General features: G+C 46.9%; 3 protein-coding genes across 3 annotated transcripts; 1 reads left to right on the forward strand and 2 right to left on the reverse strand.

Moving 5' to 3' along the window:
- Window positions 1-7,351: 7,351 nt before the first annotated feature.
- LOC8052961 (dehydrogenase/reductase SDR family member 7-like) lies at window positions 7,352-32,581 on the reverse strand. Its single transcript, XM_029967208.2, has 8 exons — window positions 31,998-32,581; window positions 29,409-29,558; window positions 28,229-28,329; window positions 26,495-26,690; window positions 24,236-24,282; window positions 22,792-22,908; window positions 8,338-8,486; window positions 7,352-7,446 (listed from the first exon to the last, which is right to left on the reverse strand). The coding sequence occupies exons 1-8, from the start codon at window positions 32,137-32,139 to the stop codon at window positions 7,389-7,391; spliced, it is 960 nt and encodes a 319-aa protein (XP_029823068.2). The 5' UTR covers window positions 32,140-32,581; the 3' UTR covers window positions 7,352-7,388.
- Window positions 32,582-42,483: 9,902 nt separating this feature from the next.
- Window positions 42,484-85,420, reverse strand: LOC115309048 (dehydrogenase/reductase SDR family member 7-like). The gene is made up of 8 exons (XM_029967207.3): window positions 85,001-85,420; window positions 76,049-76,198; window positions 65,366-65,466; window positions 59,885-60,080; window positions 58,375-58,421; window positions 50,366-50,482; window positions 44,770-44,918; window positions 42,484-42,714 (listed from the first exon to the last, which is right to left on the reverse strand). Exons 1-8 carry the CDS (start codon window positions 85,341-85,343, stop codon window positions 42,657-42,659), a joined length of 1,161 nt encoding a protein of 386 aa, XP_029823067.2. The 5' UTR covers window positions 85,344-85,420; the 3' UTR covers window positions 42,484-42,656.
- Window positions 85,421-96,979: 11,559 nt separating this feature from the next.
- On the forward strand, window positions 96,980-110,090 carry LOC8051796 (cytochrome P450 2J5). The gene is made up of 7 exons (XM_002434537.3): window positions 96,980-96,987; window positions 97,115-97,245; window positions 99,732-99,838; window positions 101,322-101,626; window positions 105,477-105,592; window positions 106,135-106,393; window positions 109,868-110,090. The coding sequence occupies exons 1-7, from the start codon at window positions 96,980-96,982 to the stop codon at window positions 110,088-110,090; spliced, it is 1,149 nt and encodes a 382-aa protein (XP_002434582.3).
- Window positions 110,091-111,993: the final 1,903 nt, after the last annotated feature.

Below are 111,993 nucleotides of genomic sequence, written 5' to 3' on the forward strand. Positions count from 1 at the left end.
GTTTCTCCTCAAATACAGAACTGCTTCAGTTTCCCTTAAAGGGTAACTCGCTCAATTCCGAAGCTTTCGGGGTAATGAGTGATTTCGCATAAAAATGCACTAGAAAAAACACTACGTCAATTGCTTCACGAAAGTGGTATCTATATTGTTCGATCTAATTTCAAACATGAGCAGAAATCGAAATCGAAACTTCGGCTTCATCCGGCGACATTGGCCTCTTGCCGTTTGTGGTAGAACTGAAAACAACCCTTAAAGGGACCATGAAACGATTTTGAAATCGAATTTCATCCACCGCACGTCGTTAAAGGTGTGAAAAGAAACACAAAATAGGGAGCCCAAAAAAATTCTTCGCTATAGAACTTTTAAAAGAAAACCGGGCTCTTTGGTACCTTCTTTCCTTCGAAAGCTTTCTGCCTTTTCACAGTGATGCATCCGCGGAACCGCAGCACATCAGCCAAATATATGTTGTCTATTCGGTAAGAGCCTACCTCACCAGCACCGCGATCAAAAACAATAAATAGCCGGCGAACGTTCCCTAAAAATTTTGTTAAAGAATATTTAGATCCACATTTTGTAGCATAATTAGAGATGTGACGAAAATTGCCGAATTTGATAATGCTCAGAGCCAAGTGCCATTTATCGTGTGGAAAACGAAGCAAGAGAAAGACCCTACTGCGCTTGCGCAGTCCGTCCCCGAGCGTCGTCTGCTGAACGGGTTTGCCCCTGGTCGCGCTTTCTTCGCGGAGCTGCCGGAGCAGACTTTCGTTTTCTGGCTGCTCGAGTAGTGTTTACGTTGTTTGTGATCGATCGCTCGATGGCACCGAAGTGCCCGAATTACAGTTTCTGCAGCCTGTGGTTAAGAAGAAAAGTTGCATTTTCACCGCATGCCACTCGATGAACCACGTTGTCACAGAATTCGACTATTTTTCTCTATTTTGGAGTTTTCGTGAGGGAGCGCATCTGGTTGTCGGTCGCCCCTTGCCCCGCGGGTTGAGCGGGAGAGCTGGGCCCATCAGCTTGTGCTGTTTCGCGGCACCTGCTAATTGGGAACCGCAGGAGAGGTCCCCTCTCGAGGAGGGTGCGGAGGAATGTTTTGTCCCCAACTCGGGTGATTTCTTCTTTTGTTGTTGTTTTGACAAGAAAAGAAATGGGAAAGTGAGGACCTCGTCCTGGTTTTGAGTCGAGTCAAGTCAATGTATGCCGAGACTGAACCGGTGTTTGGACGCGACACGAAAGTTGGGAGCGACAGCGTGTGCGGCGGAAGGCCGAACGCAGGAAGAGCTCGGAGCGGCTCTGCAGGCCCTCAAGTTTTTGTGCTCGTGGATGAGTGCAGTGCCGAGGAGCATCGCACGGAGCATCCAAGCACACACAGACTTCCACGTTTCGACCAGCGTCGCAACGGGCCCGCGTCACCCACACCCGCAACATATCTATTTTAATTTCGCTCAGCTCCGATGTATTCATGGCTATCGCGGCGATGAGAGGCGCCGATTCAGAAAATACATCGCAGCAGCAGCGCCATCAGCGCAGTAAAGCCTACCGGCACACCCCCAACTCGCCGCCACTAACGCTTTCATTCTCCTACTGCTGAGAGAACGTCCGGTTCCTGTGCCAGAGTATGTCACGACCGTCAAAATTACGCCGCAGCTTCTTTTACGGTCACTTGGAGGGAAAGACAAAGTATGTATTTCATTAATTTTTTGTGTATGAGTTAATAAACCGAGACGAAAACGGATGCATGTTTGGCATTCAGTGAACATTGAAGGTTTAATGTAAAAGTTAATTGGCAAAAGTAAAGAGGTCATTTCATGGTCTCTTTAAAAACAATTTCTGTGATGCGAGAAACCCCAGCATTTACAATTTCTGCATTAATTAAATATGAGAAACTGGATGAAAATGCCATGTTTGAAGCTAAATTAGTATGTATAAATGTGTGCTTTTATCAATGACCTTGGTCCAGCTATATAGCAAAAGAGCAAAAATTTATTAAAAGAGAATTAATAAGCAGTTAATCAATGAAGGCCCAATTTCAGTTGTCTTAGTGGGGAAATTTTACACACTGTAATGGCACCAGCTGAGATCAGTTGCTGCAACTACTGGCAATCCTAGATGTATTGGTCACAGAAAAAGTTTTGCTCATGTAGCCGTGCCAAGTGACACCTCAAATATTTCAAGTTTCTGCTGTTGTGTGCTTTAGGCTTCTATTCCAGCAGTCAACAGCAGGTGATTTGACCTTTAATAAGGTGCATGGCATGCTCCAGTGAAAAAAATGGCACTGTTGTAAGAAGAGGCGGGGAAGGACAATATGATGTGCTTGGCTTATATGGTCTGCAGCCTGTGTGCTCCTCAGGGCTCTGTATCTTCCAACACATGGCCATACTATTGCCTGACAATAGCCCTTATAATACATTGGCACGCATAAGGTTGAGGCTTTGCACTTTTAAGATATTCTAAAAATATTGCAAAACATTTTGTACGCGTTTCAAAACATTAGTACCCACATGTAGCTACTCTTGTTTAAAGGGGCACTGACACCCCAAGGTTTTTTTGTTTTTTTAGTGTCTAGAACGATGCAAGTTGTAGTCGTAGACACGCAAAAAACAAAAAAAGCAATAAAAACATTTTCTTACGCGCGCGTGCGCCTTTTTATTTTTGCCGCTTTCCTCTGCCGCTCTTCGCCTCCTCGCTTCTTTTGATCGGTGACATCAAAAATCAAGAAATTTAGAAGCTTTGTAGGCGACACTTCTATAACATTTAATAACGGCAATCGTAAAAGATGTTTTTTAACGCAATTGCGAACGCACTGTACGGCCCTTCTTTTTGAAATACCGAAAATCAGAGTTCGGTGTGATGTCGTCTCCTAGATTTGTATACTCCCTGTGAAAACATGCTGCCTGGGCAAGCGACACCGCTGAAAACAGTTCTTTTTTTCGGTCCGCCGGCACCCTCATCTGCCGCTCCTTTCCACCTTGCCTTGGGTCGCGATGGCAGCAGCACGGAGTTATGAAAGAAAGTGGACTCTCAGGACTCCGCATTATTTGACATCAGCGCACTGGCGCGGATCGCGCGGGAACTTCGAATTCGGCATTTGGAAATTGTATTTTTACTTCACAAATACTGAATTCTAAAGTTTCGAATTTTGAGAGTAATGTCCCGGCATCGTTTTCGGTCGTTTCGGATAATTAAAAAAATTATTTTGATGTGTCAGTGCCCCTTTAAGATAAATCTCTTCAAATGGTTTTCTTTTTTGTATGTAAATCTAACATATTTTTTAAAAGCTGTAGACCAAGCGAAATACGTATCATATGCTGTCTTCGTAACTGGTTATGTTTAAGGAGCACCTTCCATGACTTCAAACAAACCAAAGACCACATTTGGGCTCATATTCTGAGGCTGTTCTTTCCTGCCAAACTTTAGTAACATTTATCTGAGCAAAATGATAAACAAGTTACTATTACTTTATCAGCCATTTCTGCCTGCAAAAGATGCCTATATCGGCACACCACGTGAAGAGTTATGGGATACTTTGTAATGCAGAGACGCATTATTTTGTTACTCAGAGGGAAAATTGTGATGGTTACTCCATTGTAGGTCTTGCACGTGAAGTGTTCCCTCACATGCACAGCAGAAGTTAAAGCAAGCTTTTATCCCTCTCTAAATTCCTTTGTGACATGCTTCCGTTACAACGGAAAAAGAGCACAATAAGACTGGGACAAGAAAGGAAGAAACAAGACAAGCGCTCACTACCGACCAGTTCATTCAGAAAAACTGCCTTCCTTTCTTTTCTCGTCCCTGTCTTAATGCGCTTTCTTTGTTGCAGTCACAAACCAACTTGTCCAGCAAAGCGTTTTATTATGCTTTCGTTAGCTGCCCTAAACGCTATCAACAGATAAGCCCCAGCCTTGCCTCGCTCATGGCTTATGCAGGGTGCTGCAGAACAGGTAGAGGTCGACTTTGCACCCGCCCCTGCTTTTTCAGTAAGGACTGTGCACCTTGTGCACAGTCCTTACTCTCAGTGCACTTGCTAATTTTTTACTCACATCGCCTATGAGCCTTAAAGTGATATGTTTATACTACCAGAAGTAGACAATAGCAGCAGCAGCCTACCCTGCCACTCCACTCTCTAGCTCTCTCCCTGGCAATATTTTAGGTTCCTCCTGATGGCTAAAATAATTTTTGAATGCAATGGTCTGCATTTTGTGGTGTCCATCTGTAACCTGATGCATCATTAGAGTGTCTACCAACCTGGAATTCTCGGGGAATTCAGGTCATTTGGAAAAGTCGGAGAATTATCAGGTTAAATTATCAAAAGTAAATTATTTTTGCGGTGTTTCGTTCATTTGGAAAGTCAAAAAGCGAGCAAACTAGGCAGCGGAAAGCTTTGTAAAGTTTCATTATCAGGTTTTCCTATAACGGTCAGGTTTGTCGTTGAAAAGCCGCGTGTTTTCTTTAAAGCTCGACTGCGCATCGCGACTGGGCCGCTCCCTCCTTGGGATCAACGTGCAGTATGCTGAATAAGGAAGGTTGGTGTTCCAGCCATTGACCATGAGAGAACTCTTTGAAAGGCACACGGGGCAACATACGAGGTCAGAGGTGATAGATGCACTCTCGCTTCAATCTCAACGTCCGCCAGGTATGCAGCGTCACGACAGACGACGGTGCCAACATGGTGAAAGCTGCGATTCCTCGGTGAAATGAACAAGGTATGTTCCAACTCTGAAAAAGGAAGTCGGCTATAGTGACCCTGAAGTTGAGTCGCACGCTCTACAATCTCTACTGAAGAATCCTGAGAGCGCACTTTCTGATGATTCTGGCTTGCTATAAGGGATCAGGTGCGCCGCTTATACGCTGCATCTGGCAGTTAGCGACGTCTTGAAAGGCTCGGGCTGCTGGCACATTGTTGAAGAAAGCCGTGCGCTTGTTAAAAGACTACGTGTCCAAACTGTTAAGTCCTCGATCGGAAAGCTAGGGTTGAAGAAACCAGTGCTGGATTGTCCAACGCGGTGGATGTCCACGCTGCATATGCTCAACAGGTATACTTGAACTAAGAGGCTTCACTGGATGGTTCCTCTCAAAAGAAGAAAGCTCCAGGTGGACTGAAGACGTAGAGGCGGAAGTCGAAATGCTCGCAGTATCGCTTCGCCCGGCAGAGGTGGTGACAAAGACATTGCAGAAGGAACAGCTCACTGGAGGAGATTTCTACGGAGCATGGCTGGGATGTTCCATGGAGACTTCCAAGATATCATCGCAGTTAGCAAAAGCCTTGGTCCAGTCAATGAAAAAAGGGAGCGATAACTTTTTGACACGGATGTCTTTGTGCAACAGTGTACATGAATCCCGTTACCACCTTCTTCTTACCACTAAGGAAAAGTACCGGGCCACATTGCATTTGACAAAGACTTGGAGGCGGATCACAGCTCTGCAATGCGAGCAAGATTCTGCCCTTCTGAAACGTCGGCGGCTTCAGAAGATAGGGAAGACGCCATGGAGCGCTCCTCAAGGAAAGAGAGGTGGAGGCTGGCGGGTACGTTCGAGATTGTAGCAGCCCACTTGATATAGCATGCCTCCTGGAAATGCTAGACAAGTTGCCGCGGCTTTCAAGGTACGCTAACGTGTTGCAGTTTTGGGAGAGACGGGAACGCCATCCAGAACTCTACGCATTGGAGCAAGTAGCGCTGGGAGTGATTGTGACCCAGGTCAGCGTGGAGCGAGTCTGTTCTGTACTGGAGTTCATTTTATCGCCTCAGAGGTGCCGTCTTTCCCCGGATATGCTTGACGACGTCCTGCTTCTTTGGACAGCTGCCTGACATTGAACTGCGCTTTCACCCACGTCCCGAGGTGCCTCAGCACTTGCTCGTTCGTTCCAGAGTGATGTGAGCCTTTTATTTTTCCATATAACACTTTTATAAAATATGCATAGTTTATCTTTTGCTGTCGTCAACTGTTTTTGTAGCATATGAGTATGAACCGGTTCGAACCGGTTTGAACCTTTATTTTTTCACTCCGGAGTTGAACCGGAGCTGAACCGTTTTCCCTGAACCGGAACGAAAACTGGAACGAAAAACATTTCGGTTCGACACCCTGGCGAGCGGTGAATGACATTCGGTCGAAATGACATTTACTTTCCCGTCTGACAGGGGTATTATTTAGTGACCAGCTCATTTAGTGGCTCTAGTCCGGACGAAGGAGGAACCTCGCCGATAGGCAAAACCGATCTTGGCGGCAAGCGAGTGCCGCCGTCCGTGCCAGCTCGAGAAAAGAAAGCAACAACAAATGCTCTTGGGGGGGGGGGGGGGGGGGGGGGAGGGGGAGGGGGAGGGGGAGGAGGGAGGGAGGGAGGAGGGGAGAGGTGCTTGGGATGCTGGTGTCGCCATCTCGTTGAATTTATTCAAAATACATATGTACATCAAATTCATTTACACAAGTACACAATTACTGCAGTAATTAGTCTTCTTCCATTGGTCTTCAAATTAAGATTGGAAAAACCTCTGGTACATACTACCATACGTTTTGCCACTTTTTTTCTTCTAGGTAACCTTAGTGTTAAAATTGCCTCATCAGACGCCCACTGAGGCAGACTAACTCCCGGCTGTATAAACATACAATTTTTATTGAAAATGCGCTCAAAACAGTTCATATCTCTCGATTTTATTAACCCTTTAAGTACCGTGCCCGAGTATACTCTGGCACGCTTCCGTGCAACTTCCTACCACTTGACAGCTAAACTCGGGCTGCCAAAACGTTTGTGTATCACAACTAATGGGCAGTCAACAAAAACAGATTTGTGCTGTATGATACATACCTGCTAACGGCTTGTATAAACTTTATTCAGGCAACTTTGCTAATCTGTGGGTCCGAGCTTTCCCGCACCTGCGGGAAAAAAACCTGGCACTTAAAAAGTTAAAGACCTCTTTCGGTTTGAGGCGTCAAAGTGAGGGCCCGTACGATCTTCATTACGTTTTCATAATCAACCTCCAAAACAATCAATATTCTCGTGCATTCCTGAAACTCACGCGCGTGCGAAATTTTCTCATTGAATGGCAGGCGTCTGGATCCCCCTTAAACGCCTTACAAATGACAAAGGGGTTGCCTTTCCGTTTGAGTTCATCACACGGCGTCAACCCCTGCCTATGTTGACATTTTCATCGAATTACATTATCGTCTTTCGATTGCGCTCACTAAGTTTCAAATCGAAGCCGCGTGCCTTTTTGTCGTTAATTCAAAATTAATGAATATATTTTAGTTTGTTATTTAGCTATTTTGTATGTTTTTCGTAATTCTTGACTTCCGCCGTGGCAGGCACTTTGTTGCCGGAAGGATTTTTTTTTTTTCAACCTTGGTATTGATAGGATTTTTTTAATGTCTTTGTCCGGTATGTTTTATTTTCATCATTTGTTCTTGCTGCTCAATGCTGTTCGGTTCCAGGGAAGCATGCAGGCAATAAACCTGGAAATGAGAAAAGCGCGAACTAGGCTCAACAACACGCACAGGAATGTTTTCATATAATGGCACACTTCTTATAGCCGGTCATTGTAGATCATGCTGTGGTACAAAAAAAAAGGTTGAAGCAAGAAGCACAAACAAAAGCCTTATATGGGAAAACATAATCGTGAAGATGAGAGGTAACAGGCTCAGAAACAAACTACGAGATATAAGGAAAAGCAATAACAAACAAAAGCAAACATCCCAAGGCACTTTTTAAATATCTAGTGCTTTATAAATACTTTTGCGTTCAGTTGTAACTAAAAGGCTGCCTGCAGTCTTTTAGTTACAGAGAGTTGTATACCTCTTGATGGCATGTAAAAACCATTATTTATGAAGATAGAAAATGTGACTAAAGACAGTAATTCTTAATACCAGGATCTGGGGAGATGTCTTTATGAAGAACAGTATATTCTTAGAGAAAGCCTATTACTTTTGACGTAATTATACTAAACGCTCTGATTGGCGTTCCGGAAGTTGGCTATATTACTTAGTAAAGCAACTTCTTGAAGACAAAGGAGAAAGCATATTGTGGCTTTATCGCTTTTAAAACCAAATACTAGGTTACTTTGTCTAAGAGGAAAAATATCTTGAAAAAGAGACAAAGCGGGGGAAAAAGCACGACATTCCGGGTTTGCCCACACCAGGTATGGGCAGCGCACGTCGGCAGAAGCCAGATTCGCGTGAACTGAAGCGTCTGCTCACGCGTGGCGTCACAACTGTGTAATACGTAACGTAAATTAATTTCCCCTTTCCTCCCCAAGCAAAGCTCCCTAAGCCGAACATAGAAAGGAAAAAAAAGGGTCGCAACACGCCGAGTAGAGAATGTGCCTAATCATATCCAAATTGTCTAACCTTTGAAAAACATTGGGAAGGTACTGGCAGAAGTAGAAAGTCATCAGCACCGGGTTGTCGCAGATCCACGCTTCGTCGACTTTGTTAGCGATGGCCACGGCGATGAGTTGGGCACAGCGTTCGGACGACATTATGCGGATGTCTGGACACTTTGAAATAAAACGAAAATTAGCAGTTTTTAGAGCGCAGCTCTTAGGCGCCCGGTTCCGGCTTGAACGGCGTCGGCGTCGCCGTCGGCGTCGCCGTAACCGCGCGGTGTATTATGGGTAAATTTCCCCGCTAAATTTAGTGGACAATTTTCCCCGCTAAATCTAGCGGAAAAATTTCTCCGCTAAATCTAGCGGAAAAAGTTACCCGCGCAACTTGTTAAAGGGGAGCTCCGGCATATATTTGAAAGTTATGAACTCAAGATGTTTTCTGAAAGCGCGAGAAATTGAGCCAAATGTATTTCCCCGAAGAATTTAAAATAGACTGGCATTAGAAAGAATAAACCATGGGACGAAAGACGACGCATAGCCTAAACCAAACACAATCCGCAAAACCACATAAGCTCACTATCACCCAGACTTGTGCCCATCTTCAGTACTACACTCAAGATACTGTATTTCAAATACTTGTTGTAGTATTTTGGTATCTTGCAAATACATTTTGTCTAGATATGATTTGCTACTCTACCTTAATTATATTTCTTACTATCTTGTACTCAGCATTTAAACTATATCTTTCAACCTTCGGAAATATTTGTACAGAACAACCTACAGAACGGATCTTTAGACTTCAGAGAAGAGCTAAACCGATTGGCAGACTTGGAGGCGGGCGACCAAACACAGGGCAGCAAACAAAGCACGAGTAAAACCTCAGTGTCCGAATGTTAACAAAAATACCAAATGGATAGCCCGAAGTACGCCCGCCTTTGTGTGCCCTCGTGTCCGTTTTTTTTTTTTCCAAGTTGTCTTTGAATTGTATGTTACGCTTAGAGCTAGTGAAGTGCTGGTGACGTCATTGGGATTTTACAGGTTTGTCTGCTAAAGCTAAACTGGTTCCGTCAGCGGAAGATTGTGACACCGACGCTTCGTACGGTCACAATGAACCGTTTTCGGAAATCGCCGGTTCAGGGGGTTCTGGTATGAAAATGCGCGAGCACGTTTTCAAGTGAGCACGAGCACCCCCCCCCCCCCCCCCCCCCTCGGGCAAGGAAGCTGGATCCTGCTAGTTTTATTGAGCTGCAGCGACCTAGATTTGACTTCTCCAAAGCCCCTCGTGTACCTATTGTGGCATAACAAATTTGGTCTCGTTCAAAAGCGTTTCTTTCATCTCCTTCCGAATGCGCACATTGTTTCATTCTCAGAATACTCCAACATAGTTTTCCGCCAGGTGGAGCCAGAGATACAAAGCGGTTTCGTGGACACACTCTTCTGCTACATGTGTTTCCCTCTTGACCTTCCTAATATATTTTCGGACCGTCTGAAAGTACTGGCGCTCCTCGCCCTTGGCTGGGAAGTCAAAATACTCGCTCTCTGTTGTTCATCCGCGACAGAGGCTGCTGTCTTCTAGCCGATGCGTGCGCGTTTGTCATTCACACGGGTACTCATCAAGTCTGGCTGCCTAATCAACTTCTAGTTCGGCTGTTAGGGACATGCAGTGTCTGACTATGTGTCAAGTCCGCCAAATCGCTTTGAGGTATATTACAAACGTATTGCGGAAAGCGTCATGAGCCGAGCCTACCGCCAAGCTATAGCACGCCAGTTGCCATGCCTACAATACCTTGGTCCCCTCTGTTCCTAATATCTTTCGGTACACATTATGTTGCATATACCGAATTATTTCAAGGTAAACTTGGATTGGCGCAGCTAAGTCGTTTCTTGGAAGTCAAAGATCACAACAGAATGTGATTTTCAGCGAAATCATCACAAGTAGAACACCCCCTTTCGACTTTTTAATGCGAAAGCATGAACTGGGGGGGGGGGGGGGGTCCCATGGAGCGAGCCGACGTCATCAGCTCTGAAGCCGCGCCAAACGTCACCTTAAATCCTTTCTCCAAGTAAACCCAGCTTCCAGCTGTGAAACCACGCGAAAAGCCTAGCCAAACGGCACCTAGTTTCCCCGATCCCGAAGGAGCGGAGTAAAGTTGATGGATTTCGGGTTCGATCCCATTGGCAGGCGCGCGTCGACGAGGCTCCCATTGGCCGCTGCGCGTAAGTTTCAACGACCGCCACCCTATGGCGCTGCATGTCCGTCAGCGCGCCGATAACACGAAACGTCCAAGCTTCGAGCGGCGAGAAGAGGGCGCGCTCTGCCATCGACGCAAATACGCTGCAGACGAAATAAGGGAGCGGAAGAATAACGTGTATGCTTTCGCATTCACAACTCATAAAAAGTTCTTAGGCGCCTTTTTTTATTTTTATATTACTAGCTTGCAAATATACTTGCCGAGTATCTTCGAATGTAATTCAATTACTTTTTCAAAGTATTTGTACTCCTCTGAAGATTATTCGCAGTAGAAGTAATTTATATACTACTCTAAATACATTTTCAAATGGGTATTTAGTATGTTATCTCAAATACGTTTGTTGAGTATTTTGCACAACACTGCTATCACCACGACGCACAACGGCTTGTATGAGCAAGAGCCTGCTCCCATTGACATTATCATGGCGAATACTACAGGTCGCTTTGGAGCGTGCCAGGATCGACCTTTCTGGAGCACGCCTATTTCACTGGTTGATGGGGATCGAGACGGGCATGTTCGTTTCGTCCTTTTGAATCAGCTCCCACTCTATGCCTCGATCCGGATTCGAGAAAGCTCTCTGCGTCGATTTCGGTAGATTCGACCGGAAGCCTGACCGTCAGCCCTCGGCGCGCACACATGACTTCCTTTCTCGTAGGGCATGTCACTTCGGAAGAATTAATAAAGGCTGTTCGCAAAGTGCCGCCCGCTTTACTGCCGCTGCCGCTTGATAAAAGTTCGTCCTCAAGTTGCTCGAGCAGCTCCTCCAGCAGTAGCGGCTTGAGTAGCAGCGATGACGAGGATTGCATGTATGTCCCGCATGAATTCGACCGCCTTTTCGGACCTCCGCAGAATAGGCTGTAACTCGAGACGGAGTTTGACACCGTTCATGAGTATTCTGAGGAAGAAGCAAGTGGGCTACGCTGATGCACATCGCTTATCGACACGCATCTTTCACATCATGATTCACATCACTCGTGCGTTGAACAGGTGTTGTTAGCTCCGCGATTGCGAAACATGTGCTTTGAGATCCGGGACCGCGTGAAGGGGATTCCCGGAAACGTGAATGACGGGAAGACGTCCGCCGATCCCGGAGGAGTGGTCATGTTCCACAGAATATAGGAAGGCGCAGCGACTCCTTTCGGATCGCGTGCTGCATCTCAGATCTGGTCTACTGATCCTGCATGGCGCGCTCCAAAACGACCAGTGGAATTTGCCATAATGCCTTAGTTGTAGAAACCTCGTAAAAGGGGGCACCCCCTCACTCACATTAGTCCGCCTCCTGTAGCCTCCTGTAAGGTCCTTATATAGACTCCTGTCGTTTGAGGTGCCATCTAAATTTTTGTTTCAGAACTGTTCCAGAGTACGGTGAAACGCCATCAAGACGCTGTACTTCGAAACATTCATATTCCATAGAATACACTGCAGTTACCATAACAGCCGTCCCCCAGATATGGTGAAGCATTGAACGATGGGAAGCGAGCAGGGGGGAATGGGGTTCTGTTTGTGCAAGCAGCGTCTATGGGCAGCTCCGTAACTGAGCTAATCTATTTCAAAGATTAAAAAAGCGAACTGAAACAAGGACGAAACAAGGAACTTACAACTGAATTTATTGAGAGAAAAAAACATTCGCTCAGACAGAATGTCCTTCACCATACCGATAACACCATACCAATAACATGCCATAAACCGATAACGTATATTCACACTGTAAAACAAGAGGAGCGCGACTTAGACTTCAAAGGGCCTAAATGCCCTGACACATAGCCTCTTCTTCGCTGACAAAGCCTGGCATATCGCCACGAGACGCGGCCGCCGAAAGTGAAAAGGTAGAGCGGAAAACAACGGATGAGAGGAGGGGCATGTAACGGGCGCCATGCTGCGGCGAGAGAACGAAACACACTTGTCCCGAGCGATGAAATGTCCGCTCGTGCTCCTCGCGTTCCTCGGGCTACCGCTTCTTTTCTCGTCTGGTTTGAAAACCACGTTTCGGGTCCTCGCCGCTGCACAAGCTGTGCGCAGCTGACTACTGGCTCCCCGAGAAATGCTCTGTGCTACCAGACCCTCGCGCTCCAAATCTGCGACCGGGCACTCTATGGCTCCGTCGTCGAACTGCCAGGCTTTGTGAGTATAGAGGAGGCTACTGCTAAAGTCAAATTTGGGGGTTTTACGTGCCAAATTAACGACGGGCATCTGGCACGTCACAGCGGAGGACTGAGGATTAATTGGACCACCTGGGGATCTTTTGACGTGCAACCGAAAGCTCGGTTACACGGCGCCTTCTCCGCAATAATCCTCCGTCAGATTGCTGGCACCTCGGCCGGGATTCGAACCCGCCACGTGGGGATCCGTAGGCCAGCGCTCTCGCCTCGGAGCCACCGAGGCGGCCGAGGCTACGGCTGACACTACCATTAGTCCTCTGAAGGACTAAATGGGACGGGAGCAACTTTCGCGCCCCTCCCGTTAGTCCTTCAAAGTTGAACCTCTAGGACTAACCTTTGTACTCTTGCATCTAGGCCACTGAGACTAAATGTTATATATATATATATTATCGCTGGGGTAGATCTTTTCTATGCTCATTCAGTCACATTTTAACAGCGCTTATTTCACATTTGCACATGGATTACAGCGCACTTGAATACGGTGTAGTGTAAGGACCGGCGCGGCTCGGCAGTGCGAGCTTGTGAGGCTGCGCGTGTAGACAGCTATCCCGGCGCTGCAGTCGACAGGGCACAACGATATTGGATTAGCTCAGTTACGGAACTGCTCATAGACGCTGCATTGAGAAATTTAGCCACTGCAGTACAACCGCTAACCTGGGGTTTTTAACGTGCATCAAGCAGTAGTGATCACAGGAACGCGTGCCGGTACGAATGTCATCCAGATCGAGCTACTGCGTTTATTTTTTCAAAGCCTTATATACCCACAACATAACCACCGACCACCGACGTAACGAAGCCAACCTTTGTTTTACAATCCTACCCGCGCTGATTTTTACCTGAACCGTAAACGGTGATCTCAATCCCAAACTGAAGAGTTGGGACCTTGACAAAACAATCCCACCGACCCCCTTCCTTTCCAGCCGGAGTTTCAAAGGGCTGTGTTTTATCTAAACGAGAACTGATATGTCCTCCAACTGAACCCTTGCCCGCAAAATGACACATTGCACGTTCAACTACAACTGTAAAAAAAAAAAAAAAGAAAAGACCATTTTAAGAAATTTTTTGGAACTACTTTCGAGCTGCATCGAAGCATGGCTGATACAGTTACCCATGGATTTGATGCGAACTGTCTTTCTTATGAGCCTCTCAGTGATGTTACGTTCTCTGTGCACAAGGTCAGTTTCCGACCGAGGTGCCGTACAATCGTTGCACTCACTAATGTGTTTAGCAATCTCTGAAGTAGGCGAGTTTACTTTCACATTTCTTTTGTGCTCTACCAATCTATCATTTACACACCTTGCCGTTTGACCCACATATTTGAAGCCGCATTCCAGTGTTATTTCATAGACCACCACTTCCTCGCAATCAACCGACTTATCAAGGTCCCAAGTTTTAAGTTTGAGATTGAGGTCACTGTTTACGTTCAAGTGAAGATCAGTGTGGATAGGACTGTATAACAAAAAGGTTGGCTTTGTGACGTCAGTGGTCGGTGATTTGGTTGTGAATATACAAGGCTTTGAGTAAATAAACGCAGTAGTTGAGTTTGAGACGTTCTTTTCCACTGACCTTTTTTCTTTTACCAAGTTTCTCAGCTTTTACCACAGCCTCGGGTATTGTAAATCATGATAGATGACTCAATTTTACTACGCTTGAACCTGAGTGCTTGGAGTGAAGGGGAGGGAGTTGATAGCGATTAAATGCAGTTTTAAACAGCCGAGAATGCAAAGAATATAATTTGCTGAAGTTAACGATTATCCTACGTTTCTTTACATCATTAAACACGTGTTGTTAGCACCGACAGGAACTGCTGTTCTGTACATCACTACCGTAATATCCCAAGTCGTCGCCCACCCCCTGAAATTCATAAAAAAATGGGGTGTGCCATGTCTCGGTTGGTAAACACAAAACATTAAGAAAAATATGAAAAAAACGCCCATTTTTGTACGTATCTAGCACGACTGCACAGGAGGAGATGCATTGTGGAGATCTGGCTGCCCTCACCCGCTCTGACCCTTCAGGCTCCAAATCCCAGCAGAAGCTTAACGCACCATGCCTCCGAGATGCGTCATGCCTTGGGGGAGCGGCAATGGCCTCGCGTACAAGATCCGGGTACGGCGCTCCTTTAGGCCAACTGACGTCACGCGACTGGCTTCCCAGAACAAAGGAGCCAAGATTTGAAAAGGGGATGCGGGACAAAGAGAGGTCTCTTTCGGACGGCAGCTCTCGAACGGCGGGACAACAAGTAACGCGTAGCGGTGACAGGAGACGAGGACGCTGGCGCGCGATTCGGCGGGAGACGGACGATGGCGCGAGGAAAGTGCGGGCAAGACGTTGAGTGGCGGACTCGACGAACGGACCGGACGGCGACCCTGTACGACGACATCCCCATTACGCGATGTGGACGACCACCGCGTTGGGACATATGGAGCAGCTGCAGTTGCAGCGGACTCTTCCCGGGTCTCGTTGATGACCGTTCCCCGATCCCGAAACTTCCCAGGCAATAAGTGAGTAAATAAATCCTTTTGCTGAGAGCGAAGTATTGCTGTGTCATATATATCCGGGAACAGGGTCTGAAAGAATCGGAGTTAGAAGCCCGCATAAACTGGCACTCCACGTTGGGCGCCAGATTGTGGGTCGCTACCTAATCGACGCCCGATCGGGACATGCCTCGCTCGCTCCCCAAAAAGTCACTCACACAGTGTGCGTTTTTTTAGAACAGTTTACTTGAACTCGCGCGTCGGTGGTGAGCGTCCTGTCCTTGTCGTCCTCGTCGTCGTCGTCGCACCCACAGTCCGGTCCGCAGGTTAAGAATCGACCCCCCTTGTCCCGCTTCCCCTTTTATATCCCCGCCCCCCACTGATCACGTGCCTGTCACGACCCGTCCACGTGCACACCCACGCCCTTGCCACGGTACCCGCGCGATCCCCGAGCGGGGATGACGCGCCATATGATGGCGCTCCCCCGTCCACTGACCGGGCGAAGGGGCAACGGAAATGCGGCCGGACGGATTTCCACAACATTAAACTCAAAACTTGAAATAGTTTCATTGTTTTATACAAGAATCGCTCAAGAAAAAAGGGTTTACTATCGCGAAGTTTGTTGCTTGAATGCACGCGATGAAAACTGCATACAGCGCGAACGTTTGTTCCGTAAAGGCAGGTTTTTCAAAATCGCCGTGTTCTCTTTGTTAGAAAAAAAAAATGGTCAACAAGAAAATTGAAAAATTACCCGGGCGCACGCGCGGATGAGCGAGCGAACGGGCGAAAGAAGAGGGTGATGCTGGGCAAGCATCGTGCACCTTGTCATTCACGAGGAGCAGGCTCTTGTGCAACTTTCTCGTTCGGTGCATACGTGCGTGCGTCCGCGCGCGGCGTGCTATTAACGCGGGTCGAGGCAGCTTTGCTGCGTAGTTCGGACGCCCGTACGAAAATGTTAGATATGCCCTGATATATTTTATATACGGCCATATATGATAATATAAGCGGTCAAATATGACCATATTCCGCCATATATGAGAGCAAATACGGCCATATTCCGCCATATAGGTGTTCAAATACTGCCAGATGTGGACATATAAGTGCGTAAATACGGCCATATATTGCCATATACGCGTGCAAATATAGCCCCTGATAATGATATATGGGCCCGTTTCCGTCGTGCAAGCAGTAAGTCATATGTAGTCGCCAAGACACTAGTTGATTGATCTATATTAAATGAGTCTCATGTAATTCGTTAACTATTCTTAACATCCTTGAAGTGAAGTTATTCCAGGTATCTGGACCAATTAATCAATCGCGCTTTTTGAAGATTGAAAGACAAATGAAATTTGGTTGTATGTTTGACGTGTGACAATATGACGAAGTGCATAAGATCGGAAAGCAAGTTAATCAAATAATAAATTTTAGATCGCAGCTCTTAAGAGCCCGTTTCCGTGTTAAGCGATGTCGGCGTCGCCATCGGTGTAACCGCCCCGCTAAATTTAGCGAGAAATTGAATTGGTATGTATGTCATGTGACGTCGATTTTCCCGCTAAATCTAGCAGCGAAACTAATTGTGTTCATGTTTGCCAGCTAAATTGAGCGGGGAAACACGACCGCTAGCTTACTGAAGATGCAAGACGCTTCGTCGTCCTGAATCCTTCTCCCTTTGAACGGCTGCGAAGCCGTTGCGCCCGGAGTACGTACCCTACGCAGCATCTTTCAAAAACCGTTCGCGCAGCACCGCAACCTCCCGTTTGCAACGTGACTACGCGATCTCTCTCCCTCTCTTTCTCTCGCCGTCTGGCGGGCCAGTCTGTCGCAGTTGCACTTTGCTTGTGCGCTCGTGCCGAAGTTTCGCCCGTCCAAACCAAAGCGCACGGTTCTGACTCAGAAAGCACGCCCGGAAACAGCAAAAACGCCACAAAATTGTCACATCCGCAGCCGCACGACCTACAGGCGCAAAAAGAAGCGTTGGTTTGGATCGCGCTTTAGCCCTGCGTGCTGCTGCGGTTTTTTGCTTCTGCACACGATTTCTTAAAGAAGCTCAAGAATTTTTTGTGATGCGTTTAGTGTTCAATTCCACAAATGACAGCTTGTGCTAAATCGTGTTGAATCTTCACAAACACCTTCCTTCTCGTTTCTGTGTTCTGCCATGGCCGTGTCCCCACCCCCCCCTTCCCCCCCTTCCCCCCCCCCCCCCCCCCAAACGAATCTCGGATTGTAACTTTCAAGTCCCGTATCGTCAACGTAAGTGCGCTGCAAGTCTGCAACCTACTTCGCGACAATTGATCGTCTTCCTTAAGGTACTCTTCCAGATTACCTCTAGAATTAGGCCGTGTCTATCTCCTGGCAGCCGGGAGAATCATTTCTCCGAAATTCTAAAATCATTTCACCGCTGCAGGCAGAATACTGATTTTTTTTTTTTTTTATTCTCTCTGGTTTCATGATAACACGTTCCACGGCCACCTTCTCGTGGATACACGTTTCGTCGACATTAACGTTTCATCGACATCCGTTAAGCGAATGTCGATAATCCTGCTTTCCCTTGGAATTAAGTTGAGCGAAATCAGGACTGGCGTAAAGCGCAGCTCACGTAAAAATTAATAAAAGTTAGTACATGCTCAATATCCAATTGGTATTTTTATCATACAGATGAGAAGTCACTTTTGGTAATTATTTGTAGAAAACAACAATATCTACCGACACGCTGTTTACAAACAAACCCGCGTTTGCCCACACCAGGTGTGAGAACTGGGCGTGCGCAGAAACCGAATTCGCGTCAAGCGAAGCGTCTGCACATGCGCAGTGCCGACAGCAGCGCCACCACACCTGCGTGGCGTCAGGGCCGCGTGCTGGTCTGCACCGTTTCTTGTTTTTTTTATTCGTGCAGATTTGTTTTAAAAGTAGCCGTGAAGTCTACACTTATGCGGTTTGTGTGAGTGAGTTATACGCCCAGGGGGACATTATGTGGTTTGCTAATCTTTGCGATAAGCCGGCTAATTAATTATAATTCACTAATTAGCTTTTAATTAGTGAAACTATAGACCCATGGTTTCAATTAGAAACTAGCTGAGCGTCGTCTAAAACCCCTAAATCAGTAATGTTCAGAAAGACTGAGCGCATGTGAAGCGCAGTAGTGCGCTGAAGTTACCACTTGTGGAGCAGATACAAGGCTGGGGCTAGATAAGAGACGGATAAATTGCACGGGCTCCTTACCGAAACTGCTAGCCTTGTCCCTAAAATCGCTTCTCACGCGCTGCTACGCTTCTCACGCGCTGAAAGTCTTTTTGAAAATAACTGATTTAGGGATTTCGGACGACGCTCAGCAAGTTTCTTATTGGAGCCATATGTCTATTTTCACTAATTAAAAATTTAAGTAGTGAATTTTAAATAATTAGCCTACTTATCGCAAAGATTAACCACCCACATAATGTCCCCGTATAACTCACTCGCACAAACCGCATAAGTGGTGCTTTCATGGCTTTTTTAAAAACAAATCTGCAGGAATAGAAAAAGAAACACCCCGTATATCAAGGTGGCCTTATTTGATTGGGGCATATCTGCCGTGATATGGGTGGCAGATATACCCCTATTTGGCAGAGCCAGATATGTATATATAAAAAATTGGGCAGATCTGGCTAGATAAGGCTCATTAAACTGATGTGCTTGATATGGCGAGATATGCCCAATTTTATATATAGCCATATTTTTTTATATATATATAGTCCAGATCTGCCACTTTCGTAAGTGCGGCACCACGAACAGAGACCTTGGAATGGGGACGCTTTACAAATGTCTATATGAGGCATTCGAGGAAATATCTATCCATTGATTTTGTCTCAAACATCGTACAACCTTACAAACCACGTTCGCGACGTTCAGGGAGAATGGGTATTCGCGGAGACCTTATTTGGGGGAAGGGGGGGGGGGGGGGGGGAGACGGAGACGGACTTTGAGCTTACACTCCGTGGTTATATTCCCGGCTATGGGGACTTCGCTGACCTCGCGATTCCTGAATGAGTTACTGCTTGTGTTAGCTTTCCAAATTTCTTTTAGAGCGCAGCTTTTAGGGGCCCGTTCCCGGCTTGAGCGGCGTCGCCGTCGCCGTCGGCGTAACCAAGGTCATCCCAAGGTCACTTGACCCCCAAGGTCACTTGACCCCAAGGTCACGTGACCCCTCCCCAAGGGTCATCGGGGGTCACGTGACTCCCGAAGGTCACGTGACCCCTTCCCCAGGGTCACGTGACCCCCAAGGTCACGTGACACCCCAAGTCACGTAACCCCCCGGGGTCACGTGACCCCCGATGACGTCTTCAGTGACGTCACTGATAACGTCACCGGCATCCGCATCGTCATCATCACTGATGACGTCACCGGCATCCGCATCGTCATCGTCATCATCGCTGATGACGTCATCAGTGACGTCACTGATGACGTCACCGGCATCCGCATCGTCATCATCGCTGATGACGTCATCAGTGACGCCACTGATGACGTCACCGGCATCCGCATCGTCATCATCGCTGATGACGTCACTGATGACGTCACCGGCATCCGCATCGTTATCGTCATCATCACTGATGACGTCACCGGCATCCGCATCGTCACCGGCATCGTCATTGTCATCATCACTGATGACGTCATCAGTGACGTCACTGATGACGTCACCGGCATCCGCATCGTCATCGTCATAATCACTGATGACGTCACCGGCATCCGCATCGTCATCGTCATCATCGCTGATGACGTCACCGGCATCCGCATCGTCATCGTCATCATCACTGATGACGTCACCGGCATCTGCATCGTCATCATCACTGATGACGTTATCAGTGACGTCACTGATGACGTCACCGGCATCCGCATCGTCATCGTCATCTCACTGATGACGTCACCGGCATCGTCATCATCGCTGATGAAGTCATCAGTGACGTCACTGATGACGTTACCGGCATCCGCATCGTCATCATCGCTGATGACGTCATCAGTGACGTCACTGATGACGTCACCGGCATCCGCATCGTCATCATCACTGATGACGTCACCGGCATCCGCATCGTCATTGTCATCATCACTGATGACGTCATCGGTATCCGCATCGTCATCGTTACTGATGACGTCATCGTCACGTGACCCCCACCCAAGGTCACTTGACCCCCCCCAGTACCCTTCCCTCCTCCTCCCCAAGAGCTGCGCTCTAATTCGGCGTTTCAGGTAGTTGTAAACGGCTTTCACTTTTTTTCCAAACGAATCTTTTTTTTTTTCTTTTTTGCAGAACAAATTTTCGTTTTGTCATCTTTATCGTTTTTTCTTTCGCACGCACTCCGTCTTTTAGGTCGCGGACATCGGGGGGAAATGAATAAACAAAGTGAAGTGTCTTACCTTCCTTTGTTTTACTTTGTCACGGACGTCTTGTAACCGTACTGCCGGGGTCACACTGCTCATACATGATACAAAAGACAGTCTGCAAACACGAGTCACAGCAATATCCATGGTTCGAATGTGCGTGCGCCAAGTGTCTCCTTGAACTCATTGCTATGCGGCATTCTAAGCTCGGACCTCGCGGTGACTCGCGTTTGAATCTGTATGCAGACTGTGCTTTGTATGATGTATAAGCAGTGTGACACCGGCTTAAAGTCTGCGGCCGCGTCATTTGGGTGGGTTGAATGTTCGCGGATCGCGGGGTCCTCGTTGGGGGTGTTTGTAGGGGTGGGCGATCACTCGGTGTTTTTTTTTTTTTGGAAATCGATATTTGCCCAAAAAGTAGGGTGGGCAATGACTCGGGGATGGGCGATAACACAGGATATTACGTAGTTTGAGTGCTTAATATCGACATTGTTTGAACACGAGTCTTACCTGACCGCTGGCGGTGCACTCGTCTGTGTCCGTGCTCGTTCGCAGTTCGACTGAACGGGTTCGTAAATTCAAGTGCACAGGCCTTCTTAGTCACCGACAGTATGAGAACGCCAACGGATCTCCTAGTCCTGCCGCGAGAGCGAGCTTCCTAGCTTCGATAACGCTCCGGCATCTTTTGAGCCACCAGTGTGCACGCCCAGCCGAAGCACGACACACGCAACGAGCTTGTGTGTTGGAGGCATCCGTAAGACCCGCCCTGCTGTTGTCACCGTATCAGCGACTACACGAAGAGAAACAGAGAGGCGAGGAGATGAGGCCGCAGGGACATCAGAGCACCGAGTTCTAATTGGAATGATAAGTGGGTAGACATAAAGCTACAGCTGGGGGGCTATGTTGCGCTTTTTGCACTCCCAGGAGACTAGGGAGAGGGAAGTGACCTCAACGACACAGCAAACGCAGATTGGGTGTTGATTTCGTTTTCTTCTGTCAACATCCAATCTGCATTTGCTGTGTCGTTGACGTCACTTCCCTCTTCCAAGTCTCCTGGGAGTGCAAAGAGCGCAACATAGCACCCCTGGCTTCGTCTCTATACTCCCGGTCTCCCTTTAGTCAGAGTGAGCAGGAGCGTCGTCTGCTCTTCGCTCAGTTTCTCGCGTTTGAACGCCCTCGTTCGCCGTTCGAACAGCGTGTAGAGACAAAGGCAGCTTGCTTTTGCATCTACTCACGATCCTTCTATGCTTCGTTTCAACTCAAATCCAGACGCAGCCGACGCTACGATGTAATGGGACCAATCAGAGAGAGGTAAAAGCGCAAATCACTAGGCCTTTTTTGTTTATAATTAGTTCAGCGACAATAGAACAGGTATAGATACGTAACGAACACCATGATACCCGTGTCCCACTAGAGCGACATACAGAAACAAAAGACAAAGACAAGCCTCAAACCAGAGTCTTTCGCGATTTGAGACGCTTTGTAGAGTAACGGAGGCTATGCTCAAACACGAGCATCATGCACGCGAGGGTATCTTTGGCAGGCTTGCAATCGCTCGTGCTTACTTCGCGAGCACCGAACGACTAAATGCCTGCCAAAGGTACCATCGCGAGCATGCTGCAAGGGTTTGAGGCTTGTCGCTGTCTTTTGTTTCTGTCTGTCTCTCTAGTGGGACGCGGGCATTAGGGTGAGCTTTTGACGTTGTACAATTGGTCCCATCTTCTGTTCGTCAGTTTCTTTCTGTATGGGGTGGTGGTTGGTTCGAATCCCGAATGGCTTTTTCCCAATCTGACGGACCCTTATGACGGAGAAAGCCGTCTGAACTAATTCCGTCGCGTAATAAAGAAGCCAAGTTGCTTTGCATTTTTTTTCTTGGTGCTTCGCTTCGGTGTGGTGTATGCCTTTTGTTGTTTTGGTATCTAAGTCCTAAACAAACAAAAGAAAAATACTTTAAATGTTTTCAATTAAGGTCATATCATAGATTGTGTTTCCGCAATTTGGTGCGTAACTATTACTGTATAGTCAAGCTTCTGCTAGCCCCAAGCGCTAGTAAAGCTTCACGCTACAAGACGGGGCTACCCACAACTTGCTAAACCAAACACACGTCATGTGTAGCGAATCGTGGTGAAACTCTGCTCGGTGCTCTAGCTTAGTCCCGAGTGCAACTTTTCACCGTGCATTAGGAAGGTAGCAATCTGAGCTGAGGCTGACTTTCGCAACCGGGACCTTCACCACTCACCTTTTTCAGTTTTTCCACGTCCCCTTGGATGGGTGTTAAGACTGGCCCCGGGAAGACGACAGTTACGTCCACAGCTCCAGTCATCCTTCCCTGCAACCGCAGGCTGCTGAAGTAGCCCTGAGGGCGGAGAGGCAAGACAACGACACTTCCATGAGAGAACACAAAGAAGACAAGAGGGACCTAATACAGTATTCACAAGCGCAACAAAAAGACCAGTCCTGTGGCCTCCGCAATCTTCAAATCACACCGCCCACGCTCGCATGTATTATGTGCAGCTGACGAACTCCTGCTAGATAGCAAAGCCGTAGAGTTAGACGGATGGTTGGATGGATGGACACGACAACTTGGCGAACTGTGATGGCTAGGGCCCGGCGACCCAATAATAGCTTCGGAGCGATGCACGTGACCCGACGTCACGGGAACATTTGTGTCACTACGCCTAGTGAGGGGCGCGAGGCCCGGAGGAGCCGGCTGTCGTCTGCTAGCAAAGAGTTCTCTGCTCCGAAACCAACAAACTTCGGATGAACGTCCACCGCAGCAACATATCCGTCCGGTGGAAAAGCCAGCACTTCCGGAACAGTTTATGAGAAAACCACATATCTCAATTTAACCGCGATACAGTGAAGGGTGCTAACGCAAGGGCACAGTGCAATGTTTTGAGCGGAAACGGCCGATTACACGGCTGCGATCGCCGACGGCCACGGCGCTACAAGCGAAAAAACAAAAAAAATCAAGCGTATACGAATCTGGCGTCACTTTTTTGGCTTAAGCATAATTGAAAAGATGTGTGATTATTTATTCTTTCACATTTACTCGAGTTCAATTCCTAGAACTACTTTTTGTCGCCGAGGGCTCTGTTGCTGTGTCAGTAACCAGGCCCCGGTGGCTTCGACCACAGAGTGTTATCACGTGCCTTGTTCGGGCGCCCTTATTGGGTCGCGGGGGTCGCAGCCTTCACAGCTCGCCGTGTTATCGTGAAAATGAGTATCGTGAGGAACTTCGCAGCGTCACCTAAAAGAGGCGAACGTGGGACTCTGATTGGACACGAGGGCTGCGCCATCGTTCGGCTGGGACTCTGGTCCAATCAGTGAGGAGGACACCAATCCTAGTCGAACGCTGGGGTTCCGGCCGTCGTAACTCGGTCACATGACCCAGCTAGCTACGATGGTGACTGAGCACGCCACATTCCAAGGTTGGTTGATTTTCTTCCGCACAAACTGTCACACATCTGTAGATGTAAAACAAGTCAATTTTTTAAAAGAAAAACATTTTTTGCCTGACTGCAATTTAGTGTCAGAAAGTCGCGGGTCTCATGCAACTCTTTTGTAGGATTCTGAAAGTAAGAGAGGTACGCTTATGCGAAATAATGCCCGAACATATATATTATATACTTCGTTTTCTGAAAATGAAAGGCAGCGACGATGGATTGATGTGAGGTCATCACCTGCAGCGCGCTCTTCGTCGCGGCGTACACCGAGCAGGAACGTCCACCTGGAAAAAATCCAAGGTAATTTTATTTAAAATTATAAAATGTTGACCGCAATATACATCATACCTCATACTTGCTGGACAGTTTTCTGCTTACTGAAGCAAGCTTTGTGTGCAGAAAGGGCACTTGAAACAACAGAGCTCCTCTCAGGTAGCACGCGAATAAATAGCTAAATACTTCAGATTTCCTGAGTAACTTTTTTATTTTAATTTTCACAGTTTATTGCGTTGGCCACCTGACAACCAGGAGTGTGTTGCTTGGACAACCTACAACCTAGGGCCGGCCCTGACAGCGCTGTTGGCTGTGCTGCACTTTGCGTGGCCAGTTAAATCAACTTTTAGGTGCAATTACAGGGTGAGGCCGTGAGGAACAGCACATTTGGCACGCCATGTACGTTTCGATTTCTACGTAAAACTGTACATACGAACGTCGTTTCGTAAAACGTTCTATGTCCATCTTTAAGAACTGAAGTCGAAGGTGCTAAAATATTTAAAATGGTGCATAAAATAGCGGCTGTGCATTTTCTACGTCTTAAACCGGGTGTTCGTCGTCGGCACACTGGTTTTGCGAGCTTGCTCCCAGTTAGCCATCGTTCTTATATTTCGCTAAAATTATTACTTATCACGATTGTCCTGCTCGTCGCGGGCCGCTACAAGGCGATCTCAGTGTTTTCGCTTTCAGCAAGTCACCCCGGAGTGAGCGCGCAAACCAGTGAGCAGACGACGAATAGGCTCACATAGGACATAGAAAACACATGGCCATTGTGTTTGGTTTGTTTCCAATATGTCCCTACCTCTGAGTTGGGCTGTGAAAAAATTAGACATAAAACTTGCGAAATGACGTTGGCGTGCCCAGTTTCTATTATGTACGTTTGGAATTCGAATTTTTCAAGACGTGCCAAATGGGCTCATCCTTACAGCCTCACCCTGAAGGTCGAAACAGATCTCCAGTTAAAACCAAAGTTACCGGATTGTTTTTAAAACCATTGCTTGCGCAAAAACACCGCCGTTGGCGTCGGCGTCGGTGACGCGAGACGGAAAAACTTTGATTGGTCTATACCAGGGGTGCACAACATACGGCCCGCGGGCCGCATGCGGCCCGCGAGCGCTTTTTTAGTGGCCCGCGGCCCGGCTCAGTACAGAAATTCTCTTACTCTGCCAATCTATCCATTGAGCGTCCGCTCCGCTTGGCAAGCAGCAGTGAAACCCTCTGACCTACTTCTCTGTCTTCGACGAAGTAACTACGATTTCTCAATTCAAATTTTCTCTCTTCACTAATCTCGCTGAGAACAATAAAACAGCATGTGCAGCTGTCCCTGTCCATGGTGTGGATCTGTCTCAACATGTCTGTACACGGAACGCGAAAACTTGTAGCTCTTTCTCAACAGAGACAATTCTAACTCTTTCACCGCGGACGCTATCAACCCTCTCCGTTTTTGTTGGGATTGTTAGGGGTCCCATCGTCGGATTGGAGGACTGCGATCCGACAATGAAATTGGAGCTTATCGATCTCCAGTGTCCACTGGCGCTGAAGACTATTCATCCCGAATTCCAGCTGCACGAGTTTTACAAAAAAACCTGGACAAAAACAAGTACGGAAACCCGATGGACCACGCCTAGAAATGGTCGCCACATTTTGGGAGCACGTATGTTTGCGAGCAAACCCTTTCACTGATGACTCTCAACAAGAACCGCCCTAGATCTTCCATGACGGACATGGCTTTGCGAGATGTGTTGACGACGGCAACGAGTGAGATGACGCATGATATCGGAAGCCTGACCGCAGCCAAAAAGTGCAACACGTTGCACTAGGTGCGGCCCACACAGTTTTCAATAAACCAATTTTGGCCCGCCTAAATTTCTAGTTGTGCACCCTTGGTCTATACGGTCTCGACGTCACAGCCACACGATGTCGCGCGGGACTTTCAAACAGCGCTCACGTGAAACGTGACGTCACGCACGGAATGAACGTGAATAAAAAATTTTAAGCGGAGGTGGGATTCGAACTCAAAGACCCTTCGGTTCGACCCGGACGCAGACACGCTTTCACGGCTTGGGGACGAGCGGAGGTTTAGATTTAGTTATCCCGTTCCACTCTTAGGGGCGAAGCTTAAGCGATCTCCTGTAATTTTTTCGATATCCAAAAACGGTGGCTGCGATCATGACACGCTGAGGATTGAGGGTTGTAAACATGTTTTCTTCAATGTTTAATTACCTTGCATAGCAGACATGCTGGAGTTGACGACAACATGCAGTCGTCGCTGTTGTTGCATCGAATGCTTCAAGGTCAGTCGCGTCAGAGAAACGGGGCCGAACGCATTCACGTCAAACAGCGCTCTGTCATCCTCGTAAGTGAATTCTTCGAACTCTTCGAAGGTCACTCGCCCCGCATTGTTCACCAGCACGTCCACCTGATGAAGTAATTCGGGCATCGGGTGTTGTTTCGTCCAGTTCCTGTTTTATATGAAATAACCTTGTGACAACTAAAATAAGTAAACTGGGAATCGTTCTTAACGCAACTCAGCGAAAATGCGAAATGCACGTTTCTTCCGCAAGGACACATCTCTCATTTGATAGTACAGAAACCTTCCCATTGAGACAATTCTAACTCTGTTCAGAACACGTACTGGAGAGCAGAATATATACATGGCGTTTGTAGACTTTTCTGAGCACGCTAACATTTTCCTAAAAAAAATGCATTACAAAATAATTTTTTGTTAGTACAATTGACCCTTTCCGGAATTCAGTGCCATCTGGTGACTCAAATGGCAGTTTAACTTTTGCCGTACTAATGGTGGCAATGAACTTGTGGTCTGCAGAATTTTATGGGGCGCCATCGCTCTCGCAAGTCAATGGTAAATGAGAATGTGCGCATCACCGTACACTTTTTATTCAATCTATTTCTGTGTTGATGGCGGAAAAAATGCAACCACTCAGAACGAGGCACCATGCCCACATAGACGCCTTAACAGAAGTTATATATATCAAGGGGCTTTGAAGCCGAGTGTGTACCACTAACAAATTGACGGGCCCTGGTTAGAAATGAATGCTTATGCAGCTCTTGTATTCAATTCCTGTTTCACGTCACACTAACGTCTAGAATGTATCCGCCTCGAATCATCTGCTAAGCAGCATCTTCAACTTCTTCCTTCATCACTAAACAGAAAGCAGCCATTAGTAGAGCCCATATGTCATTTTTCATTGGATTGGATTGGAGTCGGCGGCTCTTCCCTTTGTATCGGGTGATCAACAGTAACGGATACTGAATCTAGCCTCGTGAGCCGCGACTTCCGCTTCCGCTTGGTGTTCCGCTGGTCGGTTGTACTCCCTCCGCCGATATGTCTCTCTCTTCAGGTGATCATAGTGACCAAAGCGGCCAGACAAAACTCCGGAAAGGGTCTATACCGCGCAGCTTAAATACCTAGCACAACATCGGTATTGGGCGAGGAAGATGGTTCTCTTAACGTTTCTTTTCCCATAGAGCGAAGTCAGAGAAGGCAAGATAAAAGGGCAGATAAAAAAATGAAAGCCGTTTACAACTCCCCGTAACGCCGAATTAGAGAGCAGCTCTTGAGGAGGAGGCGAAGGCGCGGGGGGGGGGGGGGTCACGTGACCAGGGTGGTCACGTGACCTCGGGGGGAGGTCACCTGCCCTGGGGGCCATGTGACCTTGGGGGGGGGGGGGGGGGGGGCGTCACGTGACGTTACGGCGATGGCGACGCCGCTCAAGCCGGAAACGGCCGCCTGAGAGCTGAGCTCTAGAAGAAGAAACAGGCTCCAGGCTTGCTTTGGGCGCGACCTGCACATGTACATAGTGATGTGCAAAGGATGTCTGCAAGAAGACCCTTCGCCGCGCATACCACGCGGTTGGCTAAATTTTCTGGACAATATGTGTGCGATCTGCTAACAGAACCACAGGCGTCAGATCTGTGTGCTAAATTCTCGCTTACCCTTTCGTAGTGGTCCACCACTGCCTTCAGCTGGCGTTCGTGGCAGCTGAAATCGCTTAGATCGAAGGGTACCAGAATTACCTGCGTGTCCTTTGCCATAGCTGTAAAATAGAGTCCCAAATATTATGCTGCCATTCGTACCGGCAGTGATCTGACTGCTGCCCCATTAATGCCAAACTAAGCGAAATTGCTCACCCTGTTACATTTCACCAACATGCATGTAATTTGCGTCTACGCTTCGCCATAAGCTCATTTGATTTTATCAAAAACAGAATCGAATAGTTTTGTCGTTGATACACTGCCAGATTGTTACGGTAAGCTTGCATTAATTTTCAAAACTTGTGTGTATTGCCCTGAATGACGCGTGATTTGATATGATCTTCTTATCAAACACGATACAATACTCAGAAGTTTCGGGATATTTCTCGTACTTTGCGGTCTGTTCGGAAGGTTTAATTAGCTCCGTTGAGTCCGCTTCTCAACACGCACTGTTGCACTACGGAGAGGCCGCGGAGTAAAATTTGCGATTTGGTGAATGTGATTTCGCCTCAGCGCAGTCTTGTATTGAGGGGTAAAACGCTTTTGCAGGGTGTAATGGTACACGATCGTCATATGTTCCCACCATCATAATTTCCGCTACTGGTATACAATACGTAGGAGCTCGCACTAACCATGTACTGCACAACAAGATAGTTAATAATGGCGGTAAGTAGATTCGCCCTAAATGGCTTCAGCTGCAGTTCTATCGAAAAAGTGGGCGACTCCTGCTACCGTTGAATCGATTACGCACTTCCACGTGCAATCACAAACCTCAGGAGTGTGTTTGTTTGATCCTTTGCGAATTGAATGCCGGTATTAACGAAACCGGATTACGGGTCCCGCAAACCGCAGTCGTTGCGACTTCCGCTGCCAGTTTAGGAGGAATGTTTGCAGTTGGAGCATTCGGACACATGTAGAGTTGGCTTTACGCATCGCGAGGCAACTTTGTGGACAGAGGGAAAGCCGCCTGGCTGTCGCACATCCCCGAAAAATGAAATATATTCTACCCCGAATGCGGGTAGCTGAAGCCACAAAAAAGTCACTGGTGATGTCAGACGACTCTCAAGAACTTAGCGGCGTCCGGGACCCGCAGATATCCGCATACCGGTTTGGTTTGAACCACGCTTGACTCACGTCGCACCTATGCACTTGTCCTTGACTGCGCGCAGCCTTTCCGTGTTGGTTCCAGAAAGAGCTAGCTTGGCCCCCGCCCTGGCCAGCTCATAGGACAGGGATTCGCCGATACCGCTGGATGCTCCCGTAATCCACACCACGCTGCCCTTAAGGACGCCTGCGAAGTAAAAGGTACCCAGCATCCAAGGGCCAGGACCATTGGGAGAGACCACGAGAAAGTGGCAAAATATGTACTAGAGGCACATGCAACCACAAAATGAAGGAAGAACTGCGTCATCGAGCTATCAAAGTTACGTGGTGACTGCCTAAGAATCAGCGCTCGTCCTTTGTGTATTTTAGCTGCCTGTGTCTTATATCTTTATTGTGAGTGGGTGAGCCCACTTTAAAAGACTCCAGGATCATTGTCGTCGAAACCGTCTACATTGCAATCGAGAAATTAATATGCACAACACGCTTCAAAAAAAAAAAAATATAAAGAACGTTTTGGCGCGCGCGTATATTTAAGTAAGGACATCAACCACTACTATGCTCTCTGCGAAACTGCATTCAATCCCTGGGATATTGAAGTCGCCAGCTGCTATCAATCTAACAGGTGGGGGATATGTTACACTGTTCAACTATGGACAGTGCCAAAGTAGCGCAGTGGGGCGCCTGGATGCCATTATTAGCGATTTTCATCACGTGTTTTACAGAGGACGAGCCTCTTGCCGAAAACAAACGGAGCGTGCGAGCTCTAATCGCAGTTGGCTTTGGCGTGGCGAAAGGGCGCCACCTTCTCTTTCTTAAATTCAAAATCATTTATTTCCAATGTCGACATGAAAGTGGGGGGAGGCCGAGGAAGAAAAGCTGGTCAAGCAGTCTGACGTGGTCCTCTATTCCTGCCCCCCCCCCCCCCCCCCCCCCTTAACAAGGTAGTGGCAGCGACAAAGGGAAAACCAAGGTGTTGTGTGCTCATACACACTGAAATAGACTACTGTAAACGACTAAATTTTCGCGAAGACCTATTGCTCGCGAATTTCGCGAATCGCCTACAATTCGCGAAATATACCCGCGAACAATTCGGGCAATATGTGAACGCTACGGAAGCTACACTCGATTCGCGAAAATCATAACCCGCGAATAATTTCAAAATTTCAGCTTTGGCCCGATTCGCGAAAATTTGAGCCCGCGAAAATTAAGTCGTTTACAGTATATATAAAGTAGGGCATGAGCTAAAAATATCAACAGCAAAACAAATCACAAAAAGCAATATTAATTGATGTGAAACTTGGCAATGATAATAAATAAATAACGCGATATTTTTACATCAAAATTTTATGACAGAACAAACAACTGGCACGTTATGAGCATTTTAGTTGTTAAAAGGTAATGTATATTAACTACAAAAAGTTACATTTAAGGTAATTGTAAAGTAATATAGACTCAGCAAGAGTGTTTTCAAGTAACTATATCAAAAAGAGAACCTGTTAAGATGCAACAACCAGGAAAACATATATTTAGGGTACACGGCAAAGTGTAGTTCATAATTTGCATTCAACAACAGCAAACAAAAAAACAACACCAGCGTCATCATAAGTCCGGCAATTTTTTTAATGTCAAAGTATATGGCTGTATAAAGTTTTTACTTACAAGGTGATTTAACAGTTTTTGGTAAAGTGTGCATCATCATTTGATCTCCGTATGAAGTTTTGCTAGTGGGCACCTGCCAGTGTATCCATCTTCGGATTTCGTATCCAGAGTCACGTTTTGTCAAAGTTGACAATTCGAAAATTGTCTCCATATGTATGTATGTTTCCTTTTTGTAGGTGGAGATAAGTCTACAGCTGTACAAGTTATGAACTGTCAATACAACGAGCCGGCTAAACAATTCCTCCGTGTGCTAGTCGCATGGGGCATTAATACCCGCTTTTCCATTTTACTTCGAAAAGATTTATTACAAAACATTCGTAAAAATATGCACTAATACGTTTTGGGCATGTGAGGCATACGGCCAGGGTGACATTATATGTGTGGCTAATCTTTGCGGTAAGTCGGATAATTAACTAAACTTCATTAATCAACTTTTTGATTATAATAATATTCTTATGTCTTCAATAAGAAACATGCTGAGCATAATCGAAAACCACTATATCAGTCCATTTTAGAACGACTTGAAGCTCGTGGGAAACTATGGGCACACCAAAGCTACCTCTCGTGCTGCAGGCGCAAAGCTATAGCAGTGGCGGAACGCGCAATGTTAATCTAATCATCCGCGGTTTGCCACTGCTAGCTAAGTTGATTAGCATGTGAAAGGGACGTAAAAAAGCGACAGTGAAATGGGAGAAGGAAAATAACAAAAAGAGATAATCTTCCGCGTAGCAGAAGATATTTTTTCGCACCGGCCTTTAGGATCGTGCGAAGATTTTGCAGAGGTGACCGAGAAGATGGTGCATTGAGCAACCTCCGTGCAAAACCTTAGCTGGATACTTTAGGAAACCGATTTATGCGGTCCTTTAAAGGGCCAGCGAATGTTTCACGATCGGCGGCTACATTCTAGGATGCCGTTTTGGCACCGATATGCGGCAGTGAGGGAAAGAAACTACGCAGCTAGACTCACCTGGGGATCGACCAAACTTGGAAAGAAACACCAAGGGCAGGTCAGCGTCGGCGTACTTGAGCCAGACAAGGAACGTCCCCACCGCCAGCGTAATTAACAGCAGCCAGGCGGCCAACGGATGCTCGAACAAAACGCAAATCATGTTTTGTTTTCTTCACGCGATTTTCGGGGAGACCCGAACATAAACCACCGCAGAGTTATGTCTGCGACACACCCAGCGTCCCTGCTCTGGCAATCTTCCTCGACTCTCAGCCGTCACTCGGCGCCTACTCGAACTAGCGCTTTAGTCTTTTCACCACGATGGACCGCGGAGGACACTGCGGAGGGTGCTCGAAGCCAATTTAGTTCCTTGTGAGTGGCACGTGACCTTCGGAGAAAGGCACCGCGACAGCTACGCGATAATTTCGCAGCTGTTGATTGGCTGGGATGGCTCGTAGCGTCCACTGCGGACCATCCTGGGGTGAAGCGAAGTATAGATAACAGACAGCGTGTCCGACGCCCGCTTTCTTCGCACAGATACATTCGAGGCAAGCGACATTCGCCCCCGCGTTATCGGGTTCGATAAGATGTTCCCGGGATCACAACTTTCGTTCGTTCCCAGTACGCGTCTTTCGTGTGTTGACCAGCGCGAGGAACTCGGCGTGGATCGATGTCCGTCACTGGCAGTCAACGTTACCAAAACACTCAGTTGGGAAACACCCTTGAAACCGTAGTGCTCGCGTCCACCGACACCAAACTAAATACGATCACAACGTGACCACTTTGTGACTAGTCAAAACATGAAAGTTAATTTATATTGCTACCGCGAAATGGCAATGCAAGATGGCGCCACCGGTCCTTGCGCGACTCGACCTGAACCGATACAAGCAGACGTGCAGTTCCCGGAGTGGCCGCTGCGGGAGAAATGGCGGCGTTGCGATCGCCATTAGTTCGGTCTTCGAGTATGGATCAAAGTCACTTTTTCAAAGCAGGCTCTATGGCAGTTTTCCAACTGAGTTGTTGTAGTAACGTTGCTGGCAGTGAGGCTCTTGGTGGCTAAACCGATGACCCGCAGTAAAAAGGCCGTGATCCTGCTTCTTGTTTTTGTGCGTGATTGGTTTAGTTGGTGAAAGGGAAAGCACAAAGACGACGAGCATCGTGACGATGCACTTTTGGCGCCGCTTGATTGGCTCCGTCGAATCGCGTAGCGTTGGCTGCGGTCGGACAGAGTGAGCCGAAAGATCGTAGAGCACGCCGATTGGACCTCGGCGACAAAAAGCGCGCAGCGTCATCGTCGCGAGAATCTATAATCGGCGCGCTCTCTAAACTTTGGCCTTATGTGTTTCACGAGTGTGTAGTGCCCGCGCGAGAAGGATGCTTTTTGCGAAGGTTCATTATTAGTGTCTCCAAAAAAGCCGAATCTCTTGTTTTTGTGTCGTTTGAAATTTTAAAATAAAATGCAGAAGGCTTTGGCTTCTTCCACTACATTTTGAGACTATATTTAAAGGAGCTGTGCAACGATATTCAATTGGAATGTTTTTCTCTCTACACGAGCTTACTGGCACAGCTCGGACTCAAGGATACTCACACGCAACGCCATTGGCCAAGAAACTCCTTTGTTGCGGTGTAATTTCAAGGACAAAAGCGATCATTTTCATTCAATCTCTCCTTTGCAAAATTTGATGACGTAACTCGGGGATCGCAGTACACCCAAGTGACGATATTTGAATGCGGTTCATAGATTGGACCCGAGCATTGCGTGAGCACTCGACTTGGGCTCGTGACAATTGCTAGCTCGAGAAGCATTCGGGTTGTGACCCGTGTCCAATCGCTGCAACGACGACAACAGCCGAGCCATAACAATGTCTGGAACTCAGCGCGTGTCCTGCGCTTTGCCAACCCCAGCGCGTGGCTATGATCAACACTGGCGGCATATAATCGGCTCCAGATCACGTGGCCACTTGTTCTGGCTGCGAGTTGAGGGGGTGAACGCTGCTCGTTTTTCTTAAATTTTTTTCTGGGACTTCTATTGCGTGGGTTGAAAAACGGACGCGTGTTTCGTAGGTCATTAACGTTAGGGATCCGTTTTAAGCGGTATTTGCGCAAAGTACAAAAATTGTTGCATAGCTCCTTTAAATTAGAATCATTCAGGAATAAAAGTGACTCAAACAAATGTCATTTGCCCGGAAGTCTCTAGAATTTCACGTGGTAGAAGGCAGTCGTACACAATAAATCTGTTTTTTCTTCCCCAATGCCCTAGACGACATAACATGCTATACGAAACACGGAAACACTTATTAGCGCCGTTCGCTGGAACTGAGCGGCGGGAATGTTTTAATGTTTTTTTATTTATCCATCCAAAATCGGCCAGGTGTTTTTTTTTTTGTTTTTTTTTTTTAAACATCAACACACGAAGCGTATATTTTGTAGATAGCTGCATCATCTTGCGTGCTGAAGGCTCGCTCGCATGTGTCCGTGTCTCACACCTCGCGCTAGTGAACGGATCACGGCTCGTGGCTGATGACCAGTAAAACCGTCCTTGCTCTTATCTACCGAGTCGCCGTTCTCTTCTCTAATGCGTCATGGTGTCAGAAGTGGGATGCCGTCAACGATGAGTCAACCTCAAGAGCTCGTCAACAGGCACCGCAACGCCAAATAGGGAACACCACGTCGGTATAGGAAAATTTGCCCTCGGTCTTTGAGTTCGAGTATGAGTCTTTGGGTTCGGTCTTTTGTCATACAACCGCCAGAAGCCTTCCGCTTGTGGGAAGCCGAGGAGGACGACGGCGCGCGAGGGGGCAGGAGCGGTGGCCGGCGGCCCGGTGCGCGAGACAGAGTGCACGAGAGATTCCGCCAGGCACTGGGGCAAGACACGGACGAGGACTGCAACGGCAAGGCACAGCGACCAGCCGAAACAGTAAAGTGATTTGAATTCATTCTTGCTCGTGTGACTTTTTGGGAGGGCGGACCAGGCAGGGACCGATTGGGCAGCAGTATAGTAGAGCGACCCACACGCTTTAGTTCTCCTAACGACTGGCCGAAGTGAAAAAAGCTCTACGAGCGTTTCCACAATGCTTACGGTCCCTGCCAAGCCCGAGTCACACCAAATCGATGATTTGCTGTACACCATATGGGAGACCGGACCGTGAACATCTATGGCATATTACAGCTTTCTGCGGAAGAGGCCAATAAGTTTGAACTAGTCATGACATACTTTGACAAGTACTTTATCCCGCGGCGGAACATCATCTTCGAACGGGCTCGTTTCAACCCAAGGGTCCAACAAGACAGCGATTGTGCGGGAAACTTTGTTACTGCGTCACACACGCTTTTGAAGCACTATAAGCACGGTCCTCCAGGAAGAGTTGGTACGAGACCGACTAATCTTTGGAATCAAGGGTAAAAAATTTCTGCAAGACTTCAACTTAATGCTGACCTCACTTTTCAAGAAGCGCTGGACTCTGTCAGGCACGTAGAAAGCGTGCGTCAGCAACAGCAAAACTTAACACCTACAAGTTGGGAGTGAATAAATTTGCCTCAGCGAGTCAACAAAATGGAAGGCAACGACGATTCGTAAAGCGTCATTCGGAACCAACCCACTCGAATGACGGTAGACCGCACTTCGAAGCAGGGCCATCAGGCACAGCCAAATGTGGCAAACCGAGACCGTGTCGCTGGTGCGGAAAAAAGCAGCATGCACGCACCCTCTGCCCAGCATGGTCCCAAGTCTGTAGGACCTGCCAAAAGAAAGGCCACTACTATTCGTCTTTCTGTAGATCTTGACGAGCCAACTTTGTTAAAGCTCATCGAATGAACAGCGAACCGGGGTTCCCAAGAGCTGTCAAGTTCTCCGGAACTCCATCATGGTAGACTAAAATCCCGGCTCAAGATCAGCCAGTGAAGGTCAAAATCGACACGTGCGCTGACGAAACTGTCCTATCACAAGCAGCATTCAAGATGCTCAAACATCAACCTTCGCTTTTCGATGCCCCTCGTCAGCTTTACGATCCTGGCGCAAACCTCGTCGCAACTAGAGGCGTTGTCGAACTGGTCTACCGCGACCGCCAAATAATCCAAGACGTTTACCTGATGAACGACGTTCACAATTCCCTGCTTGGGAAGCCTGCCATCAATAACCTGAACATTCTAACATTTCTTAACATGGTCACACAAAAGGTGAACCCGAAAGTCGAATTCTCTTCATTTTTAAAGATGTCTAGGCAAGTTGGAGAAGGAACACAACAATCGTTCGCCCGCTGGAGCCATAGCCATTTTTTTTTCTAAACTCCTCGCAGCATTTTCATCCCTTTGTACCGAAAAACTAGGGAGGTGCTTCAGCGAATGTAAAGAATCGGGGTCATTTCACCTGTCGACGAGCCAATGGAATGGTGTGCGCCCTCGGTGGTAGTCCCCAAACGAACCGGAGCAACCTGAATCTGCGCGGACTTCACGGCACTCAATCGTCTCGTCCAGAGATTTCCCTAGACCCCCCCTAGGGGGGGTTGAGACCCCCCCTAGTTTTCCTGGACACCCCCCCCCCCCCCCTTAAATCTAAAAAAAAAAAAAATTAAGATTCTTTTCTTTAGATTAAGTAGAAAACACCACCTCTCAGGTGTATATATAGAGAAAGGGAAACATACATTACGGGTGTGAGCATTTTGTTAATAGACGTCTGTAATTTAGCTAGTGGACTAAAAAAGAAACAGTTTTATATTTTATCTCGGAATGTTTTTCACTTTCCACGAGCTTACTGGCACTAGTGGAACTCAAGGATACTCGCACGCAACGCCACTGACCAAGAAACTTCTTTGTTGCGCTGTAATTTCGAGGACAAAACCGAGTGTTTTCATTCAATCTCTCCTTCGCAAAACCTGATGACGTAGCTGGGCGGTAGCATTGGCGCCCAGTGACGATATTCGAATGCGGCTCATTGATTTGACCCGAGCATGGCGTGGACACTCGGTTTAGGCTCGTGATAATCGATAGCTCGAGAAGCGTTCGGGTAGTGTCCTGTGTCCAATCGCTGCAATGACAACAGCCGAACCATATCAATGTCTGGAACTCAGCGCATACACTATTGGCTCTCTCCTTCCCCCCAACCTCTATCACAACACTTCTCTCTCTCTCTCTCTGGAACTCAGCGCGTGTCCTTTGCCTTGCCAACCCCAGCGCATGGCTATGATCAACATTGGCGGCATATAATCGGCTCGACTGTTGCAATTGACACGTCGTTAGAGCATGTATCTGCTTGATGGTTAGCCTGACCGCACTTCGCACAAGTGGCTTTGCCTCGGCAGCTCTGGGATCCATGACCAAATCTCTGACAGTTAAAACACCTGCGAGGATTTGGCACGTAGGGCCGCACTCTACAGTGAAGGTATCCAGCCTTCACAGCCTCTGGCAATGTAGTGGATTCAAAGGTAAGAACCATGTGCTTTGTTTTCCGTTCTTGGCCGTCGCGGCGCAAGGAGATACGCCTTGCCGCTACAACGCCTTGGTCGGAAAGTCCCTCAACTATTTCACTGTCTGAGGAGTCAAGGAGGTCATCCTCAGAAATGACCCCCTGGATGGTATTTAGGGTGCGGTGAGGTGTAGCTGTGATTTTCTGGTCAGATATGGAACTTAAAGCAACAAGGGCAGCACTCTGCTGGCTTGATTCGATTTCAACAAGCAGGTCGCCGGAGGGCAATTTCTTTACCTTGAATTTCTTTCCGACAGTAGATTCAAGTATCTTGGCTACAAGGAAGGGAGAAAACTTTGATAGCGGTTTTTTAGTTTCAGAGTGCAGAACCAAGAACTTTGGGAACCTAGCAGGAGTAGATGATGTGTTGACTGTGGTTGGAACTTCGGTGCGGCCCCTTTTCGGGAGCCGATCGAGGAAGGTTTTTGCACGAGAACCCATGACATGGGGAGGAACATTCAGTGCCCGGGTGCACCGCCCACCACGGAGCCCAACAAGGGGGTAGGTAATGTGCCATAGCAAGAAAGGCTTGGCTGACACAATTACACTACCAGTGCTGCCCGGGCACTATACCCTAGTGTGGTTGCAGGGACAGGACCTGTTTCCACTCAAGGTTGGCCCTTGCCGCCTAAGAAGGTGAAAAAGGAAGGAAGAGAGTGCAGGAGAAAAAAAGAAGGAGGTGGGAGGAAAAGTGAAAGAAGGAAGAAAAGGGTAGAAGAGGCGACTGACTGAATCATCCTGGTCGGACCAAGCCAGGACACCCGTCTACGAGAAGCAGGGGTCGAAGCGGTGTATTGCCTCGCCCGGGGCGCCCCGAAGGGTCCAAACATACCCCGGGCTCAACTCAACCACCAGGGTCCCCCTTTCCCCGGACACGGGTTAAGCCACGCACAGCCAGACGTGGGTGGGCGAACCCACATGGCTCGGGGTTCGTAGTGACGCCACTCACCAAGCACCAACTAAAGTAGGTGCCCCCTGCGTGCGGGTATAGTGGCCCACGCTGCTGGGGTCCGTGGTGACGCTACTCACCAAGCACCTAGCACCTAAGGTACAGGCGCCCCCTGCGGGGCTCGGGGTCCGTGGAGACGCCACTCTCCAAACACCTGCTTTCACAGGTGCCCCCTGCGGGGGGGTATTTCACAAATCATTAACGTCAGGGATTCGTTCTAAGCGGTATTTGCGCAAAATACAAAAATCGTTGCATCGCCCCTTTAAAGAATGGCGTCCTATTCCTTTTGTCGAGCACACACTCGGGCTGCTCTACAACGCGAAAGTACTCTCAAAACTTGGAGACCAATATCAAGAAGCTCACCACTTTCATCTCGCCGTTCAGAAGGTTATTCTTCAACAGACTACCATTTGGCATAGTGTTCGCTCCTGAGCACTTCAGAAGCACATGGCAAGCCTCCTGCAAGGTATCAACAGAGAGGTATGTCTCCGACATCGATCCCCATTGTGGTATGGAACATCCCGCCACCTACCGGATTGCCTTAGCGGCCAGCGGGTAGAAAACGACATAGTTATTCTTATACGTGGCACTCTGGCCCACGGTAGTGTCTGTTCCTTCTCCGCCAACCTAACTTAGCACTCATTTGTGGCTCAACTGAAGAAGAGCAAAACGAAACGCTTCGCGCCGTGCTGCAACGGGTAACCAGCCTATTCAACGTCATCATTCAGAACAAACCTTTCGACGAGTAGATCCCGTTGTCTGCCGAATCTTGAAGGCGCGACCAGGCCGGCTTGGATTTCGAGACTGGGTGATCTGCAGGTCAAATTATAGAAGCCATCGCGGGAGTCCACAGACCTGTCAATGGACGTCAGTACAGACGTACAGCTTCTCCTAAAGCCTCTCCGAGAAACGGCCCTTTGAAGCTCTGTGCTACCTCGTGCTCCAAATCTGCGACCGGGCACTCTATGGCTCCGTCGTAAAACTGCCAGGCTTTGTGAGTATGGAGGAGGCTATGGTGGCAGTTGTGGCTGTTCGATTGTAGAATCGCAGCAGTTTAGTCTATACTTCGTTTCACCGTAACTTGGCAAAGAGCGACCGCAACTGCGCTTTTGAACCAGTCAGAGCGACGGAGGCGTGGCACGTGACGGTCCTTACCAAAGGATCTGAGGCGAGAGCGTAACCCAAGCAGTTGGTGAAGAGAGCAAGGAGAAACTCCCCTCTTACCGGGACCCTCCTCTGTTGGTCCCAGACGTCGCCTGTGACGTGCGCGGGTTTCGACGGTGTGTATGTGCCCGTGCCGGGTCATCTTCGTGCCGCGTTGTGCACGCGATGAGCTGTGTGTGTGCGCGCGTGTCACCCTCGTGGCGCGTGCCACGCGCCCCGCAACAAGAAAGACAAAGGGAAGGAAGGGGAGAACAGAAAATGGAGTGTGTTCGAGCGGGCAGACCAGCGTGTGGTAGGGAACCGCCGGACGTCCAGACCCGGGTTCTTCGAGGCTTCCACCTGGCCTGACCCCCGGCTCCCGCGAAGGCTTCACCCCAGTTGAAAGCAGGTGCACGTGTTGCGGAGCACACGCCAAGACCACAGCGGCCCCGTCTGTTCCAACACGCCACCCCCAGACGCCGACGCCTTGCCAACCTTGCCTCCGACCCACCGACTTCGAGCTGAACCCTGGGTTTTCCGGTACGTGCTTTGTCGCCGCTCCATCGCACAACACCCCGCAAGACCCAACGACGAAACAAGAAAGCGATAAGTTGTTGCAGTGAACTTTCGGGTTGCCTTTAGCGAGCAGCATTGAAACAGTGTGCCGATATTGCGAGAACAATCTGTCGAACGTGCATTCTTGTAGCTGTTTCCTTAAAGTCATACCATTCGTTGTTTTTCGTGTGTAAATTTAATTAGTGTGTTTTCATCTTGGCATGTTGTTTTCTATATAACTGTTTTCTACTTCAAACGGTCTCGTCTTTCTTAATTCACGTACGTGATACACAGGATTCTTCACAATTGGCGTCCGCGACAGGACGAGACCGTTTGAAGTAGAAAACAGTTATATTAGAAAACATGCCAAGATGAAAACACACTAATTAAATGTGTGGGTAGCTCGAGTGCGTAGCCTTGGCTAATGCTTACCTCTTCTCGCGCTGGCCCTCTCAAAGCAACAAAGGATGTCCTCACCTTGATACACACCCAGACATGTAGGCACCTTAATCCAAATCGAAACGGACAGCCTGGATCCTCGAGTTCTGCCGTGCGAGCCTTCGCTCCATGTACTCTAAGCGCTCTTGCCGACTCGGCCACCGATTCCCTTTTATGCATTGGCGCATTTGACACTGCTTGCAGAACAAACACAAGCACATCAAGGAACTTTACGGAGAGCGCACGGCTTTTCCGTTTGGTTTGGGGGCTCGCGGAGCACGAGGTCACGTGGCGTGTTCTTTTCGCTCGATGGGCAGGCATAGCCCTCGGCCGCGATCACGTGGCCGCGATCTATTTGAAATTGAAAGCGTGGCGCGCGGGCGGTGAGACATCGCACGTTGCCATGGCCTCATTACGTCATACATCTGCTGCCTTTCATTGGTCTCTTTTTGTGCCGTGCAGCCGGCTGAGATCACACTCCGACCATTGTCCGGACGAAGGAGGAACCTGGCCGATAGGCAAAGCCGATCTTGGCGGCAAAAGCGTGCCGCCGTCCGTGCGAGCTCCAGAAAAGACGAGGGTAGAAAGTTGGGCAAGTTGGTGATTCATAATGCCCGCGTCCCACTAGAGCGACAGACAGAGACAAAAGACAGCGACAAGCCTCAAACGCATGCAGCATGCTCGTGATGGTACCTTTGGCAGGCGTTTAGTCGTTCGGTGCTCGTGAAGTAAGCACGAGCGATTGCAAGCCTGCCAAAGATCCCCTCGCGTGCACGATGCTCGTGTTTGAGCACAGCCTCTGTTATTCTACAAAGCGTCTCAAATCGCGAAAGACTCTGGTTTGAGGCTTGTCTTTGTTTTTTGTTTCTGTATGTCGCTCTAGTGGGACTCGGGTATAATGATTTTAAAAAGCGCAACAAGACGACGGGCACAGAAGACACAGCGCTCAGCGATGTATCTGTCTTTTGTGTCCGTCGTCTTGTCGCGCTTTTTAATCATTCCGGAAAAGAAAAAAACTTACTTGGGGCACTTGATGCTGCTATCGCCATCTCGTTCAACTTATTGAATATAAATATCTACTATCAAATTTATTTACACAAATACGCGCATACTACAATAATTAGTCGTGTCGCAACGGTCTTAAAATTAAGATTGGAGAAACCTTTCGTACGCACTGCCATACGTTTTGGCACCTTTTAGAGCGCATCTCTTAGGCGCCCGTTTCCGGCTTGAGCGGCGTCGCCGTCGCCGTCGGCGTAACAGCGGCGACGTTGTTACGCTGACGACGACGGCGACGCCGCTCGGGGGGAGGAGTAGCAGGCAGGATAAGGAGGTGAGGAGGAGGGGGCAAGGATATACCTTCCCCTCAATACCCTTCCCTCCTCCTCAAGAGCTGCGCTCTAATTCGGCGTTACAGGGAGTTGTAAACGGCTTTCATTTCTCTTGTAGGTAACGTTAATCTTAAAATTACCTCAAAATGCGCTCAATCTAGTCAAATCGACCATACCACTGGATTTTATTAAAAATCTCCTGCGGTTTCAGGCGTAAAATCGAGGGCCCGTACGACCTTCATTACGTTTTCATAATCAACCTTCCAAAGAATCCACATTCATGTGTATTCGTGAAACTCAGGTTTGTGCGAAATTTTCCCTTTGAATGGCAGGCGGGTAGATCCCTCTTTAATCTGCGGCCTCGTGCATGCCTTACAAATGACAAAGGGGTTGCCTTTCCCTTTGGGTTCATCACACGGCGCAAACCCCTGCCTCATGTTGAAATTTTCATCGAATTACATTATCGTCTTTCGATTGCGCTCAGCAATTTTCCAATCGAAGCCGTATTTTTTTTTTGTTTGTTAGTTAAAAATAATGATTACATTTTAGTTCATGCAAAGATCAAAGAGCGTGTTGGTGAAAATACGAGAGTCAAACAAAGAATGAAACACTTGTCCCTAAGTGTTTTATTCTTTCTTTGACTCTCGTATTTAGTTCGTTATTTAGCTATTTAGTATGCTTTTTTGCAATTCCTAACTTCCGCCGTGGCTTGCAGTTTTTCGCTTGAACGTTTTTTTTATTTTTTAATTTTGGTATTCGTGGGAATTTTTTTAGAGTGTTTGTCCGGTATGGTTTGATTTCCATCATTGGTTCTTGGTGCTGCGTACTGTTCGGTTCCAGGGAAGCATGCAGGCAATAAACCTGGAAATGAGAAAAGCCCGAACTGGAATCAACAACACTCTGAGGAATGTTTTCATACAATTCACACTTCTTATAGCAGGTCATCGGTAGGTAGTACTGCGGTACAGTAGAAGGTTGCTGCAACACGCACAAACAAAAGCCTTATATGGGAAATCCTAATCGTGAAGATTAGCGGTATCAGGCTCAGGAGCAAACTACGAGACGTAAAAGAAAAAAAAAATGATAAGAAACGAAAAAAAAGCTCCCGAAAAACGTTTTTTAAAAATTTAGTGCTATATTGCATACTTTTTGCGTTCTGTTTTAGCTAAAGGGCAGCAGACATCGTTTATGAAGATGTAAAGAGCGAGTAAAGACTAATTCTTAATACTAGGATCTAGGGAGATGTCATCGTGAAGAACAGTATACTGTTAAAAGGAGCATATTACGCTCGACGTAATTCTACGTAACGCTCTCATTAGCGTTCCGGAAGTGGCCTATATTACTCAGTAAAGCAACTGCTTGAAGACAAAGGGAGAAAGCATATTGTGGGTTTATATCTTTTAAAACCAAATACTATACCCGTTTTCACCTTAAGAAAAAAGCATCTTTTGCGCATTGTTCATACGCGCCGCGAAGTAGTTCTTACAATTTTTGGTCATGGAAGGAAAAAGCGTAGTTTTTTGGCGTTTGGAATGTTTACGTCTTGATGAGATAACATTCTTATGTTATCTTATCACCCGTATATATCTTAATTGTACATATAAAGGGGGAACTTAGTAATGCTCCGCGAAAAGCCGGACTTGTTTTGCTGCGGTTCTTGAGGTGAAAACAGGTATAGGTTACTTTTTCTAAGAGGGAAAATATCTTAAAAAGAGACAAAACGGGGGGGAAAAGACAACATTCTGGGTTTGCCCACACCAGGTATGGGCAGTACACGTCCGCACAAGCCAGATTCGCGTAAAATGAAGCGTCTGCTCACGCACCGTAGAGAGACTAGATTGAAGAGAGGGTACATCGCAAAGGCGTGCGGAGCGTTTGCTATGTAATGGTGGGCGCCTCGCGCGCCGACTTGTCACCAGACTTGTACGTAACGCGTTACAAGTAATGGATTACTTGAAATTGATTACATTTTACTGTAAATTTGTAACGCGTCAATTACTTCCTTTAAGGAGTAACCATCCTTGTAATTGAATTGCTTTTTTTTTTTTTGCTGTAATCGATTACAAAATTACCAATTACAAACTTTCTCAATATATATATATATATATTTTTTTTTTTTTTTTTGAGGGGGGGGGAGGTGAGGAGTTAGATGGTGCTGGAATCTTTCAGCTCTGGGCAACGGTCAATTGTTTTTCCTTTTCGAAACCACTAAGCACGGGCTCGAGGATCAGTAGGCCACCTCACTAAGCTTCGTTTTCTGGGTACATTTTTTTATTTTGGTACACCAGAGACTACGTACGGGTATGTAAATTGACCTTATCCAGCCCCTTGTAACAAAAATTATTTAAACAGCGCTCTTTTTTCTTTTTTTTTTCTTTTTACGAGAGATGTGTTGGCGTCGCTCACTCAGCTCTTCGCAAAAACGGTCAAGGCTTTTATTTCTTTTTTTTTTTTCGAAACAACTGAGCACGCGATTTCTAAGAATATGCTCCCGTAATAAAGAAAAAGAGAAAGTTTAATGAAAAGTAACGTGGGAAGTAATCGATTACTTTTGAGTAATTTTTCGATTACTTTTTTGAGGCTGTAATTGTAATGGGTTACTTTTTTGAGTGATTGTAATGTAATGGGTTACTTTTAGAGTAATTGTAATCGGTTACTCTTTTCATTAACGTGTACAAGTCTGCTTGTCACCGATCGAGCAGTCGGAATCTCTGTGTAATACAGAGTCTCTAATGCACGGTACTGGCGGCAGCGCCGCCGGCGTGGTGTGGCTTCGCAACTTCGTAATACGTAAGGTCCATCAATTCCCCATTTTCTTTCCAAGCAAAGCTCCCTAGGCCGAGCATAGAAAGGAAAAAATAACGGTTGGAGCGCACCGAGTAAAGAATGCGCCTAACTATGTCCGAATTGTCTGACCTTTGAAAAATATTGGGCAGGTACTGGCAGAAGTAGAAGGTCATCAGCAGCGGGTTGTCGCAGATCCACGCTTCGCCGACTTTGTTAGCGATGGCCACGGCGATGAGTTGAGCACAGCGTTCGGACGACATCATCCGGTAATATATACGCTTTGAAAAAAAGAAAACAACGAGTGTTAATATCTTTTTCGTTCAAGGTTCTTGGAGCGCACTCGGACAGCACGCAGCTGAGAGATAGCCACTTCGTCTTTGCGCGCAACGTGTTAAAGGGGAGCTCCGGCGTAAATTTGAAAGTTTTGAATTTAAATTATTTTCTGAAAGTACAAGATATTGAGCCATATAAATTTCCCCCAAACTTTAACGATAGACTGACCACAGAAAGAATAAAACTTGAGACGAAGTCAAGCATATCGTCTATGGGCAGTTACGTAACTGAGCTAATCTATTTAAAAGGTTAAAAGCGCGAACGGAAACACGGATGAAACAACGCACACGTACGACAAGGACAGGCGACACTAGATGAGACGGGTAATCAGCTTTCTTTAGACGCTCAACCTGAAACCATTTAGCAGTCTATGCGGGCAGCTCTCAGTTATAGCTGCGTGTAGGCGCGTGGATGCCATCCCATGTTTGACTCGGTCTTGAGCGACCAACTGCTGAAAGGATGGAGGCCTTTCCTTGAATAAGGGTTGGAACACCAGCACATATTATCATTTTTTAAAAAGAGCTGCAGATCCAGGAACTGTATGCAATTATCCGTTGGCGATCGTCACGTGAATTTTAGTCCACCTGGGAGTGAAGTAAACAAATGAACTATTTGTGTGACGGTAATGCTGAAACTAATATATGTACAATCCCCCATACGTATCGAAACTTTTCAGCACATTCAACCCGACCAAAGTTTCAGAAATGCGCTTCTCCACTCTAGATAGAAAAATGGCACACAATACCGGTGCAACGGAAGGCCCAGTAGAGATCCTATCTCTCTGAACATAGAACTTACATTCAAACTGACTGTCGTTGGCTTTAAATAAACTTCCAGTAGTGCCAATAAGTTATCAGTGTCAATTTCCGTGGAATTTTGAAGCCGAATCTCTCCTGACTCAACTATCCTATGGAGTACAGCGCTAAAAAAAAAAAAAACACCGTGAAGAACTGAGTAATACAGTTCCTCTACGTCAACACAGAAGGCTGTGGTCGCACCCTTCAAGCCCATCATCAATTCTTGAACAATTTCACCGGAGTTTCGAACGAGGAAAGGGTCGTCACTGACACACTGTTGAGCAGTGTTGTACGGAACGGCGTTCCAAGGAACGGCGTTCCTGGAACGCGTTCCTTTTACAAGGAATGAAGGAACGCCGCCGTTCCATTTCGCATCGGTGGAACTGGAGCGGGAACTCGTTACATTTTTACGGAAACGGAGAAAGAAACGGCGTTACTTTTTTATTTTTTTTTATTGTCCAGTGGGGTAATTTTGAATTTATTTTTAAGACGGAAATTTTAAAAGTATACAAACGAAGAGTAGGGTCTTGTTAAATTTTTTGTTACTTATTTTAGCGTTCATTTTGTGTGGTCCTGGCTTGGTAACAGTCGATTGTCGGAGAGCTAGTGGACATCTATCATTTTTTCAGCGCCCGAGACTGCGGTACAAAAAGCAAAACTTTTAGTCGAAGGAAAAGATATACAAAAAGGGACGTTTCAAACTCAGCTAATTTCTTTGCTTCCACCGAATCCACATACACCGAGAAACCTAAGACCGACTACAGCCATCACTGAACTTCCACAAAAAGACCTACAGTTACAACAAAGGAACAACTCACCTGACATCAAACGCACCTTTGTATCCCGAACATTGGTCTCTTAAATATTCACAAAAATAATCTTTATTTCCTTTTTTCCACGCCCCCACCTTCAAACTGAACAACGAATCCAACCTTCACGAAGAAGGATTTTTAGTTTTCAAGACTGATTTCCAAAAGCCCCACCCTCTTGTTAACTCGCTTGTCTTGCGGACAGCAACATCGAGAAGCAACTGTTGTTGAGTTCGAACAAGGGACTTTGTTGGATTGAAACGTGCGAGTTTGTTGTAAAACGCTCGCGCAATGTGGGGTAACAGTACATTTGGCTCGTCTGAATTGCCCACCACGAACGTAAATATGGCGAAAAGATTATATTTTTAAAGGTGAATATATCAACAAATGAAACCCTGCTTCCGCTTGTTTTCCTCTCCTGGTGCCCTTCCATCATGGCATTCAAATTCATATGTTTCCATTTAATGGAATAGATAAAAAAAGCTTTCCTTGATTAAATAAGTATGGCAATCAGCAAACTACATATGTAACGGAAATGTAACGATACGTTCTATTCTTTTTAACTGCAACGGGAACGAGTTCTTTTTTCACACGTAGAACTTGTAACGGGAACGCGTTCCAAAATTCAGAAGGAACGAGGAACGATCTTCCGTTCCTTTTTTTTTAGGAACGTGTACAACACTGCTGTTGAGCGCTTTTAAAGGCCGACCTTCAAAATATTCTTCATCCAGGGCGAAAATCCTCCAATCTTCCCATTTCCCCCTATCCCACTTCTATCTTGGCGGCGTGGAAACTCCTTTTGTTGCTGCATCTTGGGGCCGCGTAAGCCGGGATCTCCGGGCTCAAACAGCCCCGTGAAATCCGATTTGAGAAGTAATTCGTTTCAAGTAGCGGATTACTTGTAATCCGTTACTTTTTGAAGTAACTTTGTAATTGCCACGTTAATTTTTTGAAAGTAACTTGTAATGTAATTTCGATACAAAATATTGGTAACAGATTACTTTAATTACTCGTTACTTGTTGAAAATATGAGCATAATACAGTAACTGGAGCAATACGAGCAGAACGTTCAGCAGCATAAAGAGAGCGAGTTTAAGAAAATAGAAATCATCTGGAAGGGGAGGATAGCTGAAAAGAAAGCATGACTTTTTGTATGACCGGTCACTAAAACCACTAGAGAAACGGGCAAGGCATATACAAATATACGAAAGGTAACGATCAAGTAGGGCAACGGCGAGTAGGCTGTCCGTTGCCTTCCATCATGTTTTTCTTCTTCTCCCGGGCAGGAAAAAACACTTCCTGTTTATTTGTTTTTGTCTTTGACACCGTTTCACCCTTTCCAACTTCTTCGGTGTCTCCCGCCACCTGCACAGACACCAAACGCGGGTCCGTACCCCCTTGATTCGCGGGTTCACAACTCGCGTAACTGTCGCGCCCAGTGCCAGGCTAAGAGCATCGTCTTCGAAGGTACTTAGGATACTTCTTTTGGTTTACTTGTCTGGCATAGTATTTGAGTCCCCTCCTCGCTTTACAGTCAACTGTCACCATGAAAGAGGGGGGGGGGGGGGGGGGGGGAGGGAGTGTAGGCCATCTAAGTAGTGCTGACAGAGCGAGAGAGAAAACGCGTAAAAGAGGTGTGATCCTCGATTGTTTTGTGAGACCGATGGCACCGCTCTAATGCCATCAATCTCACAAAAAAAAATATATTTTTTTCTTAAAAAAATTCAGTTGTTACGTGTTTTTTGTTTCATCCGGGGTTCAGTTTGTGCTTTTACATTTTAAATGGCATGAACCAACTACACCAAACCAAACTTGAAAGCTAATCTGGTAACGTGGGCTGTCAAATACAACATTTGACGTCACGAGCGATCCCAGGCCCAGCGCTGCCCATGCTTGTGGCCAGTAGGGCGGCGGCCAGTGTTTCAGAGGTATACGCGTAAACTTCAAAATCAATTTTCTCGTAAGAAAATTCATATTTTGTTGACGTATTTCTTGCACGCACTCAGTGGTAAATATTTAGTGCAAGGTGAAATTAAAATGAGAAGAGGAATGACTCAATTTTACTACGCTTAACATTGAATGCTTGGGGGGAGGGGGGCTGGGGGATTAATATTTTGTTGATGTATTTCTTACACGTACTTAGGGGTAAATATTTAGGGCATGGTGAAATTAAAATGAAAAGAAGAATGACTCAATTTTACTACGGTTAACATTGAATGCTTGGAGGGGAGGGGGGGGGGGGGGGTGATAGTGGATTAACTCTATTCGAATATGTGCAGTGTTAAAGAACCCAGAATGCAAGAAAAATAACTGACTGAAGTTAACGACCATCCTACCTTTCTTTGCATCGTTAAAGACGCGTTGTTAGCACCAAGGGATACTGCTCTTCGATACATCACTACCGTAATATTCCGAGTCATCGCCCACACTCTGAAATTCATAAGAATTGGGGTGTGCCATATCTCGGTGGGTAAATACAAAACTTTTTTAAAAAAATAAAAAAAACGCCTTTTTTTTTTTGGTTGCACAGAAGGAAATACATTAAACTCAAAACTTGAATTAGTTTCTTTTTTACACTCATGAAAGAGAGTTTTACTATCGCGAAATCCGTCGTTTGAATGCGCGCGATAAAAACTGGATACAGCGCGAACGCTCCTTCCGTAATAGCACGTTTCTATAATCGCCATATTCTCTTCGTTAGGAAAAAAAAAATCAACAAAAAAAGTAAAAGGAAAACAAAAACAGTCACAACGAGCGAGTGAGCGAGCTAACGGGCGAAAGAAGCGAGTGATGCTGGGCAAGCTGGAAAGCCGGCAATCGCGTTGACAAATACTTTGGCATCGGGCCAAGTCGGGCGCCTTGTCAATCACGAGGAGCAGGCTCTTGTGCAACTTTCTTGTTTGGTGAAAACCTACGTGCGTCCTCGCGCGGCGTGCTATCAACGCGGGTTGAGGCGACGTTTTTGCAAAGCGTGGACCGGACCACGAACATAGAGCTTGGAATGGGGAGACTTTATCAAACATCAATGTACGGTAATCTAGCAAATCTTTATTTACCGGGTAGCTTTGTCTCAAACTTTGCACAAGCTTACCAACCGCGTTCGCGACGTTCTGGGACCGCGGTGACCGTATACTCCGAGGTTACATTCCAGGATATGGTGTCAATGTTGCCAGCCTTTGCGGTCGTTTCTTCCCCCCACCTGGCCGTTTCTGTTTATTAGTTCAGCGATGATAGGACACGTATAGAAACATGACGACCACCATGATTGTTCGCTTTTGACGTTGTCCGATTGGTCCCATCTCCTCTCCTTCAGTTTCTTAGTATATGTGGGAGTGGTTGGTTCGAATCCCGAATGCCTTTTTCCCAACCTGACGGACCCTTGTGACAGAAAAGTCGTCTGAGTTTTCTGTTGGGGAACTATGAAGCCAAGTTGCTTGCAATTTTTTCTCGGTCATTCGCTTCGGCGTGGTCATAGCCTATGTTGCTGTTGATTTTTTTTTTTTTTTTTTTGCACCTAGGTCCTTAAAAATGGCTTTAAATGTCTTTAATGAAGGTCATAACCTAAATTATGTGTTTCCGCAATTTCCAAAACGTCAGCGAACCTTCACGCTACGAAACGGGGCTGCACACAACCTGCTTACCCAAACACACGCCATGTGCAGCGCACCGTTGTGATACTCTGCGCGGTGCTCTAGGGTATTCCCGGGTGCAACTTTTCACCGTGTATTGGGAAAGTAGCAATCTGAGTTGAGGCTGACTCTCGCAACCGGGACGTTCACCCCTCACCTTTTTCAGTTTTTCAGCGTCCCCCAGGAGGGGTGTTAAGACTGGCCCCGGGAAGACGACGGTTACGTCCACAGCTCCAGTCATCCTTCCCTGCAACCGCAGGCTACTGAAGTAGCCCTGTGGGCGAAGAGGCAAGACAACGACACTTACATGACAGAGCATAGACAAGAGGGACATAATGCAGTATCATGCGTATCAAAAAGGACCTGTCCTATGGATTCCTCTGCAATCTTCACATCACACTGCCGACACTCGCACGTGTTCTGTGCTCCTGACAAACTCTTTCTAGATAGTGTCAACAAATGACGTCATAGAAGCCGATGTGCCATGCTGTTACATCTCGCGATCCTGGCGGTTTGTCGTAGCTAATGAGAAGTTGCGAGTAGCACAAGCGAACGTAAGTGTCGCTGTCGTCACAACATCCCAACTTCTGGCTGAAAAAGCTTCCTCAGACTGCCACACTGGAGAGCGATCTGCGGTAGAACAGGCATCTGCCACTTACAGCACAGCTGTTGGGACGCCGCCAGGATCGCGACTGGCGACACGACACTTTAATGACGTTACCAGGTGGAAATCGAAAGACCACTTTTTTGGACGCAGTAAACACACCAGTTGGAGACGCGTTCCAGGCACCATACTAAGACTAGAGTCGGTGAATGTTCCCAGAGTGCCTAATTTCATTCAGTCCGCGTTCCCGAAGTCAGTCGCCGCAGAATTCAGTTTTGATTGGCTTTTTTGACCCGAGTCGGAAGTTAACAGTCGGCAATTTTAAAGATAAGACAAAAAAAAAAAAAAAAAAAAAAACGTACATAAACCGTTTCCGGGTTACTACGGCTACAGCGGGTACGCACGGGTGAAAGCTCTGGACATCGATGAGTTAGGTCCGAACGTAAGGTGCGTTGACTTTCTTGACACACACACACACATATTATATATATATATATATATATATATCAAGTGGCCTCTAATCTGGTTCGCCAAAGACGATAGCCGGCTCGTTCGCTCGCTCTGGTTGCGCCGGTGCTGCGTGTTGAACTCTACGCCTCAATGCCTGTCCAAATAGGATACTACAAAAATTGTGAGGCGACACGGCTGCGATAAAAACAGTGGAAGTTGAAGCGTCCCGCAGTCCGGCAGTTTGATGTCCGTTTGAAGACCGGCCAAGTGAACACAAAGGTTTTCCTCTTCGCTTCATCTGCTTTTCGGTGGCCTCGGTGCTCGTCAGTATGTATCTAAATGTATATTTGTATGACATTTTCTGTGTATGTATCCTCTCAATGTATCTATGGTATGTATCATGTATTACATAAATACATGGTCACATAGAACTCTCAATGTACGTATCATGTTACAGGGAGAAGCGTTAATATTGCCGCCTGTTTAATTTTTTTAAATGTCATTGCGCCTTGTTTATTTTTTCTTGTGCCACTGCTCTCTGTGTGAGAGGGAGGCCGGGGACTCGTCAAGCTGATTGATGCAGCTTTTTTTCCTCGGTCCCCCTCCATCACTTACTTGATTGATTGATTGAGTTTTATTGGCGCAAAAGCATCTAAGGCTATAGAGCGCCAAAGTCTGTGACTTTCATAAATACTTTCTAGAGAGGAAAAAGGGCTCTAGTGACCAGTGATAGAATAAAAGGATGCGCATGAATCTGTATATAAATAATGTAGATGAAAATTTAAAAAATTGCAAAGCAAGTTTAGAGTCGACGTAAAAGTCCAGTGCTTTCTAGGAATATAAGAACATTTCTATGATTTATGAAAGGTTCATCTCCAAGCAAAAGAGCAAGGTGTAAAGGCATGTGTGCTGAATAAAACTGGGCGAAGTAGAATTGGCGGTATCTGTGATATGCGTGGCACTCGAGAAGAATATGCACTACAGTTAATGGTTCTGAAAAGTGTTCGCATGCAGGTGAATTCTCTCGGCGAAGCAGATACCCATGTGTTAGATGTGTGTGGCCAATTCTTAACCGACAAAGGATTACCTCGAAAAAAACGGTCCCTATGACGGGCACTCGCCCATTCCTGTAGCATCGGCTTCACAACATGGAGTTTGTTGTTGGTTTCGCGGGACCATTCCTCTTGCCATTTACACTTGATACATTCCTTTACGGTCGCTTTGTAGTCTTGATAGGGTATGTCGTGAATATCAACCTTCCTTGTAGCACATGTGGAAGCAGCACGATCAGCAGCTTCATTGCCGGGAATACCCACGTGACTAGGCACCCAGCAAAATACTATCTGCAATACGTTGTCCCTAGCCGCAGCAACCACTTTATGTTGTAGCTGAGTTATTAAAGCGGTTTTTTTTTTCTATCTCAAGGGATCTGAGTGCTCTCAGAGCACTTAGTGAATAAGTGTAAACTACAGAGTATGGATGCCTAACCGTATAACTCGGCAGTCAAGATTGTTGCATTGGAATTATTCCTTTGCACATATTTAAGGGATGGCCTAATCACGGAACAGCCGACACGGGAATCGGTTTTTGTGCCGTCAGTATAAAAGCTGGTGTAGTCTTTATATGTATTTTGGAGCTCAAAGAATTCCTGTTTTAAGACTTCTGATGGGGTATTTTTCTTAGTGTACTCAGTAAGTGACAAGTTTGTGATGAGCTGACCATGTTCCCATGGTGCCACTGTTCCCAAAACCTGAGCAACAGGTGGGTTTGTCTGAAGGCTAGCCGAAACGGCCGCAGTCTTGTTCCGCAATGAAAAGGGAGGCTTAACAGCGAGCTTGCTTTGGAAGGTTCGTTCAAAACGTGTTCCCTCAGCTAGTTCCCGACACGGATGTTGTACTACAGACCGTATCCTAAGGGAATACATTAGACCTATGACATCTCGCCTTTTCTCTAGAGACATTTCATTAGCTTCAGCATAGAGGCTCAGCACAGGGGATGTACGAAACGCACCGGTGGCAAGTCCGATCCCTGCATAATGGATTGGATCCAACATTTTCAGTGTTGATGCACTCGCTGATCCATACACCAAACATCCATAATCTAGGCGTGACCGCACAATCGACCTATAGATTCTTAGAAGGCTGCACAGTCGATCGAACCCCCAAGTCATGTGGGAGAGAACTCTAAGAATATTAGGTGATTTATGGCATTTTTGTTTTAGCGTTTTGATATGCTGGCTGAAAGAGAGCTTGGAGTCGAATATAAGCCCTAGAAACTTATACTCTGTTTTTATCTGAACTGGTGCAGTGTATATGGTCAAAGAAGGTGTCGGCATCACACCACGTTTTCGTGAAAAGCAAACACAAGCAGTCTTCCCGTGGAGAACTTAAATCCGTTATTGTCAGCCCACCTTGTCACATTATTAATAGTCAGTTGAACACGCCGTTCGCAGATTGCAAGGTTACATGAGGAAACAGCAATCTGGAGGTCATCTACATACAGCGAATAGTAGACTGATGGTGGTATGACACGCGGGATAGAATTGATTTTTATTGCAAACAGAGTAACACTTAGGACACCGCCCTGTGGAACACCGTTTTCCTGTACAAACCATCGTGAGTGTACAGACCCCAGCCTTACTCGGAAGGTGCGTCTACTATAAATAGCTCTCAATGGCATGGAACATGCGGCCCGGGATACCAGTGTCAATCACGTTTCTCAAAATTCCATACCGCCAGGCAGTATCGTATGCATTCTCGAGATCGGAAAATGCAGAGAGGCAATACTATCTATCGACAAAGGCCTCTCGAACAGTTGTCTCCAATCGAACCAATTGATCCTGCGTCGAGCGGGACGAGCGGAAACCGCACTGGTATTTATCCAGGATGCAATGTTTTTCCAGGTACTGCATCAGTGGCCTATTAATAATTTTTTCGAGGGTTTTACACAAGGCGCTCGTCAATGCTATTGGCCTGTAACTGGTAGCAGCATGCGAGTTCTTTCCAGGTTTAAGTAGAGGGATAATTGTGCCGTTCTCCAAGCTGATGGCAAACGTCCCTCCTTCCATATTCTGTTGAAAAGTTATAAAACCACATCAAGTGTAGACGAGTGAAGATGATTCAACATGAAGTTGTGGATACCGTCAGGACCAGTTGCCGAGGGTTTGACGCTATGAAGGACCATCTTTAGTTCAATAAGGGTGAAGGATCTATTATACGGCTCCCGTGCACCACCAGGTGGCTTTATGGTCCTGGCTTCTTTCTGCTGTTTTAGCCGAAGAAATGATGGTGAATATAGTGCCTGGAACTTGAATCAAACTCGAAATGTTCCCCGAGAATATCGTCTTGTTCCTCTAGACTTTCTGGACAGGTTCCGTTGCAGGATAACAGGGGGATGGTGAAAGCACTATAAGATCCATTGATTTTGTTAATTCGGTCCCAAAACTCTTTTGGGGATGTGTGGCTATTTATTGATGTCGCATACCCTTGAAAACTTCTTCTTTTCGATTGCCGGCGAATGTACCGCGCACGGGCCTTCATTTGCTTAAAGTGAAGACGATTGCTTGATGTCGGATACCGTCGAAATATGCTCCATGCCTTGTTTTCTTTGTGTGTTTTTTTTTTTTCGTGATTCTGAGCATTCTTCATTCCACCAAGGCTTAGGACAACGTGGGAGGCGTCCCGAGGTCATGGGGATTGCCATTATGGCTGCCTGAAGGATACAATTCGTTAAGTATTCGTTCACTTCATCAATAGGAAGCTTTTCAAAAGCATGCGAGCCGTGAGAATTCGCTGAATTCTGACCAGTCTGCCTTCTCAAATTTCCAGCGGGGAGCTCGGCTGGGGAGGGTCACACCTGGGTTATTTCGTCTTAAAACAATCGGCATGTGGTCACTGCCTAAAGGAGTATCTGTAACCTGCCATGAAAACAGTGAAAATAAAATAGGTTCACTTATAAAGAGGTCACTTGATGTAAATGAGTTTGTGGGTGCACTAAAATATGTAGGTTTCTTTTCGTTAAACAGACACAAATTTGTAGACAAAATAAGCCGTTCGACAATTGCTCCACGGGTATCGCGTCTAGTATTGTCCCATAAAGGATTGTGTGCATTAAAATCGCCAAGAATAATGAATGGATAGGGGAGTTGAGCAATGAGTGACTCAAGGTCTTCACACCTTAAATGAAAGTTTGGAGGAATGCAAAGAGAACAGGGTTATCAGGCGGTCTCACAGAATGCGAACAGCCACTGCTTCCAAGGCGGTCTGGACGGGAACCTCAACACATGCAGCTGATTTTTACACTGCTATGACCGCGCCGCCAGAAAAGTAAGACGAGTGATCTCTATCCTTGCTGAAAAAATGAAAGTGCCTAAAGACACTTGACTGACTCCCCTTCAGGTGAGTTTCCTGGAGACATACTGCCAGTGGACGATATTCCTCCAAAAGGGAGCAAACATCGTCATAATTATGCGGGAGACCTCGGCAGTTTCATTGAATAAGACTCATTGTCGGTTAGAAGTTTGAAACTCAGGTCCTCGAGTTCGTAGCCTCAGCGCATAAGCAGCTAAAGTTGTAAACTAGGGTTCTAAGAAAACATCTAAAAACGAATTTAATAAAAAAACGAAAGAGGACATGAATGGGTGTGGATTTCAACAGGAGGGCAGTTCCGACCAAACCTTCGGGGAAAAACAAATAAAGGTAGTGCCCCAGGCGAGGGAGTCGCCAATAGCCCTCGGCTGATCCTTGTGGAGCCGCCCCCTCTGACCTCCAAGGGGGTCCAGACTTTGGGCCAACGCCACTGGCGAGGGAGTCGCCATTATTCCTCTGTCCCAACTGATCCCTAACAGTGAGTGAGGTAATGCAGGTGAGCGACAAAGAACAGTGATGCCTTGAGGTGTATGAAGTGTTTATGAAAATTTTTGGGAGTTGAAACAGCATCCACGACTAAGCACTTGCTATGTGCCAGCTTCTGGACCTGTCGTTTTAGTCTTTTTCTTTGGGTCATGAACTTTTGACGAGATTTTACCACCCTTCGGGGCAGGTGGAGGCTTCGGCGGACTGCTTGAGACATCCATCGCCTCAACCTCGCGATGCGAGGAACATGAAGGGCGCCCATCAAGGCACTGTGACTGTGACGTCACAGTTTTCTCACGAGGACGTGCGGGCAGACGGCGCGGGGCCGTCGCCTTTGAGGATGCGCGGTCTGAGTTTAATCCCTCCGTTCTTGAGGGATTTCAGGTGAGATTTTGGGGGCTTGAGGTTTGCGCGGGGCAGAAAGGTCTAAAAGGCAGACCTGTGTCCCCACGGAAGCCGTTGTCGGCTCAGCCACCTTGCTGACCGCAGCGGCGTAGGTGCCTCTCTGTAGGAATGAAAGGCGTTTTCGGGCTACAAAGTAGGTCGGATTTTCTTTGGTTTTCAGTGTTAGTATTTCTTTTTCTTCTTTAAACTTTGGGCATGAGCGGGAGTATGCAGGGTGAGCACCTGAACCGTTCACGCATTTGGAGAAATCACTTGCACAGTTGTCAGTAGGATGATCATTGCTTGAACATTTTCCGCGGGTTGCCCGTCCCCTGCAAGTGGCTGCCCCATGTCCGAAACGCTGGCAGCTAAAGCACCGTCTCGGATTGGGGATAAACAGTCGAACCTTGCAGTTGAGATAGCCCGCCTTGACCGCCTGGGGGAGGGTCGTGGAGTTAAATGTAAGCACAAGGTGCTTCGAAAACTTCTCTTGGTCATCTCGACGAAAGTTAATACGCCTCACTGCAATCACACCCTGATTGCTGAGTCCTTCAAGGATCTCATCCTCAGTACTCTCCAACAGATCATCTTCGGAGATCACGCCCCGAATGGTGTTGAGAGATCGGTGTGGCGTTACCGTGACTGTGATCAGCTTTACTAGTACGTCCAAGGAGCGCTTTACTTTGTTGCTCAGTTTCAACCTCGACAAGGAGGTCTCCAGCTTGGAGTTTCTTTGCTTTGTAAAATTTTCCAATATATGATTCCGGGGTTTTTGCCATAAGGAACGGGGAGAGCTTTTCAAGTGGTAGTTCGTATTTGCAGTGCATACAGAAACTTTGGGAAGGCTTGAGTATTATCAGTAGTCTTTAGAAGAACAGTGGCTTCGGTGCCAACTCTTTTCAGAGATCGATCAGAAGGAAGTTCAGCTTTGGAACCCATATAAAAATGGGAGACCTTCGACATCTGCGGAGTGCCGCCCAACATGGGACAGGGTAACGGCACATAACAAAAATGGCTTTGCTGTGCACGTTACGCCAGTAGCACCTACCCAGATGTCATACCCAAGAATGGGTCTATACTAGCGTCCTTCTCCACTTAAGGTTGGCCCTTGCCGCCAAGAAGGTGAAAGGGGAATGGAGAGAAAAGAGAGAAGTATAAGTAAAGGTGGGAGTGAAAGATATGAGAGGATAGTAGAAGAAAAGGCGACTAGACTAAATCATCCTGGCCGGACCTTACCAGGACTCTTGTCTACGAGAAGCAGGGGCCGAAGTGGTGTATAGCCTCACCTGGGGGGCCCCGAAGGGTCCAAATCTACCCCGGGCTCAACTCAATCACCAGGATGCCCTTTTCCTCGGACACGGGAAAGCCACTCACAGCCAGACGTGGGCGGGCGAACCCGCATGGCTCGGGGTCCGTGGAGACGCACCTCTCCAAACACCTGCTTTCACAGGGGCCCCCTGCGGGGCCTCCATCATTTGTTTGATGCAAAAATAAATAAACATTATTATTATTTGACAAAACATGCCACCTGCTAACGCCGGTGCGTGTTTCGGTATTCTGGGAACATTCAGTGACTCTAGCTACGACGGTGACGCAGCACGCCACATTCCAAGTTTGGCCGATTTTCCTCCGCACAAACTTTCAGAGAGCTGTAAAGGTCAAACAAGATCATTATTAAAAAAAAAAAACAGCCTTTTGTTCGATTGCAATTTAGTTTGAGAAAATCGCAGGGCTAATAGAACTTTTTTGCAGGATTCTGAAAATAAGAGAGGTACGTTTATGCGGAATAACGGCCTCTCATACATATTATATGCTTAGTTTTTTGTTGTTTTTTTTATGATGGGCGACGACGATGGATCGATATGAGGTAATCACCTGCAGCGCGCTCTTCGTCGCGGCGTACACCGAGCAGGAACGTCCACCTAGAGGAAATCCAAGGTGATGTTATTGAAAATTATAAAATGTTCACCACAACATTCTACTTCATACGTGCTGGACAGTTTTCCGCTTAGTGAAGTAAGCTTTGTGTGCAGAAAGGGCTCTTGAATAAACAAAGCTCCTCTCTGGTGGGACGTGATTATTTAGCTAATTACTTATAATTCCCGGAGTAACCTTTATACTTTTTAATCCTCACTATTTATCGCGTTGACAACCTGGCAAGCATGAGTGCGTTGCTTGGACAACCTAAAAAAAGAGCAAAAAACTGCTATGTACGTAATTAATGCATTGTCGTCCACGCCAACACGACACTTTTGAGTGTGCTCAGGGCCGCCCCCCCCCCCCCCCCCCCAACATAATCCAAGCGCACTAGGCGAACTCCGGCCGTGGCGCCCCCCCCCCCCTTCCCCCTTCCCTTTTTTATAAGCCCCTATCTACTCTGCATAGCATCACGTTGTTACCAAACATATAAGCAGTGGCCCAACACGAGCGTTTTGTCAAGCGAGAACAGCTTTCCAAAGACGAACGGCGATCGAGCCATGGCGTCCGTGTCGGGCGCCGTATTCAAATAAATCAAAAAGCTAAAAATGTTCAAAAGGCGGGCGCCCTTCGGCGCCCCCTTTTTGATGGCGCCCTGGGCGACCGCCCCGGTCGCCCACCCTTAGGGCCGGCCCTGACTGTGCTGTTTCCTGTGCTGCACCTTGCCAGTTAGAATTTGCAGATTTTTGTGAATGGGGGCACATTAACCTTTATTGGCCAGTTTAACTTTCAGGTGGAATTACAAGGTGAGGCCCTAAGGAGCAGCGCATTTCGCACGCCATGCAAAATTCGATTTCTACGTAAAACTTGGCGCGCGAACGTCGTTTCGAAAAACGTTCTATGTCTATCTTTTGGAGGTCAACTTGGAGGTGGTGAAATATTAAAAATAGTGCAAAAACAGCGGCCGTGCATTTCCTGTGTCCTAAACCGGTTGGTCGTCGTCTGCACGCTGGTTTGAGAGATTGCTCCCAGTTAGTCATAGTTCGTATATTTCGTTAAGATTATTACTTATCACGATTTTCCTGCTAGTCGACAGTCGCTTCTAGGCGCTCTAGGCGTTTTCGCGTTCAACAAGCCACACGGGAGTGAGCACGCACAGAATACATGGCGGCTGTGTTTGCTTTATTCTTAATAGGTCCCCACCACCTCTGAGTAGAGCTCTATAAAAATTGGGCATAAACCTTCTTGCGAAATGACGTTCGCGTGCCCAGTTCCAGGTATGTGCGTTTGGAGATTGAATTTTTCAAGGCGTTCCAAATGCGCTGATCCTTACAGCTTCACCGTATAAGTCGAAATAGTCAGTTCTAAGTGAACTGCATTTTTTTTTTTCGATAACCAAAGTGTGGCGGCGGTAATCACACGCTAAGGATTGGTGGCCCTAAGCATGTTTTCTTCTATGTTCAATTACCTTGCATCGCAGTCACGCTGGAGTTGACGACAACATGCAGTCGTCGCTGTTGTTGCATCGAGTGCTTCAAGGTCAGTCGCGTCAGGGAAACGGGGGCGAACACGTTCACGTCAAACACCGCTCTGTCATCCTCGTAAGTGAAATCTTCGAACTGTTCGATGGCCCTTCGCCCCGCGTTGTTCACCAGTATGTCCACCTGATGGAGTAATTCAGGTATTGGGTAGCATTTCATCCAGTTTCTGTTATATTAATTAAGTGTGTGATAACAAAATAAGTAAACTGGGTATCCTTCGTAATTAATGGACCTCAACGAAAATGCGAAATGCACGTTTTTTTCCGCAAGGAAACACCTCTCATTTGATAATACAAAGAACTGACAAAAGAGCTGCAGATTGCGACAATGAACTCTGTTCAGAACACACATTGGAGAGCAGAATATATACATGGCGTTTCTAAAATTTTCTGAGCAAGCTAACATTTTCCTAAAAAATGCATTCAACAAACAATTGTTAGCACAACACCGTGAAGCCCTTTTTGATACCTAGGCACAACACCGGTGTTGGGCGCTGAAGATAATTCTTTTGGCGTTTCTGCTTCCGTAGAGTGAGTTCAGAAAGAGAAAAGTAGAAAGGGCAAATAAAAAATAAAGAAACAAGATTCCACGTTTGCTTTAGGCACGACCTACACATGTGCATAATGGTGTGCATAGGATATGTAGTGTCGTCGGACTATTTTCTGGCGCACAGCTAGCGCCACCTAGCCTCAAGACAATAGGACCTGTAAGGCCAGGCCTAGGATGGGGGCAGAAAAGAAGATGGAGCCAGGGCGCGGGGTCGGTCGTGCGCTGGTTGAATAAACAAGTTTATTATCGTTTGCAATCCGGCTTTGAGTGCCTGCATCACGACGCCTCCACCGAGGCCAAGACACCAGAAAAACCTGGCAACGAGGATTTCGTCTATTTGAGCCCTACGCAAGGCCTTCAGAAGTCCGCAGCGCTACGCCGAAGCAAGCAAGCCAACACAGAAGACCCGCTCCACGTGGGAAACGTCGGCAACGTCAAGCGCAATGGACACACTCCTACCCGCCCTGTCACCGTTCGACCCGCATTCAGACGCGTCGTCACTCGCGCAGAGGTGGACAAAATGGCACGCGCGTTTCGAGAACTTTCTACTGGCTGCGAACGTGAAAGATGCCGCCCGCAAGCGCGCCATGCTGCTCCATTACGCCGGTGAGGCGGTGTACGATATCTTCACCACGCTACCTGACACGGGTGCGGACTATGAAACGGCGGTCGCTCGTCTGACAGAGCGTTTCGCTCCCAAGAAGAGCGCGTAATACGAGCGCCACGTTTTTCGTCAAGCGCGGCAAGACTTGGAAGAAACGTTAGACCAGTTTCAGTTGGAGCTGCGAAGACTGGCCGCGACGTGCGAGTTCGCGAACGTCGAGCAAGAGCTTGTCTCACAAATCATTGAAGGGACCACGTCCGCCAAGCTCCGTCGTAGCGCTCTCCGAGAGGCCGACATCACGCTGGACAAGCTCATGAGCATCGGCCGTAGCATCGAGAACGCTGAGCGCCAAGCTGCCAGCATAGAACGCCACACGACAACAGTGACGTTCCATAAGCTGTCAACCCAGAAATCAAGATGCAGCAGCACCGCCCGGAAGAATTTGTCCGAGAGCAAGAAAGCGGACAAGTGTTCATGCTGTAGTGGAGTTTGGCCGCACAAGGGTGGGAAGACAAGATGGCCAGCCTGGGGAGCCAAGTGCCACAAGTGCCAGAAAAGAAATCACTTTGCCAAGATGTGCAGCGGTAGTGCAGCGTCCAAAGAATCCGTACGCTCTCTAGCCTCGTCAACCACACCCAGAAGCATGTCACAGCATAAAAGTTCCGACGAGTCTATCTACCACATTCGGAGCCCTAGGAACGAACTTCCGGTCGTGACAGTGGAGGTCAACGGGATCCCTCTGGAACTGTTTGTGGACTCTGGTGCAGGAGTCAACGTCATGGGAGAACAAACTTGGCACAAGCACCTCCGCGTGAAGTTGAAAGAGACACAGACGAAACTATTTCCCTACGGCATCAAGCAAGAGATCCCAGTCGTTGGGATGTTCATCGCGACGTTCCGTACCCAAGAACGAAGCGTTGAAGCGCCGGTCTTCGTTGTGAAAGGACCACAGGCCTCACTGATGAGCTACAAGACGGCGACAGACCTGAAGCTCATCAAAATAATCCAGACGGTCGCTGAAAAGACCACCGTCGACGCCAGAAGAGAATTGCTGAAGCTGTTTGGGAAACTCGGTCGACTGAAAGACTTCCAAGTAAAGTTGAAGATTTCGAAAGAAGTAAAGCCAGTGGCCCGACAGCATCGTCGGATCCCATTCCAGATGAGAAAGGCATTGGAAGCTGAACTAGCGCGACTAGAAGACCTCGATATCATTGAACGGGTGAAGGGACCAACACCGTGGGTCTCGCCGATTGTCATTGTCCCAAAACGCCATGACAAACAAGCAGTGCGAATGTGTGTGGACATGAGAGAAGCAAGCAAGGCCATTGCCCGAGAGCGGCACATCATGCCTACTGTGGAGGACGTCATCAGCATCCTAAATAGTGCAGCTTACTTCTAAAAGCTGGACTTGAATGAAGGGTATCACCAGCTTGAGCTGGATGAGACTTCACGAATGATCACGACTTTTTCCACCCACTGTGGCCTGAGAAGGTACAAGAGGCTTCTTTTTGGAGTCAATGCTGCAGCCGAAATCTTCCAGGACGCAATACGACAAGTGCTTCCCGACGAGGACGGTATCATCAACGTCAGCGACGACATCCTGGTATCAGGACGGACGCTAGAAGAACACGATCGTCGTCTGCGCCTTGTGCTGAAACACCTGGAAGATGCTGGGCTCACCGTCAACGCCACAAAGTGCGTTTTAGGAACCAAGAGCCTGAAGTTCTTCGGTCATGTGTTCTCCGCAAGTGGAGTCAGTGTGGATCCCGAAAAGGTAGAAGCAGTGGCGAAGATGTCACCCCCCCCCCCCCCCCGAAATGCAACAGAAGTCAGAAGCCTTCTCGGAATAATGAACTACTGCAGCAGGTTCATTCCCCGCCTCGCCCAGATGGTTGAACCGTTGAGGAGTCTGACACATGCTGACACAGAGTTTTGCTGGACGAAGCGGCACGAAGAGGCCCTAAAGAGCGTGAGACAGGAGCTGTCAAGTGCACCTACTCTGGCATACTTTGATGAAAGAAAGGAGACCTACGTCACCACCGATGCAGGACCTGAAGGAATCGCTGGTATGCTCATTCAGGAAGAGCCAGAAGGAAGAACGCCCAGCATCCTGGCCTACTACAGCAGAGCTCTGACACCTACAGAAAAAAGGTACCCACACATCGACAAAGAAATGCTGGCCATCGTGTCCACCATAGAACACTTCCGCATGTACCTGGCTGGAGGCAAGTTCACAGTAAAAACGGACCACCTACCACTAGTGTCCATAATCAAAAACCCGAGCGCAAAGCTTTTAGCGAGACTGGAACGCCTCAGCCTCAGACTGCAGCACTATCTCTTTGACGTCCAACACATTTCGGGGAAGGACAACCCTGATGACTACCCGTCAATGCACCCGCCTGCAGTGGAGAAGGACAACCCCACGAGAGAAACTGTCGCAATGGAGGAATACATTTCTTTCATTCTGGAGTCCTCTGTACCCAGAGCGTTGACTATTCAAGACATTGAAAAAGCATACAAGGGAGACATTCAAATGGAGATGCTAATCCGCGCTCTCCGGGCAAGTGACCGCAAGACGTCTGAACGTCTATGGAAGAGCGACATGCTGAAGCATTTCGCCCAGATTCGAGATGAACTGACGGTCGCCAAAAATGACGTCGTGCTGAGAGGCACCAGACTTGTGATCCCGGACAAGGCCCAGGCACAGGCTATACGACTGGCTCACCAGGGACACCAAGGCATGGTGAAGACCAAACAGCTCCTCAGGGAGAAAATCTGGTTCCCAGGAATCGACGCAAAGGTGGAAGCTACAGTCAAGAACTGCGAAGCATGCCAGAGCACAGTTGTGGAGAAGAAATGCTCACCACTGAGGATTACGCCACTGCCCGATGGACCCTGGCAGTCGCTTGCAGCAGATTTTGCCGGCTCCCTGCAAGGCAACCAGTACCTACTGGTGGTGGCCGATGAGTACTCGCGGTTTCCCCTCGTAGCAACCCTTTCTTCGTTGAACTGAAAAGCTGTGACAGCGAAGCTGAGCGACATGTTTACTGTCCATGGAATGCCCTATGATCTGAAGACTGACGATGGTCCCCCGTTCTTTGGAAAGGAGTTTGCAGCATTCCTGCAGCGCAATGGCATTCGCCATCATCGGACAACGCCTCTGTGGCCACAAGCAAATGGCGAAGTCGAGAGGTTCATAAGAAATGTCAAGAAGACGGTGAAGACCACTGGTGTAGAAGGAAGCAACTGGAAAGAGGAACTCAACGAGTACCTTCTGAACTACCGAGCAACTCCACACGACGACGGGTCACACTCCAGCAGAACTTCTCTTCGGAAGGAAAATTCGCACGAAACTTCCCCAGACTCCGGAGAAGTACCACCATGAAAAGCTTGAAACAGCTAACCAACAGAAGAAACAACAAATGAAGACCTATGCTGATGAAAAACGTCATGCAGTGCCGCATGGACTTCGACCAGGAGATGCCGTACTACTGAAGCGGCCAGCGCCGCTGTCTCACGAGTCCGCCTACGAGCCCCAACCATACAGGGTGTGGAGAATACAAGGGACCGCAATCACAGCCGAACGGGGAAACAAAAGGATCATCAGGAACGCTTCTTTTTTTAAACGAATTCCACGGCGGGATCAACAGACTCAAGACGTGGACGACTGGGATGCCTCGACACCTTGACGGAGCTGCCCCAGCACAGTGTCGAAGACCCTCCAGCACAGTGTCGAAGACCCCCCTGCAGAAGTCGGACCAAGTGGGGACACCACAACTGACGGCACTCAGGCGACGCCGCAAGCAGAAAGCAGGCGTTATGCAGAACGTCAGTCTCGCAAGAATCGTCCCGAAAGGCTGGGAGATTATGTGCTCTACTAAAGTGACTTTCCCTCTAAAAGTCCAGGGGGAAATGTAGTGTCGTCGGACTATTTGCTGGCGCACAGCTAGCGCCACCTAGCCTCAAGACAATAGGACCTGTAAGGCCAGGCCTAGGACGGGGTCAGAAAAGAAGATGGAACCAGGGCGCGGGGTCGGTCATGCGCTGGTTGAATAAACAAGTTTATTATCGTTTGCAATCCGGCTTTGAGTGCTTGCATCACGACGCCTCCACCGAGGCCAAGACACCACAGGATGTCTGCAAGAAGACCCTTCGCCGCGCATACCATGTGGTTGGTTAAATGTTCTGGACAATTTGTATGCGACCTGCTAACAGAACCACAGGCGTCAGATCTGTGTGCTAAATTCTCGCTTACCCTTCCGTAGTGGTTCACCACCGCCTTGAGCTGGCGTTCATGGCAGCTGAAATCGCTTAGATCAAAGGGTACCAGAATCACCTCCGTGTCCTTTGCCATAGCTGTAAAAAAGAGTCCCAAATTTTGTGCTGCCATTCGTACAGCCAGTGATGCGATTGCTGCGTCATTTGTGCCGAACTCCGCCAAAGTGCTTACTTTGCTAAATTTCACCAAAACACATGTAATTTGCGCCACCGCTTCGCTAAAAGCTCATTTGATTTTGTCAAAAACAGAAAATAATAGTTCAGTCGTCGCTACACTGCCAGATTTTCACGGTTAACTTGCATGAATTTTCAACACTTTTGTGTATTTCCCTGAATTACGTGTGATTTGAAATGATCTTCCTATAAACCACTGCACAATACTCAGAAGTTACGGGATATTTCTCGTCTTTTGTGGTCTGTTCAGAAGGTTTAATTAGCTCCGTTGAGTGCGCTTCTCAACATGCATTTTTGCACTACGGAAAAAGGAACGAGCCTCGCGATTTGGTGAATGTGGCTTCGCCCCAGCGCAGTCTTGTGTTAAAGGGTAAAAGGCTCTTCCAGGGTGCAATGGTACACGATCATCATATTAAATGCGAAAGCGTTAACTGTCCCATGGAGCGAACCTACGTCATCAGCTTTGAAGCCGCGCCAGACGGCTTCTTCCCCTGTCTCAATGTCGCCTGGATTGGATTGGGTTTTTTTATGGCGCAAGGGCTGCTAAGGCGAAAGAGCTCCAAAGGAAACTATTGCATTGAGGGTAAGCGAGAAGAAAGAACTCTAGTGGTCAGGGTTAAAAATAAATGAATGAGGCATGAACCGGATCATGTCACGAACAAAAATGGACACGAGTGAATAGCTTTAAAGTTCACTGTCGATGTAGAAGACCAATAGCATCTAAAAACTTAAAAAAACTGCTTGTAAGTTACGAATGGTTCATCACCCAATAACAACATTGGGTGTAAAGGAATGTGCTTTCTGTATAACTGTGCGAAGTGAGATTGGCGTTCCCGTTCATAGAAAGGGCACGTACTCAATTAGAAAATGGTGAATACTTAAGAGGTTTGTCACACTGTTCACACAAAGGGGCATCCTCCCCATGGAGCACGTAGCCATGAGTCAGATGAGTGTGGCCAATGCGCAAGCGACACAGTATTACTTCATAAAACCGTTCCTGGTGCTGGGCGCTCGCCCATTCACCCAAGTTGGGTTTAATGAGATGCAACTTGTTGAAGATCTCCTCATTCCACTCGGCTTGCCATTGTGCTCGTATCCGAGACCTTACAGAAGGGCGATAATCCATGTAAGGGATCCTTTTAATATCTACCTCTCTGGTGACGCATGTGCGGGCAGTGCGGTCGGCCGCCTCCTTGCCTGGGATATCAACATGGCTGGGAATGAAGAAAAAACAAAGTTGCAATGCTTTCTGGCTGCCACAATCATTTTCTTCTAAACTTCAACAACAAGGGAGTTTCTTGTAGGCAGTAGTGAAGAGATGGCTCGCAAGGCACTAAGAGAGTCAGTGAAAACCACTGCCAGAAGTATCCTGTGACGGGCTGTGTGTTCCGTAGCCAACAGGAGGACATACAGCTCCGCTGTGAGAATGGTAGCTGCAGTATTTATCCGCCTTACAACTTCCACTGAAGAGCCAATGACAGAGCAGCCAACAAAGGTCTCAGATTTTGTTCCCTCTGAATAGAACTTTGTATAATATTCATACAATTGAGCGAGTTCATGAAATTCTTGCAGAAGCACAGCACTTGGAGTGCTTTTCTTGTTATACTATGCAAGAGACAGGTTGCAGTGTATGTCAGGGTGCTCCCGAGGTGCTATGATGCCGGGGAATTCGACTACTTGGGATGCCACATCTAATCCAACAGACTCGGCCAAGGTCTTCAATCGCATACTGAATGGAGGGATCACGCTAGGTTTTGCGAGAAAGAGTCATTCCGAGCGTGTTTCTTGAACAACTTCTCGAGTGGGGTGCTGGAGGACGGATCGGAGGCGAAGAGAGCATATAATGCCCAATTAGAATCTACGTTTTTCGGGGCAACACTCATCAGCATCTGCATATAAACTGGGCACAGGGGATGTACGAAATGCACCTCTAGCCAAACGAAGCCCAAGATGATGAAAGGGATCCAACATCTTGAGCACAGACTGTCGTGCAGACTTATAAACAAAGCAGCCATAGTCTTGTCGAGCGCGTCCCAAAGAGCGATAGGTCCGCAAGAGGCACAATCGATCCGAGTCCCAAGACCGGTAAGAGAGAACTTTAAGGGTATTGAAAGACTTGTGAGCTTTCAGTTTCAGGCTTTTTTACATGAGCATTAAAATTCAGTTTACTATCAAACGTAAGACCCAAAACTTTGTGCTGAGGTTGGACACTAAGATTATTATTGTAGATTGTTAGGGATGGTTCAAGAAGGATTCCACGTTTGCGGGTGAAGCGAACACATGCAGTCTTTTCAGGAGAGAACTTAAGCCCATTACTGTCAGCCTCTCAGTAAGCTTGTTGATGCCTAGCTGAGCCCTGCGTTCACGGACTGAGAGGTTACAGGAGGAAACTGGAATTTGTAAATCATCGACGTAAAGTGAATACGGAACCGACGGAGGGATTACAGAAGCAATGGAGTTCATTTTAACTATAAACAAGGTGACAGTTAGCACTCCCCCCTGCGGCACTCCATTTGCCTGCAGAAATTCACGGGAAAGTGTGTTTCCCAGCTGGACTCGAAAGGTGCGCCTGCCTAAATAGCTCTGAATTGCACGAAGCTTACGACCACGTAGTCCGAGGTCAAACAGGTCCCTCAAAATGCCAAAGCGCCAAGCCGTGTCGTACGCTTTCTCGAGATCGAAGAACACGGAGAGGCAGTGCTGCCCATGTGCAAAGGCCTCACGCACAACAGTTTCGAGACAAACCAAGTGGTCGGCTGTAGACCTTGATGAACGATAGCCACACTGAAATTTGTCGAGCACCTTACCATGCTCCGATAGTACATTAGTCTGCGATTAATCATTTGCTCCAATGTCTTACAGAGACAGCTAGCTGGTAAGAGCAATGGGCCTATAACTGGAAATACAAGAAGCATCCTTACCAGCCTTCAAAAGTGGAAAAACATGTGCTACCTTCCAAGATGAAGGGAAATAGCCCTCCTGCCATATGGGCTTATAAAGATATAAAATGACATCGAGTGTAGAAGGATCAAGATGCTGTGGCATTGAATAGTGTAAACCATCTCGTCCAAAAGCTGAGGGCTTTGTGTTATGAAGGACTGCGAGGCGCTCGTGCGAGCTGAATGTAGCATTATATTCCTCCTGCTCACCTCCTGAGGTTTTCAAGGGATTGCTCTCGGCCTTCAGTCTGTGTCGAAGGAAAGTAGATGCATAAGGATGTGAACTGGATATATGTTCAAAATGTTCTCCAAAAATATCAGCTTGTTCCTCGAGTGTGTCTGGGCATGTTCCATTTCTAAAAAGCGGGGGGGATTTTAAATGCATGATAGGAACCATTGATCTTGTGTATTCAATCCCAGACCGCCTTAGGTGAGGTACTGATATTTATAGTGGAAGCATAGCCTTGCCAACTTTCCCGCTTGGCTTTTCTTCGGACGTAGCGTGCACGGGCCTTCATTTTCCGAAAGGATATGAGGTTATCTCTAGTGGGGTATCGTCTCAGAATACCTCAAGCCCGATTTTGTTTCTGGCGTCTCTTCACATTCGGAATTCCACGAAGGCTATGGCCTCCTAGGAAGAAATTGAAATGTCTGCGAGGTCGACAACTTGGCTGCTGTGATGATGCGCTCGGTTAAAAGATGATTGAGTTGGTCAATTGTGAGACTATCGAGACGGGAATATGCTAAAAGCGATGCCTGCTTGAAAAAGGCCCCAATCAGCCTTGTCAAGCTTCCAACGAGGCGGGCGTGTATGAATTAAAAGAGGGGCTACGCTACAGGTTAAAAGAGTAGGAAAATGATCGCTTCCACGTGGATTGGAATCCACACTCCAAAAAAAATCTGGAAGTAGCAGAACCAATTGAAAGGTCGATGGAAGTTGATGACAAAGATGATAGACTAAAATATGTTGGCTGGCCCGTATTAAAAAGACAAAGACTTCGTGTGGTTGAAACTGACTCAACAATTTTTCGTCTGAGATCCTGACGTGTGCTCCCCCATAAAGGGGTGTGACAATTAAAATCGCCCATCAAAAGGAAAGGCTCAGGAAGCTGGTCTAACAGCGAGTTAAAATCTGAACATTTCAAAGTAAAGAAGGTGGCAGATATAAAGAGCATACTGTAAGAGCCTTATGGTGCATGAACCGAACAGCCACTGCTTCAAGTGGTGTGGACAGTGGGACCTCTATGCAGGGAACTTCTCTCGGGAGAACCACCGCAACTCCCCCAGAGGAACTCACAGAGCTCGGACCATCCCTCCGGAAAACGTGGTAACGTCTGAGGAAATTGGTACGGCTGGGACTCAAATGAGCCTTTTGCAAGCACAGCACTCGTGGCTTGTACTCCTCCAGAAGATGCTCTACATCATCCAGATTTCTTAGAAGGCCACGACAGTTCTACTGTATGAGTACTGAAGCCATTTTATGGACAAAAAACGGAGCACATGGAAAAGTGAGTCAATTGCCTCACTTCGGGGGAGTTACGAGGTTGTTTTTTTTTATTTTCGTTTCTTCGTAATTTGCCACTCCATCTCGTCCTGGTCAGAACCCGGAGTCGGTGAGGGGGCAGACAAGGCAGCACCAGTGTTCTCCTGACCCCCGCAGGCACTCTTGCCTGCTGGCCCGAGAGGTTCTGTGCCGCGGGTCCCCAATCCGCGGCCACGACCAGAACTAGGTGGAAAGGTGGTTGATGTACTGGGGAGGGGTTCTACCCCGTCCATCTGTTCCACCTCTTCTCCCGACAGGGAACCTGCGTGCGAGCCACGCAGCTCATTGGTTGCTGGCTGTTTCTCCAGGGACTGAGGCCGAGGGCCTCGCTTCTTCTCCTCCTTAGGAGAGCGTCCAGTGTTGACAGGTGCAGCCGGTGCTGGCCTGTCCTGAGCAGAGAAAGCAGCTAAAGCGCCCTCTCCGCGAGAACAGGAAGCCTGCTGACCCTACGCCACAGTCTTGAAGGGTAGGGCGGGCACGGCTATTGCCGGCGCACCCTTGCCCAGGGGAGCAGCATGCTGCTCCTGTTGAGGGGATGGGGCCCTTAGGTCAGCCGCCGAGATCTCGGGAGAGACCTGGGTGGCCCTAGTGTCCAAGCGTAGTGCAGGGCCCCTGCGCACCACCTCGGCGTAACCTCCCTTTGAGAGGAAGGACAGCTTCCTTCTAAGCCTCCAAGTAGGTGCTATTCTCCTTTGCCTTTAAGGAAAGAATTTATTTTTCTTGACGCCAAAGGGGACAGGTGCGGGAGTAAGCTGGGTGGGGCCCACTGCAGTTACTACAGCGGGCCGCTGCCTCGCAGATGTCAGCAACATGTTCCTGGCTTCCACATTTCGTACAAGTTTCTTTCCCTAGGCAACTGCGTGACCCATGCCGAAAGCGTTGGCAGCGGAAGCTCCGTTGCGGGTTGGGGACATAGGGACGGATGCGACACTCGAGATAGCCTGCCTTCACAGTTTCAGGGAGGGTGTGTCTCTCAAAAGTCAAGATCACGTGCTTTGATGGGGTTTCCTTGCCATCCTTCCGGAACATAATACGTTTAACGGCGACATCACCGGCATCTTTCAGTCCTTGCAGAATTTCTTCCTCGCTAGTGTCGAGGAAGTCGTCTTCAGAAAGGACTCCACGGATTGTGTCGGGCGTCCGGTGAGGACTCGCGGACACTTCGACGTCGACTATGCTGGTCATCTTGGAGAGTGCCTCACTTTGAACTTTCGTGTTTACTTCAACGAGATGGTCGCCAGAGTGGAGTTTTTTTGCTTTGTATGAGAACCCGATGAAGTTTTGTAGCACCTTGGCTACCACAAAGGGGGACAATTTGGACACTGGTTTCTCTTCAAGGTTCGAGTGGATTACAAAAAAAACTTTGTAAATGTTCCCATTTCAAGGGCTTTTCCAATGACTTGGGACTCAGGGCGAGGCCTTTTGGAAGCCTGCCTTGAACCGGGTTTAGAGAAAAGGGGCGCCATATGAAGGGCAGGAACTTCGGCATCTAGCACACCAGCCACCTCGGAGTCCAACGAGGAGATAGGTAACATCTCATAACAGGTCTGGCTTGTCTGAGTATGTTAGTTTACCAGTGCTACTAGGATGCTATAATTAACCGAGTGTGGGTCAAAAGAGAGTTCTGTCGCCACCCAAGGTTAGCCCTTGCCGCCAAAGAAGGTGAAATAAGAAGGAAGAGGAGAAGGAGAAGCAAGGTAAGAAATGAGAGGTGGAGAAATGCGACTGACTGAATCATCCTGGTCGGGCCAAGCCAGGACACCCGTCTACGAGAAGCAGGGGCCGAAGCGATGTATTGCCTTGTCTGGGGGGACCCGAAGGGTCCAAACGTACCCCGGGCTCAGCTCAACCGCAAGGATCCCCCTTTCTCCAGACACGGGTACGCCACGCACAGACAGATGTGGGTGGGCAAACCCACATGGCTCGGGGTCGTAGTGACGCCAGTCACCAAGCACCTACTAAGGTAGGTGCCCCCTGCGTGCGGGTATGGTGGCCCACGTGGCTGGGGTCCGTGGTGACGCTACTCACCAAGTACATACCACCTAAGGTGCAGGCCCCCTATGGGGCTCGGGGTCCGTGGAGACGCCACTCTCCAAACACCTGCTTTCACAGGTGCCCCCTGCGGGGTCAATGTCGTCTGTGACCAAAATCTGAGGCACAATCTCCCATTGGCTGCCGCGCGTCATCAAGGGACGAGGCTCCCATTGGCGCTCGTGCGGCAGTGCGGGCCGGGGCGAGGCGTGTAGTGTGACCCGCCAGGCGGCTACGACTGCCCGAGAGGCTTTCCCGGGGCCAGACTTGGACGTAGTTCAACTACTCTACTCAAACTACTGTAGTTTAACTACTTTTTCGAGTAACTTGTTAACTTTCAATTACAACTTTATTTGGGTAATTAGTAGTTTAATTTAACTACGTTTTTTATGTAACTTCTACTCAAATTACTAACTGTACTTTCGACATCTAGTGCTAATTTTGCTTATCACAAAAGTTTGAGTGCAGAAATGAATAAGACGCCGGCAGATGACGTGCCATTCGCGAACAGGAGACCCCCTCACATTTTGTTCCAGAAACTGCATCACAGGCGTCCTTGGGCCAAGGTGGCGACAAGCAGCCAAAGCATAACACCACCGCGCACGAACGCGGACAGGGATGCTTAACAAGCCTTGGTCGGGTATTGATCTAATCCGGTAATGCACGCAGGCGCCGCGCCTCCAGCTGCAACCTTGAAAAACTGGGACACTCCGAGGGTTTTTGTTTTCATGTTGTCTGCCTTTAGTGAGTTCTGACTCAAGCGGTTTGGGGATTCCTCGAGAAGCGCCACTGGAATAACCTCGCAGCTGGGCGCCTGTTCTCATGGTCGCCTGGTCGTCGGCGCATACTCCCTTGCAAAGCCCGACTCCCCCACGCACAAACGCAGGCACGGATAATCCGTCCATGGGAGCACGTTCCCGCTTCCAGCTGCAACTGTACCAGCGACAATGCGTGTTTACGTAATGCTTCGCGTTCTTTCGACCTTCCACGCCAGGAAGACCTCCTCTTTGTTGAAAACGATTTACTTGTCAGGTGTGTCAGGCGCATCAGGACACCGTGCTGCCGGCGAGGATTGGGAGTCGCCCTTGGGAGACCCCTTCGTAAGACCCGACGTCAGCGGCTAAGTATACTTCGTTTCATTTTTTGCTCAACCAAAAACAATTCTTTTTTTTTCAGTAGCATAGCACTAGTACCGCAACGAGACGCGCAGTCGTCCGTGAGGATCGCATCGTCGTGGCGCGAGATTTGAACCCTTGACGGTCAGGTGCACTGGCTCAGCGTACTCTCGAACATCGTGGGAATAAAGAGAGGCCATCATAGCAATCTCAACTTGCCAAAGAAAAAAGAAGGAGACTTTGTTATAAAAGACCCTCTAGCCGAGGCAAACCTCAGATGTTTCGTCATGGACACCTAAGGTGCCGACACTCGCTTACCCGACCCTGCAAAGACTGTTTCTCAAAATCAACGCTGCCGTTCCATCCAGCTCGTCGGTGGAACGTCTTTTTAGCTTGGCTGTGGACGTCTTTTGGAGGCAAAGGAGAAAACTCTCCTATCGAGAACTTTAAAGATCAATTGGTTCTGCGAGCGAATAAACTATTTTGGTGAAAACGCAAGCCATAAAAAGACTGCATTTATTTTAGGCTCGCAGGATTTTTCACAGATCAAAACTGCTGTTCATTTTGCTCCCACAAAAATATAAAAAAGTAACTTCGAAAGTAATTTCAAAGTAACTTGCTACTTTTTTTATAGTAGTTAGTAGCTTACTCAATTACTATTCCAAATGCGTAATTTCCATTCTACTCCAATTACTTTTGGCGTCGATACTGAGTAACTTAACTATGATGAAAAAATCCCTGGAGAAGGGTAACTAGAGGGACAAGGGACAAACATAAATCTTCAAACACAGCTAGGTGACTGGTGAGCGACCGAAAAAATCCGCCTGGTCCGGGTATCGAACCCGGGACCTCTCCATTACAAGTGGAGCGCTCTACCAACTGAGCTAACCAGGGGTTGGACGTCAGTAGAGCAAACGGGTTTTATCAGCCGCCACCAGTCTAACACCAACAAGGGTGAAGCTTGCAATTTAATGTTATAATTATAATGCAATTAAATGCAAAAGGGCAAGCGAGCTGAGCAATAATGATGAAAATAATCCCTGGAGAAGGGGAACAAGAGGGACAAGGGACAAACATAAATCTCCAAACACAGCTAGGTGACTGGTGAGCGACCGAAAAAATCCGCCTGGTCCGGGTATCGAACCCGGGACCTCTCCATTACAAGTGGAGCGCTCTACCAACTGAGCTAACCAGGGGTTAGACGTCAGTAGAGTCAACGGGTTTTATCAGCCGCCACCAGTCTAACACCAACAAGGGTGAAGCTTGCAATTTAATGTTATAATTATAATGCAATTAAATGCAAAAGGGGCAAGCGAGCTGAACAATAATGATGAAAATAATTCCTGGAGAAGGGGAACAAGAGGGACAAGGGACAAACATAAATCTCCAAACACAGCTAGGTGACTGCTGGCGGCTGATAAAACCCGTTTGCTCTACTGACGTCTAACCCCTGGTTAGCTCAGTTGGTAGAGCGCTCCACTTGTAATGGAGAGGTCCCGGGTTCGATACCCGGACCAGGCGGATTTTTTCGGTCGCTCACCAGTCACCTAGCTGTGTTTGGAGACTTATGTTTGTCCCTCGTCCCTCTTGTTCCCCTTCTCCAGGGATTATTTTCATCATTATTGTCCAGCTCGCTTGCCCCTTTGCATTTAATTGCATTATAATTATAACTTAACTACCTTCTTTGAGTAAGTTGTACATGTCTACTTTCCCCTCCACCCGCTGGGTGTGCCCGCTCCACCCGCCGACGGCGGGGTCTTGAAGCATCTGGGTATACCCCTCCCCCCCCCCCCCCCCTTCCCCTTCCCACACTACGAAATGGAAGGCGACAGCGCGCGATGAAGAGGAGTGGAAGAACTATAGGGTGCCTACATGTTTCCGCTCAGAGGAGCGGCGGAAACATGTAGGCACCATAGGAAGAGCGGCATTCATGATTTCGCATTCACAACTAATAAGGGCCGCTTCAGACGGGGCTATTTCATCCGGCAACTTAAAGGGGCCCTGCAACGACTTTTTTACTAATTTTGAATTTGCGCCAAACCTGAGCACACTGAACGTAGTAACTTAGTGAAAGTTTCCTTTTCTCGAAATTACCTTTATTTTAAAAGTTAGACAAATTAAAATTACAAAAACAAGCAAAAAATAACCTCGCTCATGACGTCCTTGTTTGCTTCAGAGTGACCGTGAACTAGAGGAGAAGTAGTGAGCTCATCGAGCGCTAACGGCTGCCGCACTCCGTGTCGACGGCTCGAGAGGGTGCCATCAAAGCGTGTTCTGGGTAGGCTGTATGCAGTGGGTAGCCAGAGCGGCTTTGATTGTATTTACTGCGCGATTAAATACTAATTCGGCATGACACTTCATTGGTCACAAATGACAGCAAACACGGGGTAAGGATCACTTCAGAATGGGAGCTACTTTGCGCTGCCATACCGCGAAACGGCCAAACCGCAAGACAAGGCTTTTCGCCGAAGGCCTTCGGAACGCTTGGAGCCGGTCGGATCCTCCTGCCCATACGACCGCAACGCCGCTGCGTACATCCGGGACCTTTCCGTGTCGGCGCCTGATCCCGCTACTCCTTTCTAGTATGCGCCGCCTTTTCCACCGCTTGGTGGCGGGTATGTCGACGGGTCATTTCTTGTTTCCGTACTTTGTGAACTGCATTCGTTTCTTTTTTGATCTAAAATACTGAACAAAAACTACTTTTATAAATAATTGAAACGGTTTTATAAATAATTGAAACGGAAGCCACAAAATCGTCACTGGTGATGTCAGACGACTCTCAGGAACTTAGCGGCGTCCGGAACCCGCAGCTATCCGCAAACCGATTTGGTTTGAACCATGCTTGACTCACGTCGCACCTATGCACTTGTCCTTGACTGCGCGCAGCCTTTCCGTGTCGGTTCCGGAAAGAGCCAGCCTGGCCCCCGCCCTGGCCAGCTCATAGGACAGGGATTCGCCGATACCGCTGGATGCTCCCGTAATCCACACCACGCTGCCCTTAAGGACGCCTGCAAAGTAAAAGGTACCCAGCATCCAAGGGCCAGGACCATTGGACGAAACCATGAAAAAGTGGCAAAAATGTGCTAAAGGTAATAACAAAATGAAGGAAGAACTGCGTCATCGAGCTATCAACGTTACGTGGTGACTGCCAAAGAATTAGCGCTCGTCCTTTGTATATTTTAGCTGCCTGTGTCATATTTTTATTGTTATTTGCTAAGCCAGCTTTAAAAGACTCCAGGGCCATTGCAGTCGATAACGTCTACATTGCAATAGACCATTTGCTGTATTACCCAAGCATCAAGGAGAATGCAGGGATTGGTGCTCCAGGCGCCACACGCGCGCGCCTTCCCTGTATAAGAGATTCGAAGTAAATATCCAAAATAAAGCGTTGACGAACGCGCGCGCAAGATGCCATTTATTTTAGGTATTTGCTTTAAAAATGTTGCTACTGCTGAGGCCATCACGTGCGGCGCGTGGAACACCAATCCTTGCATTCTCCTTGACGCTTGGGTAGTATAGCAATAGGTATATTGAGGAATTAATATGCACAACAAACGGCATGCACGGTTTAAACAAAACAGAAAGTGAACGTTTCGGCGTGCGCATATGTTTTGGATAAGGACATCAACCACTATGTTTTGCGCGAAACAGCAGTCAATTCGCGGAAGACGTTCTCTAATATCATGTGTGAGGCGTGTGGTCGGTTTGCCTTGCTGCATACCCGACCCGGAGGAATAACACGGAGCCAACGGTTTCAACAACAAGAAACTACATTTAATGGGACGTGGACAAGACGATTAACATTGCTACCGGCGCTGCCGGAGTCCAGGCAGCGACTCTCCGTGCGCCGCCTCTGATCTGCCTTATCAAGGCGGCGCATCCGATGTGCGCGTGGCTGGCGTGACGTCGCCGCCACGCGGGAAAACTTCGGCACCTTTGCCTCGCAGTCGGGCAACTTGGCTGGGGAGCCGCCAGGGTGCCCACACTTCCCCCCCCCTCAAGCTTCGTCCGGCATGTCGATGACGGGAGACGTTGTGGGCGTCAGGGGGTGGATGCCGCTGTTCGGCGGACTGACGTTGTAAGTCCGGCCGGCGCCTGCTGGACGAGCGCGGCGGCTGCTGACGAGCGCGGCGGCTCGGTCAGCTCCAGCTTGTCACTTGAGCTTGTTCTGGACCAGGCCTCCAGCAGGTGGCTGTTCTGCACGTGGTCCATGGTTCTCTGGGCTGCCCCTGGCGCGCCGACGTCCTTGGTGGCCCGGTCCACCATGAGACCGGCCGCCGTGTCATTCCGATGGCGGCTGTGGTGACGGTGGTGTCCATGAGCCAGCTCCACAGAAAAACAAGGAAGCAGACGACATGGAGCTCAGTTGAGGGTTGAGCCTAACGTTATCTTCGCACCCCTTCCAGAAAGTTTGAAATAACGGATCTGAGGTGGGCACACAATCTTCTCCCCCCTCTCTTGAAAAGGGGGCAGATCCGTGGAAGTAGAAAACTACCCCCAAAATGCGAGAGAGGCAAAGCCAAGGAGACAAAAAAAAAGGGTTCCTCTCTCTTTGGTGTCACCGACGTCGCACGTTATACCGCCGCCTTGGTGGAGACAAGGGGGTTTCCGGAACGGGACTGCCGTCAGTGTCGTTCCGGTCCTGCGAGGAATCTTCGTCTTCTGCTTGGAAAAATCGTTTAAGGTCGGTGACATGAACAGGTCCGGTTTCCTCACTAGACTCACAGTTAACTAGTTTGTAAGTGAGTGGCGAGCACTTTTCACGCACGCGAAACGGACCTTCCCACCTGTTGGCGAGGGAGGCTGCGAAGCCTCGAGCGGCGTCACTCAGTGGGTGAGTACGCCGGAGCACAATATCTCCCACCTCGAACTGCAAGTCACGTCGCCCCCGGTTGTACTGTTCAGCCTGCTGTACCCGGGCGACGTCTAGATTTTCTCTGGCCTCTCGAAGGTTATCGGAGAAACGCTTTCGGAGGTCCTCTGCGAACTTCACGTAGGGGCGAGGCCTTCCTCCAGACTCTGTAGAAAGGAGGCTGTTAGAAAGCGGGAATGCGAGCTCCTTGCCGAAATTTAATTGGGCAGGAGTGAGACCCGTTGACCGATTAGTGGTTGTACGGGTTGCGAATGCCAGCTCGGGCAGTTTCGCGTCCCAGTCCTTGTGGCGCTCGGTGTAGGCCACTAGCATCATCTTAAGGTTTCGATTTACCCTTTCCGTGATGTTTGCTTGCGGGTGGTACGGGGAAGTTCTTTTGTGCTTGATTCCCAGTACCGCGCATGCGTCCACAAACACCTTACTCGTGAGATAGGAGGCATTATCGCTTACAAGCTGTGCAGGAAAGCCAAACCTAGCGAATGTTTCGAGTAGACACTCCCAGATTTTTTGCGAATCTAGCTTCCGCAAAGGGAATAACTCGACCCACTTCGTGAAGTGGTCGGTTACCACGAATAAGTACTGATTACCCCGGGTACTACGTGGGAAGGGGCCCATGACGTCACAGCAACAAATCTGCCAAGGGCTCTGACTCGCGATTGGTTGCATTAGACCGGGGGGCTGGCCACCACGTGGTTTTGCCTTCTGGCACACCGAGCAGCTACGAGCGTATCGGAGCACATCCTGCCTCATGCCTGGCCAGGTAGCAATTTGGGATAACTTTTCGTAAGTCTTGCTCCCACTGCTGTGTCCTGCCAAGGCAGAGTCATGCATGTATCGGATGAAAAGCTTACGTAGCTTGCGGGGTATCACGGTCCGGAATGCCGAGCCATCCGGATCGTCGTCGGCCTGGGGGATGTAGCGCAGCAGGAGGCCGTCGTCGCTCATCAAGTAGGAGTCGAACTCCTCGTCACTTGGGCGGTCGACTGGACCTCTTGCTGCCAACCAAGCGGACACGCGTTGGCAGAGTCCGTCATCCAGCTGCGCCTTGCGAAGCTCCTCGCGGCTCACCAATGTACCCCACCGTGAATCTGGGGATCCTCGTGTCGTGGCCGCGACGGTCACCAAGCCATGGGTATCCTGCGAGTGTTCCTCGGGAAGTGGAGCACGAGAAAGCGCATCAGCAACTTTGTTAGTTGACCCCGGGCGGTACACAATGGAGTAGTCGTACTGTTGTAGCGTAAGCGCCCAACGAGCAAGACGTCCAGCTGGATTCTTAAGTCCCCTTAGCCATGATAGCGCTAAGTGATCAGATTGAATCTGGAACGTTGCGCCATCTAGGTACATATCGAAGCGCTTCAAAGCATGAATAATGGCGAGGCATTCACGTTCTGCGACACTGTAGTTGCGCTCGGCTGGAGTTAGCGTGTGGCTCGTGAAAGCAACTGGCCGAAGCACACCGCCATACTCCTGCAGCAAGACAGCACCCAGGCCACAGTCGCTTGCATCTGTCTGCAGAACGAACGGCTTGTTCAAGTCTGGGAGCTGTAAACAAGCGTTGTCAGTCACGGCTCTTGAAAGGGCTGCGAATGCGCATTGTTGTTGTTCGGCCCAACACCACTTGACGCCTTTTTTTAGAAGGTAATTGAGCGGTTGTGATATCTCGGAACAGTGTGGAATGAAATCCCTGTAGAACGCAATCATTCCGAGGTATCTTTGTAGGCTCTTTACGTCATGTGGGCTTGGGTATTCCGTTAGCGCGCGCAACTTATCTTCGTTAGGGCGGAGCGTGCCGTTATCCACAACGAATCCGAGGAGGTTAATCTTGGGCGCGGCTAACTGAACCTTTCCGGGATGAATCGTGAGCCCAGCATTACGCATTCGCTCAAGTACAATGCGAAGGTGCTCGACATGCTCTTCGATAGTTCTCGAGAAAACAACCACGTCATCCATGTATGCCATGGCAAATTCGTACTTCGAGTTTCCAAGTACAACATCCATCAGGCGTTGAAAACTGGCTGGAGAGTTAGACAAGCCAAACGGCAGTCGGGTGAACTCGAACAACCCTCTGTGGCAGATGAAAGCCGTTTTTGGAACGTCTGATGGGTGAATCTCGATCTGAAGGAACCCCCGACTGCAATCCAGCGTTGTAAACACGGTCGCGTTACCGAGCGCGTACATCACGGAGGAAATGCTGGGGAAAGGGTAGCTGTCTCGTACGGACACATCGTTAAGCCGCCTGTAATCCACACAGAGTCTGGCTGTTCCGTCTTTTTTCGGGGCGAGAACAACGGGGAATGCCCAGGGGCTCTTCGACTCACGTACTGAACCGGTGTCGATCATTTCCTCGAGCGCCGCATCAAGGAGTGCCCTTTTGTGGACGCTGATCGGTCGAGGGTTGCACCTCCGAGGCGGCGCGTCACCGGTTTCAATACGGTGCAGCAGAATGTCAGTCTTTCCAGGTGTTTCCGTGAACATCGGTGAGAAAGACTCCAGGACGGCTTGCAGCTCCTGCTTCTGCTGGCTGCTTGCGGGGCACTTTCGCAACGATTCTCGAACGCCGGCAGGCAAGACGTCTGGCACCGTGGTGAAGTGGGCTGCAGTGGTCGAGTTAGGGATGCAGTCCTCCCTTTTGGTAAATGGAGTCAGCTCCGGTTGTTGTCCCAGCCGGTATCCACCACCAGAAAAGTCGAGTGTCATGCTTTCGCCTGTAATGAAATCTCGGCCCAAGATCACGGGTACCCCAAGTCCTGGCATATAAAGAAATCGCTGACGCCGCTTCTTTCCATTAAACCGAATCTGCAGCCTCACGGCTCCTCCAGCTGTTATCGCTGTACCAGAAGCTAGCTGCAAACGGGTTTCGCACTCCCGGAGGCTTATCTTTTTTGCTTTGCAGAGTTCGAAAACGAAATCCCCTATGAGCGAGATAGCGGCCCCGGAATCCAAAAGTGCGGCAATGGGAAAATCGAGCAGAGATATTGTCATGCGCGGTTCAATGATGTTAGGCTCGGGCTGGATTCGACATACCGATGGAATCTGTGCCGCGGCCTGACCGCTCCCAGGGACTGCACCGGCCGTCGGCGAGTGGCTGTCTGGTTTCAGCGTCGCCGGCCGTAGTAGTTTCCCTGGTTGTTTTGGTTCCGGCCCTTTGCCGCCGTCTCGTGCCACCTCTTGTTTGTAGTGTCCAGAAGCCTTGGACACTGCTTTCGGTGATGGCCGGGCTGCTCGCACTCGTAGCAGCAGTCCGACGACAGTTGCCTGCTTAGGCCACCCGCACCGAGGTGCCCGTCGGACCGCCTCCAGTGATCGGATAAGGAACCACTATGGGAGGGCCTCCACCAGGCTTGCGACTGGCTGTTGTGGGGAGGGCTTGTTCCGTTGCGGCGGGGGTCAATGCTGCTGGGCTGCGGGTTTGCGACCGCACCGTGCCAGTTTTCGCCAGCACTTGCAGGAGCAGACTGATGAAGATGGTTCGCTTGAGTGGTGATCTCCGTTGGGCCCCAGCTTACGATAGGGCACGGCCAACGACCTCCCACCTGTCGTGGCGACCCCCGCCCGAAACCCTCACGGGCCTCGCTGTGACCTCCGGGGACCTCTCGGGGAGAGTTAGGCGAACATACGCTTATCCCGCACGGGATATCACCATGCATGCCACGCCAACTCTCCTGGTTGACGTGGTGGGGAAGGGAGGTCTCGTTCGGACAGTCCACTTGCGTGGAGGCCTCGGGGCCCCGCCATGCGCATGCCGGCTCGAGCGCGTACTTGGCTGGTGGCGGCGGCACGTAGTTCCGCTCGGCATGAAGAGCTTCCTCGATGAGGCGGGCGCCCCGGGCTAGCTCTTCAAGGGTCTCAAAGGTGCGGTTGATCAGGTAGGCGTGTTACCTGGGGTGACACTGTCTTCTGACCCGAGCTACTCTGTCCGACTCCGGTGACTTCGGGTCCGCCCTCTTGAAGAGCTCTTGCATGACCCGAACGTACCGGACCAGACTTTCATCCGGGTGCTGCGTCCTTGCCTCCAGCTCTCGGAGAATCTGCGTCGCGTAGCCTGCAGGCAGGAACTCTTCGCGAAGCCTTGTCTGGAAGTCCGCCAGGCTGGCGAAGGGGGTCTGTGACCCCAACCAGCACCTGGCGCTGGCTTGTAACGCCAGCGGGACAATCCGGTCCACGATGAAGGCTTCTGAGGCACCGGAGGCAAGGTGGTACGTCTGCAGCTCGCCCAGGAAGTCTGCCACGGACTTGACGTCGTCGTACCCCATGTAGACCGGAACAGTCAAGTGTGGCCTGGGCTCTCGCGGTGGGGTCTCCTGCTGGCCAGGCGTGTGGGCCAGGCGCTGCATCACGGAGTCGCACATCTCCGTGACCTTCGTGAGCAGGTTCATTTGTGCTGCTGCGGCCATCGCGGCTTCCTGCTCCCGCATGAGCATTCCTGCAAGCACACAAAAAAAAGAAACGCCCCCAAAAACCCAACACAAGCGCGCAAAACGATTGCCGCGTTCACAAATACACGGTCACAAACACGCCAATACAACAAACGTGGACGTGACGGAAGCACGAAACAACGATAGGAAACACGGGGAATATGAAAAAGGCTTACCGAAAGAAGAAACCAAGCCCCGTGAAATTCCTGCGAGTGGGTAGCATACCACGGTTGGGCGCCATTGTGGTCGGTTTGCCTTGCTGCATACCCGACCCGGAGGAATAACACGGAGCCAACGGTTTCAACAACAAGAAACTACATTTAATGGGACGTGGACAAGACGATTAACATTGCTACCGGCGCTGCCGGAGTCCAGGCAGCGACTCTCCGTGCGCCGCCTCTGATCTGCCTTATCAAGGCGGCGCATCCGATGTGCGCGTGGCTGGCGTGACGTCGCCGCCACGCGGGAAAACTTCGGCACCTTTGCCTCGCAGTCGGGCAACTTGGCTGGGGAGCCGCCAGGGTGCCCACAGGCGTGATACTTGCCGTTGAGAACACGTGGAAATTTTGACGAAAGCGCAGTGTCGCAGGAAAAAGGTACAACTCGCCGAAAGCAAGTTTCTCCGGTCTGGCGGCGTGTTCGAAGCTTCCTTGGCACGCCGAAGTGCTGTGTGTCTGTGCGTTCGCACGCTTGGATACCGATCAAGAATTGACGCCACGTGAATGTGTTTTGCTAATGCAATGTGCGTGTTCGTGCGTGCGGTCGTGCGTGTTTTTTTTTTTGTTTTTTTTTTTTGACGTTGTAGACGATCTCGGAAGAAGGGTATAAAAGCGTTGTATGAAATTAATTTTGCTAACTGAGCTTCAGAGTCTTGGCTGTTACCTTCCTTCTGTTTCTTATACTTCCTTCCCAGTGTCAGTGTTAAAGGTCATTATTAAGGGTTGTAAGTATGATTCCGTGTTTTCGGAGTTTATTCTTCGTCCAGTACAATTTTTTTTTATTTCGGAGTTTATCGGTGTTTAATTTTCTTCAGTTCCAAATTCTGCAAAATTCGGAACTTAATTTTGCAGTGTTTTTTTTATAAAAAAAATATATATATTCGGGTGTAAACGTGTGCTAGATTAAAGAGAATTAGCATCTAGCAATTAATATTTTTTCAGCTTAATTCGGCGTTGGCGCTTTTGCCATTGGCAATACTGATTTGTCCCACGACAAAAGTTGCAAACAAGTGTTGCTTTTTAAACCGGATCGGGGGTCTGTCGCTGCCTCGGTGGCCGGTAAATAAATAAGTAATAAATTAGAAAAAACAAAATTAATTATTTTAGATAAATACATAAATACAAAATGAAAAGTTCGAATAAAAATAAAAAGTGAAAGATAGATGAATGTGTGTATTTTTATTTTCAAATTCAATGTTTGGAGAATTATGACGCACAATAATTAGGACTCAGAAAACCCAGCAGTCATAAATCAAAGCGCATAAAGGAATTTACACACAGGGCAGAAGGCTAGTAAGACTGATAAAGCTGATGCTGAAATTATGCAATAGATACGAGAAAGATCTCTAAGCCCAATATAAATGGGTACGTAATGGAATTTTGGCATACGTACTTACACAGACAAAGGGTCTAACAGGCGATGGCGATTTCCAGTTAATAATATGACGAGGGCTACCGCACGTAAACCAGTTTTCTCTAGCTTTTTGTGTGTATTTTTGTAAACGTTGCGGCGCTGTATCTTTTCGTCGGTATCAAAAGGCTTGCTGGAGGTGGGCCACGGGCATGGTTTCATTAAAGAGACCGCGGCCAGCTACGGGCCGGCCGTAAGACCACTGCGGGGCCGGTGTTTGGAGACCCCTGATATAAAAGCATCCCCAACTGCCCTCCACCTCTTCCCCCTTCTATGAAATCTCTATGCTTCACAGCTTTCACTGTTACAAAAACACGACCCTCAAAAAAGCACAAATATTATGCCCGAATTGGAAACCGGAACAGTGGTTTTCGTCGTGACCCGAACAACCTGTTGTTCTGATGAACCTCGACGAGATAAGTGGTAAGACTGTCCTTTTCAATAATACGAAATTAAAAAAAAAAAAAAAGAAACAGGAGTCGAAATTTGGAGATTATCGGATAAATCCGAATTGACGAAAATTTTAACGGCGGGTGTTTCTCAGAGTTTTTCGAATTTCCACGAAAACACCGAACCCTAGTTGTCGGGACGCATAAAAAGCCGAGAGGGAAATGGGAGGACAAAAAGAATGAAAAGGGAGAGAATCCTCGACGTGACAGAAGATATTTCTGCGCGTGGGCCTTTAGCATCGCGCTAAGATTTTGCACAGAGATTGCCGAGGAGGTGGTGCATTAAGCAATTTCCGTACAAAGCCTTAGCTGGATACTTTGGGAAACTGATTTATGCGGTCCTCAAAGGGCCAGCGAATGTTTTGCGATCGGCGGCTACATTCTTGGATGCCATTTTGGTACCGATATGTGGCAGTGAGGGAAAGGAACCACGCACCTACTCACCTGGGGATCGACCAAACTTTGAAAGGAACACCAAGGGAAGGTCAGCGTCGGCGTACTTGAACCAGACGAGAAACAGCCCCACCGCTAGCAGCACCAACAGCAGCAAAGCGGCCAACGGATGTCCGAACAAAAAGCAAATCATGTCTTCTTTTCTTCTGGCGATTTTCGGGAAGACCCTGATATAAACCACCGCAGAGGTGTATCTACGACACACCGGGCGACCCTGCTCCGGCAATCTTCCTCGACTCCCGGCCGTCACTCGGCGCCTACTCGAACTCTCCACTTTTTTAACCACGCTGGACCCCGGAGGACACTGGGGGCCCTCGAAGCCAATCCAGTACATTGTGAGTATCACGTGAACTTCGGGGAAAGGCACCGCGACAGCTACGCGACAATTTCGCAGCTGTTAATTGGCTGGGATGGCTCGTAGCGTCCGCTGCGGGCCATCGTGAGGTGAAGCGAAGTATAGATAACAGAAAGCGTGACCGATGCTCCGCTTTCTTCGCTCAGATACATTCGAGGCAAGCGACATTCGCCCCCGCGTTATCGGGTTCGATAAGATGTTCCCGGCACCACAACTTTCGTTCGTTCCCAGTACGCGTATTTCGTGTGTTCGCCGGCGCGAGCAGACTTGGAAAGTGATCCGTTACTTTTTTAAGTAATTTTGTAATTGCCACGTTAGTTTTTTTTGTAATTTGTAATGTAATTTCGTTGCCGCAAAATTTTGGTAACGGATTACTTTGGTTACTCGTTACTTTTTAAAAATAGGAGCGTGATACAATAACTGGAGCAATGCGAGCAGAACATTCAGCAACATAAGGACAGCAAGTTGAACAAAATAAAAAACATCAGGAAAAAGAGAATAGATAGCCGAAACGAAAACACAATTTCTCTTTATTGTTCAATGGTCTCGGCAAGTTGGAGAAAGAACACAAGATTCGCTTGCACGCTGTAGCGTAGCCATTTTTTTTTTTTTTTAATCTCAACGCCGCATCTCCCTCCCTTTGTACCAAAACACTAGGCAGGAACTTCAGCGAATGGAAAGCATCGGGGCCACTTCACCCATTGACGAGCCAATCGGATAGTGCGCGCCTGTGGTGGTAATCCCAAAACCAACCGGAGGAGTCAGAATCTGCGTGGACTTCATGGCACTCAATCGTCTCGAAGAATGGCATCCTACTCCTTCCGATGAGCACGCAGTCGGGCTGTTTTACAGCGTGAAAGTATTTTTAAAGCTGGATGCCTATTCAAGATTTTGGCAAATTCCACTGGACCAAGACAGCAAGAAGCTCACCACTTTTATTTTGCCGTTCGGAACGTTCTTCTTCAACAGACTACCACAGCTTTCGCTCCTGAGCATTTACAGAAGCAAATGTCAACCTTCTGCAAGGTATCAAAAAAGTGGTGTGTCTCATGGACTATTTCCTCATTCGGGGCTCATTTAAGGGAAAGCATAACAACACACTTCCCACCGCGAAGCAACGTCTAACCAAGGCAGGAGGGACGCTTAACGAAAGGAAATTCCCATTCAACGTCATTCTTCACAGCAAACCTTTCAAGGTGTAGATAACGTTGTTTGTTGAATTTTCGAGGCGCGACCAGACGGGATTGGATTTTAAAGCTAGGTGATCTTTTAACCTCGTTCCGCGGATGAAGTTATAGAAGTCGTCGCAGCGGTCGACAGATCTGTCGATGGAGGTCAGTAGAGACTTTGCTGCAAAGGGTAGATATTTCGCCATCATATTAGAGCGCAGCTCTTAGGCGCCCTCTTCCGGCTTGAGCGGCGTCGCTGTCGGCGTAATTGCACGTTGCATTATGGGAAACGTCCATTTAATGCAACGTACGGGTCTCACTCGTGACCTGCGCGTTGCGTTATGGAAAGTTTCCTATAGTGACGTCACGAGGGTCCTGCGCGTTGCATTATGAGAAACGTCCCATGATACAACGCGCATGTCTCACTCGTGACCCGCGCGTTGCATTATGGGGCGTTTCCCATAATGACGTCACCGTGACGCCACGAGGGTCCCGCGCGTTGCCTCAAGGGACTTTTCCCATGATGGGATGTTTCCTCCTCCCTCCCCTCCGCCTCCCTCCTTCTCCCTCTTCATCTCCTCCTCCTCCTTCCTCCTCTTCCAAAAGAAAATACAGTGCTGAGCGAAGGAGGAGGAGATGAGGAGGGGGGAGGGGAGAAGGGGAGATGCCAGCTACCCGTTGTGCAGGCATGAGATATCACCTTTCATAAATCACAGAGAGCACGAATGAAAATGTGGTGTAGTCGTCATCCAAGTGGCCATCTACACGGGTACGGGTCTGTGCTGCACCCATCGATCTCTGTGGCACGTCAGACGAAGTTGGTAAATTGTGTGCCGCCAAGGTCGACAACGGCTTGCGCGTGATAGCTCTGTATCTCTCGCTTTCGGCACTTACCGAATATTTCGTGCAAGACAAAGAACTCCATACCAGTCATGCAGGAAAACATCCCATTGGCCCCGAGGGACGTGCACTCACTGTTCTCCTGTGCCACCTCGGGGGAGCACGCTCAAGACTAATACTGAAGAAATCAAAACCGCTGAGCAGGCTTCGACAGAGCCGACAGCAAGTAGGATGACATCGATAGTGTGACGTGCTTCGTCAAAGTGTTGACTTTAACACTGTCTCGTTCTCCCGCCTTGATCCTGGAACCGGCAGACCTTATGCAGAGTGCAGCTTCCAGATGTGAGAACTACATTTCCTTTCTCCAGACAAGCGGTGATCGAGAATATTAGAATATATATACCAGGGGTGGCCAAACTGCGGCTCCCTCCCCTATCCACCCCTTTCCCACTTTTCCGCCTCCCTCCCGATCACACGAGCACTTCCCCAAAAGGAGGAACGGAACGCGTTTTAAATTGAAAGACAGGTTGGGGTTTGCTATTGTTGTGCTATTAGTACCTCACACACAGTTGGACTACTTTTGAATCAGATAAATTGAAAGTAGTTCAAGTTTCGTTTATTGCCCTTCCGCCCCCCCCCCCCCCCCCCCTCCTCCCCGCGGCTCTTGGAAGTTTCGTGACTGCTTGCGGCTCTTAGGCCGGATCAGCCTGGCCACCCCTGATATATACGTTTACATATATAGGTGAGGCAGAGTAGTTTCGGACAGGGAAAATGTAATAAGTCAAAGATCCGTACTTGCGGAGTTGCTATGCTGGGAGTTTATTGTATGTATTACAACAGTTTCGCCGAGAGGCTCGGCTTCGTCAGGAGATGGCATACATGTGAGGACATCAGATTGCGCAGAGCAGTAAGTAGCTAATTGGGCGAGAAGTGCGTGACATCAGGAAAAATAAAAGTAAAAAAAAAATATAGAAAAAAGCAAACACATTAAAACAAAATCGAGCACCCAGCAAAAAAAAATAAGTTTGACTTGAGCGCGCTTTTACGGTAGGGCGGCGGGTTTCAAAGCTAAAGAGGTGTATATGAGATCTCCGACACTGTGGTTGGTACAATAGGTCATAAACGGACGGCCCAGGCTCTGGAACGACATCTTCGGTACAAGTTGCACATAAGGCTAGGCCGATGTGGGCGTCCGCTTTCCCTGTCTACTTGCGTCTACTTTCCCACAGAACGCATATACAGCTAATCATTACGTTGCGCATAAATAACATAGCGAATAGCCAAATCGAGAACACGATTCTCCATATAAATTCACTCTTCACAAATGGTATCTTCACACGAAGCCTTTATCTCTGTCCCTCAAACAGCTGAAATCATGCGGTTGATCGCGGTGATTGGCAGTCTGCGTGCTCCGCGGAAAAGCGAACCCTCAGGTTTTTTTCTGTAAACAGTGCGGCTGTTACTCGAGTAAGTACGGTCCAATTTTGAACTTATCGCAAAATACTTAGCTAAACAAACAATAGAACTTATAAAGGTGTTTTGTTTAAAAATATCTACTCACCAGATATAGGTAGTATGGAATCCGCACAACAAACGAGCAAAGTATAAGAAGAAGTTATAGTTAGAAGCGAAAAAACAATTCTCGATTTTTGTGAATTTCCGGTATTCAAAATACTGCAAAATACACAGTTTTCAAAGCGGAAACCAAAAGGTGTTCGGTATAAAACTACATACTTTACACCTGCATGTAGCGTGTAACTAAGACCACAAACGAGCAAAGTTTAAATGAGTTTTTTTCTAAAAGCGAGGAAAAATATGTTTTAACACTGACCCCATACAGTCCCATAGCGGTTGATGAAATAATTTTAATATGTCACCAGGCATCAACATGGCATGAATACTTCGTCTATTTATTAGCCAATGCTTTTTATCATTATACAATAATCTGCGCAAATCTTTGAATGCGAAGTATTTACTTGTACCTTCATAGCAACGATGGCATTGTTGTTATACACAAATATTTTGTCACTCACTTCAGCAACTGGGAATAAAAATACAAGGATCAGACGAAAGAAAAGGTTTTTGTTTTGTATTACACTTACTTTATAAAGTAGCCTCAGCACTTTGACCTCCTGTTTTGGGATGGGATGCAGGGTCCTAAATATATGGAGCGCAAACGACAGACGAGGAAACGAAGAAGACTGCAGAGACAGCTAACTTGTACCACAATTTAAAAAAAAAAGCTGGTGCATTTTACGTTTCTGGAACTAACGCAGTGTTGTTCGCAGTGCTATTGAGCTAGTCAAGATATTTTTGTCTGTGTGTGATGTCCTAAACTCGATAATTAGCACCAATTAATGAGCTAAGTTTTTTTTAATGTAATTTGCGTGCAAACGCTCCAATACAAAATGTTGTGGGTCGTGTTGGGAAACATCGTGTTGAGAAACATCCCATAGTAGCGTTTCTATCAAGGTAACTTTCGTGTGTCTAACCTTTCCAAGCTAAAAAAAAAAAAAAGCGTTGGCTTTTAGAAACAGTTTTACGTGACGAAGGGCGCTAACATCGCAGTTTGCTAGCATATAGTCATATAATTATTGTTTTTAATCTCGCGCGATTTTTCTTAAAGCTTGAGAAAATTACCCACACATGCTACCTTGATCAAAACGATTTTAAGACATGCTCGCCACATTGAAACCTTGTAGTTTAGGGAAAACCGTAGGATTGGTATACTCAGTTTCACTTTATGTTTCACCGCTGCTGGCGTCACAATCCGATGAAGCCAATCAGGCAGCCCCAAAACTGCCTCGTCACGGGCCTCGTTGCCTTTGTGGATTTGCCCTGAGGTTTGTCGTCCCCCGACTAAAGCAATCAGGTACAAAAGTATTTGCAGGATCGTGGCGCGCTTACTGTCGATCACAACTTTGGCGCCTCTTTTTGCCTTTTACTTCGGAAGGGTATACCCGTGTTAGTATCCCGACACAACACTGCCCACCCGTGTAGTAGTTTTAATGACAAGTCCTTTATTCTTCCTTTCTTTCTTGTGTCCAGGAACAGCCGAAGCCTGAATGTTGGTACACACAAATGCACTTTTTGTACAAAAAAAAAAAGAACACAAAAACATTGATCCTAATAAAGTTAAATGCTTAGGGCATTTTTAAACGAGCGTTCACTGTCAAAGACATCAACCTCCGCGCTGAGTGTATTAAAACTATTTTTAATACGCAACATGAAGGAACGCGAACGAAGGTCTTGCACATAGAACGTGTTGGGGTTGCGACTGCTCACGCGTGGAACGTATCAAGAGAGCAGAGACACAAGTTCAGAACAACTTAATGTTCCATGCACAGCTTTGTGCAAAAATACTTAATCTCGAAAATTTCGCCGAGCTATTAGTGTCTGCAAATTCATCCTGTGTAACATTGACTCGTGACTAAAAAAAAATCCGTCGACCGTAATAACGATCGTACACAATGCGTGCCAGCTTCCTCTGAAGATGTTCTAACCTTTCAGAGCCTGCCACACTTAAACATTTCCAGACCACGGAGTCGAACTCAAGTTTTGAGCGCACAATAGAGATGTAAAGCCTGACAAGACACGAGGGCTCCTTGAAATCGCGGGTTATTCTCAAAAATAAACCTAAACGTCGGAATCATGAACTCACCAAATTTGACAAATGTGCATCAAAGCTGAGGGTAGAATCCACATAGACGCCCAAATCCCGCACACAATCCACTCAACGTAATGGTTCGTTATTTAGCTTATATACAAAAAATTGAAAACACATTTTTGCGCGATAAAACAAATGACAAGCGTTTCTTTCCTATTTAAACACAAGTTTTGCATTTCACATCATAACGAGATTGCACATGTGTCTTTTTGCAAGTTCGCAATCAACATCCGATTTGATATGTCTGCATATCTTAATGTCATCGGCGAACTGGAGCAATTCGGGATATTTTACACAACGATAAAGGTCATTAACAAAAATATAAAATAGCAAAGGTCCCAGAGTTGTGCCCTGGTTACACCAGAAGGACATATGTATGATCTCGATAACTCACCGCTAACACGAACTCTGTTAATGCGCCCAGTCAAGTGTATGTATTGAACGACAGATATAATGGCAAAGACACTCTGTATTCTGACAGTTTGTAAATTTATAGCTTATGATGCACAAGATCAAATTCCTTGCTCAGGTCAAAATAAATGGCGTCGACCTGACCTCGGTTGGCGACGACAGTACCAACGCAACTGAAATAGTTTGCCAAGTTTGTTTCCACGGACCTAGACTTAATACAGCCATGTTGTGATTCGTTTAAAATTTCTTTAAAATTACTAAAAATATGCATTTCTACCACGCTCTAAAAAATGACAGTCCTTCAACACTGAGAAAAAGCCTCCGAAACGGGCTTTAACGAGCCACTACAAAGGCCGATGCTGGGGCGAAGGACATAGTCTAAAATGGTAGTAACGTTGTGTTCTGTTGTGGTAACGATAGAGCGAAGTGATCAAAATAAGAGGAAACAAAAACTGAAGGTCGGTTATGGTGGCGCCTGTGCGCGTCTGCTGCAAAGCGTGTAAAAAACGCGAACAAATGTTAAAAAAAAAAGTAAGAAATACGTAGAAAAAGTTGCGCGAGTTGTTTTTCGCTTACCTCAGGTGCGGGTGGACTTTTTTCAGGGCGCACACGCCCTCAATATCGCACTCTACTTTCCAGCGATCGCACAAAATATAGCCTGTTTTGACTGCGTAACTGCTTGCGAATAGTATATCCAGGAATAAAGAAAAAAAATAGCATATCCAGTGACCCGGGGACTCGGAAGAGCTGTAGCTATGACCGTAAGTTCGATTCATCTTTTTTTTTTATTTATTTTTCAGAACTTGTTCATAATATCTTACGTTTTCTCCGGATCTATATTTGTCTAATAATTATGTTGAGAAGAGGCTACTGCGTTTTCTGCGAGGCGTCAAAGACTCTTAAATTAATTGTTCGTACTTGTTGAGTGTTTTAAAGAGCAAAAAACATGTAGGTTATACAACTAAAAAGAATGGATGTTTCGGAAAATAGAGGCTATTATTATTACTATACTTCTCCTTAGAACTTTACTTCAATTTATAACTTCGCAATAACTCGACGCTACGTCGTTATGAACAGTGAACTAAAAGACCGCCGAGTTTATGTAGATTACGTGTATTTTCCTGTGGCAGCGAGTGTACGCAGGAACCACGTATTGTTCATCTGCCATGTACGTATAGGCATTTTTATTCGAAATTTGCGAATCGCTGCACACGTCGTCGGCTTCAATTCGAAATATTGCATATACACCGAGAACAAGTCAGTGGCAATCTGGCGGCAATCTCCGTCATGAAACAAAATCTTGACTCCTCTTTGTCGTCACAAATTGCGCATCTGTTTTTTTTTTTTATGCAATTTAAAATGAAAAAGGATGGGATAGTTTTATATGTTATGGTACCCGCCAGGCTACATCGCCTCTTTTTCACAGAATATAGATTAAAAATATTTTTGATATGAGGAGATTATCTTGGGTTATGGTAAACATTTACGCCCTACAATAAATATAAAAAGATACACTTAGATGAATGTGCGTTTAAAATGCACTGTTATTTTAGATTGAACGAAATCTCACTAGGCGAGGTGTGACTTGAAGTTTGCTATTAGGTCAAACTTTCATTATCATTAAGTTGTGTGTTTTTTTTTTGTTTTTTGTTTTTTTTCTACAGCATGAATTAACTGAGAGAATTTTTGCGATTGCGTTGAAATCAATAAGTTTCTGTTTGAACATTTGTCCGATGTTTCTTCTAACTTCTATACTCGTGTTCACATAAATAAAAAAAAGGACGTTTCGCGCGTTATTCATGCGCTGAGCGAAGCATAGCTTCTTACAAGATTTGGTTATATCGAAGGAAGATACGATGCTTTTGGCGTTTGAAACGTGTACGTCTTGATGAAACAACATAAAGCTAATGTAAGATGCGCCTACATATAAACATTCGACAGAGACACTTAGGACTGCTTACGTGTAGGAGTGGGAAACATTCCTACACGCAACGTATTCCTACAAGCAGTGCGCCACGTCTCTCTTTTTGACACGGCGCTCCGGCGGTGGCATCACGCTGCCCAACTCTGCAGGCGCGGCGAACTCCGCCGGCTTCACGACGGCTTCCGTGACGAAGCATCTGGGTTGCTGTGCTTTTCTTTGTGTTTTATTTCTGAGGCCCGTGCTTGATGACGTGAATTTTCGTGCCATTCCGCTCAGCCAATGGGACTTTAGGTACCGTTTTTTCGCTGCTACAGACAACGCCGGCTTCGCTCCATGGGGCCAGTCTATGCTTTCGCATTATTATCTTAATTCGAGACACTAAGGGTGAAATTAGTAACACACCGCGAGGAGCCCAACTTTTTTCTTTATTTTTTACTACAGTTCTTGAGGCGAATACGAGTCTATGTACGGAAATCGCATTTCTGATTTTGTCGAAATAGTCCGAGAGGTTGGGTTTTCGCTCTGCTTCGTGTATCTTACTTCAGTATTAAGTTACTTAAAATGCTTTTTCTTTTTTTCTAAACATACTCACTGAGAGCTTCAGAAACGCAGGCGTGGCGAGTCTCGATTATCTTAAATACCGCTCCGCACGCAGCCATGGTCAAAGTGCGCCATCGGTCTATACGGAACGCAAGTTCATGTGCTTCTTGCGCAGGGTTTGCGGTGACTTCAGAACGCAGGGCTCTGATTGGCTCCGATTGGAAGTACAGTGGGTGAACCTAACGGCAGCTAGCACTGAGATCTATACCCGCGATTATTTCAAGGAGAGCCAATCAGAGATCAGTTTTCTGACGTCACTGCAATCCCTGCGCAAGAAGCAGAGGAACTTTATATTTGCGCTCCGCATCAGATCTCTGGAGCAGGAAACAAGAACTGCCAACATAATAAGGCACGCACTGCGTTTCTTAGGCTGTCGGCACGATACACGTCATCACTTTCTGATCTTATTAGGTAGAGAATCTATACTATACCCCAGAGTCCCTTTTCATTAAAAAGAAATCGACATAATAAACGTCCATGGAACATTATACTTGCTTTCAGATGTTTGAATTGGCGCCCTACCTGGCAACTCTTGGTCTTGCCTTTGCGCTTGTCTTTATAACGTTCCTGTGGTTCCGAAGAAACGCGAATCCACCTTCGCTGAAACTACCACCCGGTCCCAGGTATCTGACAATACTGGAAAAGTGGGATCTCACCAGCAACAGTGGTTTTTATCGAAAATGCTTGGAATGGAAGAAGAAGTACGGGCCCATATTCAGGTAAATTGAGCAAACAGGTGAAGAATCCCGTGAGTCAATAAAGAAAAGTGAAATTATCATAGTGGAAAATCGTCCCATTCGTTTATATTTTCGTTTGTCTGATCTGATTATTGTATAGTCTATTCAAATCGCAAAACAAATTACGAGAATCATCCGCGACAATAACACATATCTTTAAAAGCGCATCTATGCATGAACTCCTCATTTTATTTTTATTTTAAATTCCTTTTTTTTTTTTTTTGGGGGGGGGGGGGGGGGGCAGTACATATTGTCTGCTCAATCAACGCGAAATAGCAGATGGTTTGACAAGGCCGCTTTAAAACAGGAAAGTCAGTTCGTCGCTGTCGACATATCAACGAAAAGATGGACTGTGCTTCTGCAATGCTTCGCTGTAGAATACGTTAAATCTGATATAATTTTGACGTTTCTTCAATTAAAGCCCCATTCCGCTATTTAAATTGAGACAAACGTCGTTCCCTCACTCAGCCCTTGGTCGTAGCAGAACGAGTCTGCCTTGCTTCTCTTTCCCTAGCCAAACTCTGCTTTCCGGCTTCTCACTTGAAAACCACATGTTCTAGCGTCTTGCTCTCAATGTGGCAAACGGCACATATGTGTCGATCTTTTGAAATTTAGCCCTCTTTGTCCTCAACACTACTTTTCTCACCTCAAACAGTAAAGAACTTTCCCGTGAATTATCAAACACCTTCCTTTCTTATGTCCTCCCTGTGTGACCTCTATGTACATCGATACATCCTGGTTTCTTTTGCATTCTTCTTCCATGATTTAGAGCGCTTAGGCGCCCGGTTCCGCGTTTCGCGGCACTGGCGTCGGCGTCGCCGTCGGCGTAACCACCCCGCTAAATATAGCGGGAAATGGAATTGGTGTTGAGGACGCGTTACGTCAATTTTCCCGCTAAATCTAGCGAAGAAACTGAATTTGTTCATGGGTGACGTGACACGAAGTCATGCGAAGTCATTTTCTCCGCTAGATTTAGCGGGGAAACTGAATTGGTGTTGAGGTTATGGGATGTCAATTTCCTCGCTAAACTTGGCGGGGAAATTGACGTCACGTGACCTGAACAGCGAAAGAAATCTAAAAACACTCCGGTGAAGTACTACAGTATACGTGTAATGAAAAAAGCGTATACAAAATATACAGCCGTAGCAGCAAAACAGTTGTTACGACTTGCTTCGCTTTCTATTTTTTTTTTTTATTTGTTTACCTTGATTCTTTTTTTTTTAAACGCTTATTTTAAAAGATGCCTTCTGCAGCCTTACGGCCAGATGTCCCCTGCAGCGGCTAGAAGCCATCGCTACTTGGCGGCACGTGTATCTATTTGCACGCGAGGTTAAGGGGCATGACACAAAGGCACAAACCTTTTTGCCTCAGCTCGAAGTCCGCCGTACTATATTTTTCGTCCATCATGGCGTCGACCATGCATGTAGCGATCCACATATTTCTGTGTGCTACCTTTTAGAGCGCAGCTCTTAGGGGCCCGTTTCCAGCCTGAGCGGCGTCGGCGTAACCGGGGGGGGGGGGGGGGGGGGGTCACATGACCCCCCCCCCGAGGTCACGTGACCCCCAAGATCACGTGACCCCCCAAGATCACGGGACCCCCCCGAGGTCACGTCATCCCCCAGGTCACGTGACCCCCCCCCCCCCCCCCCCCGAGATCACGTGACCCCCCCCCCCCCGGGGTCACGTGACTACCCGCAGGTGACGTGACCCCCTCAGTACCCTTCCCTACTCCTCCTCAAGAGCTGCGCTCCAATTCGGCGTTACAGGGATTTGTAAACGGCTTTCATTTTTTTTTTCAATTTTTTTCCTGAAACGCACATCATGTGTCTCGGAAATACTCGCTCAAGTCCTATGAAGCGAACAATGAACGTGGCAAGCCCCTGTGCCTTCCACCCTTTAGCAGAATACACCTACACAATATCTAATCACGGTGGCGGGGAACAAGCTGATTTTTGACTGGATCAGGCTTGGCCGCTTTTATTAATAACGCTATAACTGCGATGGGAAAATTATTGAAGGGCTTCCCGCAGCTCCAATGTTTGTGTAGCATCACAATTTTTTTCGCAAATGGACGCTCGTTTCTTTTGTATTTCTTTGTTTGGTAAGAAAGCCTTATGGTTCTGAAGTAAAAGATAAACTACAGGCTTCTTTTTAATGCAGGTTAGAGTAATTGATGTCAATCTGTAAAGACGGTTGCTAACAAACGGACAAGCGTTTTGAGTAATTTGATGCCGACTGCCAGAGAGGTCATTTTTGTGTTTTGCAAAATGATTGAGTTTGTTCTGCAAAAAATTATTCAGTTAAAAAAAAATAAGCTGTATACACTGACTGGTTATATATGACGCATTGAAAACGTCGCCTTTTATTTTTCTACAATTAACGTGTCAATTTTGTGCTTACAGACTGCCGATTGGTGCGGCTGGTGTTGTCGTCCTGAACGACATGGAGTCCATCAATGAGTTTTACTGCTCTCGAGATGGCGTGCATCGCTCCCCGGAGGCGATCTTCTTTGAACTAACACGGGGAACCATGGGTACGTGCTACGTGTAGGCAGACGTCTCATTGCGATAGTGTTACATCAAGATATGCTCACAGAGCATATGATTGGAACGTGGCAGAGGATATGCAAATTATATAAGTCGCGTACTGGGTGTTCTTTATTCGCTTTTAGTGAGTCAAGAACCTAAAAAAAAAAGGAAAGTTACATTAATGTTTTTTACAGGAAAATCAAAATTAAACTTAAAATTGACTGGGCTTTTTGCTGTTTTTTTTTTTTTTTTTGGGGGGGGGGGGGGGGGGGGGGGGCGGGCGGGGAGGGGTGCATAATGTAGTTGGAGAATTTACGCTCGACCTCATTCTGGTCTAGCCGTGACGTGAAATTTGGATTAAAAAATCAGCCTGGTGGCTGTATTTTTTGTTTATAAACGGCCCACTCTGGCAAGCGCTCGGAGAAGGCCCAGCTTAGAGCACGTGACATCCAACGCAATCGTGACGTAGGTCGTCTCAAGACGAGCAAAGCTACGGCGAGGCTGACGTTGAGAGGATGGCCTAGTCGTTCCAGCCACCGAAGCGGCTGTTTTTGTACGAATTTTGAGTGACGGGTTAATCTTCTATAATCTTGTAGGGGGACAATTGCGACTACTGCGACACACAAAAGGCATTCTCGGGAAGAGGGGAGTTCCTCCTTCCCCTCTTCTCTCGTCGTGGCCGGAGGCGAGACACTCACCGTCACCAGCTGTCAAGGTTCCTAGACGGGCATTACAAGCGAGGTGTTAGCGACATCCACCAGGCGCTCTTTGCTAATCGTATAATTCGTTTTAAAATTTCTTTTCGAGACTTTTTTAACAAGATATTGGCATGTTCGATGTGATACTGCTCCTTTGAACACATATAGACCAAATAATGAGCGCTGAAAGTTCGTTGTAGTATCTCTTTAAACGTTAAACTAAGTGAAAAAAAAAAAAAAAAGAGACCGTCCGTTACGTCTATCTCTCTCATCTGCGCTTCTGTAACACTGCTGACGTCACCTGCGGCGCTGACTTGTGGTTGCGGAACCGGTGTAGGACGGAGGGATCGACGTCACCGGGGCTCTTTGCGCGCGTGGTTTTGGTTTGAAGCCACCTTTTACAGTGTTGCCGTTGGTAGCTACTTGGCGGCAAATTGGCTATTTTCGAGCATGTCTGGCGACGAAAAATGTAGGTCGACTCTCTGGCCTCCCTGGCTACTTGTTGGCACCATAGTTTTTTTTTTTTTTTTAAGCGTTTGAAAACTTGTACTTGGAAATCAAGAATCGCCCCTGCGCGCTGCCATGTTTGTCTACTGGGTTGTGAAAGGCGTTCCGAGCGTTGCGCAGTAGCTCTTTTGCACGAAATAGGTGACGCCGCGCGTGCATTCACAGTCCAGTAACGCAGCATATTTCGCCTGGTTAATAAGCGCTGGAGAAGTCTGTGTTCTGCATGGGGAAAAAAACATACTTGGTAGAGTCACCCTAGTAGAGTTTTTTTCAATACGGTACTTGTTTCTAAAAGTGAAATGCCATGCTCGTTATTTCTCTATAAAATTATTTAGGAAAGCACGTTGCAAAAGAACTGTGGAAGCTCGCCATCAACAAACGTTCAGCAGTGCGCGCGATCAATCGAAACAATCAGCAGTGTTTGTTAAGCCAAAATATATTACGCTTTTTATATTTTTAATTTCCGCTGCAAGGGAGATACGCAATCATACCACCTACGTATTGAAAACCTCCTTCTGTCAGCCAGCAGCGCGAGTATCGATGCGCCCGTGTCCCCTTATGGATTAGGGGCCCTCTAATGTTGGGGCCCCTTATTCTAAAAAGTCCTATTGGCGCAATTGACGATACTTGCAAGACCCAAACCCGAATCCTTCAAGAGGCTCAATGTGCCCATACTTATTTAAAAGAATCATACAACGTTTGACATATCCACATTTTCAATAAGAATCTAATATATACCTTATATTCGACAAGAATAGTTTCAGATACCCCAGCCTACCATTGAACCTTTTTGAAATGTGATCGTCTTAAATGTTTTGGGTTCTTTTTTTACAAATCCTAAATACAAGAATCGACTGAGGAATCGTCCATCTGCTTCAAAGAGAAATCATTGCGAATACACATTGGCGTTTTCGAAGCCCTTTATAGATGAAGACTCGGAATTTTAACATTTTCAGTACATGCGTGCGGTGTGTTGTTGGCGTATGCAACTAATAGTCACCATATGCTGATTGATGTCATTTTTGATCTCCTAGATGCAAAAAAGGGAGGGCAAACGCGTGCCCACAGTAGTAAAAAAGAATCTGTGGGGTTACAGGTTTTGAATTGCGCACAGTTTGCGAAGTGTTTTAGCGCCCATTTGGTTGACAAAAGTTTGCAACATGGATCAAAGTCCGTCACTTGAGTGATCTAATGAGAATCGACCAGATGCTTTATGTATGTTTGCAGATGCATGGGCAACATTCGGTAATCTTACTCGGGATAGACACATTTTTCCGTTGTTACAGGCATGTCAAACCTTGATGGAAAAGAGTGGACCGAGAACAGAAGCTTCAGCATGCGAGTGTTTAGAGACCTGGGCTTCGGAAAGACTTCCATGGAACAACATATTATGGTAAGTCATTGATCACATGACAGTTTTTACTAGAGAGAGAAGAGCTAGAACACTATTATGAGTGAAGCAAGAAAAACATATGCATTTTTAGGTTAAGGTTTTGAAGTGTAATGCGTCGTAGTAGTTTGCACAGTATACCGCGTGAGCCAAAGGAATCGTTGGCGGTTTGAAGGAAACGTAAAAATTGGTTTCTTGGCGTATTTAGCTCAGATACTTTAGAAAGGTGACCTTTATGGTTAACTTTGCGTATTAAAATGTCAAAGAATGAGTTAGCCTGAGTAAACAATGACAAATTAAGAAAGTGCATTTTTTACCCATGGTGGCCGTCTGCTTATGAAAGCATGACCTCCGAGAAAAATATCGAAGTCCATGACTAAAGGCGAATGATTGTCGCAACAGCCGACAGATGGCAGCATGTAATATTGAATGCAAGCTGCCCCAACCGTCACAACGGACGCCTTCTTCGATGTTTTTGAGTCAACTGGGGCGCGGGCTTTTTCGGTGTTGTAGATCATTTTGTTCTCTTTACTCATAGAAAACACTCGATAAATACCAAACAAACCAGAATATTTTTGTCGGGCTATTTCGGTTTTATATATGTACAAAATCTGAGCTGTAGTCGAAATAACTTTCTTTTTCGCTAAGTTCTTTTTTTTTTTAATTTTTAAATGTTGTCACTATTTTTTTATTAAATTGCATGGATATACTGGCAACACTCAACATGTAACGACAGATATTGTGATTTGGTCTGTGCAACTTGATTGTTCCCGACAAATTAGAAGAAGGTTTATGGTGTGGAATGAAGGCCGTTAAAACTCACTCCAGCAGAGCGAGAAAAAAAATGTGCGACTCACTGTGTTAGACTGCCTGCTCGACATGAGAGTTTTTACAACACATGACGTCACGCCCGTAGAAAGTGCAGGCAATTTGAATTTTGGTCTTGGCATCTCCTCGATTTGCAGTTTTTTCTAATGGCTATTTGGAATTTAGACATAATAAAAATAGCATGCCGGTAATAGTAAAGCACGGGTATTCCGAAGTTATTTAACATTTTCCGACATGCAATCTATTATCTCTAAACTCCAAATAGCTATTGAGAAAACGTCAAATGGAGGTTACGTCAAAACCAACATTCAAATTTTCTCGTGCTCTCAAATGGGGTGACGTCATATGTTGTATAACTTGCAAGTAAAGCATAACCTAAAAAATAAAATAGCTCACTTTTTCTTTTTTTGCCGTGAGTTTTTTTTTTCTTTTTTTTTTCTAGCATTTAATTCATTTCATCAAACTTAACCCACCGGGAAGAAGCTGTGCTGCCCCCGTATTAAAATGTTTGACGCCGCGTTGTCAGTTGTTACCAAGAGAGCCTCTCAGCCCCCCAGACGTACATGTTGAGCCATTTGTGAGACAAACTAATGACTATCAAAGATCAAAAAAAGCTGTCACAAAGGCAGTAGTACATTTTTGTTTCTTCAACGCACAGGAAGAGTTGCAGGAGCTGGTCCGCCAGATATCGGACACCACGGGGAGCCTGATCTCCGTTCTGGATTACATGATACCCAGCATGTCCAACGTCATCGCTGCCCTTTTGTTCGGAAAAAGATTCGAGCTTGGAGACGCCAAGCGAGACTACGTGGCGAAGCACCTCAGAAGACTCCTGGACGGTCTCAATGCCGGCCCGGTGGTTGAAGACAAACCGAAATGGCTCTGTAGGGTCACGACCGCGCTTCCCTTCACCAGACTAGGGCTCATGCGAAGATCTCGACTCAAGCTGCAAGAGTTCATCAAGTAAGCATCTGCGTCATACACTTTCAAAATATCTGATCGTATAAGAACTCTTATAGGGTTCTTCGCTGTGTCCATATTTTGCACTTTAAAATGTTATTTTAAGCACTCCCTAATAGGGTTTTTTAAGCTCACTTTTTGATGCGAAAGAGTTCTTTATCGCCCAGTTGCCTTTCTAGTGTGCCAAAGGGCGATGGTGTTTGAGGTAAAACCGTTCTTTATAAGCTGAAAGAGTTCTTTGGGCATCCAAAAACCTTACAAGAACGGATTTGTGTGTGTGTGTGTGTGTGTGTGTGTGTGTGTGTGTGTGTGTGTGTGTGTGTGTGTGTGTGTGTGTGTGTGTGTGTGTGTGTGTGTGTGTGTGTGTGTGTGTGTGTGTGTGTGTAATAAAAAGGGAATAAGAATGTAACCAATGTAAGAAGTACAGTGTACTCAACTGTTAAACATAACGCGGGAGCGGTGGCCGGAGAGACTGCATGCGCCATCTACCGGCTCACTCTGGAAGCTTATGCCGCTGCTGTTTACTGGAGTTACACTCCCAGCTCCGAAACAATCAACGATGCGTGACTCGGCGATAAAAAAAAAATCGCTTTTTGATTTTTTTGTTGTTGTTTAAAGAAGGTGGCCTTTATTCGAGAAACTGCAAGATCACCGAGATATGGTAGCCCGGCATGGTAAATGCGTAGATGTGACCAAACAGACTGCAAAAAAACAACAAAACAAACAAGTAAAAATTTAAAGCGTTGGTGATAAAGAAAGGAACGAGGAGGTCGTGCGATAATTGTATCGGGGAGTGGCGACAATCCCAAGAAGAGCCGGCTTATTTTCTGCCGCATCAATGATTTAATCGCTAGACAGCTCTGGTATCAGTTTCGGCCACCGCTCCCGCGTTATGTTTAACAGTTGAGCACACTGTACATTGTAGTTGAGGTATACTCTAATGCCCGTGTCCCACTAAAGCGACAGGCAGAAACAAACGACAGCGACAAGCCTCAAACCAAAGTCTTTCGCGATTTGAGAGGCTTTGTAGACTAAAGGAGGCTATGCTCAAACACGAGCATCACGCACGCGAGGGTATCTTTGGCAGTCTTGCAATCGCTCGTGCTTACTTCACGAGCACTGAACGACTAAACGCCTGCCTAAGGTACCATCGCGAGCATGCTGCATCGGTTTGAGGCTTGTCGCTGTCTTCTGTCGCTGTCTTTCTGTCGCTGTCTGTCTGTCGCTGTCTGTCGCTCTAGTGGGACACGGACATAACAAAACATGTTTTCTGAACAACAAGTGAATTTTGGAACAGTAATCGAATTGATAATAGTATCTTTAGTATTAAATAAATTTTGCGTGATTTATATGAACAACATGACTAAGCTCCCAGACCTTTATTTTTATTGTTATTAAAAATATTCTAAAACGTACTCCTCTAAAATGGGGTAATGGCTATTTTACACCTTTATTTTTTTTTGTCACATCATAATTATTTTATGTTTTGGGGTGCATTACACTTACAATAGTTTGCATGATATTTTTACTCTGTTTTATTCTGTTTGTCAGGTTAAAAAGTATTTTTGCGAAAGCTGTTTTTTTTTCAGGAAATCTAAAAAAATGCCACCTGCTGCGTTTGAAAACAAAACGAATAGTTTCTAAAGCACAGTGGTACTTAAATATAAACACCTGCACAATTACTGATAAACAGCCTTGTATTTTTACACAAAGAAAAATTACTGCGCCGCGAAGCGAGTGTACAATAACAGCCTTTTTCTGGGACCCGATGAAACACCTGGTCATTTACTTTATGTTTCCTTTATGCTTCGTTTCATCTTGTGTTGAGCCGCAGCAGAAAGCTAGGGGCTGTGGCACGGCTCTGGCAAAGCATTCTTACGCATCGCAAAGTAGTGCGTCAAAAACTTCGACAGTACAAGGCGCGTTGCCTTTGACCTTAACGTAATGTTCGTGTTTTTTTCCACTGATAGATAATTTACGTTCGAATTAAGCTCTCAAACGTGATATTTAATATATAAATATGTAGCACGTTTGGAGAGATGAGACTTCTGGTTGGCAACGCTGTCGTTCCCGTCACCTTCGTTTATTCAACATTCATGCGCCATGGCCGATGTGACGTGCTGCAAAGAAACATTTCTTCAAAATTAAATTTTTTTTGTTCAAAAGTTATTATGTACCAACTAAACATGAGTTGAATATTTATTGGAATACGTTTAATATTTATTGGAAGTAACACTTTGAACTTCAAAATGAACTTACTCTTTGTTTAACATGACACCTAAAAAATTTAAATGTTTTTTTAAAGAAAACCTGAGGTTGGGACAAATAAAGAAGCGACAGTCCCAATCTCAGGTTTTCTTTCAAAGATTTTTCTAACCAGCTCGTTTCCGTACTTCCCTTTTAGCTAAAATGCTTTCTCGCTTTCGTTCGCTGTTTTCTGTGGTTCTTCTATATTCTATCCCGCAATGGCCGCGGAATCAGCAGGCGTGTCTCCCCCAAGAGCTCTTGCTTCCTTGGCCAGCTCGCTTCCAAACAGTTTTGTGGGGAAAAAAATCCGCAAGTGGGAGAGAAGCGCGGCAATTTGTGCTCAACATGTACTACGAACTTCGCTCTGAACCTCCGAGCGAGTCATACAGAGCGATCGTTCAGAGAATGTCTGCGCTGTAGTGAATGCGGAAGAAACGTGGCACTGGCAGCATGTCTGGTGTCGCCGGCAAAAATACGTTTATTCGTCAGTGCCGCATGCTTCTGTTTGGCGTCGTAGAAAGGACAAAAACAACTTAATTCTGCCGCGCGTGCTTCGTCAGTCACTTCCCAACAGCTCTCTCTCTCTCTAGTGCAGTGTTTGTAGAGTTAGTAGTCGGCATCGGCACTTCCGAATCTGGAGGCCCCTGCAGCATTTCGCTGCGGTTAAACACAACATGAAACGAAGTATACTGGATGCATGCGGCGTGGTGGGGTTTCAAATCTTTCACTCAATACTTATCATTATAAACAAGAATCTACCTTGATGTAACAAGGCCAAAAGTATGCCTGGATGAAGAAACTTAAAAGCGAAGCCACCGCTCGTTGTCTTCCCTGATCGATCCGTGCTTCGTCTAACACCCGTGATACGACTGACATAGACCTTTCTTAAAACCCCATCAAGCAACATTGACAGTCGCCATTTTTTGGGGGCATAAAGCGTGTGATTAGAACCGAGTCTTCGACGAACGCTGACGTCACGCTCGTATCCAATACATGCTCAGAGTATTCTCCCTAGAAATGGTGAACTCGGGTAGTTGGAGCGACAGCTACCAGATGGCGCGTACTTTTGAAAAAGGGTCTATCGTAGCAAAATATATTTTGTTTCTTTGTTTGAACACAAAACGTTTCTGGAGAAAGACATGTAAATTCTGCCTCACGAGGCGCGCAGTCAACCTGTGCATCGGCGGGCAATGGAAAACACATCTACTAAAAATAAAATAAAAACATCGACAGGATACAACACCGCAATATTATTACGTCTGCAAATTAAATAAAAGTGCTCGGCATATTTCATACACTTAAATATTTTAAGCGCGTAGTTTCAATGCTATACACATCGTATCTGAATCAAAAACTGGCAAACTAAATGTCTTTCGTTGGACGTAATAAAGAAAATTTATTTTTACATCGTTATGAAGCTGTGATCTAAATCGTTATTTTGTGTTATTCTCATCATATCTGGATTATCGTTTAAAAAATAAGGTAATTACTATGCTTTTTTTTTTTTTTTCATAGGTTGTGTTTAGTCATGCCATGCTTGCTTGAACTTTCGACTGAGCGTGTGACCAAGTGTCCTCTTCAATGTGTTTTTGATTTTCCTGTTTAGGGACCAAATCAGGGAACATAGGAGCACACTACATCCAGACATCAATCGAGATTACATCGATGGCTACCTGAAAAAGATGAAGGAACGACATTGTGAACCCGTTTCTTCCTTCCAGGGTACGTTGTCACAAACTCTTGCACCGCAGGCGTGGAAAATGTGAGATATCGCGAGTGATCGACTTGCGGAAAGGCACACTAACCCTGCTGTCGCAAATACGCCGCGAGTCAGACTGACCTACCCGTTTCATAATATATACGACTTTGAACAGACTAAAAATTGTAACAAATTATTTCCTGCTTTTTAGTCATTTAATTATATTTCGTTAATTGGTCGCATATGTATGTTCGTATAGTAGCTAAAGTAGAGCGAGATAATAAACATAACACGATCTTGGGAAAACAATTGCTGGAAGTCGTGAAATCTGAGAAGATGACACAGGGCGTTTAATAGAAACCATTTTAATTAATTTAGCAGAATCTCTGGTACACAGTCAAATAGCCATAGGCTAATGGCTGAAGCATAGAAAGAGTACCGAAAGAAATGTACACACAGTTTTTTTTTTATTTTTTATTTAGTTTTGAGGGAGCACAAGGTTGCACAACGCACTCGGTTGCAGCCAAAGGCAAGTGTGTAAACCAGCCTTTGCGTGCCTGTGCAGAAAACTATTTACTGGGGAACACCGTGGAATCACTGGTGGGCGGTTCGGGCCCTTCTTCGTTCCGGGTCTTCTGGCTCTTTCACGTGTGCGCCCAGAACCCGATCACGGTGCAGTCCAGGATCCAGAAGGAAATTGACGACGTCGTCGGACATTGGAGAAGGCCCACGTGGCAGGACCGCAAGGCCATGCCCTTCACTATGGCGTGCCTGCAAGAGATCTTGCGATGGAAGTCCCTAACACCTGTTGGGAACCAGAGAGGGTGCGAATGCTCCGTTTCTACATCTCTTTTTTTTTTTTTAATTACCTATTCAGCTGGAAGAAAAAAAAAAACTTGGGGGAAGGAATATCTCCTAATGTTTCTCTGAAGATCGGGTGCTAGCAACTTTCGTCAGTTTTCGTTTTGAACAACACAATTTCTTGCTTTTGAAAAAGAAAGGAGAGGCTTGTCTCAAACTTTAAATCCTAACGCGTTTATCTCCTCACGCTGTCAAGTCAAAGCGTTTCGTAAAATTAGTGAGCATCATCACGCACTTACCAGTAAGGCCTGCGGACATGCACTCTAAGAAAAAAGGGAGCGTGAGTCGCTCCCTCAAGGGAGCAAATGCGCCGACACAACCCTTGCTCCCCTACCGTTAGTCCCTTAAAGTTGAACCCCCGGGACTAACTTTTGCACCCTCTCATTTAGGCCACTGGGACTAAATGTTGCGCCCTTACCTTATTTATTACTAAATTGCGCCCTTACACACCCAGGTGGCGCTAGTCAACGTCAAATTCAAAATTGGTAAAACGTATGTTTTACCAATTTTTTGTTTTATGCTTGATTAAAAATATATGTGACTCTGCAGCAAAACATTCATTGGGTAGTCTCCTGACACATATTAATCGACTGAAAACGAATAAAACAATATTGGGGGTGGCAGTGTCCCTTTAAGTGCGGGCCCAAGCAAACAAAAAACCCAAGAAATACAACTTTTGCCGGAAAATGATTTCAAGCATTAAACAAAACTACGCCTTTGCAGCTTGCTCCAGCGCTTTGAAGGATTATTTTTGAATATTGACCGTAATTATCAGCTCAGGAATAGGCTCTGCAGCGTTAAAATTTTACGCGCGCTTCAGAGTCAAGTGATCACTCCTAGATTCGATAATTGCCACTCTCTGTTATAGTACCGGCCCACCGGGTACTGTGCCGGCGTGTGGTCCTAAAATCTCTGCTGCGTGATCGTCCACAAAGTTTAACAACTGTCGGGTAATATCAAAAGCTGATTGACATCATATAATGCCCATCCAATTCGCATTGCTTACTTCAATGCCCAGAAAAGCATAAGAGAACACAATATCAGAGAATCTCTGGAAAGTGTTTCAAAGTTTGCAACATGCAGGATTTTTTTTTTTAAGTTCGATATAATTTTGTTGTTTGAAATAGTCCAGAATTTTTGTAGTCAAAAGAAAAAGGTACCTCCTTTGCCAAACATGCGTAGCGACGGTAGCGCTGAAAGGCCATTTAGAAATTTGAATGCATGCTGTTCTCGCACTCCCGACAATTGAATTGTAGACATTTTGACACAGTAAAGGCTAGCAACCGCTGAACTCAAATTAAAGAGGAAATGCCAAGAAAACAAATATAATAAAAATTAGTTCTTATAACGTTTTGACTAAAACCCTGAGACTGAGACTAGAAGAAACGGGCAAACAGACTGGTTGCCCACCCCTTCTCGTCCCAGTCATATTGTTCATCCATCACCAGCTCGTTTGCCCTCTAACCTTCTGTTCATTAATTAATGCTTATAAAGCATTAATGGTCTGACGTTTGTGAATATTAACAATGTTGACGTTTGTGGACACGCCAAAATAAAGATGATGATTATCAAATATTTGCGCTATATTGTCACGAGTGACAAATGATGAGGCGGCGAATAACTGAAGAAACTAAACGTTTAATGGGCGAACTTGTTCCCAAAACAAAATAGGGAAAGGCTAGCGTAGCAGGTGTCGATGTCGGCGAAGCAGCACGCTCGAGCGCTGGGGTGAGACTGATTCTGGCTCGCCACGCGGAACCCCTTTTTGTACATACACACATGGGCTTCTGGAACAATCAGCGTTTCGGCGCGTAGAACATTCTGACCTCGAACATGCAACGATGTTCTCAAATTTACCAGAACGCAACAATTAGGGAAAAATAACAAAAGGTGCTTCCGCTATAGGCATCGAACCTCGGCTCTTTGCGCGGGAGCCTAACGCGATTCGGCCGCGGGCGCGTTGTCTACTTGGCCACTTGCGCGCGCGGCATTATTTTGGCAAATATCGGAGGCAGTTAGGGGAGCACTCCGACGATACGTCGTCACGTGCCTCATTCCGACACGCTGATAGGCTCGCTGAGAGCGTAGGTTTGGCCATTTACCAAGTGACGGCGAAACGGTGTATAGACGCACACTTTATTTTAAAACTACCCAGCCAAGCTTGTGAAAAATGTTGAATAAAAATGAATGAACTATTCTCAAATCACGTGTTGTCATCGTTAATTTGAGGGGGCTTTTCCTTATAACACGCGGGAATATCGAATACTGACTCTTAGCGCTGTTCTGCTTTCTGTGTAAACTTGATTTTATGGTCGCTGCAGATATGCACAGCAGGAAAGGAAGCTGTATAACGGTAACCGCTATTGCAGCACAATTTTTCCGATAGGACATTTTTTCGACGGTGATTTTCTTCCATGTACAATAGTAAAAATTATTTACGAGGGCTGATTAAAAATGGGTGAGACTACTTCTGTCTTTTCTTTGTAAGGAGGTAAACGAGCAGAGTAGTACTGATTTTGTGAATGTGCAGTTGAATCACCATGGTCTTCAGCGTTTTATTTATTTATTTATTTATTTATTTATTTATTTATATTTAGAGCGAGCTAAGTCTCCTCATACGTGTCGCTATGGCGGATGACGAAGACGTGCTCGTGAGAGTGAGGCAGAAGGGCGAGATTGAATTTTGCATTAATATGTGAAGGCTGGTGACTACACTATAACACTTTTCATATAGTCCGGACTTATCTCCGTGTAAATTCTGGGTATTTCAACGCTCAAGAAAGAAAAGACACTGCACAAACAGTTCGCTCTTTTTGTACGATGAAGTGAACAAGGTCGCGGCTGCAACGCTGAAAGTGATGTAGCAAAATATTATTCTGCATTTCTTTGAATTGTTGTTCGAAACCGTTAATATATTGAATGGGGCAGATGCTACTTTGAAAAGGGAAAATGATCAGTCACCCAAGTCTGATTAAAAAATCGGTCCCATCGCTTTTTATTCAGCCCTGCAGGTACATTAGGAAAATCAGCCTATTTCTTTAGTGTTTCTGAAAAGTTTATTTGAAGTCATTTGATACAATACTGAAGAATAAAACAATAGGCCGATCTCACGAAGCGTTCCACGCATGCGCGACGTCGCCATAATTGTAGTTCACAAGAGGTAGGCGCCCGTGCACAAGACAGCTCATGCCGTCTCATGCTCTGCTCGTGCATGCCTCTAGCGTGTTTATCGCGTGTGCAGAAAGACTACAGTTCCCACGATGCAAGGCGACAGCAGTGGCGTACTCAAACCAGCCGGTGAGATCGGTCTATTGAATATTCTAAATAAGACAAATCTTGGGTGAACCAACGAGGAACTTTCTAAAAGTAGAATTCGCGGTGACGTCGCTCAGCACAAATTCTTTCGTTACTAATGTTGCTCCTGTGTTTATTTGCAGGGTTCTAGAAGACACTTTCATTGGCGGCTACCTCATTCCAAAAGGCTCGACCGTTTTGTTGAATTCTATGGGAGTCCACAGAAATCAGGAGCACTGGGAAAGTCCCGATGAATTTGACGCGTCAAGGTTTCTGACGAACGACGACGCCAACCTTGCGAAGAAATATGACCACTTCGTTCCATTCGGACTTGGTAGGATTGACTTGGAGCGCATTACGTTCTAGAACCTCTTCGGAGCAAGCAAAGCCGAAACTTGAATTTATTTGCGGTGCTAAGGTGTCAATATCAAACGACACTAGGATTGAGGGAAAAACATCACATACACAAGTTGACGCTTACTTCTGTATATCATATGATCTTTGCTGGTCAAAGGGTCGTCTAATATTAAAACTTTAAAGTACATTTCAATAAAAAAAAATAAACTGACTACTAGCACTACAATTCCATGCAAAGTCAGAGCCATTAAGGTCATAAAGTTGTTTTTTCTTCAAGTACTAAAAAAAAACAAGAATTTAAAACAGAGACCAAGGAGAAATAACAAGTTAAGGAGTGCATTTATTTTTCTAATTGGTAAAATCATTCTATATACATATATATATATATATTGTGGCGGTGCTGCCTGCGCTCGTGATGTCTTGCATCAATGTGCTCAGGTTCTTTTTTGCCTGCGTGTTTAGCTTGTACACCGCCAGCCGCTCTGGCAAGCACGAGAGGCTGGACTGCTTTTTGTCGTACACTGGACAGTTACATTTTGTGTATAATTTTGGGAACCAGTTGGCGATTTAGCGGAGTGGAAGGGTTTCGATCGAACAGCTATCTCCGCTTGCATGACAATTTCGCACTGCACTGCCGTTGTAACGTGTACCAACAGTTAGAGACTGCTTCTATTTATTATTTAACTACAGGTTTTCCCGCTCATTTTAATCCAAGCGACGACCAATTTAATCCCGGGGTCACTCAATTTAATCCAAGCGCCATACAATTTAATCCAAGCGCCACACAATTTAATCCCGGGGTCAGTCAATTTAATCCACAATATATATATGGACTTATTGTGTTCAGTGGTCGTGTTTTGCTTACACATTTGGTAACTTAAAATAATTGTTTATACAATTTGAATTTTTGGCGGGCAATTGAGAATTTGATCACTAATGTGATTACTTTGAGTTACTAGTCCCACTATTGACGAGGCTTAATTGATATGTCGGTTACTCTTTTTTACAGCGCAGCTCTTAGGCACCCGTTTCCGGCTTAAGCGGCGTCGCCGTCGCCGACGCCGTCGGCGTAACCACGCAGCGCATGATGGGCAAATTCCCCCTCTAAATTTAGCGGAAAATTTCCCCGCTAAATCTAGCGGAAAATTTTCCCTGCTAAATCTAGCGGAACATTTTCCCCGCTAAATTTAGCGCAAAATTTTCCCCGCGAAATCTAGCGGAAAATTCTTCCCGCTATATTTAGCGGAAAATTTTCCCACCTAGATTTATTGCAAAATTTGCCCCGCAAAGTCAAGCGGAAAAGCTTCCCCGCTAAATCTAGTGGAAAAATTTTCCCGCTAAATCTAGCGGAAAATTTTTCCCGCTATATTTAGCGAAAACTTTTTCCCGCTAAATTTAGCGGAAAATTTTTCCCGCTAAATCTAGCGGAAAATTTTACCAGCTAGATTTATTGGAAAATTTGCCCCGGAAAGTTGAGCGGAAAAGCTTCCCCGCTAAATCTAGCGGAAAAACTTTCCCGCTAAATCTAGCGGAAACTTTTTACTGCTAAATCTAGCGGAACATTTTCCCCGCTAAATTTAGCGGAAAAAGTTCCCCGCTCTATCTAGCGGAAAATATTCCCCGCTATATTTAGTGGAATATTTCCCCCGCTAAATCTAGCGGAATGTTTTTCCTGCTAAATCTAGTAGAGCATTGTCCCGCTAAATTTAGCGGACAATTTTCTCCGCTAGATCTAGCGGAAAAATTTTCCCGCTATATTTAGCGGAAAATTTCCCCCGCTATATCTAGCGGAAAATTTTCCCAGCTAGATTTATTGGAAAATTTGCCCCGCAAAGTCGAGCGGAAAATCTTCCCCGCTAATCTAGCGGAAATATTTTCCCGCTAAATCTAGCGGAAAATTTTTACTTTACTG

The sequence above is a fragment of the Ixodes scapularis genome, unplaced genomic scaffold (genome assembly GCF_016920785.2).
Source record: "Ixodes scapularis isolate PalLabHiFi unplaced genomic scaffold, ASM1692078v2 PGA_scaffold1__304_contigs__length_218370807, whole genome shotgun sequence".
In the NCBI taxonomy this organism is placed as follows: Eukaryota; Metazoa; Arthropoda; class Arachnida; order Ixodida; family Ixodidae; genus Ixodes; species Ixodes scapularis.

Bases quoted from the DNA above. Each gene is read 5' to 3' on its own strand.
- LOC8051796 (XM_002434537.3), top strand. The intron at 97,246-99,731 runs GTACGTGCTACG...CCGTTGTTACAG, and splicing joins ACTAACACGGGGAACCATGG to GCATGTCAAACCTTGATGGA. The intron at 99,839-101,321 runs GTAAGTCATTGA...TTCAACGCACAG, and splicing joins CCATGGAACAACATATTATG to GAAGAGTTGCAGGAGCTGGT.
- LOC115309048 (XM_029967207.3), bottom strand. From the start codon at position 85,343: ATGTACTGGATTGGCTTCGAGGGCCCCCAGTGTCCTCCGGGGTCCAGC. The intron at 76,199-85,000 runs GTGAGTAGGTGC...TTTACTTTGCAG, and splicing joins AAAGTTTGGTCGATCCCCAG to GCGTCCTTAAGGGCAGCGTG. The intron at 50,483-58,374 runs GTGATTACCTCA...CTTCGCCCACAG, and splicing joins CGACGAAGAGCGCGCTGCAG to GGCTACTTCAGTAGCCTGCG.
- LOC8052961 (XM_029967208.2), bottom strand. From the start codon at position 32,139: ATGATTTGCGTTTTGTTCGAGCATCCGTTGGCCGCCTGGCTGCTGTTA. The intron at 29,559-31,997 runs GTGAGTCTAGCT...TTTACTTCGCAG, and splicing joins CAAGTTTGGTCGATCCCCAG to GCGTCCTTAAGGGCAGCGTG. The intron at 22,909-24,235 runs GTGATGACCTCA...CTCCGCCCTCAG, and splicing joins CGACGAAGAGCGCGCTGCAG to GGCTACTTCAGCAGCCTGCG.